This window comes from Pipistrellus hanaki (assembly GCF_964339955.1).
Source record: "Pipistrellus hanaki genome assembly, chromosome: 15".
Classification (NCBI taxonomy): Eukaryota; Metazoa; Chordata; class Mammalia; order Chiroptera; family Vespertilionidae; genus Pipistrellus; species Pipistrellus hanaki.
The window spans coordinates 30,166,698-30,307,087 of NC_140517.1; the positions used below are offsets into that span (position 1 = coordinate 30,166,698).

General features: G+C 46.0%; 6 protein-coding genes and 1 long non-coding RNA gene across 16 annotated transcripts; 3 read left to right on the forward strand and 4 right to left on the reverse strand.

Moving 5' to 3' along the window:
* Positions 1-7,505: 7,505 nt before the first annotated feature.
* LOC311633028 lies at positions 7,506-30,332 on the forward strand. Of its 3 annotated transcripts, XR_014796883.1 has the most exons (7): positions 7,506-7,572; positions 20,507-20,662; positions 22,246-22,361; positions 23,540-23,585; positions 28,527-28,702; positions 29,116-29,135; positions 30,260-30,332. It is a non-coding gene; the product is annotated as an uncharacterized lncRNA (long non-coding RNA). The 3 variants fall into 3 exon arrangements; XR_014796884.1 differs by lacking the exon at positions 30,260-30,332 and having other exon boundaries at positions 29,116-29,788; XR_014796885.1 differs by lacking the exons at positions 22,246-22,361; positions 30,260-30,332 and having other exon boundaries at positions 29,116-29,788.
* A 10,737-nt stretch (positions 30,333-41,069) lies between these two features.
* KRTDAP (keratinocyte differentiation associated protein) lies at positions 41,070-44,002 on the reverse strand. The gene is made up of 6 exons (XM_084860811.1): positions 43,899-44,002; positions 42,522-42,560; positions 42,380-42,421; positions 42,164-42,208; positions 41,484-41,531; positions 41,070-41,231 (listed from the first exon to the last, which is right to left on the reverse strand). Exons 1-6 carry the CDS (start codon positions 43,983-43,985, stop codon positions 41,193-41,195), a joined length of 300 nt encoding a protein of 99 aa, XP_084716937.1. The 5' UTR covers positions 43,986-44,002; the 3' UTR covers positions 41,070-41,192.
* A 5,205-nt stretch (positions 44,003-49,207) lies between these two features.
* DMKN (dermokine) lies at positions 49,208-63,874 on the reverse strand. 3 transcript variants are annotated; one of them, XM_084906961.1, is made up of 20 exons: positions 63,352-63,839; positions 62,872-63,072; positions 62,711-62,770; positions 62,424-62,474; positions 62,133-62,280; positions 62,050-62,099; positions 60,901-60,960; positions 60,614-60,664; positions 58,458-58,511; positions 57,540-57,590; positions 57,372-57,419; positions 57,112-57,159; positions 54,760-54,816; positions 54,392-54,439; positions 52,729-52,779; positions 52,571-52,612; positions 52,162-52,233; positions 50,903-50,926; positions 50,749-50,796; positions 49,208-49,550 (listed from the first exon to the last, which is right to left on the reverse strand). In XM_084906961.1, exons 1-19 carry the CDS (start codon positions 63,655-63,657, stop codon positions 50,749-50,751), a joined length of 1,470 nt encoding a protein of 489 aa, XP_084763087.1. In that variant the 5' UTR covers positions 63,658-63,839; the 3' UTR covers positions 49,208-49,550. The 3 variants fall into 3 exon arrangements, with proteins under 3 accessions (XP_084763087.1, XP_084763086.1, XP_084763088.1); XM_084906960.1 differs by having other exon boundaries at positions 62,050-62,280; positions 63,352-63,874; XM_084906962.1 differs by lacking the exon at positions 57,540-57,590 and having other exon boundaries at positions 62,050-62,280; positions 63,352-63,874.
* A 7,426-nt stretch (positions 63,875-71,300) lies between these two features.
* On the reverse strand, positions 71,301-77,106 carry SBSN (suprabasin). Of its 5 annotated transcripts, none has more exons than XM_084906966.1 (5): positions 76,618-77,093; positions 74,245-74,490; positions 72,762-72,827; positions 72,610-72,654; positions 71,301-71,480 (listed from the first exon to the last, which is right to left on the reverse strand). In XM_084906966.1, exons 1-5 carry the CDS (start codon positions 76,753-76,755, stop codon positions 71,457-71,459), a joined length of 519 nt encoding a protein of 172 aa, XP_084763092.1. In that variant the 5' UTR covers positions 76,756-77,093; the 3' UTR covers positions 71,301-71,456. The 5 variants fall into 5 exon arrangements, with proteins under 5 accessions (XP_084763092.1, XP_084763091.1, XP_084763090.1 ...); XM_084906965.1 differs by having other exon boundaries at positions 76,468-77,091; XM_084906964.1 differs by having other exon boundaries at positions 76,381-77,091.
* A 3,901-nt stretch (positions 77,107-81,007) lies between these two features.
* On the forward strand, positions 81,008-91,097 carry GAPDHS (glyceraldehyde-3-phosphate dehydrogenase, spermatogenic; the record flags this gene model as incomplete). The annotated part of the gene is made up of 12 exons (XM_084906870.1): positions 81,008-81,074; positions 81,512-81,564; positions 83,598-83,944; positions 84,730-84,826; positions 84,986-85,092; positions 88,175-88,265; positions 88,362-88,480; positions 88,876-88,957; positions 89,264-89,415; positions 89,576-89,738; positions 90,760-90,857; positions 90,937-91,097. The coding sequence occupies 12 exons, from the start codon at positions 81,008-81,010 to the stop codon at positions 91,007-91,009; spliced, it is 1,449 nt and encodes a 482-aa protein (XP_084762996.1). The 3' UTR covers positions 91,010-91,097.
* A 130-nt stretch (positions 91,098-91,227) lies between these two features.
* Positions 91,228-93,051, forward strand: TMEM147 (transmembrane protein 147). 2 transcript variants are annotated; one of them, XM_084906968.1, is made up of 7 exons: positions 91,228-91,488; positions 91,557-91,626; positions 92,070-92,129; positions 92,216-92,352; positions 92,475-92,559; positions 92,649-92,770; positions 92,854-93,051. In XM_084906968.1, the coding sequence occupies exons 1-7, from the start codon at positions 91,412-91,414 to the stop codon at positions 92,975-92,977; spliced, it is 675 nt and encodes a 224-aa protein (XP_084763094.1). In that variant the 5' UTR covers positions 91,228-91,411; the 3' UTR covers positions 92,978-93,051. The 2 variants fall into 2 exon arrangements, with proteins under 2 accessions (XP_084763094.1, XP_084763095.1); XM_084906969.1 differs by lacking the exon at positions 91,557-91,626 and having other exon boundaries at positions 91,296-91,488.
* Positions 93,052-95,921: 2,870 nt separating this feature from the next.
* Positions 95,922-109,447, reverse strand: ATP4A (ATPase H+/K+ transporting subunit alpha). The gene is made up of 22 exons (XM_084860698.1): positions 109,410-109,447; positions 109,168-109,308; positions 109,021-109,080; positions 108,293-108,496; positions 107,101-107,214; positions 106,628-106,880; positions 106,066-106,334; positions 104,963-105,161; positions 104,461-104,570; positions 104,253-104,387; positions 103,676-103,868; positions 102,808-102,983; positions 101,064-101,200; positions 100,827-100,977; positions 100,563-100,731; positions 100,317-100,471; positions 98,895-99,018; positions 98,345-98,490; positions 97,134-97,267; positions 96,644-96,745; positions 96,461-96,552; positions 95,922-96,287 (listed from the first exon to the last, which is right to left on the reverse strand). The coding sequence occupies exons 1-22, from the start codon at positions 109,419-109,421 to the stop codon at positions 96,259-96,261; spliced, it is 3,105 nt and encodes a 1,034-aa protein (XP_084716824.1). The 5' UTR covers positions 109,422-109,447; the 3' UTR covers positions 95,922-96,258.
* Between the last annotated feature and the right edge of the window lie 30,943 nt (positions 109,448-140,390).

The window sequence follows — 140,390 nt, forward strand, 5'->3', positions numbered from 1 at the left end:
AGGGGGTTCCCTTAGCCCAGCCTACACCCTCTCCAATGGGGGACCCCTTGGAGGACCCACAGGGATCAGGCCTAAACCAGCAATTGGACATCCCTCTTTTGATCTGGGACTGCTGGCTCCTAACTGCTCACCTGCCTGCCTGCCTGCCTGCCTGATCACCCCTAACTGCCTCTGTCTGCCTCATTGCCCCTAACTTCCCTCCCCTGTCAGCCTGATCTCACCCCCAACTGCCCTCTCTGCCTCAGCCTCTACCACCATGGCTTTATCTGGAAGGAAATCGGATGTCCAGAAGAAGGTCGGTCAACCCAGTCTAATTAGCATATTACCCTTTTGGTAATATAGATTAACTCAAAGAATCAAAGGATAATAACTTGATTATCAGAAAAATTAACCAAAATATTTTGGAGACTTAAAATCTAATAAAAATAAACTAACAGGCTGAAACCAGTTTGGCTCAGTGGATAGAGCATCGGCCTGCGGACTGAAGGGTCCCAGTTTCGGTTCCGGTCAAGGGCATGTGCCTTGGTTGTGGGCACATCCCCAGAGGTTCATATGCAGGAGGCAATTGATTGATGATTCTCTCTCATCGATGTTTCTAACTCTCTGACTCTCTCTCTTCCTCTCTGTAAAAAATCAATAAAATATATTTTTTAAAAATTAAACAAAATAAAATAACAACACATTAAATGCCAAACACTGTTCTAGAGAAGGAGCCTAAGATAATGAAGGGGACTTTCCAAGATCAACAACAGGTGAGAGGGAATTTGAATCCAGGTCTTCCTGAAACCAAAATGCCTGCTTTCTTCACTGACACATGAGAAGCAAGTAAGAATGCTGGAAATGTGGCTGGAACAAGATAAGTACCACTGTATGGAAGATGCATTCCTTAAGCAGCCCACAAGGATGAACAAGGGCAAAAGAGGCGGGAAGTTAGAGAGTCAGAGCTGTTTAAAATGGAATTGATGCCTAGCCGGTTTGGCTCAGTGGTTGGAGTATCAGCTCACGGATGGAAGGCTCCCAGGTTTTATACTGATCAAGGGCACATACCGGTTGGCGTGCATGCGGGAGGCAACCAACCCATGTGTCTCTTTCACATCGATGTTTCGCTCTGTGAGTCTCTCCCCTTCTGTTCCATTCTGTCTAAAAATCAATGGAGAAAATATCCTCAGGTGAGAATTAATAATAAAATAAAATAAAAAAAATAAAATAAAATAAAATAAAATAGCCAGGACCGGTTTTGCTAAGTGGATAGAGCGTCGGCCTGCGGACTGAAGGGTCCCGGGTTCGATTCCGGTCAAGGGCATGTACCTTGGTTGCGGGCACATCCCCAGTGGGGGGTGTGCAAGAGGCAGCTGGTCGATGTTTCTCTCTCATCGATGTTTCTAACTCTCTGTCCCCCTCAATTCCTCTCTGTGTAAAATCAATAAAATATATTTTTTAATAAAATAAATAAAATAAAATAAAATAAAATGGAATTGACTCACTCCATAAGTAACCGCTCCCCGGTCTCCAGAAATATCAAAGTAGAACATAGAAAACACCTGTCTTAGGACTTTGAGGAAACTCACACTTCTGGTAAGAACTGAACTAGTACTACCAAGCCCTTCCAACTTGAGATTTCTCAAAGTTCTAGGGACATGGCTGCTCCTGCTGATCAGAAAAGTGCAAGAAAATCTCTGGACCTGGTCTGAGATTTTCAAGGTGAAACTACCTACTCACTAACAAGTATTTGATCTTCATTAAGTCACTTGATATATATCCCACTAGCAGTTCTGGGAAATTAGTTATTCAATTGTTCAACAAATATGAATTAATTATCTACTATAAGCTGAGATATACAGAAGCTGGAGAGGCAGAGTGTATGAGAGAGAAGCTGTCTAATCTTGGGGCTTCCATTCTAGTGGGAAAAAATAGTTAGTAAAATAGTAAACAAATGAACCACCAGTGTAATTTCAGATTTGGCAAATGGTTTTTACAAAAAGATACTGGATACAGGAGAAAGTATTAGGAGGGATTTGAGAGGATTTAGAAGATTCTCTTGAGTCAGCGATGGTCAGCTGAGACCTGAATGAGAAGTTGTCCATTGGAAGGGCATTCTATAAACAGGAAGTTCTGGTGCAAAGGCCCTGGGGAGGGGGAAAACCTTAGCATATCAAGGCCAAGAGGGCACCTAGAGTAGTAGTTTGCAAATGTAAGCATGTATTAGAAGCACATGGAGCATTTGCTGAAGCATGACTTAATCTTCCCTCCCCACAGGTTCAGAATACTTTGGTTTGGGATGGGACCCAAAAGTTTGTATTTCTAACAATCCCAGGTGATACCGATGCTGGTGGTTCGGAGACCACACTTGGAGAACTACTGGACCAGAATATTGTGAACTTGGGAAAATGAGTGATGGAAGATGATGTTAAGGAGGTCAGCAAACACCAGACCATGCCAAGGTTTTAGGCCACAGATGGGGATTTAAATTTATTCTAAGAGGTATTGAAGTCATTAGAGGGTTTTAAGTAAGAGAATGGAGTGATATGTTTCCATTTTAAGGTGACCATTCTGGTGTCTGTGCCTACCACTGAAGGAAGATGGTTGTTAGGTTAAGGAGATAATGTGCATGACAGCGTTAAGAAACCATAAAGTGCTATTTCGAACATGCAGGGTTTTCATCAGGCTGGTAGCTCTGTCAAAGCAGAGCTGTTTCCTCTTTCATTAGAATGCAAGTTATATATCTACCTAATAAATAGATGTCCCCAGTGGCGTGCTAGAAAATGTTTCTCAGCCAGCTCTTCAGATGGAAGGGAGTAGGGAGCAAGGGATTAGGAAAGGTCCTGAGTTGTTGCACTTGCCAATTTCTATGGCAGATACATTCCACCAGGGCCAATTTTTACCAGCATGAAGACACTGAATATGAATTTGGCAAGAAATGCTAATAATCAGCTCTTGCAAGCCAACTCAAGCCCATCACTATATACACTCCCATCACATATGCTCAACTGGCAGACAGATCACATCCTACTTTGAAAGACTTTCTCTCTGCCTAGCGACATTTAGTACAAGGCTCTGGCACAATAAACACTAGCTACATGTGGCTGCCTGGGCCTGATCCAAGAGAATCCGGGTGGCTGGTTAGATTGCCGGACTCCTCTGAACCCCTTGCAAATTACATATGGGTAAACAGCAATATTAGTGTCTGGTTAATGAATAACACAGACAGCAGCCATAGAGCCACTGCCAGGAAACGGGGGTGGGGGTGGGGTGGAGGGATCTGGCTTAGTCTGACCTAGGAAAGGGGAACCTGCTTTAACTATCTCACTTCCTCTTTCTGTTGTACCCCTTTCTCAGAAATTCTCATCTGACCACACAGTCAGAGTTCATGTGTAGTGTGGTTTTGTGGTGATCACTGTGGTGAGAAGGTAGGGGTGGGCCAGCCTGGAAAGGGTCTGAAGGAAAACACAGAGCCAAGATTCCAAATCCGCTCCCTTAAACCTTCCTGCCTCTTAGCTTCAGGTTTCTGCTCTCTTTCTCTCTCTCTCTCCCTCTCCCTCTCTCTTTCTCTCTTCAGCTTTCCCTGTGGCTACTTTGACCCCCCCCCCTTTTTTTTCTTTTCCTTGTTTTTCTCTAGTCACAGGAAATGACATTTCTCATCTACCAATTGCACATTCAACCAGGAAATTGGGCCAAAGGTCTCTAAGCTTTCAGAAGCAGTAGTCCAGTAACCTACCTGGCAAAGTTTCAAATGGCTGAAAAGGTAGAAGATGAGGATTTAGCTTTCCTCAATACATAAACATATGTACTCTCCCACTCTGTATCTTCCTAATATATACTTACATTATAATTGTGTTAGATGTTTACATTATTGTGACTATGTAAATAGGGAGCCTCTATAGTAAACTATAAATACTTTTTCTACCTTGTACAACTTTACCCCTACCACCCAAAATTAATAATTGTCTTAGTTTTTATTTACTTAGTTTTCTATATACTTATCTCTAATTCCTCCCCAAACTCTTTGCCAGTTGTTTTATTTCCTCTCAAGACCTTCAGAGGTATTAATAGTATACGGATTTCATCTTCCTAAAGAAATCTCTCCCAGAACCTTCTGACCTGCTTCTGGCCTGGTGGTAGCTTATGCCAGGTACATAGCTGGCCCCTGGACACTCATGGGAGGCCTTTTGCTTCTCTGTTCTTGTTTCTCTTCCTCGGTTTATGTTCTCTACCAACTTCTTTAGAAAGGATTTCAAGACTGTGAATAGCAGGAAATATCTTTATTCTGCCTTCATGTATAATTCATATTAGGCTATGTATGGAATTTGGGTTAGAAATCATTTTCCTTCAGAATTTTCAAGGCATTGCCTTCTAGTTTCCAGTCTTGCTGAAAGTTTCCAATATATTCTGATTTTTTATTCCTTGTATGAGACCTATATTTTTCTCATTGAAAGCTTAAATTGTCCTTACCTTTCTCACAAGTATTCTAAAGTCATCCATTGTGCTAGGTACTCGATGGACTCAATTAATATCCTTCAATTTGGAGACATTTTCTTAAAATATTTTGTTATTATTTTCTTTTCCTCATTTTCTCTTCTCTATTTCTAGGACTCCTTTTATTTGGGGGCTATTGAACCTCCTAGACTGGCCCATTAATCTCCCTTCTCTCCCATTTTCTACCTCTCGATCTTTTTGCTCTACTTTCTGTGAGATTTCCTTAAGCTTATATTCCAACCCTTCTATTTATTTTTTTCCTTTTTGCTATCACCTTTCATTTCTAAGCACTTTCTTTTATTATTGATCTTGTCTTATGGTTGTAATATCCATTTGGATCTCTTTAAAGAATGTTAATTTCCCTGCTCTGAGTTGTTTTTGTGGTTTTGTTTTTTTTGTGTTTTTTTTTTGTTTGTTTGTTTGTTTGTTTCCACCTTCTATGTTACAAGTTGTCAGATATCTGGTATTCCTTGACATCTGCTTATCTTGGCGAGAAGGAAGGGGACTAATCTTTTACATATATGTGCAGAGTTTGCTTTAAAGGCAGAAAAGAAAAAGGAAAGGAAAGGAAATATGGAACATCTCAATAACTATTGAACCATGGTAATGGATGAATTGGGTTCTATTGTACTATTATTCTCTCTACTTTTGATGTTGTTTGAAAATATTCACAATAAAAATGTGGTTGATAGAGGATTCAATTCTTCGAGGCTGTGGGACTAAGGGCTTCAGTTTCTCACTGGCTGTGGGCTGGAGGTGTCCATGTGAGTTTCTTACCGTGTGAGCTTCCCTAGGACAGCTGGCTTCCACTAGACCAAGAAAACAAGAGGAAACAAGATGAAGGCAGTCTTTTTATAAACCTAATCTTCAACGCGATCTATTGTTTTTGCTCATCTCATTCTCAAAGGGAGAGCGACTACAGGAGGTGGGATTGCTGTGGTCATCTTGGAGGCTGCCCTCCATTGGTACTAAACAATGAATGAAAGCTGTGAGCACATGGATTAGGCTTCACTGAAGGGTGATTCAGCAGGGCCATTTAGCTGAGGGAACCTCCTATGTCAATGCCTAGGTATTTTCTTTTTGGGCTAATCAAATTTCCCAGAAAAAAAATTTCTGTTCTCCAGTAGAGTGAAAGTTGGACTGCCATGCCTGGCTGGCATGGCTCAGTGGGTGAACATTAGCCTATTAACCAGGAAGTCACTGTTCGATTCCTGGTCAAGGCACATGCCTGCTTTTCAGGCTCCGTCTCCAGTGTAGAGCATGCAGGAGGCAGCCAATCAATGATTCTCTCTAATCATTGATGTTTTTATTTCTCTCTCTCTCCCTCTCCCTTCCTCTCTGAAATCAATAAAAGAATATTTTTTAAAAAAAGAATTAGAGCCAAAACTGATTTGGCTCTGTGGATAGAGCATCGGTCTGCGAACTGAAAGATCCCAGGTTCAATTCTGGTCAAGGACATGTACCTTGGTTGTGGGCACATCCCCAGTAGGGGATGTGCAGGAGGCAACTGATAGATGTTTCTCTCTCATCTATGTTTTTAGCTCTCTATCCCTCTCCCTTCCTCTCTGTAAAAAAATCAACTATATATATAATTTATTTTTATATATATATAATATTTTATTTATTTTCTGTAAAAAAATCAACTATATATATATATATATATATATATATATATATATATATATATATATATATAATTTTATTTTATTTTATTTTATTTTATTTTTAATTTGAACTGCCAGAAATTTAAAAGCCAGATAGAAAAGAGAGCTGGGATGGAGGTTGGGGCGTCTTAAGATCTAACATTCCTTTAATCTCTTATTTATATTACTAGAGGCCCAATGCACGAAGATTTGTGCAAGAATGGGCCTTCCTTCCCCTGGTTGCCGGCACTGCCTTCACTCTGGCTGGAGTTGCTTTTTTGATCTGGCCCAGAGCCGCCTTTCTGCCTTCCCATGCTGCCCAGAGGCCTGGAGCAGCTGGGGCGGTGCAGAAGGCCTGAGTCATTACCATGGCAATGATGCAAGCGTCCCACCCTGCCCCCAGCTGCTCAGCGCCTGTGAATGCAAAGTAACATGTCATATTTGTTGGTTAATTTGTATACTCACTCCTGATTGGCTGGTGGGTATCGTGAAGGTACAGTCAATTTGCATCTTACTCTTTTATTAGTATAGATGTTGCTCCCTCTTCCAACTGTGCCTGATATATCACATTCCAAAGACCCTGTGTGTTTTCCTTTCTAAAGAATAAAACTCCAGTCTTCCCCTGGGTGAGGGGCAGTTGCTTCACGTCAGGAAATTGGGGAAGAGATCTGGGGTTTCTTTTCAAATAAATTTTCAACCAATCTTCCTAATGTTAACTTGCCCTTCACCCTCATTTTCCAGAAGAGCTTGTTGCCTAACAAACTTTATGTGCATCCTGCAGTAGAAACTTGGTTGAATCTTGGCTTTTTCCACTACTGGCATAAGATTGAACTTTCATAGGTCTGCCAAGTCATTTACCAATTATCATTCTTTCATCTGCTTTCCAACTCCCAAAATATTGGTATCTTATTATTATTTGTTAACTTTTGTGTTTATTGTCTGTATTCCTTTCTTGAATGTGGCTTCCAAGATAACATGTCTATTTTGTTCACCCAGAATAATTCAACAAGTGACTGACTCTATTTTCTGGCAAAGGAAACTTGCTACTCACTATCAACACATTGGTGGCAGATTTAGGTCTCCTGAGTTTCCATCCAGTACCTCTCCTTCCACAGCATGGGTGGATTTTGCTAACTAATGATGCCTAACAAGTTATAAAGTAATTTACATGTTACAAAGTGGTTTTAGGATCTTATCTCATTTGATCTTGACAACAGCCCGTGGGCCAGGTAGAAAAATAATTATTAGTGGCCAACTCTTACCAAGAACTGTCCTGTGCTAAGAGAATCATCAGCCTTGTTCCTTGCCTTGCATCACAGGCCACTGCCGTTTGTTTTGCCCCTCCCATCACTTCCTCCGCAAATGGGACTTTTAAGTCTTGTCGTTTCTCAAAGAAATAGTCCTCAAGAATCCAAGACCAGCTCTCTCATAAAGAGGAAAATAGATACAGACATGGGTGAGTAATACAAGAGCCTTTGAGCAAAGAGAATGTCTAAGTTTTGTATGGTCGGAGAAGAAGAGTGGGATTGTCCAAATCAGTATAACAGAGAGAAGAGGTTGGTGTTGGAAGGGGGCTTAGATCCTGGAAGGAGAGGGAACAGTCCCAGAACTGAAGAGTAGTTTGTGGATAGGGGGAGAGTGGCAGGATGAAAATAAGCACATACCATAATCAGTAGACTCTCAAAAAAAGAAAAGCGATAATCTTATATAAGAAGTCTAATATGCAAATTGTCCTTTCATTGACCACCAGGGGGCAGACACTCCAACTGACAGGTTAGTTTGCTGCAGGTGCCCGTGGGCTGGACTGGAAAGTGAGGCGTGAGGTGAGAACCATCAGGAAGCTCCCAGAGTTTGGCCAGAGCCCCAGGCAGAGGCTGGTGGAGCTGCTAAGGTGATCTGAGAGCCGTGGACTGCATAGCCTTCCGCAGCCTGTGGCGTTCTCAGTACGCAATTTATAATATTCAGAGCTGCTTCTTTTCATTTGTAAGTTTCACTAACTACTCCAGGAGAGTGGGCAGCACCACTACAGGGGGACAGGCCAGGTGCACCTGCCTGAGGCCAAGGGGCAGCCTAGGGCTCCTGGAGACCCAAAAGAGGGGGGGAGGAGGCCTGAGTCAGAGAAACCGAGTCAAAAACTTGAAAGGAGATTGGAGACAGTGAGGGGTGGGGGTGACAGCTGCTCAGGGGGCTAGAAAAACTGCTGGTGGGGGCAGCTGAGGAGCCCGGTGCCTCTCCCATGGGACAAGCTCCACGTTTCTCCTTCCTCCTCCCTGTGATCTGTCACCCCAGCTCTTCTCCAAGGCCAGCCTGGCCTCCCCCCTACCCCACCCTGCCCCACTGCACCCCACACAGCCTTTGGGGAGCTCCGCCCCAAAGGAGAAAAGAAAAGGCTGCAGACAGGAGGTTAAAGAAGGAGAGGCAGAGCAGGGCCCACCAAGTTAGATGAAGGGGAGGGAGGGAGAAACCCCACAGGACTGGGGACAGAGATGGGCAGGGAAGGAGGGCCATGCAGAAGCATAGCCCTTGGTTAAAGTAAAAATCCTGACCCCATTTACAGACCCCAGCAGAGTGTGTTGGGGGGACACTGAGGGGAGGAGGGGCAAAGACAAAAGAGGGTGTGAGGGGATTGGATGGATGAAGAGCAGTGATGTTTGATTCCTGGTCTATTTATTTTTATTTTTGTTAATATATTTTTATTGATTTCAGAGAGGAAGGCACAAGGAGAGAGAGAGATATAAACATCAATGATGGCCGAAACCAGTTTTGCTCAGTGGATAGAGAGTCAGCCTGTGGACTGAAGGGTCCAGGGTTTGATTCCAGTCAAGGGCATGTACCTTGGTTGTGGGCACATCCCCAGTGGGGGGCATGCAAGAGGCAGCTGATCGATGACTCTCTCTCATTGATGTTTCTAACTCTCTATCTCTCTCCCTTCCTCTCTGTAAAAAATCAATAAAATATATTTAAAACAAACAAACAAAAAATCAATGATGACAGAGAATCTATCTGCTGCCTCCCACACACACCCTACTGGGGATTGAGCCCGCAACCCAGAAATGTGCCCTTGAGCAGAATCAAACCCAGGACCAGCCTGCAGGCTGTGACTTTATCCACTGAGCCAAACCACCTAGGGTGAACCATGGCCTATTTAAAACCACTGCAATAGGCTGAGCAGGGGTCTTACCATGATGGTGTTACCTGATAACGAGGGTGTCTCTCCTTATGTTGGGGTAATTGGAACTGCAGAGAAGTAAGGACACACCCATGGAGCCTGCAAAGGTTTTCCATGCATTTGATGCAATTTACTTGATGTGGCAGCTGAAGAGGGTGAGCAGAGCCTTGGAAGGACATGAGATCTCCAAGAGCAGGGGCTGGAAGGAAAGTGAATGCAGAGCATTCTGCACCGCGAGTTACCATCTATATATATAAAAACCTAATATGCTAAGTAGCTGGCTGAGCGGTCAACTGACTGGTTGCTATGGTGTGCATTGACTACCAGAGGCAGACGCTCTAACTGATAGGTTAGCTTAGGGCTGGGGTCTGAGGACTGTGGGAGACAGGGCCAGACACACCCTGGAGCCCTCCCATGGTTCTTCCCCAACTATTGGCCCCAGTTGGCCCCTGGGTAAATGGCCCTGATCAGCCCTAATTGCCAGTCAGGTGGAGAACCCCACCTGTGCACAAATTCCGTGCACTGGGCCTCTAGTACAATATAATCATAAAGCCAGTTACAAAATACTCTAGACAGCAGTTTCTATAAAACAATGACATCAAGATCTTAGGATCTAATATTAGCTTGGTCTAAATTCTGCCTGAAGTCCCACCAGTGAAAAGTAAAAACACTGTACTAGGTGTACCAGTTAATAATGCGAATTTTTTTCAATAGATGGAGTTACACATATGTTGATATATTTGCGATTTGATATGTTTGCTATTTTGTTGTATTGACAGCAAAACTTCATATGTCAAATTTGCTGAAGGTGTTAGCATAGATATTTTTATGCTTAAAATGTCAAATTCTGTGCCCAAAAAAAGAGCATTTGCAGGAATTTTTAATTCATGATTTTATTTTGAAGAAAAAGTTATTGTATACTTCAGGAAGCTTATGGTGAACATGTTTCATCTCAAGACACTTATGGTCACTGGTTTAAACACTTTAAAAGTGATGATTTCAATGTGAAAGACAAAGAATGTCCAGGTCAACCGAAAAAGTTTGAAGACCAACAATTAAAAGCATTATTGGATGAAGATGACCGCAATCTCAAAAAGCAACTTGCAGGAAGATTAAACATTGCTCAACAAACAATTTCTCATCATTTACAAACAGTGGAAAAGATTTTAAAGGAAGGAAAATGGATGTCACATCAACTGAACGAAAGACAAATGGAAAAACAAAAAGTCATCAATAAAATGTTGCTTCAACGGAAAGAAAGAAAGTCTTTTTTGCATTGAACTGTGACTGATGATGAAAAGTGGATTTATTTTGAGAATCCCAAATGCACAAAATCATGGGTTGTTCCAGGTCAACCATCAACATTGACTACAAGGCTAAATCACTTCAGAAAGAAGACAATGCTCTGCATTTGGTGGGATCAATAAGGTGTGGTGTATTATGAGCTTCTAAAACCAGGTGAAACCTTTAATACTGATTACTACTGACAACAAATGATCAATGTGAACCACGCTTTGATCCTGAAATGACCAGAATGTGCCAGAAGACACAGCAAAGTAATTTTGCTTCATGGTGACATACCAACACACACTTCAAAACCAGTTAAAGACACTTTAAAAGATCTTGCCTGGGAAGTATTAACCCACCTGCCGTATTCACCAGACCTTGCTCCTTTGGATTACTACTTGTTCCAATTGGTGTCTCACGCACTTTCTGAGCAGCACTTTAAAACATACAAAGAAGTGGAAATTTTGGTTTCTGAACAGTTTGCCTCAAAACAAGAAAAGTTCTATTGGGACGGTATCCACAAATTACCTGAAATATGGGGGAAATGTGTAGCTAGTGATGGATATTACTTTAAATAAAGCACTTTTGATGTTTCCCTTGATTTATCATGTTTTCTTTGATTATAAAATCTATCATTATTAACCGGTACACCTAGTACATGGTCCCCTTGAGGAAAACAAGATGCGACCTCAGAAATCACACCAAGTCCCAAGAGCACAGGTCACAAAGATAAATAAATACATACATACATACATGCATGCATGCATGCATACATACATGCATACATACATACATACATACATAGGCTATAATGTGCATCCATGTTTTTTCTTGTTACTTGCTGTGCTCTCTTGGAATCTGCCTGCCACCTGGTGGATAAATGAGGTTATTGCCTGCATCCAAAGCCTGGGAGACCCAGGCACTGCAGAGGCTAAGGCTGTAATTCACATGCAGCCAGGAATCTCAAAAGCAGAAACTTAAAGACAAGGAGTTGGCAAGGGATCCATCTCCTTAAGCCTGCATCAAATAAAGATGAATCTTGATGTGGAAAGAGACTCAAAACATCTTACTAAGCTACAAAAACAGCTGCAAAAGAGCATAAGAGAAAACAGTATTGTCCATAATGTTAAAATAAGTATATAATAATCTATAATAATAAAATCGTAATTGCTAATTAGACTGGATGACCTTCTGGAGGAAGCCAGGGCTTCGAGGGAAGCCTGGGTCCCAGGTGCCAGAGGGAAGCCGGTGATGGCAGCCGGGGGAAGGAAGGCCTACTCTTGCATGAATTTCATATATCTAGCCTCTAGTAATAATAATAATAATAATAATAATAATAATTAATAATAATAGCACTAAGTGTCCTGAGCTCTTATACATGTGGGCACAGTGCTAAGCCCTCATGCATGCACTCTCTCTCCTTTTACTTTAAAAAAAAACCTTTATTGTTGAAAGTATTACTTATGTTCCCCTCCCCACCACCACCCCCAACTCCGCCCATTGACCTCTTCTAGACCCCCACCCCAGGCCTTCACCACCCTATTGTCTGTGTCCATTGGGTTATGAATACAAGTTCTTTAGTTGATCTCTTCCCACACTCCCCATCCTCCCCCACCTACCCTCTGAGATTCCATAGCCTGTTCCATGCTTCTATATCTCTGGATCTATTCTGTTCATCCATTTATTTTGTTCATTAGATTCTACATATAAGTGAGATCATGTGATAGTTATCTTTCTCTGACTGGCTTATTTTGCTTAGTGTAATACTCTCCAGGTATCTCCATGCTGTCTCAAATACTAAGAGATCCTTCTTTTTACTGTCTCATAAGTATTCCATGGTGTAAATGTACCACAGCCTTTTTATCCACTCATATATTGATGGGCATTTGGGCTGTTTCCAGAACACAGCTATTGTAAATTGTGTTGCTATGAACATAAGGGTGCATACATTCTTTCTGATTGGTGTTTCTGATTTCTTAGGATATATTCCTAAAAGTGGGATCACTGGGTCAATTGGCAGTTCCATATTTACTTTTTTGAGGAAACTCCATACTGTTTTCCTTAATGGGTGCACCAGTCTGCATTCCTACCAGCAGTGCACTAGGGTTCCCTTTTCTCCATATCCTCTCCAGTATTTGTCATTTGTTGATTTGTTGATTGTAGCCATTCTGACAGGTGTGAGGTGATACCTCATTGTCCTTTAATTTGTATCTCTGATAATCAGTGACTTTGAGCATTTTTTTTATGTGTCTTGCCTGCCACCTGGTGTGAATGTCCACTTTGGAGAAGTGTCTATTTAGGTCCTTTGCCCATTTTTTAATTGGATTGTTTGTCTTCCTTTTGTTAAGTTGTATGAGTTCCTTATATATTTTGAATATTAACTCTTTATCAGATGTATCATTGCCAAATATGTTCTCCCATACAGTGGGCTCCCTTTTGGTTTTGTTGAGGGTTTCTTTTGCTGTGTGGAACCTTTTTATTTTTATATAGTCCCATTTGTTTATTTTCTTCTTTGTTTCCTTTGTCCTAGGAGATGTATCCGCAAACATATTGCTATGAGATATATCTGAGATTTGCAGTCATGGCTTCCTCTAGAATTTTTATGATTTCATTTCTTATATTTAAGTCTTTTACCCATTTTGAGTATATTCTTGTGTATGTGTCATTTGGTCTAGTTTCAATTATTTGCATGTATCTGTCCAATTTTCCCAACACCATTTATTGAAGATCCTGTCTTAACTCCATTGTATGTTCTTGCCTTATTTGTCAAATATTGAGTGTAATGTCTTAGGTCAATTTCTGGAGTTTCTGTTCTGTTCCATTGATATATACACCTGTTCTTGTGCCAGTACCAGGCTGTTTTAATATCTGATATTGCAATCCCTTCAATGTTGATCTTTTTCCTCAAGATTGCTGTGGCTATTCAGAATATTTTTTGGTTCCATATAAATTTTTGGAGTATTTGTCATAGACCTTTGAAATATGCTATTGGTATTTTCATAAGAATTGTATTGAATCTGTAGCTTGCTTTGAGTAGTATGGACATTTTAATGGTGTTAATTCTACCAATCCATGATCACAGTATAATAGTATTCTTCCACATGTTCATATCTTCTTCTATCACTTTGTTCAATGTCCTGTAGTTTTCTGAGTACAAGTCTTTTACCTCCTTAAGTTTATTCCTAAGTATCTTAATTTCTTAGTTGCAATGGTAAATGGGATTGTTTGTTTAGTTTCTCTTTCTTAGAATTCATTTTTGGTGTATAAAAATGCCATTGATTTTTGTATGTTAATTTTGTATCATGTTACATTGCTGAATTCATTTATTAAATCCAGTAGTTTTTTTTGTGGGGTCTTTAGGGTTTTCTATGTACAATATCATCTCATCTGCGAATAATGAGAGTTTTACCTCCTCCTTTCAATTTGGAAGCCTTTTATTTTTTATACTTATCTGATTGCTATGGCTAGGACTTCCAGTACTATCTGTACTAATAAAAGCCTAGGTTGTCCTCGCACTGCCACAAAATGGCTGCCACAAAGATGGCCACCACAAAGATGGCCACCACAAGATGGCCACTACAAGATGACCTCATGCACAGCAGAGGTGGGGCCTGGACACCACTCTGAGCTGTGAGGCCTGGGGGTCCCATGGCTCCGTGCAGCACAGAGATGCTGAGTCCTGGCAGAGGAGGTGGGTTACAGTGGGGGGGGGGGGCGGGGCTGGGCAGTTGGGGGCAATCAGGCTGGCAGGGAAGGGCAGTTGTGAGTGATCAGGCCAGCAGGGGAGGACAGTTAGGGGCATTCAAGAAGAGTGGTTAGGCATCAATCAAGCTGACAGGGGAGGAGTTAGGAGGTGATCAGGCTGGCAGGCAGAAGCAGTTAGGGGCAATCAGACAGGCAGGCAGGTGAGCGGTAAGGAGCCAGCAGTCCTGGATTGTGAGAGGGATGTCTGACTACCAGTTTAGGCCTGATCCCACAGGGACATTCCACAAGGGGACCCAGACTGGAGAGGGTGCAGGCCAGGCAGAGGGACACCCTTTCCCCTGTGCTTGAATTTTGTTCACCAGGCCTCTAGTGTTGAATAAGAGTGGTGAAAGCAGACATCTCTGTCTCGATCCTGTTCTCACTAGTAGAAAAGATTGTTTTAATATTTGTCCATTGAGTATGATGTTGGCTGGAGGTTTGTCATATATGGCCTTTATTATATTGAGGTATGATAGTCCCACTTTTCTGAGAGTTTTTATCAAAAACGGGTATTGTATTTTGTCAAATGCTTTTCTGTGTCTATTGATATGATCATGTGATTTTTGCCTTTCAATTTGTTTATGTGATACTAAAGGCCCAATGCACAAAATTCATATAAGGACCTTGGCCCTGGCCCCTGCCTGTTGCCACCATGGCTGGGGCCTCTGTCACCTCTGCCTTGGCTCCCACCTGCTGCTATTTTGTCCAGAGGAAGAACATCTGGTCTAATTAGCATATTTCACTTTTATTATTATACACTAGAAGCCCAGTGTGCAAAATTACTCAAGACCCAGACCCGCCACACCAGCAGGACCCCAGACCTGCCATGCCGGCAGGATCCCAGACCCACCGTGCTGGTGGTACTCCAGACCCACCATGCACAAGTAGCTCGCCACTGTGAGCCACCACACTATACGAGTTGTGAGCTCCGCCTCACCTGGCAAGCCATGAGCCTCACATGAGCCCCTCTGCACCAAGTGAGCCATGTGAGCCATGAGAGCCCCCCACCCCCACCTTCTACTGCCGCAAACAGCTCAAGGGCCAGGGGGAGGGACCGAGAGGTGCTCTATGCACATCTCGGTGACCGGTCGTTTGGTCGTTCCGGCATTCTGGCGTTATGGTCATTGGCATTTAATAATATAGATATCACTTTCATTGGTTTGCAAATATGGTACCAGCCTTGCATCCCTGGAATAAATCCCACTTGGTAATGGTGTATGATATTTTAATATATTGCCAGATCCAATTTGCTAATATTTTGTTGAGAATTTTAACATCTATGTTCATCAGGAATATTGGCTAGTAATTATTTCTTTGTAGTGTCCATACTGGTTTTGGAATTAGTATAATGCTGGCCTCAAAAAAAAAAACAAACAAACAAAAAAAAAAACCTTGTAAATATTTCTGACTCTCAAATTTTTTTTGAATAGTTTAGAGCACATGTGTCAAACACAAGGCCCGCGGGCCAAATCCAGCCCGCCAGGCCTTGCAATGTGGCCCGCACCGCGCTGTCATCACTGCACTCCGCTGTCAGTTTATGACATTGTCAGTTTATGACTGTTCAGTAAACCATTTGGCCCGCGATTTAGGCTGGATTTTAGATTTTGGCCCCTTCTCTGATTGAGTTCGACACCCCTAGTTTAGAGTATAAGTTAGTTCTTCTTTGAATGTTTGGTAAAACTCCCTTGTGAAGCCATCCAGTCCAGGACTTTTGTTTGCTGGGAGATAGTTTTATTATTATTATTATTATTATTATTATTATTACTGCTTCTATTTCATCATTTGTTATTGGCCTATTCTGGATTTCTAATTCTTCCTGATTCAGTTTTAGGAGATTATATTTTTCTAGGAATCTGTCCATTTTGCCCACATTGTTCAGCTTGTTGGCATATTGTTGTTCATATTTTCTTGCAATCCTTTGTATTTCTGTGGTATCAGTGGTTACTTCGCTGCTTTCATTTCTGATTTTATTTCTTTGGGTCCTCTCTCTTTGTTTCTTCATGATTCTGGCTAAAGGTTTATCAGTCTTGTTTATCTTTTCAAAGAGCCAGCTCTTGATTTCATTGATTTTTTTCTTGTATTGTTATTTTAATCTTTATGTCATTTATTTCTGCTCTAATCTTTATTATTTTCTTTCTTCTATTCATTCAGAGCTTTTACTGTTCTAATTATTTAAGTTGTAGAGTTAAATGGTGTATTATTAATTTTTCTTGTTTTTTTAGATAGGCCTGTAGTGCTATGAACTTTCCTCTCAGGACTGCTTTTGCTGTGTCCCAGAGATATGGGGTTGCTTGTGTTTATTTTCCTTTGTTTCCAGTAAGTTTTTTTTTATTTCTTTCTTGATTTCATTGATAATCCATTTACTTGTATTGCTTAATAACATGCTATTTAGCCTCCATGGGTTTGAATGTTTTGGGGTGTTTTTACTATAGTTGATTTCTAATTTCATTCCATTGTGATCTTTGAAGATGTTTGATATGATTTCAGACTTCTTGAATTTGCAGACTTGTCTTGTGTCCTACCATGTTGTCTATCTTTGAGAATGACCCATGTGCACTTGAGAAGAATATATATTCTGCAGCTTTGGGGTGAAATGTTCTATAAATGTCAATTAAATCCATCTGATGCAGTGTGTTCTTTAGAGTCACTATTTCCTTGTGAATATTTTATCTGGAAGATCTATCCAGTGAAGTCAGAGGAGTGTTGAAGTTCCCTACTATGGTTATATTGTTGTTGATCTCTCCCTTAAAGTCCTCTAGAAGTTCTTCTATATATTTAGATGCTCATATAGTGGGTGCATATGTTTACCCACTATATGAGCATGTGTTTACCAATGTTATATCCTCTTGTTGGATTGATCCCTTTATTACTATATTGTGACCTATATTGTCTCTGTGATGGAGTTCATTTTGAAGTCTATTTTGTCATACATGAGTATTGCTACTCCAGATTTTTTTTTTCATTTGCCTGGAAATTTTTTCCATCCCTTCATTCTCATCCTGTATGAATTTGAGGTCAATCTCTTTTAGACAGTTTTTTATACTATTCATCTACCATGTCATTTAATTGGAGCATTTAATCAATTTACATTTAAGGTTATTATTGATAGGCACTTATTTATTGCCATTTTAATTCTTTATGCCTATGTTTCTCTATTTCTTCTTCTCATTACAACTGTTTCTTTAGCAGTTGTAATGAGAAGAAATAGCTGATTTGGTGGTGACAAACTCCTTTAGGTACTGCCCCTCTTTATTTTGTCTGGGAAGCTCTTTGTTTTACCATCTATTTTAAATTATATCCTTGCTGGGTATAGTAGTAATTTGGTTTTAGATCCTTGCTTTTCATTACCTTGAATACTTCATGCCGTTCCTTTCTGGCCCTTAGAGTTTCTGATGTGAAATAAGCTGACAGCTTCATGGGAGCTCTTTTGTAGGTAACAAATTGTTTTTCTCTTGCTACCTTTAAGGTTCTCTCCTTGTATTTAATTTTTGGTGTTTTAATTATATGTCTAGGCATGGGCCTGTTTTGGTTCTTTTTGCTTGGGACTCTCTGTTTCTCCTAAACTTGTGCGATTTTTTTCCTTCCCCAGGTTAGAGAAGTTTTCTGCCAATATTTCTTCAAACACCTTTTCTATCCCTTATTCACTTTCTTCTCCTTTTGGTACCCCTATTATGTGGATATTGTTATGTTTCATGTTTTCCCACAACTCCCTTAAGCTCTTCTGCTTTTTAATTGTTTTTCTTTTTGGTTCTCTGCTTGAGTGATTTTTTTTCTACCCTTCTTCTAATTCACTGATCTTATCCTTGGCTTCCCCTAATCTTTTGTGTATTCCTTCCAATATATTCTTTATTTGTACTACCGTATTTTCCGGCGTATAAGACGACCCCCTAATTTTACAGTTAAAACATAGGTTTAGGCTTATATTCTCTGTATAAGACTATCCCCCACTTCAAAGAAAAGACTTACTTTGCCATCAAGGTCTGCAGGTAATTTTTGTGCAATTTTGGTCTTTTCCTCCCGATTTTCAGTTGACTTTTTTTCTTTTCAAAAGTCGTTTTATACGCCGGAAAATACGGTATGTCATTCTTTATTTCCAACTGGTCATTTTTCTTTTTTTTTTTTTTTTTTTAAATGTATTTTATTGATATTTTTTTACCCCCTCCCTCCCTCCCACACATCCCCTCCCTCCCCAAAGTTTTGTGTCCATTGGTTGCACTTATATGCATGTATACAAGTCCTTCGTTGATCTATTTTCTCCCCCAGATCATCCTCCCCTCCCCGCTGAAATTTGACAGTCTACTTGTTGATATACTGTCACTATATCTATCTTATGGTTCATCAGTTTATAATGTTCTTTATTATCCACAAATGAGTGAGGTCATGTGGTGTTTCTCTTTCATTGATTGGCTTGTTTCACTCAGCATGATGTTCTCCAATTCCATCCAGTTTGCTGCAAATGATGAGAAATCCTTCTTTTTTATGGCAGCATAGTATTCCATTGTGTAGATGTACCAAAGTTTTTGGATCCAATCATCTGCTGACGGACACTTCGGTTGTTTCCAAATTCTGGCTATTGTAGATTGTGCTGCTATGAACATAGGGGTGCATATATCCTTTCTGATTGGTGTTTCTAGTTTCTTGGGATATATTCCTAGAAGTGGAATTACTGGGTCGAATGGGAGTTCCATTTTCAGTCTTTTGAGGAAACTCCACACTGTTCTCCACAGTGGTTGCACCAGTCTGCACTCCCACCAGCAGTGCACGAGGGTTCCTTTTTCTCCACAACCTCGCCAACACTTGTCGTTTGTTGATTTGTTGATGTTGGCCATTCTGACAGGTGTGAGATGGTACCGCATTGTTGTTTTGATTTGCATCTCTCGAATAATTAGTGACTTTGAGCATGTTTTCATGTGCCTTTTGGCCTTCCTTCTGTCTTCTTTTGAAAATATTCTATTTAGGTCCATTGCCCATTTTTTAATTGGATCATTCATCTTCCTTTTATTTAGTTGTATAAGCTGTTTGTAGATGTTGGAGATTAAACCTTTATCAGTGGTAACATTTGCAAATATGTTCTCCCACACAGTGGGCTTTCTTGTTGTTTTGTTGATGGTATCTTTTGCTGTAAAAAAGCTTTTTATTTTGATGTAGTCCCATTTGTTTATTTTCTCTTTAGCTTCGATTGCGCTAGGGGTAGTATCAGTGAAGAAGTTCTTTTGGCATACGTCTGAGATTTTGTTGCCTGTGGTTGCTTCTAGTATTTTTATGGTTTCCCGTCTGATGTTTAAGTCCTGTATCCATTTTGAGTTTATTTTTGTGTATGGTGTAAGTTGGTGACCTAGTTTCATTCTTTTGCATGTATCTGTCCAATTTTCCCAACACCATTTATTGAAGAGACTGTCTTGTCTCCATTGTATATTTGTGCCTCCTTTGTCAAATATTAATTGAGCATAGTGATTTGGGTTGATATCTGGGTTCTCGATTCGATTCCATTGATCTATATGTCTGTTTTTGTGCCAGTACCAGGCTGTTTTGAGAACAGTGGCTTTGTAATACAGTTTGAAGTCTGGTATTGAGATACCTCCTACTTTACTCTTCTTTCTCAGGATTGCTGTGGCTATTCGGGGTCCAACTGGTCATTTTTCATAGTTACTATTGAATATATCTTTACTCATGCTGTTGAACATCCTTGCCAACATTATTCTAAATTCTATATCAGATAAATTTTTTATTTCCATTTCATTTAGCTCTTCTGGAGAATTCTCTTGTTCTTTCATTTGGGGGTTGTGTTTTTGTTGTTGTTGTTGTTTTTTGTCTCCCCATTTTGGCTGCCTATTTGTGTTTGTGTCTGTGTATTAGGTAGATCTGCTATGCCTCCCAATCTCTAGTTCAGGCCAATGCCAGATGCTGTTTGTGACTGGCCCAAGTACTCTGTTTGGAGCAATCAGCTTGTGGCTCCCTCTTCTGGGGCTGGGTGCCTTTGGAAAGGACCCATTAGTAGATGTGCACCAAGGTCTGCTTTTCCTAGCCTAGGCCTAGAGGGAGATCAGGCAAAGACTCTAAGCCTCCAGAAATCTATCTCTGCCTGCAGTCCAATTGACACTCAGTCTTGACTAGCCTCAGACTATCGACCACTATCTCTATGTTGGTTGAGAGATCTTCCAACAGAGTGGGGCAATTGCCTTCCCTCTAGGCACAAATCACCTGGATAGCAAAAGTCTGCTGGAGAAAGAAGTCCTCCGCATCATGAGGGAATGACTCAGCACAGAAAACTGGGGTGGCTGCCTTCTGAGCTCCAACTCCAGAGCTCCCAATCCTGGACTCTCCTTACACAGCTTCAGTCCACAAGGTGAGTGGCTGCATATTTTTATGTGTTGGCCCTTTAAGAGGGTGCCTGCATTTCCAGACATCTCTTACTGGCAGATAGCAACTCTTTTGCTTTTCACAGCCAGATGTTATGGTGGCACCTTTCTCTATTCTGGTGCTCTGAATGGGAAGCCCAGCTTGGTGTTTAAACCCCAGAATTCTCAATGGGAACCCCTTTCAGCTGAGATATCCCTCCTGAACTTCAGCTGCTGACTGTGGGTGATTTTTTTTTCTACCATTCTATTCTACCCTAAACTGAGGCTCAGCATAAGGTATTTTTCCAGGGTCATCCAGCAGATTTGGGATTGCAACTCAATCAAATCACCACACATGACTGGCATCCACCCAGTTGTTCATACCAAAAATTCAATAGTGAGGCAGTTGCCCCACTCTATTGGAAGAACTCTCAACCAACCCTGTGGTTGTTAGTCTGAGGCTAATCAAGACTGAGTGTCAATTGGACTGCAGGCAGAGGTGAATCTCTGGAGGCTTTGTGTCTTTGCCTGATCTCATTCTGGGCCTCAGATAGGAAAAGCAGTCCCTGCTTATTTTGGAATCTCTCTCTGCATGCATTCTTAATGACTCTACCACAACATAGTGTCAGTACTATCATGACTTTTCTTTTAACAAAAAAGAAAAATGAGACTTGGAGTACTTGTTAAATAACTTGTCCAATATCTTATAGCAAATAAATGGCAGTGATAGGACTAGAACATGTATCTGTATGATTCTGGAGTCTGAACTCTCAGCCATTACCTTATACCTCCTCCCTAGAAAAAGCATAACATGAGCGTAGGCAGGCATGTCAACAGTGGTTATTTGGGGAGTTAGGTAAAGGAGAGGTAGCTTCTACTTTACATAATTCTGTACTCTTTATATTTTTCCAATGAGCATGTATTATTTCATAATAAAATACAAAGACTTATTTTAAGTAATAATCATGCTCGCCAAACACACACAGAAGAAAACAAATTATTTTAGAATTTAGGTTCTGTTTACTGAGCAATCACTATTACTTTGTTTAATGCTAAACACATCATATTCAAGACTTCACTGAATCCTCACAACCATGTCTGGAAGGAGGGTAGTCCCATTAACCCATTTTAGAGAAGAGGAACCTGAGGCTCAGAGATATCAATTGATCTCACCAAGGTCACATAACAATACTGGAATTCAACTCAGGTATGACTGGTTTTACCTACCATGATTTTACCTACTTTAGCATGCTGGTCATGCAGGAATGATCACAATGATAATAATAGAATTTAAGTGCTTACCATGCCCCAGACCTATGCTTTTCATGCATGCTGTCATTAAATCTCTATGGCAATCCCCATATTACAGATGAGGAAACTGAGGCTCAGCAGTGAGTAATTAACTTATTTTTCCAAGGTCAGCAGCAGATTTGGGACTGCAGCTCAATCAAATCACCATATACAACACTGGCATCCCAGTTGCTCATACCAAAAATTCAATAGTTATTCTTGACTCCTATTTCCTTTTCCTCCTCATGTCTTATTCATTGGTCCCATTTGGTTCCAGCTTCCAAAATAAACACTCTTTCAGCTACTGTATCCCCAGTGGAAGCCACCACCATCTCTTATCTGGGCCACTATGAAGAATACCTCACCTGTTTTCATTCCTGCCTGTTGGACCTTATTCCATCCATTCTCTACACTGCAGTGAGTGTGAGCTATTTCAAATCTCTTGTTAAATATCCTCTCATTCAGCCTTTCTCAGGGTCTTAGGAGATAATTAAGCCCTATAAAGAATGTTATGCCTGACTATTTTCTCCCTTTTCCTAAGGTATATTAGCTAATACCATTCTCTCTCTAAAACAGTAGAGATGGCCTAAGGCATTACATGCAATGGATGCCTTATAGTGTTAGGGCTTAATTCTCCTCCAAGGACTGGGTAGAAATGGCTATAAAAGTTTCCTGTCACACTTCAACTATCAATTACCGTAGTCTTCTAAGCCCTTGTGACCTGACAGCCACCTCTGCAGGCGCATTGCTGACCTTTTCTGAACACAAGAGCTCTTTTCTTTTTTAAAAATATATTTTTATTGTTGATACTATTACAGATATTTCCCATTCTTCCCTGATCCCTTTACCTTCCTTCTCGCAGTCCCTAGCCACCCATCCCTAGATCTTCACTACCCTATTGCCTGTGTCCATGGGCTATGCATATTTATACTAATAAAAGCCTAGGTGGTCCTCGTACCCACAGGTGACACCCTTACATCATCACAAGATGGCCGCCACAAGATGGCTGCCACAAGATGGCTGGCAGGGGAGGGCAGTTGGGAGCAAACAGGCCAATAGGGGAGGGCAATTGGGGACAACCAGGCCTGTGGGGGTGGGCAGTTGGGTGAGACCATGCTGCCAGGGAAAAGCAGTTGGGGGCAAGATCGGGCCAGCAAGGGAGGGCAGTTGGGGATGATTGGATAGGCTGAGGAGCAGTTAGGTGTCAATCAAGCCAGCAGGGGAGCAATTATGGGGTGATCAGGCTGGCAGGCAGATGAGCAGTTAGGAGACAGTGGCCCCCAACAACCTTATCAGGGGTGGGCCAGACAGCAAACTGCCTGTGGCCCTTCCCTGCGGCTGCCTGGGCCTGATGTGCCTCCACTGGGGCAGGAGCCAGATTCCCTCCCCCTCCCCCTCCTGTGCATGAATTTGTGCACCTGGTCTCTAGTAAGTATATAAGTTCTTTGTTTATCTCTTCTCATTCCCTCCAACTCCCACATGGGGGTATGTTAGTCTATTTCATGCCTCCATGCTTTGGGTCATATTTTATTGGTCAATTTTTTTTCTTTTTTTATTAGATTTCACAAATAAGTGAGATTATTTGTCTTTCTTAGGTTGGCTTATTTCACTGAACATGATATTCTCTTGGTCCATCCATGGGTAAGAAATACCTCTTTTTTTATAACTGCATAGTATTCCATGATGTAAATGTCCCACAGCTTTTTTTATCCATTCATCTACTGATGGGCACTTGGGCTGTTTCCAAATCTTAGCTATTGTGAATAATGCTGCTGTGAAAATAGGGGTGTATATATATTCTTTCTGATTGACATTTGGGATCAAGGGGTCAAACAGAAGTTTCATTTTTAATTTTTTGAGAAATCTCCATACTGTTTTTCATAATGGCTGCACCAATCTGCATTCCCACCAGCAGTGAACTAGTGTTCCCTTTTCTACACATTTTCGCCAGCACTTGTTCATTGATTTTTTATTATAGCCATTCTGACAGGTGTGAGGTGATATCTCATGGCGGTTTTAATTTGCATTTCTCTGATGATTAGTGACTTTGGGCATTTTCCCATATGTTTTTTGTCCATCTGTATCTCCTCTTTGAGAAATGTCTCTTAGTTCTTCAGATTGTTTTTTAATTGGATTGTCTTCCTTTTGTTGAGTTGTATATGTACTTTATACATTTTAGATATTAACTTCTTATCGAGATGTATCATTGGCAAATATGTTCTCCCTTTTTCATTTTGATATTGGTTTCTTTTGCTGTGCAGAAGCTTTTTATTTTGATGAAGGCCTATTTGTTTATTTTCTCCTTAGTTTCCTTTGCCCTGGGAGATGTAACCGTAAACATTGCTGTGAGAGATGTCTGAAGAGCTCTTTTCTGTTCCTCATTTATAGAAGCGTCTTTCCATCTGGGATTCCTTCTGCCTGGAACCCTTGTCCCCAGGCTTTCAAGGACCAGCTCCCTCTGTTAGTCATTAGATCTTAGTTCAAATGCTACTCACTCTGGGAGGCCCTCCCAGACATCTTAAGTAAAGATACACTTCCAATACCTGCTGTTCTGCTGCCTGTTTTATTTCTTTTACAGCACTTATTATGATCTGAAAGTGCCTTCTATGTTCACTTGCTTATTGTGTGTCTTCCCATTCACAGATGAGTGACACAGGGCAGTTCTATTTTATTCATTACTGAATTCTCAATAACCAGCAGAAAGCTTTTCAGAGGGAAGCAATCTGTAAAAGTGTATTTGGGAATTTATCAGACATTTACTTTGTGCCAATCACTGGGCTAAAAGCTTTGTAATGTATCTTTAGATCACCCCCAGTGTTGTCCAATATAAACCATTTTTAGTGTTTTAACAGCCACATTAAAATAAGTAAAAAGAGGTAGATTAAATTCACTTTAGTAATATATTTTATTTATCTCCAACATGTTCAAAGTACTACCTTCTCATTAATTGATTTAAAAAGAGATATTGTATTTTTAGCCGGGACCGGTTTGGCTCAATGGATAGAGCGTCGGCTTGGGGACTGAAGGGTCCCGGGTTCGAATCCGGTCAAGGGCATGTGCCTTGGTTGCGGGCATATCCCCAGTCGGGGGTGTGCAAGAGGCAGCTGATCGATGACTCTCTCTCATCGATGTTTCTAACTCTCTATCTCTCTCTCCCTTCCTCTCTGTACAAAATCAATAAAATATTATTTTAAAAAAAAGATATTTTTAAATTTTTATTTACTTATTTATTTAATTAATTAGCAAGAGAGAGAGAGCAAGAGAGAGAGAGAGTGAGAGAGAGAAAGATCAATTTGATGTTCCATTTATTTATGCATTCATTGTTTTGATTTTTTAAATATATGTTTTTATTCATTTTGAGAGAGAGAGAGGAAGGGCAAGGGAGAGAGAGAAACATCCATCGGCTGCTTCCTGCACAAACTCAAAATCTGGTCATGTGCCCTGATTGGGAATCAACCAGCGACCTTTCTGTGCAGGGGAAGACGCTCAACCAAATGAGCCACACCAGCCAGGGCCATTGGATGATTCTTGTATGTGCCCTACCAGGGATTGAACCTTGGCATAGCGGTACAATGCTCTAACCAATTGAGCTCCCTGACAGTTTTTTTTTGTTTTTGGTTTGTTTTGTTTTTTTTGTTTTTTTGTTTGTCTGTCTGTCTGTCTGTATGTCTGTTGTCTGTTTTGGAACTCCTCTTCAATCTCTCCTGTCTGCCTTCTGGATCCTCAGCTCACTGCTGCCTCAACGTTTGGGATTTGCAGACTTTCACTTTAGGCCCAGGCCTCAAAGTCCCCCAAACTGAACCTCAGCTTTCCTGCCATTTCTGTGTGTTTCTCAGTGTGCATGTGCCTGTCAGGGGCTGCATCACAAGAAAAAGGAGACAGTCTTCCAGTGAGGCCTTATCAGGCCTTCCTGTGTAGATGCCCAGTTAAAATAGATGTGATAAATGGCCAGTTGCAGGGGTCTTAACCAAAGAGGGTAGGAAACAACCAAGAAGAGACTCCAGAGCAGGGAGCATGCACAGGCCAGCGCTGACAGGAAGTGTATGAGAAGAGATGCTGAATGAAATGCACAGCCTTTGGAGGCAGAGGTGACATCCCTGAAAAAAAGCTGGTGGACCCAGATCATGAAGCTCCACGCTCCACATTCTGGCCATCAAGTTGAGGGAGCTACAAGAGGAGTTAGTGCTAGTGTTGGAAGCCAAGCTGGAAGTGGCAATTGACTTATCCACTGAGGATATCAGAACTGTAAGTTTGGGCTTCTAGGGGAGGAGGATTAATGCCTGGGCCAGGCCTTTGTGGGGAGGGAGCTGGACAGGGCTTCCCTGACGCCAAGAGAGATCTTGGGAGGTTTCTCTAAAGTATATTGAGAATGGTCTATGCTAAAATAAAATGTGTTGCAAATATTGTGCCATGTTTTAAAGGTTTACATTGAATGAAATATACAAAAACATATCCAGGGCATATGGTTTTGCAGAAAGTTTGATTTACAAGAAATAACGAGAGAGCCTGGAAATGGGACACAGTTTTTAAGTTGTACAATGAATGAAACCTTGATCTCTCAATCCAGTCAGACTGCTTTTGTAATGCTCTGAAAAATTCCAATTGGAGATAATGTAAGGAGTTAAAAGTTATTTTTCCTGGCTCCTGCTTCCTAGGGAATTAGTGGGGAAGATCATCTGAGAGCAAGCTGTAAGGGCTATCTATGCTAAATGGAGGTCTTGAGAGGTCTTCATCAGGTGGCCGGTGCTGGAGGGACATTGCTCCCTGATGCTACACTGGGAAAGAGTAAAGAAGGGGGATGTGTAAGAGTGAGGTGTGTCATGGTGGGAGAGGCTTACACGGTGATCCTATGGCCACACATCATACCAGGAATGCAGAGCATCAGATGGGAGGTCCTGGGAGACTTTAAGGCAGAGTTCCCTGTCTATTGGAGAATAATATGAAAGGAGGTTCACGCTATGGAAAATGCTGGAGCTGTTGTTGTGGGGCCAGGATGCTGTGATATGTTGGGTAGGGAGCTCTCTGAAGGGAAGTTACTGTTTGGCAGTGTCTGATAGGGGCTTGATTGTGCTTGCCCAGGTGTAAGCTTGGCCTGCTTGTGTCAGGCACTATGTACTAGAGGTATAGAGGGAAACAAAAGAGTTTCCATCCTCTTAGGACTAACCATCTAGACTAGCTGTAGCTAATAGAAATAGAAATAGAATGGGAGTCCCATATATAACTGAAGATTTTCTAAATAGCCAAATTTTGAAAAAGAAGAAACTTAAAAATTTTTTAAACTTATCTTTAGTTTTGAAAGTACTACAGATGTCCTCTTTGTTGTTTTTTCCCTATTGACCCCCTCCACCTCACACCTGTCCCTCCCAGGCCTTCACCACACTATTGTCTGTGTCCATGGGCTATGCATATATGCATATACGTTCCCAGTTAATCTCCTCACCCATCCAACCCATCCCCACTTTCCCTCTGAAATTCGTCAGTCTGTTCCATGCTTCTAAGTCTCTGGGTCTATTGTTCATTAGTTTATTTTGTTCATTAGATTTCACATATGAGTGAGATCATGTTTTATTTAACCCAATATATTCAAAGTATTATTTCAACATGTAATGTGAAGATATTAGTGAGATGTTTATATGCTCTTTTTTATGTGTGTTTGAAGTATTTCATAGCAAAACATTTTAAAGCAACAATAATAAATACACCTTAATTTTAGCCTACCAAAGCCATTTTATTTCAATCTCTTTAAAATGTGGTATGTGAGTTTTACACTTGCTCCATATCTCAGTTATGATTAGTTCCATTTCAGGTGCCAAATAGTCACATGTGGCTCCTGGCTACTATATTGGACAGGGCAGCTCTAGAGTGCGATAAAGAGAACAGATTAATAGAGATATTTCTGGTAGCGATAAATGCTATAACAAAACATAAAGCAGAGTTAGAAGATGAAAAGGGCAGGTGATGCTTTAGGTAGGGTGGTCAGACTGGGAAGGCCTCACTGAGGGAGTGTCCTCTCAAAAGACCTGGAGGAAGTGAGGGAGCCGGAGAAGGAGGAAAGGCGTCATGCAGGCAAGCTTGGCCTGTTCAAGGAGCTCCAAGTTGGCTGGGTGGCTGAACCAGAGTGGGCAAGGTAGTTGAGAGAGGTAGGCCTCTGGTTAAGTCTATAGGGCTTTATTCTGGAAGTAATTGGGAATCATTGAAGGTTCGAGAGTAGAAAGATGACATGATCTGGCTTAACATAAAAAGGGGCTTTCAGGGCTCCTGGGAAGTGACGAGGTATCCACGGGTAATGGAAGATCTGATAGGAGCGTAGATGAGAAAGAGGTCAATTGCAGGAGGGCACACTGAGGAACATTGCCTCAAGTCCCAGATGGTGGAGACTCAGAGTTTCCATGAGGAATGAGGGGCGTGAGGGGCCTCTTAGCGGGAGAGGACCCAGGGTTTTTTCTTTGTGTGGGCTGTCACTGGTTTGGGAGGAGCAACCAGGAATGTTGTTGTCGTGGGTACATCGGTTGGATGTCCGGAAATGCTGGGGGAGGTTTTAATAGGAGGATAGTCATCCAGGGCGGTGTGCTGTGTTCACAGGAGCATCTGAGGAGAGTTCATCACCGAAGTTCTTGGGCTGCCTCCGCAGTGCTCGTGGTGGGCCCAAGTGGGCCGGGCCCTCGGGAAGGACCGTGCTGAGGAGGCGGCACGAGGAGCGCCCTGTCAGCAGCAGAATTCCTTCGCGCCCGAATAGCTCCGGGCAGGCTAAAATTAAGGTGTGTTTATTATTGTTGCTTTAAAATGTTTTACTACGAAATACTTCAAACACACATAAAAATATGAGAAACCATACTAACAAAGCCTAGTGTATACATCTCCCAACTTTATTCACCTTGACATTTTGACCTATTTATTTCAGACTTGATTTAAGAACCAAAAACATTACAGACAGAGCTGAAGCCCTAGTCATCCCTTTCTTGGTCCTATTTCCTTCCCTGTCCAGAGGTAACAAATCCTCAAGTTAGTGAAGGACTTTTTTCCCGTCCATATTTTTGCACTTTTACTGAAAATGGATGTGCCCACAAACATATATATTGCTTTGCATGTTTTTAAGCTTTACATAAATGGTTTCACACTATAGGTATCATTTTGTGACTTAGATTTTTTTACTTATCATTATGTTTTTCAGACTCAGTCCATTTGATGCATGTAAGTAACTCTATTTCATTTTCACTGCTAGATGTCTACTATCCACTGGATGGATATACCATACTTTATTTTCTCATTCTTTGATTGATGGCCATGTAGATTGTTTCCATTTTTGAGCCATTGCCAGCATTGCTGCTGTAAAACCATTGTATCTACCTCTTTGTGTATGTAGGTAAGAATTTCTAGTGTATTCCTAGGACAGTAGTTGCTGGGTTGCACACGTCCACAACTTTGCACTTCAGTCCTGGTTTTATCATTCAGGAATCTAATGAGAAATTTAAGTGACAGAAAGTTAAACCCAGCTGTACTTTGTCTCTTTAAGTTTTGTTTTCCTTTCTGTAAAATGAACCTGATGCTAGTACCTACTTCATGAAGTTATACAAATTGAATAAGAGCATGAATGTAAAGTACTTGCTACAAGGGGCTCAAATCCTGGGAGCTCTTATGCCTTATAGCACATGTGTCAAACACAAGGCCCGCGGGCCAAATCCAGCCCGCCAGGCCTTGCAATGTGGCCCGCACTGCGCTGTCATCACTGCACTCCGCTGTCAGTTTATGACATTGTCAGTTTATGACTGTTCAGTAAACCATTCGGCCCGCGATGTAGGCTGGATTTTAGATTTTGGCCCCTTCTCTGATTGAGTTCGACACCCCTACCTTATAGAGATAGAAAAGTAAAATGGTTAGAAGCTCGGGCTTTGGAGCATAACAGAACCTCGTGTAAAGCCTAGTCTGCTACTCCCTCACCAGGTGCCCTTGGGAAAGCACTTCCCTTGGCTGAGCTGTTTCCTCATCCTATATAATAAAAGGGGACAATATAAGCAAATTGTCCCCTTGATCGGGAGTTCGACTGGGAGTCCGATCAGGGCCAGGGCTGGCCAACCTCCCACCCCCCGATTGATCATCCTGACCAGACCAGCCAGACCCAGCCCAGCATGAATTTGTGCACCAGGACCCAGGTCCATTAGAAAAAAAGCAAATGAGTGCAATTGTGAATATCTGTTCTCCAAGTAAGAATCTGTCTAGGTCATGATCTGACTGGAGTTATATAGCATAGTCATAACAGCTCCTGTTTGTGAATATGAATAAAAGTAGGCTAACATTTATTGTTTCCTAACTTCTAGGAAGAATTGATATTATTCTTGCTTTACAAATGACGAAACTGAGTGGCCATCCAGACGTCACATAGTGAAAAAGCAGTAGGAACAGTGTTTGAAAACAGGTCTGACTGATTTAAACTTGTGTTCTAACCACCAGGATATACCACCTTAAGTAACTTCAAAGTTGCCCATCATTCTCAACGAGGTTTTCCAAACATTTCCTAAGGAATGGAAACATATTGTCCAGCAAAATCTTATATGGAACCCCAGTTTATAAAGCAAATGAAGTTAAAATTACTCAGTTAAAGCAGGGGTAATGGCATAGGTGCATGCAAGTTTAATCCTGGTTCTGCCAAGTACTAGCTGTGAGCCCAAACAAATTGCTTCATCTCTCTTTGATTTCTTCATTGGTAAGATGGAGATAATGGTTCCAACCTAATAGGATTGTTATGTGGATCAACTGAGATAATATATGTAAAGCGCATGGCATAAAGCCTGGCTTGTGATAAGAACCAAACAAGAGTTGCTGTTGTAGCAATTGTGGCTGTGGTTGCTAGCACCTTCAGGACTCTCTTCACTGACCACAGGATGGGGTGGGAATGTCTCCACCTTGTATTCATGGCCCTCCATCATCTGACCAAACCTGCATTTCTAGCCTTCACCACCTACATTATCGCCAAGCTGAATTAGGTCCCCAATCCAGTATCCTTGCACCACCAGTCCTGCATTTATGCTCTGGCCACTAAGGGAACGCCCTTTGTCCTCTCTCTTGCCCCAAAAGTGTGAAAATATATTTTTAAAAAATATTATTTAAAGCTTTCATTATAGAAATTTGTAAAATATACAAAATAAAAGGCTATTATAAAGAACATTCATGTATTTCTTACCAAGCTTTAGTAATTACCAACTACTCCGAGGTTCCATGTCAGTGTTTTACCTGACAGTTTTAGTTGTCATTCATGCTAGTCTAGATCCATCATTTTATTAAGTTGTGCAAAATGGTAATGTTATAATTATATTATTCCATCTGCATTTATTAGCTGCAAATCCTTATATAAAGAAAAACTTTGTATTTGCCCTGAGGTACAACTGGGTCATGATCTGACTGGAGTTATATAGCATAGTCATAACAGGTAAGAGAATAAATGCTTGATCCCTTCCACTTATTTATCAATTTTCAAAATAATGAATTGGCTTCCAGCAGCCTCTAACGAATGAGTTTGTTGTTTTTAGTACCATATGATTTCTTCAGTGCCCATGTCAAAAACTACTCCTAGTTTTCTTACCTTACTCAAAAGGAATTTCTCTCTTCTGTTGAATTTAACTTAAATACAGCACTTTCAACCTGTGCACTTCATCTTCAGCTGGGTCATTAGCTCCTAGAAGGCAGTCTGCACAATACTTAATGTATCAGGCAGTGTTTCTCAAACTTCATTGTGCGTATGAACCCTGGCAAGATGTGAGTGTGTCAGGGGCGGGAAGGGGGGGGGGGGTGCGGGAGGGGCCCGCAACGGTTGTCTAATTAAAATGCATATTCTGGGTGTCTTGCTGTCAGCATTACAATTAATTTTTTAAAGTAAAAAGTTTCTAGATGTAATTCATGTATAAGATATTTTTCATTACATGATATTCTTCTACTACTCCCCCCTTTTTATTTAAATATTAGGAGGCTTTTGGAAATTTTATAATGTATTCTTGATAACTTTTAAATTTTAATTTTTGCACTATAATATGAATGCCTTAGGTTCCTTACATGTTACACAGTTTTACCATGAGATGAACTACGAATAAAAACTTTTAACACTTTAGGAACAGCTTTTTGCTCAGTGCAATTAATTTTTCTAGAATATTCGCTTATTTCAATTAGCCAATTTAAATTAGCCTGAAAACTTGACCACTATTTTACTGTCAAATTTAATACTCTAACAACAATCTTATTTTGCCCTGTAAATATTAGTGGAAAGGATTATTGCCTTCTTGAGTAGCCCCTGAGCATTGCTGGTGGTAGGCTGGATTTAGATATAAAAAAACCACTTCCCCACACTATGGATACAAGACAACTAAAACAAGTCTTGTTGCAGTGAGAGTACAGCTGCTGCTGTTTGTTACCCGGGTCCCAGTTTGAGCTGGGCATGGGAAGTTAAGCAGCCATGGGGGCAGGAGACCTCCCTCAGAAAGGGTGAGGCTTCAGGCCCTTGCAAAGTCGGGGGGGGGGGGGAAGAGTCTGTGCCCTACCTCTGTTGACCCCCAAGTGCTCTTCTGATGGTCCCTCTTCGACTGTGCCTGTCTTAGGTTGTTCCTTCCTTGAGGAATCTTACCCATCTCTGGTTGACCAGCCATCCTCCAGGGCCAAGCAGGATGATGTGAGATTCAGTTTTGTCTCCTTGGTACCCTATGCCCCCATGGCCTCCATGCCCAGCATCTGCTTTGGGATTCCCTCGCCTGCTGGCAGGGCCCCAGCACTGATCACATATCTTGGAACTTGAGTTTCTTCTCCAGGGAAGGCCCAGCTCGCCCCACTGGTCCAGAGACAGATCCATGGTACCAGTCATCACGAGGCTTCAACCTCGGCATGAACAGAAAGCTCAGGCAACAGCTGTGGGAAATTGGATGGTGAGAAGAGGGTCCCTCTTGGCCAAAAGGGCAAGAGAGGCCAATATAGAATGCTCAGGTGCCTTCCCATGGGGCCCTCTATACAATGTCCTTTTTAAATTGCTGCCAGACATTCAAAGAATTAGTTTCTAAGGTTGCTTGGGATAATTGTATATTTTGCTGTTATATAATAATTCTAAAATATCAAGAGATGTGTTACCTTTGTCTCCAAGCACCAAAAATATTATTTTTTATTGATCTCCAAGGGTGCAAGGTAATGGGGGTAACACAAATCTGTAAAAAATTATAATGACATTGTAGAATAATATCATGTAAGGATATTCTTTGCTTTAAGCCATGGCAAAGACAAGCCAGAGGAAAATCATTTGGGCAAAAAATGAAAAAGGATCCCAAGTCAAATTTATAGAAAATATTCCTTTATTAAATTTAGGTCGAGAATATGTTTGTATATTTTCAGAAAACAAGTCCGAGACCATGTGGATTCTGGTAACAGAGAGGAATTGACAGGACTGCTCCAGCCATGAAGACAGAAGAGAAGCAGTCCAGAAATGAAAGACACTTGCCATACTAGCAGGCAGCAGCTGTGCGTCACTGCAGGTTGTCCAGGACCAAACCAGAGAGGGTTGGACCTGCATCACCACCGTTTGTCCATCATCCAGAACTGAAATACCATTGTTGACATGTATACATAAGGAACTGTTTGACATTGAAATTGGGACTCAAAAGAACTGTTGGCCCAGAAAGAAACTCACTACAGACTGATTCATTTGCCTTTCAGCATAACCATTATTGCTTGTCTCATTTTTGGTTCTTATAAGTGTATTTCTAGTAGCACATGACCTCACTCATCTAGGGGAAATGATGAACAACAAAGACTGATGAACAAAAACAGACCCAGAGACAAAGAGGCGTGGATCATACTGTCAGAGGGTAGGGGATGGTGGGGATAAAGGGAGAGAGATCAACCAAAGGACTTGTGTGCCTCCATATGAGCCTGACCAGTGGCCAAGGACAGCAGAGGGTGGGAGAATGCCTAGGGAAGGGGTTTGAGATGGGAATGGGGCGGGGGGGGGGGGGGGTGAGGACAAATATGTGATACCTTAATCAATAAAGAAATTTAAACAAAAGGAAATAAAAATAAATGCATATTCTGATTCACTGTCTCTAGGGTGGGCTAAGATTCTGTATTTCTCACAAGTCCAGATGATGCTGAGACTGCTAGTGCAAGGACTGCACTTTAAATATGAGAAATATATTTCTTTCATTCAGTAAGACATGCCTAATCTTGGCCAGTTCCTGGGCTAGGTCCTGCTACCTTAAAATGCAAAGGTGTGTGTGTGTGTGTGTGTGTGTGTGTGTGTGTGTGTGTGTGTTAAGAGTTTTATTGTATTTTATGTTTTTAAAGAATAGTTTGCCAAAACTGGTTTGCTTCAATGGGTATAGTGTCAGGCTGTGGACTGAAGGGTCCCAGGTTCGATTCTGGTCAAGGGCATGTACCTTGATTGTGGGCACATCCCCAGTAGGGGGTGTACAGGAGGCAGCTGATCGATGTTTCTACCTCTCTATCCCTCTCTCTTCCTCTCTGTAAAAAATCAGTAAAACATTTTTAAAATAAATCTTTATTGTTCAGATTATTACAATTGTTTCTCCTTCCCCCAACCCCATAGCTCCCTTCCACCTGGTCCCCACTCCACCCTCTGCCCTTACGTTCTCCCCCATCCCCCCGCTGTCCTCATCCATAGGTGTATGATTTTTGTCCAGTCTCTTCCCATACCCCACACACAGACACCCCTTTCCCCCTGAGAATTATCAATCCCCTCCCATTCTATGCCCCTGATTCTATTATATTCACCAGTTTATTCTGTTCCTCAGATTTTTAATTTACTTAACTTTTAGATTCATTTATTGATAGATATGTATTTGTTGTTCATAATTTTTATCTTTACTTTTTTCTTCATTTTCCTCTTTTTAGAGAACACCTTTTAGCATTTCATATAATGCTGATTTGGTGATGATGTACTCCTTTAGCTTTTTTTGATCTAGGAAGCTTTTTATCTGCCCTTCAATTCTGAATAATAACTTTGCTGAGTAGAGTAATCTTGGTAGGTTCTTGCTATTCATCAATTTGAATATTTCTTGCCACTCCCATCCAGCCTGTATAGTTTCTGTTTAGAAATCAGCTGATGGGTGCTCCCTTGTAGGTAACTAGTTGTTTTTCTCTTGCTGCTTGTAAGATTCTCTCTTTGTCTTTTGCCCTTGGCATTTTAATTATGATGTGTCTTGGTGTAGTCCTCTTTGGATTCCTTTTGTTTGGGGTTCTGTGTCCTTCCTGGACTAGTAAGTCTATTTCTTTCACCGGGTGGGGAAAGTTTTAAGTCATTATTTCTTCAAAGAGGTTTTCAGTGTCTTGCTCTCTCTCTTCTTCTGGCACCCCCATAATTCTGATGTTGGTATGCTTGAAGTTGTTCCAGAGGCTTCTTACACTATCTTCAACTTTCTCAATTCTCTTCTCTTCTTGCTTCTCTGGAAGAGTGTCCTTTGGCTCTTTGCTTTCCAAATCTTTGACTTGATTCTTGCATTCTTCTAGTCTGCTGTTGGGTCTCTGTATAATATTTTTCATTTCAGTCAGTATATGTTTAATTTCTAGTTGGTTAAATTTCTTTTTCATATCCTCAAGGGACTTTTTAAATTTATCAGCCTTTTCTAGGAAATTCTTGAAAAACCTTATAACTGTGGTTTTGAACTATATATCCAGTCTTTTGTTCTCCTACATTTCTTTTGTTTGAGATCTCCTTCCTTTTCTCGGCATTTTCGCTGCTTCCCTGAGTTGGTAGGGTAGCTTTGTGGGCCTAGGGGTACTATGTGGTTCAATGGATCAGCCTCCCAGTTGCCTGATGTGGACACTCTTGGTGCATCCCTTTGTGGACTGTGTGTACAGCCTGGTTGTAGTTAAGTCTTGATTGTTGTTGGTGTCATGGGAGGAATTGACCTCCAAGCCAATTGGCTGTGAGGACCCACTGTGTCTATAATGGAAGAATTGCTTTGCTGGCGACACTTTTATGGGGCAGAACTTGTTCCTGTAGGGCTTTGGTGCTCACTGAGTCTGTCTCTTGAATGTGTTTCTTATGAGAGTAGTTGAAATCTGGTGTCGTCTCACACTGACCATTAGATACACTAGTTTCTGGATCTCCAATGGGGTGCAGTTCAGGTACTGTCTGAGGCCACCCTGCAGTAGCTACAGGGAGAACTATAGTCCTCTCCTCCCTGCTTGGAGCTTGGAAGCTTTGTAGCTATCTGCACCAGGTTGCAAGTTTGCTAAACTGCAATAGAGAAGGCCATTCATATACAAAAGCCGCTGCTTGGAGCTTGGATGTATTAATAGATTGTGCTGGGCAGAGTCTCAGGGTGGAGTCTCAAGGCATCTCTAGGCTAGGGCGTGGCAAACATCAATGGCTGCCAGTCAGCCTTCTTTACCTCTCTGACCATGTTCCCATGTCTCGCACCCCAGCACAGCAAACAATTATTCTTGTGTGCAGCTCTGCAAGCAAACCACCCTCACTTTCCGACCTGATGGCAGACAGTCTAGCTTCTCCCCAGAAACTGAATTTCACAGAGATTGGGAGCTTATCTCTCTTTGGGTTGAAGGAAGAAGCAATGCCCTACACCAGCCAGGATCCACCACCTGCCCATATCACAGTTTTTCAGCTCTTGTGCCCTGAATGCTCCTTTCCCTTTTAATCTAGTTGTAGAGCTTCCTTTCAGTTTTCCCATGGTTTTGGGTGATAGAAGTTTTGTTTTTAGTTGTAGTTTTGAAATTATTGTGCATGGAAGCAGTTTAGGTGTTTACCTAAGCTGCCATCTTGGATCTCCCCCAATAAAATATATTTTTAAAAAAGAATAGTTTATTGATTTTTAGAGAGAGAAGAAGGGAGAGGGAGACAGAGAGAAACATCGATGTGAAAGTGATCAGCTGCCTCCTGCACACACACACCCCACACCAGTGGGGGGGAGGGGGTTTGACCCCAAAACCAGTATGTGTCCTTGACCAGGAATCTAACCAGCAACCCTGGGTACTCAGGACAACCCCCAACCAACTAAGCCACACTGGCCAGGGTGAGAGTTTTATTTTTTTTTTTTAAGTGTAGTTGGTATACAATATTATATTACCGTTTTTTTCAGACCATAAGACGCACCGGACCATAAGACGCACCAGTTTTTAGAGAAGGGAAATGAAGAAAAAAAGATTCTGAAAGAAATAGTGTCCTAAAATATTTTATGTGCATTAAAACCCAACATCACAGTCATAAACACATGTAATCAACCCTGTAAAGTAAACAGCAGCATTTAGAACCATTTTAGAGCTGGGCAAGCACACAGAGACCACACAGAGCCAGGCAAGTAAAAAAACTTTTTTTTTACAGTATATGTGTAGGCTATATTTGGACCATAAGACGCAGGGACTTTTTCCCCCCACTTCTGGGGGGGGGGGGAGGGGAAAGTGCGTCTTATGGTCCGAAAAATACAGTAGTTATATTAGTTTCAGGTGTAAAGTTTTACTTTCTAAATTTATTATTTTGAATATATAATAGTATACATGGTTAAAAATATATTTTTTCCCATAAAATCAAAAAAAAAAAAAGCACCCAGTGTATATCAGTCCTCAGAGGTGATCATTGTTACTTCTTGAGTTTTATTCTAGAGACATTTTATACATATAAGAGCATATATTTGTGCCATCTCTCTTCTTTAAACATATTATTCACATTGCTCTGCCATTTTCCTTTTTTTTAAATATATTTTTATTGATTTTTTACAGAGAGGAAAGGAGAGAGATAGAGAGCTAGAAACCTTGATGAGAGAGAAACATCAACCAGCTGCCTCTTGCACACCCCCTACCTGAGATGTGCCCACAACCAAGGTACATGCCCTTGACCGAAATCGAACCCGGGACCTTTCAGTCCGCAGACCGATGCTCTACCACTGAGCCAAACCAGTTTCGGCTGCCATTTTCCTTTTTTATTTCACTATGTTAGAGATTGTTCTATATCTCATCATATATCTCTACATCTTGCTTAATGGGTGGCATAGTGTCCACACAAGATCTATTGGTTGTTTTTATGAAGTATACAATGAAGTGTGACTACTTCTTGGGTTCATCCTCATCATACACATTCTCCAGAGAGACCAGGTGTCTTGATTTCTATTCTTCCAGTTCTCTGAATTACCTGGTTCATGTTGATGCACTGATCTAGAACACATCTATCACTTATTTATACAAGCATGTCTACTTTTCCCCCCCAGATTCTAGTCTCCCTAAACTCAAATTGTTTCTTTTACTCAAAGACATTCTCTTGTTTTATTAATATATTATTGGGAATATACATAAGTGTGTATAACATGTATATTTGATGGGGTACATGACATACTACCCAAAAATATAATGCCTTGGCATATTGAATATTTTAAGCCAAAGGAGTTTGAGAAAATAGATGCAGGGATGACTCTGTCCTTCCCCTGAAGCAGGTCCTTAGACCCTTTCTACACACTAAGGAAACAATCATCTTATCTCCAGGACTGAGAGCTCCCACGAGGAATCTGAAAGAACAGGCCTTGCTAAGTTTCTCACCATTTACCACACTGAGCACATACCCCTTTTGTCCTATAACATTTTTGCATGACTTCCCATTCTTCATCAAATCTAGCACAGAAGATACAGGTTTAACTCTTCTTTAGGTCTTCACTTCCTTATAAGGCTCCCATGTTTCATAAAATTTATATTAAACTAGAGGCCTGGTGTACAAATTTTTGCCAAGGTGAGGTCTGGCCAGTCCACCCCAATCGAGGCTGATTGGGGCCGGACTGGCTGGGGGGAGGGGCTGTGGGAGGTTGGCCAGCCCCATCTTTGATTGGGGTCAGAGGTGCCTATTGGGGGCCAGACTAGCCAGAGGTAGAGGGGCACAGGAGATTTGGGGTGCCCAGATCGGGCCAGTTGGCAAACACAGTGCATGTCATAGAGACCAATCTTTCCAGTTGATCTGGTCATTCCATTGTTCTGGTTGCTGAGCTTTCATATATATATAGATAGATAGATATAATAGATAGTTCGTATGCTTTTTTCTTGTTAATCTGTCCTTTGTTGCAGAGAACGAGCCAAAAATCTAGAAGGGTATAAAGAAGATACTCTTCCTCTCCTGCAATATATTTAAGGAAAAATAAAACCACTAATAGTAGAAGCCTTGTCACCCACTTCCTCCTCCATTTGCCGCAGCACGGTAACTACCATCCTGAATTTTCCATTAGTCATTCTCCGGCTTTCCTTTTCTCAGGGGTTCTCAGGCTCTAATGCATCAGAATCACCTACAGAGCTTGTTAAAACACAGATTGTTGGGCCCTACCATTTCTGATTCAATGTCTTGTACGTTTCCATGCGATGCTGCTGCTGATCCCAGGACTACACTTGGAGGGCTGCTTTACCTCAAAGTTAGCCTTGACTTCTGTATGATGACCCTTGTCCTTCCCTAAAACTAGACATTTAGTAAATGTGTCTTAAGGACCTGCCCTCATTTTTCCTCTACTCCATTTTCTATCACCCAATTTAAGAGCATTCAATCTTTGCTAAATATTTTTTAAATTTTTAATGTATTTTTATTGCTGATAATATTACAGATATCTCCCATTCTCCCCATCCCCCACTTCCATTCCTCACCCACTCCCTAGGTCTTCACCACCCTATTGCCTGTATTAAATATTTTAATTAATTGTAGCTTTTGACCAGCATCTATTTGTAAGTTTCTCATGCGGGTGTGTGTGTGTGTATTATTGTTAGTTAACCAAAAAGGAAGGGTGTAAGCAACATTTATGTGTCTTTGTCATCTAATCTGTAAGCCATTTGAAAGCAGGAACCAAGTGAAAGGGTTCAGAATAGGCCACCCCCAGCTATGCCACTTTGGCACATTGATGATTTGGGGCTGATGGCACCTGAGACGTGGAAGATTCAGGAAGTGTTCCCTCTTCTTCCCCTTTCTGCCTAAAAGCAAGCCATAACATTTTCCTTAAGAAAAGTACCTTCCCTGTACCAAGAAGAGAAAAGCAGTATTTATCACCAGTCTTGGAGTCGACTCCAGTCTGTATAAACAAATCTTCTCAAATCACCCTGATCTTTCATTCGTTTCCCCTCTATATTTCTTACTGACTATCCCACAGTTTAATGTTTCTAGTCCAAGCCACTTTGTGTTGCCACATCCCCGTAATTTATTGTTCTTTGTCTATAAATAGGTATGTAAGCTTTTGAGCCTAACATCTCCTTTGAGATTTTATTTTCCTTTTGAAGATCCCAATGTACATATAAAAAATATACTAAGTAAGTTTAGGCCTTTCTCCTGTTAATCTGTCTTATGTCAGTTTAATTCTTAAGCCAAGCACAGAATTTAAGAGAGTAAGAAGTTTTTCCTGCCTCTATACAAATTTAATTTCCCTCTGTTTGCAGTCCACTTTACAGTTTCCTCACTCAGTTGCTTATAGAGGCCAAAAGTCAAAGTAGATAAATAAAACTTGCCAGGTGGAACTTTACTTACCTGGAAACCATCTTCTGTGCAAGGAGGGCAGCTATTACTTATACTTAAGCCAATCACAGGTCCATTGTTCTCTGATTTTTCCCAATTTTCAAGAGAAACCAAAAATAACCCTGACATTTTAAGACACAGAGTAGGCACACAGAGTACACAGAGATTCCATGCAGAATTCATCTGCAGGAACTGGCACTGAATCCATTTCATGTTTCAAGACCTTTATGATGGATGGTTTTCCTATTTATAACCTACCCAATTTAGAGAAAACCAAAAGGATTTCAGGTGAACTAATGATCTAAACTGGGTCCTCAGCCTTGGATTCCAATAGCTTTGTTATATCAAGCTGCCACCACCAAAGGAGTCAGGTTCTCAAAAAGCAGGAGGGGTGAGGTGTCAGTAGTTTTGAAGCAGGTTTGATTCCTTAGGCATCTTACCATGCAACTCACAGCTTCATGCTCCTCAAGGATGTCAGCCAATATTAAGGAACTAAGATATAGGTGGTCTCTTCCCATCTTGACATGTCCTCCCCACTTCCCCCTATCTTACTATTTACTACCTTCTCAGAATTCAAGATTTTTCCTACCAGCCTTGGAGCCCACCCCATCTTAATTCCTTTCTAGAGGATAACGACAGAGCCACAAATACAGGTGCTATTTCATTGGGAAACATTTTATTGGAGTTATTGAGCAAAGAAAGAGTGATTGCAGGATAATCAGATCCCATATTAGCCCCCTCTTCCAGCAGGTATCAGTAGTGCTGGGTCTTGAAGGAACCAATCACTGGGCATCAGGAGTTGCACTCCTCAATCCTTTCAGCTAGAGGGAGAAAGGGTATGATCAGATTAGGGACTCTCCGGTGCAGGAAGCTGGAGTCCTCCATAATGAAGCCACTGATGGAAAGGAGTCTCTGTTCCAATCTAAGTTCCCATTCTCTATTGTAGCTGAGATTTCCCTTAACTTTGGTGAAGAGGTTTATCCTCCCTTCACCATCCCACTCTGTCTCCCAGACCCTCTACTTCTTCCCCCACCCCCAACCTCCCTATCCTCCTAATGCTCACTTCCTTTTACCTTAGGAAAGGCATCCCAGTTAAGGAAAGGAAGCTTCTTTTTGATCATCTAAAATAGAAAAAGAGAGTGAGAGACATGTCACAGGTCAGGTGAGCATAGATCAGTAAGCACCCACTCTCTGTAGTGGTGATGGTATTATTGTTTTATAATTAGTAAAAACTAATACTTTCTTATGCCCTTGTACTAAATGCAGTACAGCCATGATATCATTTGGTCTTCTCAGCAACCTTTGAGATAAGTACTGACATCGTCCTCACAAGTGGGGAAACTGAGGCTCAGAAAACTGAAGACATTTGCAAGTATGTGCAGAGTCATCGATGCAAGCTCTAGTTCCGGCATAGTCACTGATGTAGCCTTTGAAGTTTGGATAGGCCACCTAACCTAGGACCTTAGTTTCTTCATGGAGGATGAGGGCATTCAAATAAACTCTTGACTGATTCAGTTCTTCCTTTTCTGGAATTGTCTTTGTGGCCTTGTTCTCCTACTGCCATGTTAGGAATATAAGGTATAGCCATGACAGTCTCCTGGGGAAACTTTCTTTGCTAGACAGTATCCAAGCATGGCAGTTACTCCCCCTAGAACTCAGGAAAGAACCCAGAGGGTAAGAACTAGCACGTGTTGCCACTACCCTGGATAGACTGCAAACAATCTAGGAGAATAAGGCATACACAGGCACTTACCTCGAAGAGGGCATGCCAGTTCAGGAATTCATCAGTCTTAAAAGCCTGTGGGGAAAGAGAGACCAAAAGAAGGTTGGTTCCAGGGGAGGACAAAGCTTAGCCCCTAGCCCTCCCAAAATGATGAAGGGACCCTGGCAGCTTGGCAAGCTCACTACCAAGGATAATCAGATCCCAGATGTGGGTATTTGTGGGGGCAGCACTAGAGGTTGTACTTACAGATCGAAACTTTTCGATGTTCAGGAACTGAGGGCTAACGGCCTAGGCAAAGAATCAGGGTGTCAGAAAAATTGCTAAGGGGCATGAAGATGAATAGATGGGGACAAACTCATGGCTGGAGTGTGGGGAAATGGGCATTTACCTCAGGTCCTGCTGCATAATTACCAATGGTGCTTTCTTCCTGGAAAATAAAGGGGAGAAAGGAGCCAAATGATCATGTGACAGCAAATCCCTTTTCCCAAAATCTCTCAACCAGCTCTGCCTTCTTTCACAGGCCAGTTCACAAGCAAATAGCCTATCCACCATAGGGCCTCCTTAACCCAGTCTGTTCCAGCAAGACAGATGCCTGACAGACAGACAAGGTGAAGAGAAGGGCATGTGTAAGATAGAGAAGTAAAAACCCCAACCTGCATCAAGTGGAAAGGGTGGAGAAAGAGGACTCCTCCCAAGAAAAACGAGCTTGTGTTGTTCTGCAGTCCTTGCAGATCCTGAGACACCCACACTTAGCCCAGCGAGCTGGGTGGGGGAGACTAAGATGCCAATGGAAGCCAAGCTGCCGAAGTGCCCTGTCTGCCTTGAATTTATTGAGGTTGGCTTGCTTTGTGACTTTATTGCTACCAAAGTCCCAGTCTCTATTTCCATCTCTATTTGGTGAGTCTCCCAGACCTTAGCACAGCCCATCTTGTTGCTATCCCAACTTGCCCGGCTTCGTGTTTCTTATTCCTTCCTTCCCACAACCGAGGCTAGACCCAAATGTTTAGATCTCAGTAGTTTGGCTGTGTTTTAGTTTATTTTAAATTAGCATTTTAATTACTAAAAATTCATAAATCAGATTTCTAGTTTCTCGGGAAAAAATTAAAACTCTGGCCACACTGGGTACATTTTCCTTTTAACAGCAGTCAGATAGAATACAGACCATCCCTTTTAGATTAGGCAAATTTGCTCCACCTCCCCTGAGGCCCCACCAGCCCTTGTGCTCACCGACATCACTTGCTTGGATCCTTAAGCCACTGAGTTTGTAACCCCTATCTTAGACTTTTCAATTCAGCATACACATTCTCCCCCCACCTTGGAATAAGGTAGAGATAGAAAGGCCTCAGGATTCCTCCTGGCTAGAAACTGGCTCGTAAGGGTTTTTGCTATGGCTGGGGCTCCAAAGGTAGAAGGGAACTTCCAGTCACCTGGAAGCCATTCCCAGGGATATGAATGAAACAAAGATGAAGCTGAACCCAGACAACCAGCCTCAGCCCCTGTCTCCTCCCAGGGTTTAGTTGTCCAGCCTCCACCCCATGCTTCACCATCTCTTCCAGAAATAGTATCTCCTTTCCTACAGGTCTTCCCAGGAATGCTTTGCTTCCTTCCTCCTTTCGTCCCTTCCTCAGAGCCCAAGCTTCTCGTCCAGCCCCTGATAATATTCAAAAATAAGAACCACTTATCCAGTAATGGATATAAAGTAAAGAAACTGAAGAGTAAGTGAGGTAATAGGCATAAGAAAAATAAAACCAGGTGATGTGCTCACCTCAGAACTACCCAGGGTAGCCCCCTGAGCAGAGTGGAGTGCCAAAAGAGAGAGAAGAACCACAGCAGGAAGAACTGGGATCTTCATGGTGTCAAGTTTAGGGTGCTCTGAGGCGGGGCCTCACTGCTTGCTCTTTATATTCCCAGGGAGGCAGATGTGAGCAGAAATGGAGCCACCACCCCACTGACTCACCCCCAGATCCTGTCACTCACCCCTGGCGCTCTGGGAGGGAAGTTATGGACTGTCCCCCACTTACCTTGGATTTCTCAATTCACATTCTGCCCTAGGCAATAGGAAGGTGAGATGGCAAGGAGGTTCTTCATGCAAATGGAGCTGGGATGGAGACAAGTTGGACCTGTCCTTCCAAGGGATTGGCAGTGGCACCCAAGCACCTCTCCTTTTGTCTGTCTTTTTTCCTTATATCCTTCATTCCTCTCATATCACTCAGGCTTTTTCCCACCCTGCCCAGTTTTGTCTAAACTCCTTAGACTGGCATTGAAAACCTTTCATGTTCTGGTCTGAATCTGCCTTTCCTTTTTCTTCTTATACTGCCTTTGCATGTTTCTTACATTATGGCCAAACCGGACACCATACCAAATATGCTCTTCTTTTTCCTCCTCCAAGTATCTTCTCATGCTGTTCCTTATTCCTAAAATGTCCTTCTCTCATCTCCAATTCTCAGAATACAACAGCCATCTTGGATGAAGCTTCCCTGATTTCTCCCATCATCCCTCACCTGCCTTCCCCACACATTTTGCCTTTCTCAGAATTGCCATAACAATTCAGTTGTATCTCTCTGACATTGTACCTAGAGTAACCTATGTTCTTCTCTTATTTCCCTCTTAGAATACTAAGTTCCTTGAGGTCAGGAACTATATCTTAATCACCTCTATATCCCTCAAACACTGCAGCTTACACGGAGTTTAGGTGGAGCCAACATTTGTTAGGTTGGATATGTTAGAATTCAAGCATCCTCCCACCGAGTTGTAGACTTTCCTCCTTTGAAGATGGACCCCTCCCATTATCCAACTGCTCATCTTTTACTCTTGGGTCTTCAGAGAGATTGCTGTTTTGCCCTAAGACAAGGAATAGAGGGGAAAATGCAAAACAGGTCTTATAATCAATTGGAGATTGGATCTAGCTCATGAACTTTGAGTGCCTACTTCATTTCATTGACTTATCCCACCCCCTTCTTCATTCCCCCAGTTTAGGAGTTGATCACCTCAAAGTGACAAAACATCCCAATCAAACAACCTTCTTCACAATGAGGTTCAGGTAGCCCAACCAGTTTCTGGCGTAATAGGGAGGTGCTGAAACATGGACTAGTGCTACCAGGACAAAACAAGATCTTATTTAAGAGTGGGCCTCTTTGCCCAACCTGGTGCAATGCACACAGGTGGCAGGCCTAGAGTGGGAGGGCTACAGTCATTTATGAACAATCTTTTGAACCCCAGAAGGCACTTCAGTTCAATTATCCTGCTGCCCCACACTCCAGTCCCTGACATCTATCCCTCTGTAGCCTTAGGAAGCCTCCTTTGTTTTTATAGAGCTACCTGAGTAGACAGTGCTTCAGAGACACTCACTAAGCACAGATGACCTGTGACAGTGGATGCGATGTACAGTTGGTGCTACCGGAGGGGACAGTGAAAAAATGACTGCAGTGGGTGGAACACCTCCCCAAAAAGTTTTCTGGAGGACACAAGTTTTTATGTGTAATGAATTCTTACTAATTAATTAACAGTGACTGAAGGAGCTCATTAAGCACCATTCTGTCAGCATAAAGTCAACTCCAGGAGTAAAAGGAATAAAGAATCAACAAAAGAGAACTGCTATTGTAAAATCAGCTCCACTTAGATATGCTAATGTAGGAACACTTTGGCAACTAAAGCAACAAGTGATCCAAACGCCTCCAAACGCCATTATCTATTTGGCTCTAGAGTTCTTTAGCAACAAATTGACTTCCCCATTTTCCTGTCCACCTAATACTAGTGCTACTAATAATAATGTTAGCCAATTTATTGATATTTTACTTGCACCAAGTGCTCTAAATGCATGATCTCATTGAAATGTCACAGTGATTCTGTGAAGTAGGCACCATAATTATCCAAATTCTTTAGGTAGGGAAACCACAACATGTAGAGATTAAGTAATTTACCCAAGGTCACACAGACAGTGTGGCAAGGCCCATGTTCAAACCCCAGGATTCCAGAGCCTACATCTGTATTGGCTTTTGGCTATGCTGTGGAGTGGTGTCCTAGAAAGGGCCTTGGCCAGCCCATATACCACCTTGTGTGATTAGACCCATGCCCTGTGTGCTGGGGCAGGCTGCATTTAGTCCCCACTAGCCCACTTGACCAGGTGTCCTTTGTGGTGTGTAGCCTGCACAGCCGTAGGCAGCAGCTCTGAGCACATGTGTATTAATTTCAATAAATCCAACTGTAAACTCCTGTCAAAATGAAAACAGAGAACTAAGAGATTAGCCCCAGAATGAACCTGCATTTGCCTCAGTTTCCAGATGCCTCACAGAGTATGAGCATCTTGCCACACCAAGTATGTATTTAATGATATTTCTAGGTTTGTTCTAGTGTTTAAAGTTCTAGTGTTTAAAGATAGGTACTTTTTAATAATGTCTCTAAACACAAGCTAGCTACTTCATGTGCACAACCAAAGAAAGTCTGTTCTTGTGCTGGAGAAAAAACTGGGTGTGCTAGACTTCCAATTTGTTTCAATTTGGTACCTTCCTGATGGAATTTCGAGGGCAAGTTGGCTTACGTGACTTATGCTGTAAGTGCTAACTAATGTCTCTCTCCAAGTTCCTTGCCATTCCCTATCTATACTGCCTCAGTGAGTTTCCTGAATGTCCTGTGTCCAGTGATCAAGGATATGGGGGGATTCTCACTGAGAGAGAGTTCCAGCAGCTCAGGTAATGGCTGGCAGGATAATGGGCCTAGGGTCTACCATTGCTTTGGATACATCACATCGGATTAATGGTCAGGCAGAGCTACAGAGCTGGCTCTGCACCAAACCATTTCCAAGTCTGGTTTATCTCCTAACTCCCTCTCTGAGCATACCAGTAAACCCCTGTTTTCCCACAGGCCAGCCCCCACCCTACCTCAGATCTGCCAGAACTTGAGTGTGGGTAGGAGGTGAGGCCGAGCCCTGATTGCCACATTACAGACACACCTAGGAGCTGGGAGCTGGCCTCCTGAGTTCAGGGAACGAATGGGGGATTTGAAGGGATGGACCCTGGGGTTTCAGGGTCTTGGTGAACACCCAGATGATAAGCCTTGAAGAGAATGGGTGCCTGGGTAAGGGTATTGGGGTATGTGGTGTATTGGGAGGCATCCCTGTCCCATCCTTTTCTCCCTCTGCCAGTGTTATTATCATGCCCAAGAAAGCAGCCACTTTGCCCAGAAGATCTAGTTTTTTTCCCATCCTCTGCTCCTGTGTATCCTTTGCTTAAACATCCTTCAGAAACTCTTCCTGGACTGGTTCAACTTAATTCTGATTCCTGTAGTTCATAAATATTTATTAAGCAGCCACTTTGGCTCTTGGTACTAGGAATTGAATATGGACATGATACCTGTCCTGTGGAGCCTATTTCTATTGGAGGAAATAGATCATAATCTAATTTTTAAAAATTAGGAAACAAGAGAATGACAAATTCTATGAGTCAGTTAAAATGATAGTGATCATATATGTATCCTTGGTTGAGCTGGCTTGGGGAAGGCCATGTGAATTTAGATCTAAAGCTCCAAATTTCTGAAGATCCTGGGTTCCAGAGCCAGATAACAGCAGTGTTCCCCAAGCGCCGTTCCCAAGAGGTCCATAAGGAGAGGGAGGCCAGAGCCAGGTCACCCCAAGCCTTGCTGAGGAGTTGGGATTTAATTGTAGAGCTAATGAAAAACTTGCAGAGAATTCTGAGCAGGGGATCTTTCCTGGCTGTCACGAGAGAATGGATTATAGGGAAAATATGAAAGAACATAGGAAAGTTGCTTCAGAGGTCCAGACAGGAGAAAGGGGTGGCCTGCCCTTTTGTTGAAGTCCTTTAAACAAGAGGGCCTTTGCCTGCTTCAGATGGTACTTTAAACTTTAAAGAGATGCTTTCAACCATGTTGACCACCTCAGCTTCTCCCTTAATCCCTCAGGGACTGGCTCCAGCTGTTTCTGAAATCTCACCTCACTCCAGGAAGCTAGCTGTCTTGTCTGTCTGTAGAAAGGATTGAGTGTTGGCCCTAGGTCAGCTGTGTTCTCCCCCCTGTGGCTGCAAGGAGGTACTGCAAGGATATCTCTATAGAATTAAAACCCAAGACAATATAAAGCAGTAGCTCCGATTCAGGGACATTAGGGAGCAGAGCTAAGGAGTAGTCCTCCTCTCCCTTCCAGCCAGGTGGATTTAATCAAATTGGTTTCCTTAGGTCCATTTCAGCGTGGTTTCTATCATTTACTCATCAATATTTGAGGCCAACCCAACCTGTGCCAGAGCCTGTGGTTGGCGCAGTGACCAAGGAAGACCATCATGCCCTCAGAAAACTTGCACTCTCAAAGGGAGTCACTTAGGTTAGCAGAGTGTCTCATGTCCTGCTTTTGCTTCCTGGGTTCCTGCAGGGATGTCAGAGGTGATGATGGGGGCTCCTTCATTTGACACACAGTGTGGCCTTGATGGAACTTCCTCAGAGACTCTAACTGGAGACTCTCCAGCCCTGTCCTCGGGGCTCCTGGGCTTATGAGCCTGGGCTCAGCCATGCCCTCTGCCAGTCTCATTGGTACATTGCTAGAGTATAAGTGTCTGCTGCCCCTCTGTGTCCTGGAGACACAGATGCTGGATATGAGCTGCCCCCACCCCCATCTTCCTAAAATGTCAACCCAACGGTCCCCTCACTCACCCCTCACTGCATTTAGAGGCCCAGGCATATTCTGTACCTACCCCTTGCTCTTGTTCCTGCCCTCTCCCTGACCCTCTGGGACTGGTCTTCTCTGAATTGAATCTTTACTCCCACTTTCTGATTTGAATAGCCCCCTTGTTGCTTTTTCAGGCTAGTGAAACATCCATGACCACTTCAAGAGCAGTAAGTAAGTATTCAGATACAGGTTGGGCAAAGATCATTTTTTACAGATGGGGAAACTAAGGCCCAGGGAGGTCAGCTAGCTACTTTCTGTCAGGACTACCCAGGTCTTATCTCCCTCAGCCCACAATTTTGTATATCAGTCTCAGGAGGAAGGCAGATTATCTGCCCCTAATTCAGTCTTCCATCTCCCTGACCTGGGCCATCAGCATAGTGTTAAAGAATAAAATTCACAAAGGTCTTAGAGAAAAAAGATTCATGTTTTATTGCCACAGAGAAACTCAAATTGGGGAACCCCACCCCCACCCTACCCCCCCCCCCCCAAAAAAAAAGACAGCCCGGAACTTCAGGTCACACATGGAGCAGGTAGAGAAAGCGGCTGGTTTATTCGATGAGGCTGGTGGTCAAGGAATCACCACATGGGTGGGAAGAAGCAAAGGACAGACAGACCAGGTCCCCAACCTAGAAAGAGCAGGTGTCAACACCCAGACCAGGCCTGGCGCGGAGGGAGAGCTGGGGGAGGGGAGCAGTTGGGCTCCTTGATGACCGATGTTACTCTAGGTCTCAGGCATAGTTGAGAGATTTTCTAGGAGAAAAGAGAAAATGGTAGCATATGACCACTTCCAATTTGTTGAAACCTTTTCTTTTTGTGCTTTTTTACTATTAAAATATATTTATAGAACAAAATAGAAGTGTCCCTGCCCCCTCATTCCACTCTCATTCCTCCTGCTGGGTGGGGGTGGGACACCATTGTGAACAGGTTAGTGGCACCCAGAACGGAATGTCATATTCTTGCACCAAGAGTGAGACTTCCTCTCTGAGCCTCAGTTTCTTCATCTATAACATGTAAACAATTATAGCACCTTTTCCAGGGATTAATAGTATGACACAAATAAAGGGCCAATTACAATGCCTGTCACATTTAAGTGTTTGCTAAGTGGTTGTTCTTTGTATGTGTTTTTGTTTTGTTTTTTAATCTTTATTGTTGAAAGTCGCCTCCACTACAGATGCCCCCTTTTTTCCCACTGACCCCACCACCACCACCACCACCAAGCACCCATCCTTCCCAGGTCTTCCCTGCATTAGTGTCTGTGCCCATGGGCTATGCATACATGTAATAAATCCCCCAATTCATGTCACCCTACCCTCCATCCCTGCCTTCCCTCTGAGATTCCATGTTTCTATGTCTCTAGGTCTATTTTTTTCATCAGTTTATTTTGTTCATTAGATTCCACATATGAGTGAGGTCATGTGATATTTATCTTTCTCTGACTGGTTTATGAAACCAGGCATTCCTTCATAGAGTTTCTGTACTCCCACAGTTCCTTAGTATCTTACCTATTTCACCTGCCATCCCCTCACTTTTGCTGTCCTCTAAAATAGGTTCTGTGGTTCTGCCACGTTAATCTATTATCTCTCCCCCATTATGGACTCACTTCTTCCTCCTGCCTCTGACCCTTTACACCTGAAAGTCTCACCTCTCCACAGCTGCCCTGCACAATTCCTATCCCAACCCCTCTCCTTAACCTAGTCTGCCATTCTTCTTCTCATACCTGTTCCTGCATGGTCCCACCTCCAACAGGCCTTCACTCAGCACTCAGAGGTGCTTTCTGAGTAGAGCATATCTTGTAAGTTTTTCTTCACACCCTCACATTGGACTCACCTTCTCAGTACCTTTGGAGTACCCATCCAGAGCAAAACAAGTGCCATGATCCCAGCCCTGCCCCTGAGCGATGGTGCCCAGCTCCTGGATGAAGCTGAGCATGGCTTACTCTAATACTCACCTACCAGAACTTCACCCACTGCAGCAGGCCAGGTCGTGCTCGGGAAGCCTGTGGGACAGAGAGAACGTCTGAGTGGACATCGCACTTCCCCTGCACAACCTCTGCCCTCAGACCCCTTCTCTCACACGCCAATTTTCTTTGCCCCAGTACTTACCGAGGAAGAAAGTGTGGCTCCTCCCTGTAAAGAGAAGATCAGAATAGGTGATACAGGTGCTACAGGGAACTCTCTAGACCACATGTGTCAAACACAAGGCCCGCGGGCCAAATCCAGCCCGCCAGGCCTTGCAATGTGGCCCGCACCGTGCTGTCATCACTGCACTCCGCTGTCAGTTTATGACATTGTCAGTTTATGACTGTTCAGTAAACCATTCGGCCCGCGATTTAGGCTGGATTTTAGATTTTGGCCCCTTCTCTGATTGAGTTCGACACCCCTACTCTAGACTCTGCCTTAGTACTCAGAAAGGGCTCAGTGGAAGAGGCAAGATCAAACCAGTTTATCTCAAAGCTCCTTTGGTCTGACTGTAGACATTCAGCCCATGGAAGTTTTTTCACAGCAGAATTTATCATTTGAAGTACACATTACCCAAGATGATACTGAACGTGCTCCCTTAGCACACTCTGCCCTCAGGAAGTGGATGAGAATAGGTAGGACTCCCTCTGCCTGCAAGGCGGATGGAAATTGGCCACAAATAATTGGCCAAGTAGACACCCACAGGCAGTATGGACTGCCGCTTCACCTGTCAGCAGAGAATTTCTGATCTCTCGGTGGAAGGCTTCTCCTTGAGGACAGGGCTTTATTGTTCTGAGAGGGGGAGGGAAATACCACCTGTTTTTGCCTCATCAGCCCAATTAGTATTTAGCACATTCATTTACTGACTTTGTAGGACTGCTTTCTTTGCAACTGAATGCAACAAAATTCTCAAACGTTCTTCCTTTTAGTTCTTTTGTGGAATGAAACATTTATTCCCACCAACCAAGAGTTCCTGGACAAACCCTGCTGCGCCCATCCTCCTCCCCCTCTACTCCCGCCATGCCCAGAAGGTCAGCAATTTAAGAGGTAGAGAGTGCATACTACAAAGGAAGATGGCTTGTGCTGCCATGTTTCATGATTTTTCTAAGGAGCATATACTGGTATTTCTCTTTGAGAGGATATTAGTTTCCAGTTTTCTCCACGATGTAGCTGCTGCTCCCTGTAACCTTTTCTGAATGTGGCTGTAAAGAGCCTTGAACCTACTTCCTTTCTCTAAGAGCATTTTGGAAGTTCAGGATAGAGGGTGTAGAAAGAGATGACTTTCAGAGTGAACAGGATTTGGCCTCAGCTAACCCCCATAGAAGATCCTGGCAGCAAAAGCCTCCCTCCCTCACCTTCATGCAGAAACCCCAATGGGAAAACAGGACAGTTGCAAGTCTTACCTTAGAGGGAACTTTGGCGGAGTACTGCCCACCAGAAACAGGAGGATATGCCTGCTGGTTATAATTGTAGTTCTGCAGAAGAAAGCAAGGGTTGTGGGCAGTGGGGGGTGGGGGCAGCACAGAAGGGATGGAACCATTTTTTCTCTGGAATAAACTTGATTATTTACTCCCTGCCCTGGCTGGACCTTTCTCAAAGCCCCTGCCTTCTGCCCCTCCTGATGTCAGATGTTTTCTTTTCCAGAATCCCCTTCAGCCATCCACAGCTGACACACTCACCTCCTTATGATCCCAGCCCAAATGGCTCTGCCTTCTTCCCTCTCCTAATTCAAGTGTTACTTGGGAGGTGAGGAAAGGAGACCAAGAAAAGAAGTGAGGTCTAACTCAGATGGTCAAGTGGCAGATATCTTACCTTAGAAGTTACAGCTTCTACTTCTGGCCATCCTGCACCAGGCTGAGAAAATTACAGAACAGAGAAGTGAAGGAGGAGAATATGAGGTTGGCCAGACTGAGGAACAAGACTGAGAGACACCGAGGGTCTCCAAGGTCAGTCTGAAGGCAGAGGCTTACCTGACCAGCACTGCCTGCCCTCTTCTGAAGTGATGATGATGAATAGTCATCCTGCAAGAAGGGGGCCACAGTTAGACTGTGGTTCTCAGGCCCCACCAGACTTGTGGGATTCCAACATCCTGCTGCCTGGGTGCTCCCTCCTTTTGGAGCACCAGCATCCCACCTACCCGCCCCGCCCCTCTCAGTAACCCATGAGTGCTGTCCACAGAGAGGGCACTGAGCCTAGAGGAAACTGATGGTCCAGATAGATGCAGATGAATAGATTTCCACACTCAGAGTTGGGAAGTGAGGGTAGTGAACTGGGTTTAGCAACACAATCCCCACCCAGGCACCTGGAATGTTGGCAGGCTGGCCTGAGACTGAGCTAGAATGACAAATGCGTGGTGCTCACACAGGCTCCCATGGGGGCAGGTCCCTAAGCCCCAGCCCACCTTTTGCTGATGCCAAACCCTGCTCCCCACATAGGCCCTTTTATCCCTGCTCACAACGTTTTTGTGAGGCAAAGTGGAATATATAACATTAGCTCTGGGTCAAAGAGAAGTGGAGAAATACAAGGATATAGATGAAGGTACTTAGGACACTGCAGATGCACTACCCTCTCCCTCCCCCAGGTGAGGCAGGGGAAATTCCTAAGCAGTGAGAGAGAAATTCAGTTCCTTCCATCATCACTTCTCTACTAGGACACACCACCACCTCACACACACACACACAGAGGGTTAGGATGTTCTTCTTAACTCTCCACCTCTCCCTCACCTGACATTGAGTTTTAGCCCTAATATTGAGGTCACAAACTGGTCACCACAGACCTCCAGACATTTTTTACATGGTTTGCATTTTTAAAATTGATTTAGTTGTAAGCAACTCAATATCAGATTTCTAACTTTCCTTGAAGAATCAGGTGATATGGTCACACTGGGACTGCATGGTACATGACAACACTCAGTTGGAAGGCCTTGGCCCCTCCTTTGTATGGCCCCACCTGTCCGACTTCATGTTTCTGGCCCATGTAGATGAGTGATTAGGCAACCCTTGCCTTAGTGCCTAAGAGGTCTGATTCCTGGAGGCCACTGGCCATGCAGAATCGGGGTGTGGCTTTCTGGAAGACCCAGAGGTCCTGCCCATCCTTCTCAGAATGCAGAAATTCAGACCCTGTGCACCTGCCTGCGGTTAACAATGACTTGATCCCTCCCCCCAACACCTGCTGTTTCCCTTCAGTTTTCCTCCTAGTTCCCCCTCTTTCCAGTTCTGAGGTCTTGCCTTCTTCCCACCGCTCTAGTCCCCATAACCTGTTCACTCTGCACTACCCACCCAGCTGTGCCTCCCCCCACGCCAGACCAGGCCCACCAGGAGCAGCAGCAGAGCAGAGACAGTGGCCAACTTCATATCCCCGTGCCTGTGAGGGCCCCCACCCTTGGCCTGGTCTTTAATCCTAAGGAGGACCTGCCACCCTGCTCTTTCTTCAGTGACTCACAGTCTCTCTCTCCCACCCCCACCCCCACTCAGCATTGCACAAAGGAGAGTGGGAAGGGAGGGAGACACCCTCCCTCAGCAGAGAGGGTAAGGAACTGGCACAGAACCTGCAAGCCATTGCCAATGACCCAGCACCCCACATCCCCAGAGCTGAACTTCCTGACCCCAAAACAAGAGGTTCTGCTGCCCTTACCTCAATAATTGCTTTCCAGTTCAAAAAAGGAGTATTGTGTTTGAAATCCTGGAGGAAGAAGGAGAGATTGAGTGGACCACAAGGAGACAGAGGGTGGAGTGTGGCAGCTTATTGGGAAAGTCTCAAGACCATGCACAAGAATGAGTTTTGGAGCCCGGGTGTGGTTGGGGTTAGATGAAGATATGCTTATTAAGGGTGTTAGAATTTCTGATGGTATTTGTGATAATATTTGGATGAGATTGCTCCTCTCCAAAATAAACAGAGGGGGGATTTTGTGACAGGAGCTGGGGTTTGGCTGCCTTGAGGGAGTAGAGAGAGGGACAGGATGACCAGGGTTCTAGTTCTTCAAAAAGTGAGAATTGTCCTACCTCCCAGAGTCGACTGAAGTAGAGGAGGGCTCGAGTGCTGGGGGATGGGACTTGGCCCTGTGGATGAAAGGGGGGAGCAGGTTAGCAGAGAACTTGACCCCCTGATCATCTAAGCCCCTACTCTTGCTCCCACCATTTTTCGGTCTTCATAATTGCACTATGACCAAGATTTAGGGGGAAGCTGGGTGTCTTTAGGGGTCAGAAAACTATATTTGCAAGCAGGGGAAGAGAGAAGCTAGATCTCTGGAGCCATTAACTGTCCTTCCCGCCCCACGCACACAGTGTTCTTCTCTATCCCATTTTCCCCTTCCTCTGGCTGAACATACTGTAGCAAAACCTCAAGACTAAGACCTGCCCACAGAGCTTCCTGCTTTTTCACCTGCCATGTCACCTCCAGCCCATTTCCCAAAGCTGGGGGCTTAAGTACCCCTTCCATGCCCACCCTGGGGTAACAGTTGAGACGTAAGAAAGGAGCAGACACCAGGAGTGTGGGGCAGCTAAGGTTTATTTCAAGGGCAAAGGTTGAGATTAGTGGTGAATATGGTTTGTATGTTTGTTTAAGCAGGGGTAGGGGGCTCCCATCCATCTGGTAGCTCCTTGTCTGGAGGTCACGGGATGTGAAAGCTCCTCTCGTCCTGGGCAAAGAAATGGGTTCTAAGAGGGAGCTTGAGGAATAAGATTTCATGGAGTAATGGAAAGTCAAGGTGATATTAGACCCCTGCTCCAGAAATCTGCAGGGACATTTTTGAACCACAGCTGTCATCCAGTCGATCCCAGCTTGGGCTTGAAAACTCTCATACCTTGCCAGGAATGTTACGTATAGCCCCCCTGTCTTCACTCCTCATTCTGTAGGAAGTCCTCAGCACCTCACCCTGCACTGTGAAGGACCCAGGGCTCTCCATTCTCTTCTCTGCCCAACTCTGTCCTGTCCCTCTTCTGAGATCTGTGTCTCTGGGAAGTCATCCCAGGTGAATCCTGCCTGACTGCAGGCACTCACTGTACTTCCCCCTCTAGATATACAAAAACGCTTGGCTATCTGTCCTGGCCCTCTGGGAGGTCGTCTGTGTGTGCCCGAAGGTCCCCATGCTCAGGGGTCTGGCTTCCCCACCAGAGACTGTGCTTCTAAACCAGAAATAGTCTATTTTGTTCATTTAGTTCATGAAAACCACACTGTGCTACATCTGGGAACATCTGTATCTTCTGTCTTCCACTCCCCCCTTTCTCAAAGGGCAGGCTTTGACTTTCCTGGGGTTTGGGCTGTCTCTTTGCCTCCCTCTATCAGGACCCCTTTTTCCACACAGGTTTTGGAGGACAGGATCCTAGTCTTCATTCTTTTTAAGTTAAGGCTTATAAACTCAGCTGAACATGGCCAGTCAGGTGGCTAGAATGGCTGTGGTGGGCAGGGGGAGTCTGACTTCTAGAGAGCAAGTCCCCATGGCAAGAAGCAGCAGCTACTTAGCTTTAGTTTATTGTACCTAATGGAACTGTAGCCCTCTGTTGACAAATTTTTCAATAGAAGTCAGAAATCCAAGTCATTTTGTGAAGTCTATCCATTTTTAAACTTTGGTAACTGATTCATCTTGTGTGTGTTTTTTAATGTATCAAAAAAAATCTCATAATTGGGCTGCCAGTTACAGCTTTTGCTTTTAGTATTTGGGTTGTTTGTCTGTTCTCATCCTGTCCTTCCAGTCCACTCTCTACTATTTTGGTGTCACATCGGCTTAGCCAGGGGTTTCCCTACAAGAGGAGGGGGTGGACAGGGTGGAAGAAGAAAGGGCTCCTGGGCCCATGTGTCCCCTGATATTATGTAAGTACAGGGCACCCATGAGGCACTCAATACATGTTGGCTTTCTCCTTCTTTTCTCTCTGTGTGTCAGTCCTCATGTGGCCTTTTAGCTCCACCTGACTATTCAGTCCACTCTCCCACCCTGGCCTCTGCTGCCTCTCTGATTTCCTGAGTATTACACCTACTTACTCTCCCATTAACCTCCAGGTCTCAGAGGGGAAACTGAGGTTTAGAACTGTGTAAGTCTGCATGTTAGGATATGAAAGAGGCCCATTCATTTCTCATTCTCAGTACCCAGCTGTTTGCAAAGTCTCCCTCTCTTCATATTTCAGCTGTTCTTACTCCTTGTTTTTTTGTTTTGTTTTGTTTTGTTCTGTTTGTTTGTTTGTTTGTTTGGGGTGGGTTTTTGGTGTTCTCTTTTTTTTTTTTTTTTTTTTTTTTTTTTAGCATTATCCAAAATGCTCTTCATGGCCATCATCATTTCACCTGGCTTAGAGGTTTACCTTTCTTCTCTATATATATTCCTCTCCCACAAAGGTCAAATGACATGGCCTTCCAGCCCTTACCTTGTTTATGGCATCCCAGTTAATGAAACCCAGCTTGGATTTAAAGTTCTGCAAAGAAGAGGAGAAAAAAAGGAGAATGGCCAAATTGGATCATAATAATGTAATTGGCTCGGGGCTTCGGGATAAGAGAGGTCAAGGACCACCATTGACAAAAGTTCTAAAAAAAAAAAAAAAAAGGACTTCATCCTGTGAGGTCAAGGGGACAGGGTTTTGGTTTTCCAAAAGAGAATAAATGAGCAGAGCAATCTTGCTGAACTCACCTTCCAGAAAGTGTCAAAGTTGAAGAGCCCAGGAGATGTCTGAGAGTTCTAAGGAACCAATAAGAAATGGGATGCGAGTAAGAACACACTTTGTGGGCAAGAGGCAGGGGCTGGAGCAATGGATGTCTGGAGGGTCCTAGCTTGAGGGGGGGTGATGCCTCCACTCACCAAATTATCGATTCCACCGACAGCTTCACCTCCCCCACTGGACCCTTGCCCCTGGGTGGGGAAAGGGGACTGGTGTTCAAGGCTCATGCATCTTGTTTTGCATACCACCTATCAGGCTGCTCCTGGCCCACTCATCTTTGCCTTTGCTCAAGCACCATGTACCCTCTGTAAAGCCACCTCTCTTCTTTACACAGCACCTAAGAACCCTACCTCCAGAAAGCCTTCCTGGACTGACTCATTATTTGCTGCCTAGAATAACCCTACTCACTCCCTAATATATAGCCTCACTGTGTTCCAAGCACTGTGCCTTATCCTGCCATGTCCTTTGTGGAGATGTCTCCATTTGACAGATGAGGAAACTGACACTCAGCGCTGTCCAGCAGCTTGCCTCAGATCTGTCTCCATGCCAGACTTCAGTGTCTGGATCTCGGCCCCCTGGTCAGGTTATGATGCAGAAAGCTCTGCAGTAGCTGTGGGGGTGAGAAAGTTGGGCTTCATGGTGCCCTTTCTACCCACGAGAAAGGCCAGACTCACAGAGGTCAACTGACTTGCCTGAAGATTCACAGATGACAAGTGATCTCCCTTTGTAACTCCAAGTTCACTGCCTTTATGCTTCTCAACACTGCCTTCTTAAGTATGATTTTAAAAATCCCCCTTAGCTAGCCATGCTTCTGTTATTTTAATCTATTTTTTTCTTACAGAGGTAATGGTACTGTGATTGCAGTTGGAAGAAGGGAGAGAATGAATGAATCAAGGAGAATGACAGGGATCCTGGACCCCTGTTGGTCTCCTGGTAGTCACCTGACAGATTCAGAGAAGCTGGTAAGAAGAAACTAATATTTCTCTTTCTTTCCCCAGGCCTTTGGCATTCTATCTCCACACTCCACCATCCCTTCTCCTAAAGACATCCCTGCTCACCTGATAATTTCCTTGGGAGTTCCCAATGAGGCGACTACCTTCCTTGCTTATTCCCTAAGGAGAGAGAAAATATAGAAGAGTTGGTGGGGAGGTAGGCAAGATGGGAGGTGAGATGTAGGTGAAGGATTCCTGAGTCAGGGGACTGAGGCAGGAGCACAGCTGAGTCCTTCCCAGGACCCCAAGAGAGGCCCTTCTCTCTGGGTAGCTCTATCTTTCCTGACAAATCTTGTTTCACCCCCTTGTGGATGCTCATTGGTACCATCACCATTTGTTTCTTTTCTGTCTGCAAGCTGTCCACAATTCAGTAGGAAGGACCTTTGCCACCAAGTAGGAACCAGCCAGGCTGCTGTACTGAATTAATTCAAAATGCAGGCTGGGCCAAAACCGGTTTGGCTCAGTGGTAGAGCGTCGGTCTGCAGACTGAAAGGTCCCGGGTTCGATTCCGGTCAGGGGCATGTACGTTGGTTGCAGGCACATCCCCAGTACAGGGTGTGCAAGAGGCAGCTGGTCAATGTTTCTCTCTCATTGACGTTTCTAGCTCTCTATCTCTCTCCCTTCCTCTCTGTAAAAAAATCATAATATATATATATATATATATATATATATATATATATATATATATATATATATATATTTTTTTTTTTTTTTAAATGCAGGCTGGCTGATGTTTTGCTTTAGTCAGGAAGGTGATGCCAGCTGGAGAGTCCCTGGGAGAAGAGGCGGCACAGAAGTCAACTGCTAGTCTCCTCCTATGGCAGAGGTCAGATCCTTCTGAGATCTGCTTTTACTGTTTGGTATGGATCCCAGACCCATCGGCATCTCTTCATTTCCAGAGCTAAAATCTAGACTGGCTGGGAATGGGGACTGTTTGCCCTGTTGGTATTGCTGCTGCCATCGTCCCTACTCTCCTCGCCTTGATGTCGCCAGAGCTGCCAGGGCCTCTGAAGCCCTGAGGGACAAGACAGTGAAACACAGCTCATTGTTTAACTAGGTCCATCCCTGCAAATACCTGTATGACTTAATAGGATTCCTCTTAAAATCCTAATGGAAATCTCTTTGGAACCTGTCAAAATCATCTTGAAGTTCATTTGGAAGAATAAATACCTACAAATTGGTCAGAAAACACTGGAAAAGATGAGCAGATATTAATGTACTATAAAGCTACCATGAACAAAACAGTGGTTCCTGTCCCAGAACAGATCAATTTAACAAAATAGAACTCCCAGAAGCTCTCCCCAAATATTAAGGTATATATACATGATGTTTTAAATCAGTGGTAGAAACAATTCAACACACAGGGCTGGGAATAGCAGTTATGTATTTTGGGGGGAAACTTATTTATACCTCACAGTTTCCTCCCTTCTATTTTTATATGATTGTCACTTCCTATGGCAGCACACAGATCTAATCCAAAGTGTAGGTAGGGCCTGCCTAGTTGGATCCAGGAGTGGACTAGACAATATATACCAAAATACTGCCCAGGTAGGTTAAAGAGTTAAATTTAACAATGAAATTACAGAAGTATTAGTAATGCTAGAAGAAAATAAAGACCTTTATTAGTATCCCCAATATCTTAGGAGCTCTTCCGAGAGCCTTGTCAATGTAGCGTCATAGGGTTGTGCTCCTCGCCCTGCAGGCGACACTCACACCAGGTGCTGCTGCTCTGCACCAGCCTCCCCCAGAGCTGATTCAGAACCCGCATTTTCACAAGACCTCTGGGCCATTTGTGGGCACCTTAGTGTGGCACTTCCTCTGTCAACGCTGCAGGTTCTGACAGAAAGCCCAGATTTCCAGAATAACTAGGAGGGGGATGCATGCTTTCAAAAACACCATTTCAAACCAATGTCAAAGGGTTTACAAATTGTTTTCACTAGCCAGTCACAGGACATTTGAAACAATTATGTTTCTAAAAGCAATGGTCTTCAGGTGATTTTTACAGCCCCGTCTGTGGGGGTATGTCACATAAGAATTTGCAATTAATTTTTCCCTTGGAGATTGTTAGTAATTTTTGTGCTTGGTCTCTGCTTCTAAATTGTAATTCCCCACAGTCGGGGTTGAAGTGAAGATTAGCATTAAGAGTGGAGAGCAGAGCTGGGTTATAAGGAGTGGGCACAGTGCCAGAGATGAACTGTGGTAACCACAAGTTTGGCTCTCACCTGAGCCCCAGATCCTCCGGCCACTCGGACTTCATTTCCTGGGTTGTCACACTGTGGGAGAGAGAAAGAGAAGACTTGCTCTCAGTCCCTACCCAGATGCCAATTCCAGTCCTCAAGTTGCAGCCTTGTAGCCCTGAAGTTCATGCATATCAGCCTCACCCCAGCAGCGGTCCACCCCATGCTCAGCCCCAGCGGTCATTCTCCCAACATCCACAGGGCCTCCTCTTTTCCTTCCCACGGTTCCAGTTTCAGGGAGACCCGTGCAGGTGCAAACCATAGACACTCACCCCGGGTTTATTTCCACCACTTCCTCCACTGCTTCCTGAGGAAGAGCTGGAACCGTGTTCCTACGAGGGAAAGCCAGAGTCCATCTGTTGTCATCAAGGGACTTGGAAGGGACCAAACGATTCCCAGATTCCCAGCCACGTTAACCCCCTCTGCCCGCCCCCTATCTTCAGCCAGTCGTTCACAGCGGGAAGTTATGGAAGCACGGGGAGGACTAGGTGTGGCCAAGTGCATTTGGGGATGTGGGTCACCGGGGGATTCTGAGCTGTTGCTCCCACTTCCCACCACATGCCAGGGGTGGAAGGCCTCTGGAGCCCAACTGCACAAAAGTCCCCTGACACCTGAGGGCAGGCTGGCCTCGTTCCTCCTGCCCCCATCCCTCCTCTCCCTTGGCCCTCTCCTGGAACCTAGCAAGGGGGAAGCACCACTGGCAGGGAGCCTGAATTTTCTAAGGGAAAACTAGATGGGGTAAAAGCCGGTAGTACAAGGAGCAGTAAATTACAGCAGCTTATGTTATCTGGCTTGCTCTAGTTGCCTCCCTCCTCTTGCCCGACACCTTTCCCAGACTCCAAAGGAAGCCAGCAGTGTTCTCACTCTACAGGCCCCCCGCTTGGAGGCCCTGCCTAACCCAGCGGGCAGGCTGTGGTCCCTTCCTGGTCCTTTCACCATCAGGAGGGGCCTCACGTGCAGCATGTGTATTACTTTGCCTGTACCACAGCCCTGTAATGTCTTAAGTCTCCATGTGTGCAGGCTTGCCCCCACTCTCCCAGGAGCATCCCTATCAAGTATATGTTGTTCCGTGCCCATCTCCCTTCTTCCATTCATCACCCCCAGCTGTAGTCAGATTTCCCAGTGGCCACAACTGCAGGAATAGGGGCTAGACAGGAGAGAGAAGATCCCCACCGTGATGCAGCAGAGATAAGGAATAGAGTGAGCAGAAGTAGGGAGGGCACCTCTTCTGGAAGCCTGCGTGATGGGGCTGGGAAGGTGGGAAACAAGGTGAAGAAGCCACAGGATGACCACTGCCAGTGATGCCACCCACCCCAGGGCTGGCCGCTTCCGTTCAGGAAGGCTTTGGAGCACATGTCCTCAGCCGGGACCTCCACGGGCCTCAGCCTCATCTCTGCCTTCAACCTAGGAGCAGAACTCACCCAGTTGCCTCCAGAACTGCTGCCGCTGCTGCTGCCACCACTGCCTCTGCCTCCGCTGCCGCTACTGCCATTGCTGCTGCCACCACTGCTGTCATCACTGCTGCTTCCACCACTGCTGCTTCCACCACTGCTGCTGCCACCACTATTGCTGCCACCACCGCTGCCGCCGCTGTTGCCACCACTGCTGCCGCCGCCGCTGCTGCCGCCGCCGCTGTTGCCGCCACTGCTTCCCTGAGGGCCAGAGGAAGCACTAAAGGTGAGAACACCATTGCTTCCCCCATCCCCTTGTTCTGCTCAGGCATATTCCTGCCCAGCCTGAGAAAAGAGTTCTGTTTCCTCCCTGTGCCACACGCCTCAGGTGCCCCTCCTCTTACCCAAGAGTTGCTAGAGCTTCCACCTGAGCCGGAGGGCGGAGAGTTGGTGCACTGCAGGAAAAAGCGGACAGGCGAGGGTGAGGTTTCAGTGAGGGCTACCGCCACAGGCCAGGCTCTCCCCACCACCCCCGCAACCCCCATCTCACTGACATCCCCTCTCCCTTGTCTCCTCTCCATGCTCATCTCTCCCTGGCCAACCTGCCTCCCATCTTTTTTTCCTCTTTGTCTCTCCTTCTTCTGTCACATGCACCCGACACTCTCTTCTTCCCCCTGACTCTTCCTCTTACCTCAGTATTTGGATTGTTGTTGCCCCTCACTGAGCCATAACCAGGTTGGGCCACAGCTCCCTGCAGAGAAGGTGAGACTGAGTACAGGATCTGAAGGTGGAGGAAGGCATGAGAGTGTGGGGTTAAAGGGGTGAAGGATCAGGGCTGGTTGCTTACTTTACCTGAGCGTTGGTCCCCACGTTGTATGGCCCTCCATTGCCTCCTTGGCCCCAGGAGCTTCCAAAGTTGCCACCTGAGCCTCCAGAGACTCCATGGATCCAGGGATTCCCTGGACCTTCAGGAATGCTCTGGCTTTGGGCTCTGAGGCCATCCTGAGAACCAAAGGTGCCGTGGCCTCCAGATGGAGGCTGGCCATTGGTTCCCTGCAAGGACAACATACATGCACTTAGTGTGTGTGACCTTTATCACTCGTGACTGGGTAGGGCAGGAAGAGCAACTGAGATAAGAGAAGAGCCAGAGCAGGGAATAAGGAGAGGCAGGGAGAGACCCCAGGGTGGTAGAGAGAGGATACACAACAAGGACAGGAACTGCCCCAGACAGCCGCAAATAAGACTCCTTCTCTTCCCATTGATTCCCAAGATTCTCAACCCAGCTTCCTACAGTCTCCCATTTCCACACCCAGCTTCCTTCCAGCCACTCACCCAAGCACTGTTGCTGCCAGGCATCCCCTGCCAGGAGCTGTGGGCAGCATCTATTCCATGTCGAATAATGTTCTCAGCCTGTCTGCCAGCCTCACTCCCAGTGTTTCCAAGAGCATGGGCTGCCTCTCCAGCCCCTTGGCCAATGGCCTCCCTAATTCCATGATTAATGGCATCTCCCACTGCCTGTCCAGCAGCCTCCCCAAAACCTGTTTCAGCGCTTGCCCCTCCACTCAGCAACGGGCCAGCCTCCCCACTGCCCAGGTACAGGGCCAGCAGGAGGCAGACCAGGGACCCCTGTAACTTCATCTCAGCCTCACTCCTTCTCCCTCCTAAATGTCTTTTTCCCACCCACGTTTCCTTCTGTTGGCCCTTTCTCGTTTCTGTGTCCGTGTGCCCTCCTCCGTTCTCTTCTTCCTTCTGACTTCTTGTTCTCACTCCTTCTAGGTCTGCAGCCTACTCTCTCCTTTCCCAGACTCCCCTGCCTTCCCAGAGGCCTCCTCCCTGCCACTACTCCTTATACTGCAGCTTGGGAGAAGGTGACGGGGGCTGGGCAGCCCAGAGTCCCTCCTCCCAGTGACTCAAGGCCAGCACTGATAGGGTAATGAGCTGTAATTGTGAGTCTGAAAGTCTGTGTTGAAACAGAGAGGGAGCCCATGCATCAGGGAGGGAGGGAGAAATGGAATGAGATGGCTGCAAAGTGTTCTAGTTTCCCAACAAGAGGAATTTGGGGCACAGGGTGGGGATGGGGGCATCTGAGGAAATAGTCTATTGGTGTCTCCTACCACCTCGGTAGGCGGAGGGAAATCACAGGACTGGCCCCACCAGTGGGGCAAGGATACGAAACTCAGTGGGGAAGGGGACAGGTGAGTTAGGTGTAAGCTGGCCTAAGTCGGGGGTATAAGAATGGCGATAGGTGACCTTTTTCTCAGTTTAAATTAGCCTTTGCCTCTTCCATTTCTCTTCTCCCCCGGGCTGCCATCTAAAGGTGCCTGCCCTCACCCTCTCCACAACTCCAGAGAGCCTGGGAGCTGAGACTGGCCTCAGGTTTCAGTAGGGACCCCAGGCCTCCAGGAAGGAAGTGGCCACGACCCTGAGAGTGGTCATCAGGGTGTCGCAGTTAACATCCTGGTGGCTCTTGGCTAACAAAGCTGGGTGTGGAGCAGGGGAGCTGGGCGGGCCAGCCACCCCCAGGGAATGAGTGGGAGGCAAGACCTTGGGAGGGAGCGGCTGCCCCAAGCACCCATCCTGTTTACCTGTTAAGGAAGGGACACGTGTGTGAGTTCATGGCCTCCTGGAAGGGCTAGGACTGCATCAGTCCCTCCCTCAGTCCCTCCCCACCCCCCACCCCCAAGGAACCAGGATGACCCTGGCAAGGGAGGAGGGGTCAGCACAAGAGCAGGTGCCCTAAGTCAGCAGCATGATGCTCTGCGGGTCCCAGCTCAGGATGCGGAACTTGGTCAAATCTCATCCCTGCTTAGCAAGCATGGCTGCCTCTGTACTCCCAGGAGCCCAGGCCCTCCCACTTGCCACTGCCTTGTATCACCACAACTCATCACCCAGTTAGGAGGGGTCAGTTTCCATCTGCCTTTCTCAATGTCTCCCAGTCAGTCTCTCTCTCCACCCCAGCACCCACACCCCAACTTGTAACATTTAACACCTCTCACCATGTGAAAACAATCCCTGTCTGTCCTCAGCAGCTCCTACCTCCCTATTATTCCATCTCTGACTCTTCAGTGATGATAATAAATGTGGTGGTGGTAATAATAATAATAATAATAATTGCAGCTCCAATTTATCAAGGGCTTTCTATGTGTCCGGCACTGGACTACACACTTTAAGACTCAGACAGTCCTGGAGATCAGTCTTATTATTACCCCACTTAGAGTTGGAGAAGTTGGGGTTCAGAGAGAACATGTGAATGGGGCCAACCTGCCCCACTCCTAAGCTCTGGCCCCCAGCATTTTGTCACCTCAGTATTTCAGACCTCCCCCTGCTTTTTAAAACCCTCATTCTTCCCTGGATATAATTGGTTTGGGTTTTGTCCTGGCATTTTGGGGGGGAGGGAGCGCAGGAAGAGCAGGAATAAATCTGAGGCCTCCAGGATTGGTGGTGGAGCCCCAGCCCTGAGCCTGCTGCTTCCCATTTGCAGAGGATAGGACCTTGGCAGGTAGCAGAGCGACCACTGACTCAGACTCCTTGCCACACTTCCTTCATGGGACACACCTTCACAAGGGCATACATCCGCCCTCTCCCTTCTTTGTTGCTAAGACTTTTCTTTAAGCTAGCTTACTTTCTTAATACATTTTAAGAGAATATTTTATATTGCTTCTGGAAGTAGAAAGCCAGAATCACTTGCCCATAGATAGAAAGTACCAGAAAAACAGAGAGAGAAGCAAACAATGGTGTTACATTACAGATGGCTGCAGTTTCTGCATCCTCTTTATTAGCAAGTATTAGAGAGATGTTTAAGGCATACCAGCACACAACTGAGTCTTCCTCTCTAACAAAATCAGAAAGCTTCAAAGAAAATTAAGAGTTTCTCACTGGGTGGTTCAGAGTGATCTAAAGCCATGATCACAGACCACCTAAATTTTCTTCTGCCTCCAGCAGGTTCATGTTCTACATTCTGAGAAAAACTACCTCAGACATTCTGTACTTGAGCAGTCACCTCAAATCAGTCTTAAGGCCTAGTTTTTATATACCCAGTCCAATATATGATGTGGTGCCTTCACATGCATGATCTCATTTAATCCTCGCATAACCTCAGGAAGGAGGTTATTCCCGTTTTGCAGATGAGGTAACAGGTTTTTTAGTTTTAAACACGTACACAGGAGCATATGTGAAAAAATTATGGTAAAATGGAGTTGTCAGAATTTCACCCAAGTCTGTCTGACTCCAAACAGCTTTTTGTCAGAATTTTACCCAAGTCTGTCTGACACCCCCCCCCATGCCTCCTTTGTTTTGTATATGATAGCATCCACAAATCTGGCATGCCTGCATCATGTCCACGACCTTCTGGTTTCATCTTTTCTCTCTCGTGCACCACTTTATTCATTCAACAAATATTTATTGAGTACCTACCCTGTGCCAAGCCTGTACTAGGCACTGGGGATACCATGTGGAACAAGATCATCATAATCTCTTTCCTTAGAGAGCTCACATTCATTGTGGGGGAATTTGCACAATAAACATATCAGGTGGTGATGAGCACTATGAAGGAAAACACAGTGGAGTGAGGGAATAGAGAAGACAGAGTGGGTATTTTAAATAGGGTGATTAGGAAAGGGCTCTTTGAGATGTCACCTATGAACTGAAGCCCAAAGGAAGTGGGAAACTGGGCCATGAGGGTATCTGGGGATAGTGTATCCCGAGCAAGGGAATGGTAGTGCAGAGGCTTTGAGGCTGGAGCAGGGGGAAATGGGAGGAGTTTATATCAAAGAGGTAACCATTTTTAAAATAAATTTATTGGGGTGGCATTGTTTAATAAGATCATATAGGTTTCGGATGTGAGGGCGATCTGGCTGCGACATCTGTCACCCCATTGATCGCCAGGGTTGATTCGGCTGATCTGGCTGGTTAGGCGGGTGTCCCCCTCCTCCCTCACCAATCCATGTGCATCCCTCCCGAAGCTGCGTGCTCGAAGAGGACGACTTTTCCCCAAGAAGAGAGGACCGGTCTTCAGTCAAGGGTATACAAGTAGCTGCGCTCCCCTGCTAGAACCTCCAAACAAGCTCTCAAGATCATATAGGTTTTGAGTATACATTTCTATGGTACATGATCTATATTGTGTGCCCAACACCCAAAGTCAAAGCATCTTCTGTCACCATATATTTGGCCCCCTTTACCTTTTACTACCCTCACCCCTTCCCTCTGGTAACCACCATACTGTTGTCTGTGTCTATGAGTTTCAGTTTTATATCCCACATATGAGCGAAATCATATGGTTCTTAGCTTTTTGTGACTGACTTATTTTGCTTAGTATAATATTCTCAAGGTCCATCCATGTTGTCACCAAATGTCAGTATTTCATCTTTTTTATGGCTGAGTACTACATTTTCTTTATACAGTCCCCTATTAAAGGACACTTTGGTTGTCTCCATTTCTTGATCACCGTGAATAATGCCGCAATGAACATAGGGGTGCATATATCTTTGCAAATGTCAAGTTTTCGGGTAGATACCCAAGAAGAGAGATTGTTGGGTCATGTGGTAACTCTGTTCTTGATTTTTTTGAGGAACCACCAGTCTTCTTTCCATAATGGTTGTACCAGTTTACATTTCCACCAGCAGTGAATGAGGATTCCCTTTTCTCCACAGCCTCTCCTACACTCATTATTAGCTGTCTTGATGATAATAGCCATTCTTACAGACACAAGGTGGTATCTCATTGTAGTTTTGACTTGCGTCTTCCTAATAGCTACTGACATTGAGCTATTGTATATCTGTGGGGTATTTGTATGTCTTCTTGGGAGAGGTGTCTGTTCAAGACCTCATCCCATTTTTTAATTGGATTGCTTGTTTGTTTGGTGTTTTATATATTTTGTGAATAAATAACCATTATGAAGACTTTGACTTTATCTGATTGAGATGGAACCAGCTGAGGGCTTGGAACTGAGGAAGGCTGTGATCTGACTTGGGTGTGAACAGGGCTCCTGCAGGGAATAGACTGTTGTGTGGAGAGAGGGGAGGACAGAGATCAGGCAAGGGGCTTGAAGATGGCGGGTTTGGAGGTTGGACTCAAGTATAGAGAGGAGATAAGGCCTTGGGTCTGGGCAATGTTTCTGATCCCTTCTATGGGATCCTAGGCCTCAAACTAGTACCTACTGGCTCATCTCTTCCACAGTGTCTGTCCTGGAGTCTAGGTTGAAATTCTAGCTCCACCTCTTACTAGCCATAATTTAAATCCATCTGTATAACAATTTCCCTATCTGTAAGAGAGGTGAATGTGAGAATTAAATGGGGTAATTGATGCAAAGAGCTTAGAGCAGTGCCTATCAAACATATATGTTGGGCGTGTTAACGTTGTTATTGTAATGCTTTCTCAGCAGTTGTTTAATTTTGAGACATACACATGCACTTCCTGAAAGAGACAAATATAGAAACTTATTTTCAAAGAGGACTTACTTTGAAGCAGCAGGGTTCCAGGGAAGCATGCCACCTCACTAGCAGAGATCACCAGCAGGGAAGTGCTCTTAAGAGGAACCGTCATCACCACTTACTAGCTGAGTGGCCTCAGGCAACTCTCTCCCTTCCTTGAACCCAAACTTTATCATCTGTGAGGGGGATAATCATGGTACCTTCCTCGTGGAGAGGTTGTGAGGATGGAATGAATCATGTCTGTAAGTGCTTAGCATAGACATAGTAAGCACACAATGAAGATGGCTGTCCAGTCCCGCCCAAACTCCTCTCCTTGTTCTTCCACATCTGCAGAAACTGGCACCTCCCATCCCTGTTAGTCCCCAGCCTGGCTCTGCCTGTGTCAGGTGCCTCATTCTTGCTCACACTTATTCCAAGGCCATTCCCAAGTCTGCTCAAGCTTTCCTTCTACCAGTTGTCAGCCATTTGTGCCTAGCCTGGACCTTTTCTTTTAAACCTCAGTCTAGAGGGAAAATGGATATAAAATAAGTAAATACAGGGTTCCGTAAATACATATATATTGTAACAGCTGATTGCTCAATTTGAAAATGAAATGTATTTTGATAAACACTGCCTTTATAGTTATTCAAAGTTTGTGTACACATTTTGGGGGGACACCCTCTATATAATTACAAATTGTCATATATGCTATGAAGTAAAAAGCAGTGTGCCATGAGAAAGAATAACAAAGGTGGTCTTATGTTCAGATTGTGTGGTCTAGGTAGCTGAGACCTAAAGAGGAGGAACTAACATAGGGGACAAAAGGGACATGGAGGTTTGTACCTCTAATTCCCCTTCACCTTTTTTACCTATGCTCCCACCCCTTTCTCCTCTGTCAGCTACCCATTTGTCCTTTGTACCTATGTGTGTTTCTGTTTTGTTTGTTGTTTTGCTTTTTGGATTCCACATGTACTGAAATCTTACCATATTTGTTCTTCTCTAACTGACTTATTTCACTTAGCATAATGCCCTCTAGGTCCATCCATGTTGTTGCAAATGATCAACTATACTTTAATTTCAAAGGGGAAATCATATAGAGAATATTCCTAGCCGAGTGAACCGCATACAAGGCCTCAAGGCAAGAATGTGCCATGCTTCTTTTACTCTTCAAAACCAGATACGATCTTCTTTTCCAGAAGCCTCCCAGAGTTGACTCCCAGTGCATAATATCCCATGCCTCTTTGGCAAGTAAACCCAGTAAAAAGAATGTGCATACAAATAACCAGTGAAAGTTTTTATTTTATGAAAGGATAATTCCCTTGAGTATTCCCTTTTTGGAAGGAAGTCCTCCAATGTCCAGCACAGAGCAGACTTTCAGTAATGTGTGCTATGAATGAATGCTTCTCTTTTTTAAAATGCAGGAAATGGATGTCTAAAATTTACTTTGAAATGCATAAAAATGTATAGATAGATGGCTAGATGGAGTGATGTGTGTGATGAATAGATGTGTGATAAAGCAAGCATAGCAAAATGTTAGTGGTAAAATCTAAAGAGTGGGTATACAAGTGTCCACTCTAAAGTTCTTTATCTTTGTGCTAAATTTGAAATATTTTCAATATAGAGAGTTAGGAACATCACCTTTATCATGCACACCCTCCCTGGTGTGTCATTTGTTCTTACTGCTGCATTACCTTGCATTTGTTTTCATATTCTGTACTATGCCTGGTCTCTTCAGAAAGCCTATAAATTACAAGGCAGAACACTGTCTACCTTTTTTTTCTTTTGGTCCCACCATTGATGGAATTTGATGCTGGAAGCCATGCTTATAGTCCTCTTCTGCAGGCAAGCATCCCTTCTTTATATAGGAGGAAATTAATGGTCCCTGTGGAGGCAGAGGATCCTGATTGGAATGCCTGTCTCCCAGCAGGGTATGGCAATAGAAAGGCCTGCTGCTTTCTCATGGGTTACCCGGGGCAAGTGCTCTGCCCCTCTGAGCCTCAGTTTCCTCATCCATACAATGGGGATTATAAGAGGACTTATGCCTTTGGGTTGAGAGAGGTTTAAATGGTTACAGAGCATGAACACTCTTCACAGTAAATGCTCAGTAGATAGTAATTGCTATGATGATTCAGAGGCATTGAGTTATCCACAATCTGATACTAGGCCTCCTCAGTCACCATTCTTACCTTATTAAAGAAGCTCTCCCTCCTGTCATCAGAGTGCCTTTCCCCCTGAACCTTTGGCCTTCCCCCCGGAGAGGGGATCTCCCAAATGTATGTCTTTCCTCTCTCCTTATTCACCGATTCCCATAGCTACTGATGCCGAACAAGGAAAGACCTCTTTGTTTTAGAAAATCCCTTGTAGCTGTTAGGCTGTTTCTCTCTCCAAATACTAGTCATGTTTCTTAACCTGTGCAAGCCTCTACATGCCTCTCAATAAAATGGGCAATAACAGTATCTCTTACCTAACTGGGTGGTTGGGAGACTTCAGTGATGTCATGCATGTAAAGCACTCGCCCGGGAGCCTAGCAGGCCTAACTTGCATAATAAATCCAAGTAATCATTGTTATTCCTTTGGCACAACATCCCCTGAATGAAGATGCTGAGGTGGTTTCTGCCATCTCTTCCCTGGTGTTTCTGCCCCCACTACTGGCATGAAGTGGCTTTCTTTCATGATGCTCCTCCCAGTGCTGACCATGAACCTTGCACACTAATGGAACTCAGTTTGTCTCTCTAACTGCCTTCTTAGATGTGATCAGTCTGAAATCTCTAGCTCAACCTGTCCTGTGCATCAGACCCCAGCGCTCAGCAAAGAAGCCAGAAGAGAAAAGAAGCCTCCCCTCACATTCCTCCTTAGGAAGCATGTGGACCAGAATGGGAGCATGTAGTATCATATTTATTCACAAATCTCAATACAGTTCCCTCCAGGGACTCCCAAAATCTACCCGCCTCCCATCCCTAGCTCTTCCAAGGCATTTCAGCTGATATGCCAACAGGAAAGCCAGTCTGCTCAGCAAGCCAGTGCATCAGTTTAGGGAATGATGTTGGCGACGCTCTGGAAGAGAGAAGGAGATAGGGAGTGAATGCAGGGTATGCAGTCATAAGGGTATTGAGACCTTTGCCCTCACATCCTTCCCTAGGGAAATGAGAGGGAGATTGGCTACTTTGGCCCAGTAATTGCCTATATTCTATAGAATATCTTTAGGAAGGTAGCAACAAATTGAGAAAGAACAGGGATCCAGTACTCCAAGGCAGAGACGCCAAGAGGGGCACTCTTTGTAAGAACTGAAAGTTCTTACAAAGATTGCCTGCTTTGCCGGGACCGGTTTGGCTCAATGGATAGAGCGTCGGCTTGGGGACTGAAGGGTCCCGGGTTCGATTCCGGTCAAGGGCATGTACCTTGGTTGCAGGCATATCCCCGGTAGGGGGTGTGCAAGAGGCAGCTGATCGATGACTCTCTCATCGATGTTTCTAACTCTCTATCTTTCTCCCTTCCTCTCTGTATAAAATCAATAAAATATATTTAAAAAAAAAAAAAAAAAAAAAAAAAGATTGCCTGCTTTGCCTCTTGGCAGAGAATCCCCTGCCACCTCATAGCCTGGGAATAAGCAAGTTGTGCCTTTGGGTTTTAGGAGCAGTCTTAAGAGCTGTGACACACCCTTACTCTCCGCCCAGCCTCAGGCAGCTGAGGTACACAGCCAGGACTTTACTTTGGACCAGGATCGCACAGGGGTCTTTATTCAGGGAAAGGACAAAGCTACAGGTTCCCACCACCCAGCATATTGCTGCATGACAGCAGGGATGCATAGCAGAGGTGTTTACAGCGGGTTTGGGTAGGGAAGGAGTCACAAAAGAATTGATGTGGAAAGATGGTGGGCACATGGAGGGGATGGTTTCAGCCACCCCTCTCTCGCTGGCTCACAGTATATGCGCCCCTGGAGGTCTTTTCTGCCAGCTGTTTGCTTCAGTGGGAATGAAAAACACCCAAGAGATAAAAGCAGGATGCAAAGGGCACAGAGCAGGTGAAGAAAGGGACAAGCAGGGCTGGGAAATGGGTTGCATAGTCTCTGAAAGGCTGAGCGTCTGGCCACAGTGAAGTTGTCTATGAGCAGGCAATGGGAAGGGCAATGTACAGACATCTCCCAAGACGAAGAGCGGAAATCTAAAACTATGTGGACACTTACCCTCCATAGAGCTGGAAAGCTGATGAAGGGCTTGTTGACCGAAGCCTGGAATTCAAGGACAAGGGAGTCAGTGCCCATCACCCTCTCCAGCACCATCTCAGAAGGGCCTCCATCCCCCACTTCCAAGTCTATGCTCTGCTTGTGAGACTTACTCCAGATGTTAAGGTTGTGGTTGCGCCCCCTCCGTGATGGCCGGTGGATCCGCCTTGGTGACCGCCCTGTTGACAAAGCCCAGACCATCATTACAACCCCTCAATGCTTGAGGGTCTCCCAAGTTCCTTTTCCCCAGTTACCTGCTATTCTCTAGGGTGACTAACCACTATCCCCTCACTGTCCATAAATAAACCCAAAGGCCTGGTTGCTGTGGTCATTTTGTAGGAGATGGGAAGGAATGCAGTAAGGATGTCTGCCCCTACTGACTATTCTTCCCCCCATTCCCTTTTATTTTAGTTAATGAGATGCTTTCAGTCACTAGAAGGGGCCTGACTAGAAAGGGAACCCAGAGGACCCACACAAATGCCAAGACCATAGTTAACCTCAGCCCTGACCTTAACTCTACCCCTTTACATACACTTGAGCCTGATCCCTAACTCAGGTTGATCTCTATCTTCAATCCTATCCCCAGATACTCAGCAGTGCCACTCTGCTGCCGCTTCCAGCCTGAAGCCTTATCACAAACCTCCCTCTCCTGGTCTCTACATGGTGAATCTTGCTGTCTGTCTCAGCCCTTTCCCCTACCATGCATGCTTTCTACATAGACCCTTCCTCCTCACCCACATCCCTGGCTCCCTGCCTGGAAGCCAATGTGGTTATAGGCTTTGAGGCTTAGGCCAGTCCCTCAAGATAGTATCCTAAAGACTCCTCATGGAAATTACAGAGTGGAGAATTGAGGCAGGCAGGAGTCCTCCTTCTATTGCCAACTCCCTCCTGGGTGCCTGTTCAGCTATGCATAGTGCTACTTGCCTCTCCTGTCCTCCAGTACTTGCTCCCTCTACCTGAATGAGGTTCAGAAACCCTCCAGGATACCTACTCCGATGAGGCAGTGTGGAAGAAAGAACCTGGGCTTGTGATTTGCCGAAGATGTGTGCTAGCCACAGGACCTTGGCAAATCCCCTTAAACCTCACTGAGCTCCAGTTTTCTCATCTGAGAATCAGGGAGTCAAGACAGCCTCCTCGCCCTAACAACCTCAAAAGCTCATCATGAAAGTTAAACAAAAAAGGGCATATCTCCACAGCTATTCCTCATGCTCACACTCAGATGTTCTGCCTTTTCTCAATGCCCATCTGCTCCCACAGTCACAGGTACTGGCTCAGTAACTGACTCCTGTTCCCCAGGACAGGCTTCAAGTTCCTCCCTCCAGACCTCCTCAACTAGGAGGGCAGCTCCCAGAGATGGGGCTGGGTCACATTCACACTATCTGGTTTAAAGCTTTGCAGGTAAGATGGATGGATCCATCTGAATAGCTCACCAGCAGCTCCTTTGTAAAGAAGAATAGGGAGGAGGGCATGGTTATACAGCTGCCTAAGCTTCTTTCACCACATGCAGCCTACCTGGGCTCCCCCAAATGTCTTAAAGGTTTAACCTTTCCCTCCCCCTGCCCCCTTCTCCCCATTTCCCCACCGCTGTTCACCTACATTCAGCAGCTGGTTGGCCTCCTTGCCGTCTTGGTTGACCCCATAATGAACATTCTGCTGCAACCTGTCCACCTCCTTCCCGGCCTGGCCAGCAGCATGGTGGACACCTTGGCCAAGTTTCTCCGCTTCCTTTGTAGCCTGGCCAGCAGCGTGGTTGACCCCTTGGCCAAATTTCTCTGCCTCCTTCCCGGCCTGGTTGACCCCATCGTAGACCCCGTGGACTACTTTGTCTGCTTCCTTTCCAGCCTGTTCAACGGCATGGTGAACTCCCTGGCCCAACTGTTCCACCTCCTTCCCAGCCTGGTTGACTCCATTGTGGACCCCTTGGACCACTTTGTCCCCTTCTTTCCCAGCCTGCCCTGCTGCATGGTGGGCCCCCTGACCAAACTTCTCTGCCTCCTTCCAGGCCTCATTAACCTCACGGTGGACCCCATGGCCAAACTGCTCCACCTCCTTCCCGGCCTGGTTGACCCCAGGATGGACACCTTGGACTATTTTGTCTCCTTCCTTTTCACTCTGTCCTGCGGCATAATGAGCATCCTGCCCAAACCACTCCACCTCCTTCCCAGCCTGGTTAATCCCATGATGGACCCCTTGGACTATTTTGTCACCTCCTTTCCCAGCCTGCCCAGCGGCATGGTGGACCCCCTGGCCAAATTTCTCTGCCTCCTTCCAGGCCTCATCAATCCCATGGTGAACCCCCTGGCCAAATCTCCCCGCCTCGTTCCCAGCCTGCCCCGCGGCATGGTGGACCCCCTGGCCAAACCTCCCCGCCTCGTTCCCAGCCTGCCCTGCGGCATGGTGGACCCCCTGGCCAAACCTCCCCGCCTCGTTCCCAGCCTGCCCTGCGGCATGGTGGACCCCCTGGCCAAACCTCCCCGCCTCGTTCCCAGCCTGCCCTGCGGCATGGTGGACCCCCTGGCCAAACCTCCCCGCCTCGTTCCCAGCCTGCCCAGCGGCATGGTGGACACCCTGGCCAAACTTCTCAGTCTCCTTCCAGGCCTCATCAATCCCATGGTGGACGCCCTGGCCAAACCTCCCCGCCTCGTTCCCAGCCTGCCCTGCGGCATGGTGGACCCCCTGGCCAAACCTCCCCGCCTCGTTCCCAGCCTGCCCCGCGGCATGGTGGACCCCCTGGCCAAACCTCCCCGCCTCGTTCCCAGCCTGCCCCGCGGCATGGTGGACCCCCTGGCCAAACCTCCCCGCCTCGTTCCCAGCCTGCCCTGCGGCATGGTGGACTCCCTGGCCAAACCTCCCCACCTCGTTCCCAGCCTGCCCTGCGGCATGGTGGACCCCCTGGCCAAACCTCCCCGCCTCGTTCCCAGCCTGCCCCGCGGCATGGTGGACCCCCTGGCCAAACCTCCCCGCCTCGTTCCCAGCCTGCCCTGCGGCATGGTGGACCCCCTGGCCAAACCTCCCCGCCTCGTTCCCAGCCTGCCCAGCGGCATGGTGGACACCCTGGCCAAACTTCTCAGTCTCCTTCCAAGCCTCATCAATCCCATGGTGGACGCCCTGGCCAAACCTCCCCGCCTCGTTCCCAGCCTGCCCTGCGGCATGGTGGACCCCCTGGCCAAACCTCCCCGCCTCGTTCCCAGCCTGCCCTGCGGCATGGTGGACCCCCTGGCCAAACCTCCCCGCCTCGTTCCCAGCCTGCCCTGCGGCATGGTGGACCCCCTGGCCAAACCTCCCCGCCTCGTTCCCAGCCTGCCCTGCGGCATGGTGGACCCCCTGGCCAAACCTCCCAGCCTCGTTCCCAGCCTGCCCAGCGGCATGGTGGACACCCTGGCCAAACTTCTCAGTCTCCTTCCAGGCCTCATCAATCCCATGGTGGACGCCCTGGCCAAACCTCCCCGCCTCGTTCCCAGCCTGCCCTGCGGCATGGTGGACCCCCTGGCCAAACCTCCCCGCCTCGTTCCCAGCCTGCCCCGCGGCATGGTGGACCCCCTGGCCAAACCTCCCCGCCTCGTTCCCAGCCTGCCCTGCGGCATGGTGGACCCCCTGGCCAAACCTCCCCGCCTCGTTCCCAGCCTGCCCTGCGGCATGGTGGACCCCCTGGCCAAACCTCCCTGCCTCACTTCCCGCCTGGTTGACCCCATGATGGACCCCCTGAATCACTTTGTCTGCCTCCTTCCCAACCTGTCCAGCAGCGTTGTTGACCCCATGGATAAACTTCTCTGCTTCCTTTCCTGCTTGTCCGACGCCATTGTTGATACCATGAGCTACCTTGTCCATGCCGTGGTTGAGCCCCTGGACGCCTTTGTCCAGCTCCTTGCCGGCCTGGCTCCCCATGTTGCTAAGTCCATTAAAAACTTTCTCCACTTCCCTTCCAGCTTGAGTGATGCCATTATTGATGCCTTCCAGGGCCTTGCCCACCTCTCTCTCTGCGTTGCTCAGCCCTCGGTTGATCCCTTCAATGACCTTCTCAATGGGGTCATCACTGGCTGCCCATCCAGGCAGGGCCCCCAATAGCAGTAGGAGGGAGCAAGAACTGACTAAACTGGCAAGATGCATATTGTTGGGAGGACGGGGAGAATGCAGAGAGGAACCAGCGAAGCCAAGCTGCTATTTATGCTGCCTCCCTCCCTCTTCCCCACCCCTCATGACTCAATTACCCACATGAGACACTGACTTGGTTCCCAGTCAAGTGGGTATTTCCCAGGGAGGTTTGAGGTTGAGCAATGAAGAGGAGGAGGAAGAGAGGGTGAGTCATGAATGAAGAATACTCACATAGCATCTTTGCTCCTTGCCCAGTTTGGGCCCTCCACCCCAGGGCCTAGCTGTCTGCCTTCCAACTACCTCCTCTTCTCATTCCTCACCCACTAACCAGGTCTCCTCTCTCCCAACCCCACCTTCAATCACCCCCACCACCACCCACCCCTCCCACCCCCATCTCTTGTTCCTCAGCTTCTTCACTCCTCACAGGGGATCAAGGATCTAGCTTCCCAGCATTAAGATTCTAGAAAGATGAGAGGTATAGTTAGGGGAGGTGAGCACTTTCAGAGAGATGAGAAAATCATTGGACCTTGTGCTTATTATTCTCGTGGACCCGTCGTCGTCCCCCCATCTCTCTCTTCCTCCCCCCCCCCTCTCTCTCACACACACACACACACACACACACACACACAATTTACTATGCTTCAGCCACACAGGACTTCTCCCTGGCCCTCAAAAACACCAAGTTCATTCCTGCCATATGGCCTTTGCCCTGTTGTTCTCCCTAGTCCTGAAACACACCAAGCTCATTCCTGCTTTATGGCCTTTCCTTGCTATTCTGTGTGGTATGCAGTACTCAGATCTTCACAATGCAGGTTCCTCATCATTCTGTTTTTGGCTCAAATATCACCTTCTCAAAAAACTTCCCTGGCTGTCCCCAGGTTATATACCCTGTAATATCATCCTTTGGTTTTTATAGCACTTAATTGATCCTAAATTACCTTTTTTATTGTCCATCTCTCCTATCAGATTATAAATATCCAGAGGACAGGACCTTTGTCTGTGTTAGTTACTGCTATATCCCCAACTTCCAGAACATTGCCTGGAGTTCAGTAGATATTTATAGATTGGAAAAATGGATGGATTAGAAGAAGCCAAGGAAAGGATAGGCCTAAGCCTGAGTCTCAGAGGGTGCTGAGGAGGAAGAGCGCCTGGGTCCCCAGAGCAACCTAGGGTCTCTTGGGAGGGTTGCATATTTTGGAGCCAGGATCACATTCTCATCACAGAACCCTAGCCTTCTGCCTCCCAGCCCTTGGGGAAGGGCAGGGGGCTGATTGCCATGAGCTGGGACAGAACGCAGTGCCTCCTGAAAAGCCGGTTGAGGCAGCCATGGGGAGGGGCTGGAGACCCAGGGCAGCAGGAGACTGTCAGCCAGAACCTGGGCTGGGGGCCAAGAGTTCATTCTTCCTGACCTCCGCCCCTGGAGACTCATAAGTCCCAACCTGAAGTCCCAGGTGTTGACATGGCAGCATGGGTTGAAGGAGGAAATAGCTGAGAATTTGGCCTAAGTGCGAAGAGAGGCATCAGGAGGAAGGGCAGGTAGTAGTTTGTAAATCTGTGGCAGGGTATCTATCTGGAGGTAGTTTAGAGGCAGGCAGAGAGAGACCAGTAGGACAAGAGCCAGTGGGGTGGGTACAGTTGGGTGAAGGAGTGTAAAATATTTGGGTTTTTGTGCCAAGGGAGAGACTAAGAGAGGGGGTGGAGGTGGGACTGCAAGTGGGAAGGCCAGGCAGGAAGGAATGTGCAGGGTGTGAGCAAGTAGGGTGGCAGAATTATGTGTGTGGGTGCCCAGGTGTGGTGAGAATCTGTTAAGTGTTTTGGGGCTTTGCTTAAACAAGGACAACAAGGCCCATTCCCTTGGCAGATCCAGGGTCCCACCCCAGATCCTGGACACTTGGCTCTATCCGGAACCAGGCATCCAAGACCCAGAGGCCCAGGAGCCTCTCTCTGCCTTCTCTGTGCTCTGCCTATAGAGGGTGACTGACTGTATCACCTCTCCAACCTTGAGCTCATCATATGTTTCCAAGTTTCACGCTCCAAGAACAAAGCCAAATCCCTGGGCAACCTCAGGTGTGGCTTTTCTGCCCTGTCTAGTGCCTAAATGAGGGAGTTTCCCATTCCAAGAGATTGCTGGGTGGGGAGCTCCAGAATCCTAATCCTCCCTGAGATTGACAGGTGGGGTTTCTCCAGTTCTCTTTCCACCCATCTCTCTGCCCTGCCCTACCATCTTCTGTCAGCCTCAGGCCCCCTCCTCAGTGCTCCATTCCCATTGGCCACTGTTTGGTTTGGATTTTGGCATCTACCTCTGTGACATTGGCCTGCCATCCTCTGCTGATTTTGGCTGTGTGGTTGTGTTGCTTTCCTAGAGTGAGTGGCGGAGCTTTCAGTCACGGAGCCATCACAGCTCCCCCAAGAATCCCAAGAAGTTTGCCATGAAAGTACACCATGTGCATGCCAATCTGCAGGGCCTCTGAACATTTGTTGCCCGGAGCCTCTCTGCACAGGAGCTGCCTCAGGCTTTCCAGCTCTGGTTAGGATCAGCAGCATTTCCTACAGTCTGGCAAATATTTGTTCCTGATGCTTTGGCAGATCTTGCCATAAAATCAGGATCTGAATCAGCCTTTGGGATCTTAACTCTTTGTCTCTTATTATTGGCCTACTCATATCTGCCATTTTTTTTCCTGCCATTTCTTTTTGTACCAATTTTGATCCTTTATATTCTCTAAGAAATATTTTTATTTTGTCAAGCATTTCATATTTATTATTATAAAGTTATACAAAAATCAGTCCCTTTTCAGTTCTGGTTTTATTTGTATGGTCTTTCCACCACTCTTGATCTTACATGTAAAGTTTGTCCCCCTTTGTTTAATCACTATCTTTTTTTGGTATTGAAATCTCCTTATCTGTATGCATACCCAATATAGTAGCTTCATTTCCACTTCTCCCGGGCCATCCAAGCAGGAAGGCCTCACCCTCACCCTAACCCATGGTAGTTGCTTTAGTAAACTGAGTAACCAGGAGGTTTGGGGAGGAGGTTGTATCATTGTGCCCCTTCTTGTTTTCCACACCTCTTTTTGGGATGGTGACTCCTTCCTGGCTCAAACCCCCACACCCCTAAATCTTGGTCACAACTGTGTGTCAACTGGCCCTGCAGGTGCCTGTCTGTGAGTCATGGATGTGCAAGCAAGCTCCCACCCTCGGTGCTTTAGGGGAAGGGGACCGTCTATCCATTTGTTCTTCCCCAATTGTTTGTGGAAACTTGCTTTGTGCCAGGCACAGTTCTTGGTGCTGGAGACCCAGGGGTTAACAAAATAGGCAAGAATGCATGCCTTGTGGGTGACAATGAACAAGTAAATCAAAACTATGTCGCGACAAACTACATGGAAAGCCACAAGGAAAAGAATGGGGTTTAGAGACATTTGCTGTGAGGAAAATAAAAAGAATAGCATAACTCTGGAATAGTTTTAGACTTGGAACAGCCAACTTAGAATGGGAAGTCAGACAGGCTTCCTGAAAGTTGGGTACATTGAGGGGGTGAGGATGATGGCAGGTAGTGACTGAGAAAGAAGAAAAGTTTAGATAGCGAGTCAGGAGGGTCTCTTTTAAATGTTAACACCTGCTCTGACCCCTGGCCAGTGTGGTTCAATTGGTTGAGCATCATCCAAAAGGTCACTGGTTTTATGCCCTCTCAGGGCACATGCCCAGGTTGTGGGCTTTATCCCTGTAGGGATGTGTGCAAGACAACCTATTGACATTTCTCTCTCCCCCTCTCCTTTCCATTCTCTCTAAAATCAATAAAAGCATGTTTTTTAAATAAAGGGCAACACCTGAGAGAAACTAAGAGGCAGCCAGCTGAGGGGAGGCCTCCGATGGGCTTCTAGGCATAAAAGAACAGCGGGAGTAACTATGGGGGAACGGGGATGTGTGTCCAGGAACAGTGCGAAGCCAGTGTGCTTAGGAAGAGAGAGAATAGCTTTGAGGGCCAGTGTAAAAAGTTGGATTCCATTCTAGACACTAGCGGTGGCATTGGAATGGTGGTGCACAATGTGCAGACAGCACACCCCCACTGGGATGGGATGGGCCCTTTGCGCCACTGCCTCTGTGACCTCACTGGACTATGACGTCACGGCAGAAAGCTCTTGCCCCGCTGGCCCCGCACCCCGCGCCGCAGTAACATCCCCGCGTCGCAGTAACATCGCAGTAACATCCCCGCTCGCAGTAACATCGCGGCGAGTCCCTGGGCAGCCAGGCCATGAAATTTTAGGAGGCCATGCGGAAGCGCGACATCGTCCTCACCAATGTCACCGTGGTCCAGCTGCTACGAAAGCCATGTCCCGGTGAGGGAGGAGGCGGAGGAGCCCGCTGGGAAGGGGGAGGGGGAGGGAGGATGGGAACAGCGCTCTCTGGGTCGGAGTCCCCTTCATAGAATGTCCGTAAGAGGGGCAGGAGGCGCACTCTGGCCAACCGGCTCTTCCATCCAGCTTTCCTCCCACCCCCAGCCAACCCTCCCCAGTCGACCACCAGAGTTTGCTAGCCTAGTGGTTTCCATCTCACGCTTGTGGTGGAAGGCTGGAAGCAGGGGCTGGGATGGAAGCAGGAGCCGAGTTTAAGAGGGGGCGGTTCTGTGGTCAGCCTCTGGGGTTGAGAAGCTCCGGGAGGGAGGTTTCACCTGAAATTGACGCTCCCATCGACCAGGGCGGAAGAGCCGCTTGGGAGATGGCGGGCTTTGTCCCTCCCTGTATTGCACCAAGCCAGGACACTTGCAACCTCCCAGGCTGTGCCCAGCGCTTCGCTAGCGTGCACTTATTGAAGCCTCACAACCACACAGTGAGGTCAGCATGTTTAGTTCCCTTTTCGGAGAGCGCAGACCACTTTCCTTAGGTCTCTCCCACTGGAATCGTACAGTTGGGACTCGGAGTCCCGCTCACAACCACTGGGCAGCCCTACGTCACCCAGTTGGAAATGCGCATGTACACTTATACACACATACACACACACACACACACACACACACACACACACACTCCAACCCAAGGAGCCCAGGACTTTGGGAGGCAACCGCAATCCCTCCCGGCCTCCTCACTTCGGGTTGGGCGTGGGGGGGTGAGAAACAGACAGGAAGCTCCTCCCCAAGGGGCTAGGCGTGGCCCGGGCTTAGGTGCCACTCTGGGTTTCCCTTTGTAAAGTGGATTTGTAGCATAAATCTCACAGGATTCTGTAAGCTGATGCACATGGAGCTCAGCACAGCACCGTCACTGTAATTGGCAGAGCGCACCTGTGACAGCGCTTCACCTACGGAAGAAGCTCCTCTGGGCTCCACCCGCTCAGCGCAGCAACTTTTCTCCAGCCCAGGACCCCACCCCTAGAGTGGAGGGGAAGGCTGAGGGAAGTTGGGAGTTTTAGGTAGAAATGTGGATTCGTCCCTACTTGTAATCCAGATGGACAAATATCCTTTGTTATAGCAGAAACAGAACCCCAAGGAATGTAAACATCCTAAGGTCACCAATAATCACAGGGCCTCTGCCACCAATAAAGACTAATACCTTTATGAACTTGTACTGCTACTGCAAACACCCACAGCCCAGCTTCAGGCCACAAGGTCTGTGGCAGCCCAGAGAGGTCAGGGAGACAGCAGGCCAGCTGGCCCTGGCTCCTAGCCACTTCACTTCCCCAGTGCTTTAGATTCTAGTCGTGCCAAAGCCAACTCCCATCTTCATCCTCGGGGCTCTCTCCATCCCCTTCTCTCCCTTTCCTCATCAATACTTACTATCAGACTTCCTCCCTTGTATTAAAATCAGCACTTGAGATTTCACTGAATCCTCCCAAAAGCCCACAAGGAGAGGGTCAGATGTGATGACCGGAAGTAAGTCAGAGAGGGTCATTAACTTGCACAAGGCCAGATGCCAACTAGTTGAGCCAGAGATGACAACCAGACCTGATCTCCAGTATGAAACCCTCTGCTAGGCAGACCGCTGACTGCTGTCTCCACATCTCCCCTCCTCTTAAACATTCACCTGGAGCTCAGATAGCACACCTCCAACCACAGGTGTTTGAATATGCAATAAGGGAGTGGGAGTGTGTGTTTAGAGAGCCAGAAGCTGATAAAGATCTCCGTTTGTTTCATGTTCTGGTACATCTGTATTCCCTAAACTTTTCTGAGGATAAGAATCACCTTAAATACGTAACTATCAACAAATGAATCTAAAAACCAAGGGAATAAAAAATCTGATGAACAATATTAACTGGTGAATATAATAGAATCAGGGGTATAGAAAGGGAGTGGACTGACAATTCTCGGGGAAAAGAGTGGGGGGTGCGGGAAGAGACTGAACAAAAATGGTACATCTATGGATGAGGACAGTGGAGGGAGGGGGTAAGGGCAGAGGGTGGGGTAGGAACCTGGTGGAAAGGAGCTATGGAGGGGAAAAAGAGGAACAATTGTAATAATCTGAACAATAAAGATTTATTAAATTTAAAAAAAAATCACCTTAAGTGCTCCTTAAAAACACTTGAGCTCAAAACAGACCTACTGAGTCAGATTTCCCTAGGAGGCACAGACCACTGGGCTACATGAATTATCAGACCATTTGGGGAAAGGTCTTCGAAATACTAATGTATGCTGAATGTTCCCAAACTATTGTCATAAGCGCTACATATATTATCATCTCATTTAATCCTCACAGTGACCCTCTGAGAGTACTATTATCTCCATTTTAGAAAGAAAACTGAGGCACAGAGTGTCACCCCAAGAAACTGTTAAAAATACATAGTACCCACTGAATTAGAATCACCAGGGAAGGGGCCCTGGCACTGATATTTTAAAGCAAGCCCATCCTCTATCCATTTTGTGGATCAGGTAGGTTTGGGAAGTACGGCTCCTTTTCTCTCACTGTGATTGTGCAGCTCATTGCCACACCCCACTCCTCCCAACAGTGATCAGACCACCACCACCACCACCACCACCACAAAAAGTTGAGGCAGAGCCAGAGCCAGAGCCAGAGCCAGAGCCAGAGCCAGAGCCACAGCCAGAACCAGAGCCAGAGCCAGAGCCAGAGCCTATCAAGGAGGAAGCCCCTCCTCCTCCTCCTCCTCCTCCACCTCCTCCTCCTCCACCTCCTCCCCCTCCTCCCCCTCCTTCTCTACCTCTTCCACCTCCTCTAACTAAGAAGCCTTCTGCGATTCGGGAACTGACTGTTGGCATCAATGGGTAAGTCAGCCCTGGCCTCCGAGCCTTCCTGAAGCTGTAGGGCCCAGGCATTCCTCCAGTTACTGAATAGGACATCTCCACATTTCTCACCATCAATGCTTTCATTTTGTGCACGTGGGGGGGGGGGGGGGTAGTCAGACAGGGCCTTGCTTATTCTGATGGGAAAACAACTATCAACTAAGGAACATTTGGTTTGGTGATGTGTGAATGAACAGTATGGAGTATATTTAAGACTGGAGAGGCCAGTGTTAGCTGGGGTGTCAGGAAAGACCTCTGGGAGGTGACACTGGAGTGAAGCCTGAGTGGCAGCTGTGCAGCAAGCAATGGCTCAGAGGTAGAGGTGGCAGTGCAGCGTGCAAAGGACAGGCAGGAATTCAGTGCTGGTGTGTAGCAAAAAAGGCAGAAGAGGAAGGAGTGTAGTGGAAAGCAGACGGGCCTGGTAAGCCCTGGTAAAGAATTTGGATCTGGTTTTATTGATAGGGTTGTGGAGGTTTTCAGGCCAAGAGACATAATCAGACCTGAAATTATGAAAAATCCATCCAGCTACACGATTAGGAATGGGGTAAAGGGTGGATGGGTGAGGAAGCAGGCAAATCGGTTAAGCTGGTGAGATCATGAGCAAGGTGATAGCTGCCTGCAAAGGGTTGGTTGCCTTCTTCCCCGAGACCGATGAGTCCCACCCAGTTCCCTTGAGAAGCCTCCTGTTACCCCCTTTTTTCCTGTCCCCTCCTCTGCCTGCTGGCTGAGGATTTTGAAGACAATCCCATAACCCCTGTCCTGGACAGATTTGGACGCATCGGCCGCCTGGTGCTGCGAGCTTGCATGCAGAAAGGTGTTAAGGTGGTAGCAGTGAATGATCCATTCATTGACCCGGAATACATGGTGAGTAGCAGGTAAAGGGTACGACCGGGGGGTTCAAGGGTGCTCTCTGGAAGGTTCTCAGCTGCAATATGAAACCTTCACCAAGGCAGGATTCCTTAGGGATGCTTGTTCCCCTAACCCTGCCTCCCCCAAGATCAAGAGCCATTCTGTCTCCCACAGGTGTACATGTTTAAGTATGACTCCACCCATGGCCGATACAAGGGAACTGTGGAATACAAGAATGGACGGCTGGTTGTGGATAAACAGGAGATCAGTGTCTTCCAGTGGTAAGGGCAGCTGTCTGATGCATGCCTGCAACAAATTAATGGAGGGGGTGTAAAGATGACAAGAATGGGATCCCAGCCTCTCACTTGGGATTCATAACCCCTCAGCATGTACTGGTACTGGTTTGAAGAGGGAGGTCTCAGAGAAGTCTGTGACTGCTAAAATGGTTAGGAAGCACTAACTTAGAAGATGCCCCCCCTATTCTCAGTAATACTTTTGATTTAATGCACATTTGCAAATTTTCGCACAGACATATCAATTCAACATGTCTAAAACACACCTCTTGATTCTCCATCAACCCCCAAACTTATTCATCTCCCTTCCCAGGAAGCGACATCGCCATCTGGCCAAGTGCTCCTACTCGGTTCTTACACAGCAACCACAGTGGCCTTTTTAAAAACGTCAACTGGGCCATTACTGCCCTACTTAAACCCTCCCATTACCCCACAAATAAAATCCCAGCTCCTGATAGGGCCCACAAGCACTATGAGCCCTATGTCTGAGCCTTCTAATGTAATCTCAGCCACACTGGCCATCCACCTCTTGCCCCATTATTAGATGTTTAATATGCTCCAAAGACATCAAGAAAACTAAAAATTTATAAAATGGAAAATAGTGAACCTACTTCATATCTCTAATGTAAATTACTGGCCACTGCTGGCCCTGGTTTGACATATACTTGTGCTTGCATGCTCACAAGCCTTCCCAGCGCTCCTCCCAGCAGATCCACTCCCAGCCCCTCTCATTTATTGGGGTGCTGGGGGATGTGAATAAATGAGGGACAAGGAAGGCTTGTGGTTAGGTGGTCAGGGCTCGGTGCAGGGAAGGGGTGGAAGTGGGGATTGGAACATGGGTGAGAGAAGCTTCTTGACCCAAGTTTGAAATCATAACCAAAAACAATTCTGGCACAGAGGTCATTACTCAGACATACCATGTCCTCTCCTTCCTCAACCTGGGCACCGTTGTTCCTGCCACTTGCAGCATTCTCCCCATCACTGTGCATCCCTACTCAGGTTCTGCCTTGTCAGGTCACTGCAGTGGTTATTCCCCCCGCCACCCACTGTCACTGCACTGTGGGTGTTCCCAGGCACAAAAGTGATGTTGCTTTTGGATGTACTTTACCCTGCTCCACCCTTTCTAGACAGGCAACCTTGGGCTAGGGAAGTGAATTTCCTTGAGCCTATTTCTTCTTGTAACTGATGGGGTGGGGATCAGATCCATTGCACATAGCACAGCCAAAGTTAAACAGTCATGTGGGGAGCACTGAGAAGGGCATTTTCCCACAAGGCCACAGCCTCCTTGCAGGAAGAATCCTATCCTACAGTGCAGACCCTGGCTCTGGGAATACTCAGTACTTCCTTGAATGAATGAATGGAATCCTCAAAACAAGACCCTGGGCAGGAAGGAAGGGCCTAACAAGTCTAGGGGAAAGGGCTGGGTCTTTTGAGGTAGCAACTTAACCACTGTTGCAGAGAAGTTTGTTGAGTAGCCCTCCTCCCTAACTCAGAAGGCAGGACATGGGGGGCACCTCACAAAAGAGGTAATTGAGTCAAATGATGAAAAGTATGACCTCATAGGGCAGATGACCAAGAAAAGAGAACCATGTGTGGTGGCCCAGGGAGAAGAGAGGAAGCTACTCATTCATTCCTTTAATCTGGTATGCAGCCAGTACAGATCTTAGGACCAACCTATCTGTGCTTCCAGCCAGCTCTGTCTCCTACCCCTTCACCTCTGCCCTGGCTTCTCTAGAGAATGCCAACAAGGGTGTGAGGTTAAATGATTCAGTGAAGGCGAAGCACTTAGAACATGGGCACATGGCAGGTGTTCAGTAAACATGTGTAGATGGCTAATAAAAAATAGCACTACAAACACTATCTGAACCTCTTTGGAGGAAGCAGGCTCAATGACAAAGGAAATAGGCATAACCCTTTTGCCTTTAGAGCGATCTAAAAGATGAGATAGATGCTAACAAAAAATCACAAAAGCAAATACTGCAGTTGTGATAAGTCCTGTGAAGAAAAAGACTCATATACAAACCAAGAAGAGCAATAATATTTAATGTTCCAAATGCAAACTTTAGATAAAACTACCAAGTTAAAAAAAAAAAAATTATATATATATATATACACACATACACACACACACACACAGGTGTGTAAATATATATATATGTATATATGTGTGTGTGTGTGTATATATATATATATATATATATATATATATATATATATGCCTAAGCGACTGTTACAACCAGCCAGCCCCCCAATAGGCCTCAATTGCCGGCCAGGCTGAGGGACCACACCTGTGCACAAATTCATGCACTGGGCCTCTAGTAAATTTATAAAAGCGGAAACCAAAAAGGCCTTGATCTTTCTGATGTAAAATAGTAACCACTGCTGACCCCAGGGTAACCTGAGGCTACAGTTCCACCCCTCTTCCCCATTGCTCCCAGGATGTAGTGCCCGTCTTCAGGGACTTGCTCAGCCTCTGGCAGTAGGCTCCCTGTTGCAGAAGCTGAGTGACAGAGACAAGAGGCAAAGAGGGCCACGGTGAAGTTGTGAGGGCAGGGAATCAGAAGCAGTGCAGCAGGCCTCACCCTTCTGGAGCCTACATTCTAGGCAACATATGTAGAAAGGGACTGACCTGGTTGGCCATAGTCAGGGGTGGTCCCCTGGAGACAGAGGGTGATTGAGCCTGAGTAGGGGAGGTGTTTACTTATATATAGCAGGGCATAGCAGGGGAATGGCAGTCAAGGTAGGAGCCCACAAGAGCTGTTCGCAATGTATCAAGATAGGAATGGCAGGGCTGGGAAAGTCAGATCTCCTGTCTCAGCAGCTTTGCATTTGCTGCTCCTTTGGCCTGGAAAGCTTTCAGCCTCCCTCCTCAGCAAGCTGCCAAGAGGCAAGACTAACAGGGTCAAATCTACCTGGGATAGCTAAGTTATATGGGGGGGTGGGGAGAAGAGATGGTTACAGGCCAGGTGGGAAGGTGTCTAGTCAGCCTTTCAAAACAGTAAAGGCCAGGGACTATGAAGGCAAGGCCATGCAAGGGAGACTGATACATAGCCCTGCCACCTCTCTACAGTAAGCAGCCCAAAGAGATCCCTTGGAAATCTGTCGGGAGCCCCTATGTGGTAGAGTCCACAGGAGTGTACCTGTCCCAAGAGGAAGCTTCTGTAAGTGGGGGAGAAGTGGGCAGGGCTGGCTTGGGGGTGTGACACTCAAAGCATCTCATCAATTCATGACACCAGTGCTCCTTCCTCCTTCCTTAGAACCACATCCAGGCAGGTGCCTTCCGTGTGGTCATCAGCGCACCCTCACCAGATGCACCCATGTTTGTCATGGGGGTGAACGAAAAGGACTATAATCATGATTCCATGAAAGTTGTCAGGTAACGGGCAGCAACATCCAGAAGTGGGTGGGTGATGTCCAGAGAACATGCCAGCCTGTGATGGAAAGGGATCAGACTCAGCCTCCCGACCCCACCTCCACCCCCACTGGTGCCTCTTTCATATCTCCATCTGCTTCTCCCTCCCCAAGTCTTAACAGTCACTATGTTAACATCCTCCTAAAACTGTTAGAAACGCACAACTTCTGGAGAATATGCTTGGGGGCTTCCCCCAGCTGCACCTCCGGGGCCTCCTTTAGTCTGAAGGCATCCCCAGTGATCTTTCTCATCCCCATCCTGACTTTTCACAAATCCAAGCCTATGAGCATATCCCCCAAATGAGGAAGAGTGGCTCTGACACTCACCTCACAGTTCCCTTGCATACCGGGCTGTTTCAGCAATGCATCCTGCACCACCAACTGCCTGGCCCCCCTTGCCAAGGTCATTCATGAGCGATTCGGGATTGTGGAAGGACTGATGGTGAGTTGGGGAGAGGGCTGGGCAGGATGGATGGCAGGGGAACGGTACCTCTTCCTCTCAGGATTTGCTTAGTATTTGACTTTAGTAGAAAAAAAACTGGTTTCAAGAGGAAAGGCCCACCAGGGGTGGAGTCTTCTAAAATTCTGTGTAACTCGGCAAGGCTGAACCCTGGCATGCAGGTGCCCCTCCAGGGTTCTGTGGTGGCCTCACAACCCCTACACCTGGCTCATCACTTCAGACCTAAATTAAAGAGGCATAGGAACTTACGAGCAGGAAGGCCTCAGCTCAGCCTTCTTCTTCCCCAAGACCACAGTCCATTCCTACACGGCCACTCAGAAGACAGTGGACGGGCCATCAAAGAAGGCCTGGAGAGATGGACGAGGAGCCCACCAGAACATCATCCCAGCCACTACAGGGGCTGCCAAGGCCGTGGGCAAAGTCATCCCAGAGCTCAAAGGGTATGAGTGCAGGAAGCTGCAACCAGGGTGGGAGGCACACCCTGGGAAGAGCAGACGGGCCCCAATCCTTGAGGTATCTAATGAGAGGAAGGCGGTGGTGAGGGGGACAGATGGAGAAGTCTGTGGGTTCTGACTTCCACCTCGATGTGGAACTGTCCAGGAAGCTGACAGGAATGGCGTTCCGGGTGCCAACCCCAGACGTGTCTGTTGTGGACCTGACCTGCCGCCTAGCCCGGCCTACCACATACTCAGCCATCAAAGATGCCATAAAAGCAGCAGCCAAGGGACCAATGGCTGGCATACTTGCCTACACCGAGGATGAGGTAGGGACAGAGAAGAGACCCTGGGAGAATCCTCTGGGAGAGCGCGTGACTTCCCACTTGCCAAGGAGCTGCTTGCAATGTATAGGAACTGCAGGGCTGGGAGAGTCAGATCTCCTGCCTCAGCATCTTTGCACTTGCTGCTCCTTTGGTCTGGAAAGCTTTCCCCCCAAGTGGCCATATATCTGCCCTCACCTCCTCCAATTCTTTACTTTAGCCTCCCTCCTCAGCAAGATGTTCTTTTTGTGGCCCCTTTCTTCACCTGAAATTCCATTTCAGTCACGATTGGTCCTGCTAGCACGTGCACTCCAATAAGGCGAGGATTTGGGGACTATCTTTTCACTTCCATAGCTCCAGCCATCTTCCCAGGGCCTGGCATGCAGCAGAGGCTCAATACATGCTTCCTGAACAAGACAAAATACACCATTTTTCAACACTTGCTCAGGGCAGGCCATGGGCAGGCACCTTCCCTGTGAAAAACAAATGTCATTGTCCCTTTGCTCCCAGTAGTACTATCTCTGATGCTATCTCCCTGGCTTAGCTCCTTGCAAGTCCACCCTCACACAGCCACCAGGACCTCTTGTTTAAATGAAATCAGATCACATCCCCCCTCCCCCCACTGCAGAAAACCTTCCTGTGGCCTTCCACACCAGGGCCAAAACCCTCGCAGCCTCTGTGCTGCAGCTCCTTTTACCTCAGGTCTGCTGAGAGCCTGAGTCATCAAAACTCAGCCTTGCTGCCTCCACTTGGGCCTCTGTGCCAGCCCCATTCCAAGTGCCTGAATTATTCCCAAGAAATGATATGTATTGGTGCAGCATCAGGGTGTTTGTGGTCTGTGTCCTTTGGCCAGTCCCCCACCAGCAAAGCCCCCATTTGCCTTCTTCATATCCCATCCCCACAGCCTGGACACAGTAGAACTCCACCAAATATTGTAGATGAACGCATAGCCAATATGCCTGAGTCAGAACCTGGACTCCAGGAGGTCTTTGCGACCCAAACTTACCTCAGAAATTCTGACACCCAGGTTGTCTCTACGGACTTTATCGGCGACACCCATTCGTCCATTTTCGATGCTAAAGCGGGCATCGCGCTCAACGACAACTTCGTAAAGCTTATTTCCTGGTAAGGGGGGCGGGTCAGAGAACACAGGGAGCTGGGGGTAATGGGGAGGGATCCCCTGACCCTCTACCGCCCTCCCCAGGTACGACAATGAATTCGGCTATAGTCACCGGGTGGTGGACCTCATCCGTCACATGTATAGCCGAAACAAGTGAAGTGCGACAGCCCCTCCACTCCCCTGCGCTCCCAGTCCAGAACCTCCGCCTCTCCAAGAGCCCGTGGGCCACAAGCGAAATAAAAACAACGTGCTCACAGCTGCGCCGTGTCTCGCGCCGTTCGGGGGGTGGGGAGAGGGAGGGGGGGAGTCCCCACTTCCTCCAGCGGCAGGTGCACTAGGGCCGGGCGCCGATCCTCCCGGGCAGACGGGCAGACGGGCCGGCGCAGGCTCCGGCGGCCGCGCTCAGCGCCCGGGCGCAGCTCGTGACGTCAGCGCCCGGCGCCCGGACTCCGCTCCCAGAAGGCCGCGCGGGCGCGGCGGCGGCCAGGGCTCCCAGCGCGGGCTCAGGCGTCTGGAGGGCGAGGTAGAGACCTGCCTTGCGAAGGACGGGGGCGGCGCCATGACCTTGTTTCACTTCGGGAATTGCTTCGCGCTGGCCTACTTCCCCTACTTCATCACCTACAAGTGCAGCGGCCTGTGAGTGCGGGGCGGCCGCGGGGCGGGGGGCGCGGGTCCGGGCGAGCCCTCACCGCCGGCTCCTGCAGGTCCGAGTACAATGCCTTCTGGAAGTGCGTCCAGGCTGGGGTCACCTACCTCTTCGTGCAGCTGTGCAAGGTGAGGGCGCCCAGAGCCGCTCGTCTGGCCCCAGGCTCGCCAGACGCAGCGCTCCACCCTGCCCAGACCGCGCTGTGTGATCCTCTACCCATAGAAGATGGGCTCTGGAAGGGTGGGACCTGAGGAGACGCCTGCAAGCAGCTTTTGCATAGCTATTTTTGTAAGACTGAGAAAACTCAGTGATATCGTTTGAAGGGGTTTTGTATGGTTAAGAACCACTAACCACCACCCGGTGCTGCAAATGCTGCTGGTCGCGGCCAGCCCACACACCTCTAGGGCTGACCCTGTGATTACCACAGAAAAGCTTCCAGGCCTCTTCCCTGCATCTCCACCAGTCCTGTAATCTTGCCCCCTCAGCTGGTGATCCCTCTCCGTATGAGAACCCCAGGACCGTACACACTAACTTCCCATACCTTGAGGTGACCTCTGTTTTCTGTTCTCAGATGTTGTTCCTGGCCACTTTCTTTCCCACCTGGGAAGGCGGCATCTATGACTTCATTGGGGTGAGTGGGGCAAGGAATCGGGGAGGGAGTGCACAAGTAAGGCCTCCTGACATCTGTACTTACTCAAGCCTTAACCTGACCCACAGGAGTTCATGAAGGCCAGCGTGGATGTGGCAGACCTAGTAGGCCTAAACCTTGTCATGTCTCGGAATGCCGGCAAAGGGGAGTACAAGATTATGGTTGCTGCCCTGGGCTGGGCCACTGCAGAGCTCATTATGTCCCGGTGTGTGCAGGTTCCTGAGAAAGAACAACTGGGTTTCAGAGAGATTCTGGAGGGTGGGATCTCAGATTCTGGGTGCTGAGGGTTTCTGGGTACTGGAGAATCCTCCCCTTTGCCTTTTTCAGTTGCATCCCCCTCTGGGTTGGAGCCAGGGGCATTGAATTTGACTGGAAATACATCCAGATGAGCATTGATTCCAACATCAGTCTGGTAGGCAGTGCTACTGTCCCATACACATCTTTTTGCTGGTGGCAGTACTTCTCCCCAGTACTTGGCCCTGACTTCCTGCCTCCCTTCAGGTCCATTACATCATTGCATCTGCCCAGGTGTGGATGATAACACGCTACGACCTGTACCATACTTTCCGGCCAGCTGTCCTCCTGCTGATGTTCCTCAGCGTCTATAAGGCCTTTGTCATGGAGTGAGTTGGGAGGGATTCAAGGATGGGTCCAAAAGGGGATGGATTATCTGTTTTCCTTCTTTCATTGTGCTGTTTCCTCATAGGACCTTCGTCCACCTTTGTTCCTTGGGCAGCTGGACAGCACTTCTGGCCCGAGCAGTAGTGACAGGGCTGCTGGCCCTCAGCACCCTGGCCTTGTATGTCGCTGTTGTCAACGTGCACTCCTAGGCTTGAGTCCCAGGCATTCACATATCTTTTCCTTGTCTCCAGGTTTTTGTGAATTAAACAGTATTTGGGAAGAAGTTGTTTCCGCCTACATTTCTCTCTGGAGCTGTCTACCAATACCACACTCGCCTGTGTCCCAGAGGCCCTTGTTCTGGCTTTGAAGCCAGGTAGACAGCCTGGCTCTGATTTGTCCTATGTTCCTGTAGCTCTTTGTTTTCCCAGGGTAGACTGAAGGGCTTAAAGTATATAATGTTTGAGCAGTGGCAAACTAGAGAACAGGTAATAGAGGGAAGCTAGAATCCAAAGTTCTTGGGGACTTCTCACAACCTTAACCTGGCCCTTTACATATGGGCACACTGGTTACCTCCAAGACCCCTATCCCTAATCTACTTTGATCCACCCTTTATATAGCAGCCGAGGGGATCTATCTGAGAACCCAGTCTTACTAACTCACCCTCCTTACAACCATCTAGAGCTCCCACTGCACACTGGACAATTGGGGCAGACTTCTGTGATTCTGAGTTCCTCAGTTCTATGGTCCTCAGATAAAGTCTGGTCTGAGTCTTCTTAGGGTAGAGTTCAGAGACAGCTGCAGCCAAGCAGAGCATTTGAGTCCCTAAATTTGGATGTTGTCCTGGATGCCACCCTCCCCATACCAACCTTTCCTTGATCCAGTGGGGTCAGCTCCCTGCCCTATTTCTGACCCCTCCCTGAGGAATGTCAGAAGCAGAGCTTTGAATTTCTTTTCTTTCTTTTTTTAATATATTGATTTTTTACAGAGAGGAAGGGAGAGAGATAAAGAGCTAGAAACGTCGATGAGAGAGAAACATCAGCCAGCTGCCTCCTGCACACCCCCTACTGGGGATGTGCCCCCTACCAATGTACATGCCTTTGACCGGAATCGAACCTGGGACCTTTCAGTCCACAGACCGACACTCTACCACAGAGCCAAACCGGTTTTGGCCAGAGCTTTGAATTTCATGTTTTAGCTCCACCGTGATACAAATCCTGCCACTCAGGAGAGTGCTCCCCAGCCCTGGTTTTCCCAGTGGAATCCCCCATGATGTGAGACTGGGCAGTTGCCCCCTCCCTCATTCTACTAGTGGAGGTCCTGCCATAATGTTATTTAACTCTGGGCCTAGGAAAGCATCGTGCACAGCTGCTCAGCTCTGCTATGACAGTCTTGGTGTTTTCAGAGGGAACATACAACCACTATTTGGCCCCATCCTTTTACCCCTAGTCAAGACAGGGTCCACAAGTATCTTGGGAGAGGAATGGGGAAGTGATTGATTAGTCACCCTGACTCTGACTTGAAAGGGGATTAACGCCGGTACTCCCCCAGTCCAGGTAGGTGGATATGTAATGGAGTCACTTTCTCATATACCTTTATCCCATGCACCACCTAGCTCTTGACACTTGTTGGAACAAATGAAGTTTGCGGAAATTATTCAACAGTTTGCTGGGCAGGTATTCCCAGGCCCCACTTCTGGTGGCTAACTGTCTATGAACTAGTCCCAGCTTCCACGGGATACAGTCAGACCAGAGTGGTTGCGGGGAGTGAGTAACATAGGCCAAGAGGAATCAGGGCTGTGATGGGTGAAGCCTGGTCAGAGCAGTAGGACTGATGAGCTAAACTAGTGATCAGAGCTGTGATGATAAAACAGTGGTGGTCCAGAGCTGACTCAGACAGGTGGGGAGAAGGGTAGAGGGGAAGACAGGCTGGGCTCCCTGGAAGAGATGTATGAGCTGAGACCTGAAAGATGAGTTAGACTAAGAGGAGAAAACAGGTGTCAAGGCCTTGAAGTCAGGACCTTCCCTTTTCATCAAACTGGTTGGAACAAGTTCAAGGGGGTTTGTGAGATAGAAGTCAGGGTCTGGATCCCAGAAGGCTCTGAGGGTTGGGCTGAGGAGTTGACCAGGGACAGTGGGGAACCAGGGAGAGTTCTGTGTGGTGGGACGACAGGGTCAGATTTGGCTTTGAGGAGATTGTGGCCACTGTGGGTGGGGAGACTGAGGTTAGAAAATCAGGACTGAACCAGGACAGGATGGCGGAAGTAGGGGAGTGGCTATAAGCGGAGTAGAGGTGGTGACCATCAGCCTGTTTTGTTTTGTTTTTTCTGTGTGGTAGGGGGATTGTGGAGATGACAAGGGAGAAAGGAGTAAAGAGCCCTTCCCAAGGTCTTATCACATTTTCCTAGGAGGGGAAACCTACTGATGCGACAGTGGATGGGAGCAGGTTTGGAGGATGATACAGAGACCAACTTGGGTCTTCTCAGACATGCCTGGGGAAGCTAGAAACATGCGGGTAATACTGCAGAGACAGATCTGAGATGTGGGCAGGGGCACTGATGAAGACGAGGGAGAAGCCAGGGGTCTAGCCAGAGAGACTCCTTAAAGAAAGGAGAAAAGAGACAAGAAAGGGTGGGGCCAGAGGGAGGTGGAGGTCCTGGGACGGGTAGTATTTCTGGCAGTTGGAAGCTTAACTTTTCAGGTGAGGATGTAAAGAGGAGCTTGTGAGTTTAACCTCAGGAGTAAGTTGGGATGCCCATTGCTTTGCAAAGGAGTGAACAAATGGAATAAGAGTGGAGACACCTGTGAAGGCTGCAGGGCAGCCTGAGGTGGAAAAGATTTTGACACCCTGAGTCAAGGAGCCTCCCCAGAGAAAGAATGGGTGCTGAGAGCCCAGGGGCAGTGTTTAGGTTAGTGGAATGCTTAAAGAGTGCTGTGGAGGTTGGGTGCCTGTGGTCACATCCATTTCACCTTTAAATGCTGTAACCCTAGGCAAAGAAATGGGACTTTATTTTCCCAAGGAAGGGTTATTGAGTACCGACTGTGTGCCAGTCTGTGTTTTAGGAACTGGAGATAACAGCCCTGATAAAAACAGCCCCTAAGTTGTAGGATTGTGGGACCAAAGAAGCTATTGAAAACCACTTAAGATGGTGCCAAACCAAATTAAAAGCAGTCACTGTGAGCTGGTTTATTACTATTAATGCAGTCACAAGTGTGTTTTAAAGAGCCCCCAAGTACTCCACCTCACAAGAGCTACTAGCTCCTTCTCCCCATCAAGCCTCCTCCCTCAGATGGGGGCTTCCCCACACCAGCTCAGAGGATCCTTTTAGATGGGAAAGGGCAGTAGGGAGGGTCTCTTCAAGGTTGGGGTGCCATGGGCTACAGGAACAGACACAGGTCAGGCTAGGATTCTTGATTGCTCAGGTGTTTGAGTGACTGCCAGACAGTTCCATGAATCCTGCCCCAACCTGGCTGTGGTAGAGGCAGCGGTCCCTCTAATAGTAGAGTTCTTGGTCCCACCAGCCTGGGAGAGAAAACAAAGACTCAATGTGAGGGGAGAGAGGTCAGGAGGCGGGGCCAGGGTCTTGGTGGTTGTGGCAGTTTGATTTGGAGGTCAAGTGTGAGGGTCAAAGGTCAGACAGGTGCTCTGAGAACAGTTCAGCCCCCAATCCCCAGGCCTCCAGTCTCCACACTCACTCCCTGGGCAACAGCGAACTCCAAGTTTTCGGAGCTCATCATAGACGAAGATGAGGAGGCCAAAGGGCATGGGGACCAGCCACCACTGGAACCTGAGGGCACAGGGGAGATGACAAGGTGATGGCCACCCCCAGTCTGTGTCCCACATGCCCATCCCTCTGCTCACTCCTCATGACCCCTCACCGAATGGGCATGAAGTTGAAGATGTTGGGCATTCCCGGACAGTAGCACAGGAAGCAGCCGATGCAGACCTGGAACACGATGGCAAGCACCAGGATCTTGTTCCTGCAGGTGGCACAGGGTGGAACAGGCTCAGACTGCCGGACTCAGGTCTAAGCTTTTAGGAAATGAGGGCCAGATAGAAATAAGGTACTGGGTCAGAGGAGGTTAGATGCCATTAGCAGCAGGGAGATGTTCTAAACATTTAACACAGGAGTGGCCTGCCTCTCCACAACAGTGCTGGCCTATCAGCATCTTCCTTTTAGTTGATGAAACATGGAGGGGCCAGCTTGAAGGGCACATGGGGGAGCTACTGACCAGCTATTGATAAGGAATATTAGCACCTGGCACTGGCACATCTGCACATTTAGTGCTAGTGTTCACTGACTGCAGTAAGCCTGGTCAGGACCTGATGGAAGTTGGGACTAGGGCTTGAGGACAGGGCTGGGGACACCTGAAGAAGCCCTGCTGAAAGGTAGAGAGGCGGCGTGTCTTTCGAATGAGAACGTCAGCGATCTGGCACATCTCGATGCTGATGAAGAACACGGTGTAGCAAGTGTACTGCTGGTACAGACGCTGCCCAAATGTCTGTGGAACAGGGAACAAAAGCAGCCTGAGCTCAAAGGGAGAGCCTCTGCAGCCAGCCTGGCACTTGGGCTGGGGCCAAGGTCCCTTAACTGCTCTTTCCACACATCAGAGCCTATGATGGGGGGGAAAGAGGTACAAGATCTGCTAAGTTTGTAGGACCACAGTGTGAGGCGCAGAAGCCATCTAGTGGAGCTTGGATGTCAGTGCATGGGTAGGCGACAGGTCATTCAATCGCTTTCATAATGAAAGGAGGTAGAATTAATAAAACAATTTTAATACCAGCTCATTGTGTGGGGAACACTTCCTATGCTGCAGGTACCAAGTGTTTCACATGTTTTATCTCATTTAATCCAATATTCCCATGAGATAGATTGGTGGTACTCAAACTTCAATGTGCACCAGCACCCCAGAAGGGCTGGTTAAAACAGATTCCAGGCCTGCCCCCAAAGTTTCTGACCCCAGAGGTCTGGAGGAGGAGCTGATAGTTTGCATTTCAAATAAGTTCATATGTGATGCTGATGCTGCTGGTCTAGGGGTCACACTGACCATCACTGAGGTAGGCATCAGTGTTCTCTCCACTTTAAAGGTGAGGAAATGGACACAGTGAGTCAAAGCAACTTGCCCAGGGTTTCACCACAGTGAGGAACATGGCATACTATATCTATCCAAAGCAGCCTGGCTCTAAGGTCGACATTCTTAACCATGGCAGTAAATGTTTAAGGGAAATAACCTGATCTGAGCTCTATAGGACAAGCTAAACACATCTGCCAATCGGGTCTGACCTCTGTGCTCCAAACCTTCATTAAAGTCAGCCACAAATGCATATACACTGTGTTAGTGATACAGAGGGAAATAACAGAATAGGGGCCTGGTTCCACACCTGAGATGATGTGTTACTGTCAGGGCAGGGAGAGGGCCCATCTTCAGAAGAGTTTGGAGCAAGATACAGTAAAGAAAGGCCCTCTGCCCCAGAACTGGCAGGGAGCCCGGGTGTCTGGGATACTGTGGCAGAGCTCAGTTTGCATGTGTACAACACCATATTGCTGGCATAGGAAATAAGGGAGTCATGGGACTTACCCACTCCTGGCCATAGCTGTCCTGCAGGTCTTGTAGGTGGTGGTTCTCCCATTGTGGCCGCAGCCCCACGCACAGCAGTGGGAACCAGCCCTCCTGTGCCATGGCTGTGAAGTAGTCAGCGAAGCCAGCAAATGACTGGATGGCACCTGAGAGGGGCAGGGACACAGACAGAAACACAGAGACAGATATATCAGTGACTTAGAAATGATGACATAAGAATGACAGGAGCAGACTTGGAGACAGATACAGAAAGACAAGGCCCAGGAGATTGATAAGGACACTAAAGATGGCAGAGTGACAGAGACACTCAGAGAAATCAAAATTTCCAGAAGAAGGCAACAACCAAGAGACAGGATCATAGAGAACAGAGGTAGAGAAGGGATATAAGGGATCATAGAAACCATTGTATACAGATAGGACTCAGAATGACAGAGATCCAGGATCAAATGCAGACACCAAAATCCAGAACAAGCCAGAGCCTCAAGAGACCTTGAGGGGATTAGCAGCCCTTCAGGAGAGCCCCAGACTTCCCAGCCCCATGAGTACTCACCGATCTGGAAGTAGGAGTAGGCAGCCAGGGGCTCATTGACTAATCGGTCACGCTTTGGGTTCCGTGGCCGCAGATGCATGATGTCACTCTCGGCCTTCTCATATGCCAGGGACACAGATGGGAACTGTCCAGAAGCAGAAGCAACCTGGGTTAAGGGTTTTCCTGGGCCCCGGTCCCCTACCCTCTGGAGCTCTCTTCCCCATTGCCAGTGGGCAGGGATAGGACTGAGGTTAGGAGGTAAGATCTGCAGTGACTACACAGCCACACCTGCCTCAACAGCCTAGGTCCAGCTGGCCCCTGTCAGGCATGTTGGCATATCTACTCCACATCTCTGTTCACATATGTCCTGCTATCTGTCTCTATCAGAGCATCTACATTTGTGTGCACTATTACATATTCTCTCCCCATCTCTGTCTCTGTCTCCTCCCTTGCTCCTGCCGCCTTCTCTTCTCTGTCTCTGTTTTTTCTCTACGGTACTCTAGTCTTGGGCCCCTCTATTTCCCTCCCTTACTTTGTTTCTCTGTCCCTGTCTCTAGTATCTTTCTCTATGACTGTGTCTCTGCTTTTGTGACTCTGTGAACCTGTTTCTATGTTTGTCACTATCTTTGTTTCTCTGTATCCAGTGGTGGGGAACGTCGGGACTGTAATTTGGTCTGTCCCTGCTAAGGCAACCTTATGCAGGACTCAAAATTCAATAACTCTAGGAGCTTTTCTCATAGCAACATAATTTATATTAAGTGAACTATATTAAGCAAATTATATTATAAATATCCAAATGGATCTTGGTAGAAAAAAAACATCCTCCACCCCATATGTGTGTGACTACAGACTGGCAGCAAGGCATACTGATCAAGAGCACAGGTTCTGGGGCATCTGACTGCCTGGCCTCATATCCCAGCTGTGCCACTTATTAGCTGTGTGACCTGGGGCAAGTTACTCAACCTACCTATGCCCAGTGGGCTCATCAGTAAAACAAGAGTGATAAATAAAGCCCAGGTCATAGAGTGGCTATGAGGGCAAAATTAAATTAATGAGTGCCTGGTCCATACTAGGCACTATGTAAGTTGTTGAATAAACATGTCAACATGGCCAGCCTCTGGTTACATTTGTGGCTCTTTCATATCTGTCTGCCTTGAGTCTATCTGATGGTATTTATTTGCCCATACCTATTGAGAGATGTTGGTCTATGATCCAAGTTTAGCCAGACATCTGTATCTGACAATACTTTTGTTTATCTGAGTATCTGTATCTGAATCCATGTGTGTCCATGGGTTTGTCCATGCCTACCTGAGCATCTACCCGTGTGTAGTTCTGTCTGTGTCTATCTTCCTGCCTGCCTGTGGTGATCTCTACCCATCATATCCATCTGTGGACATGTGTCTGTGGCCACTTGTGGGAGGAGGCATGGAGCTGTAGACTCACAATGTCGGTGCAGAGCTCTATGAAGAGGATCGTGATGCACCCGAGGGGCAGGGGCACGCTGACGGTGATGTAGATGAGGTATGGCGTCAGCTCAGGGATGTTCTTGGTCAATGTGTAAGCGATGGACTTCTTCAGGTTGTCAAAGATCAGCCGGCCTACGGGAGCACAGCAGGCACCTCAGCCTCCTCGCAGAGCACTTCCTCCTGTGCCCACAATGCCTGCCCCTATCTCTGACCCAGCCCGGACCCTGCTCCACGCCTGTCACAATGGAGGCAAAGTTGTCATCCAGCAGGATCATGTCGGCTGCATTTTTGGCAGCATCTGAGCCAGCAATGCCCATGGCCACACCAATGTCTGCCTTCTTCAGGGCTGGGGAGTCATTGACACCATCCCCTGTCACAGCCACGATTGCACCCTGCAGGGAGTGGGTGGAGGGGGGCAGGTGGTCAGTGAAAGGCTAGTCCAGGGCCAGCCCAGCCTTTCTGCCCACCTCCATCAGCAGGGTCGCACCAGTCGCTGGCAGCTCTCCACAATCACTAGCTTCTGCTGGGGACTGGTACGAGCAAACACCATCTCAGGGTGGGTGCGCAGCACCTCAACCAGCTCTGATGGGTCCATGTCCTTCAGCTGCATGCCATTGATCACACAAGCACGGGCATCCCTGGGGAGGAAGGTAGGAGGGCATCACTGGGGCCTCAGTCTGGGTAGGCATGGGAAGATCCATGGGGAGAGCTGAAGGGGGCTTACTTCCGATTAACCTGGTCTACAGGCACACGGAGACGAGCAGCAATGTCCTCCACTGTCTCACTGCCTTCAGAGATGATGCCCACACTGGCCGCAATAGCCTTGGCTGTGATGGGGTGGTCACCTGTCACCATAATCACCTGTGGGAAGGACCAGCAGACCCTTGACTCCTTCAGATCAGCCCATTCTTACTGCCTTTCCTGGTGATATGCTCATTCATTTATTCAACCAATTGTGACCATCTGATATGTGCCTTGGAAGTAGCAGAGACAAAATAGACAAAAATCCCTGTCTTCATGAAATTGACATTCTGATGTGAGAGACAGAATATTTTTTAATTATAATTAATAATTTAGCCGAAACCGGTTTGGCTCAGTGGGTAGAGAATCAGCCTGTGGACTGAAAGGTCCTAGGTTTGATTCCGGTCAAGGGCATATACCTTGGTTGTGGGCACATTCCCAGTAGGGGGTGTGCAAGAGGCAGCTGATCAATATTTCTCTCTCGTTGATGTTTCTAACTCTATGTCCCTTTCCCTTCCTCTCTGTAAAAAAATCAATAAAATATATATTTTTTAAAAAGAAATGAAATGAATGATACAGCATGTTAGAAGGAGGGGGAAATTAAACTGGGCAAAAGGGATGGCAAGTGTTGGGTAAAAAAAAAAATGGATGGTTCATGCCGAAACTGGTTTGGCTCAATGGATAGAGCGTTGGCTTGGGGACTGAAGGGACCCGGGTTCGATTCCGGTCAAGGGCATGTACCTTGGTTGTGGGCATATCCCCAGTAGGGGTGTGCAAGAGGCAGCTGATAGATGACTCTTTCTCATCGATGTTTCTAACTCTCTATCTCTCTCCCTTCCTCTCTGTACAAAATCAATAAAATATATTATAAAAAAAAGAAAAGAAAAGAAAAACAGCATGGAGTTTTAAAAAAAAAAATGGATGGTTCAATTTTAAGTGTGTCCAGAGAAAGCCTTATCGAGAAGGTGACATTTGAGCAGACACCCAAAAGAGGTGAGAGTTGGCCACATAGAAATCTGGGGGGAGAGTGTTCCTGACAAAGGAAACAGCAATGCAAAATGAGAGGTGAGAACATGCATGAACTATTGGAGGAACAACAGGCAGGCCAAGATGACTGGAGAGGAGGGAGCAAGAGGTAGAGAGCTAATGAATAAGCTTCAAAAAATAACTGCTCAGATCTTATAGGGTCTTTCAGACCACAGGAAAGACTTGGGGGTGGGTGATACTTGCTCAGCACTGGCTCTCCCACCCTTGATTTGTCTTTGGGGAACCACTCCTCCCCTCAGCTTCTAGTTGAGGTCTCTGGCCAAGTAAGTCCTCACCTGGCCAAACAGGTCTCTATTCCCCCAGCCACAGTGACTAGTTCAGAGAGGAACATGTGACCCAGTCTAGTGCAACTGCAAAAGGGGCACAGAAAGAGTGGGCAGCTAAACAGGTAAATTGGAGCTGCTGGGGGATGGTCATATTTGTCTTAAAATGGAGGGACTGTTTGACAATAAAGCCAGCAGAGAGAAAAGCCGAGCTGGCACATAAAGGGAAATTCCTAATGACACTGAACGCTTGGACCCAGCTATATCTGAAACTTCATTCCCCAGTACTTTTAGTTTCATGGACCAAAATATTCCCTTTTTGGTTCAAGCTATTTTCAGATAACACAGGGTTCCTCATCCCCAAATACTGCCATCCTCTGTTCTTGCCCCTGCCTGGTCCCTTCTCAAGTAGCATACCCGGATGCCTGCTGTACGGCACTTGAGCACAGCATCAGGGACAGTGGCCCGGGGCGGGTCTATCATGGATACAAGTCCCGCGAAGCACAGGCCACTCGTTGGAAAGTTCATGGCCTCCACGTCAAAGGCATAGCCAGGTGGGTAGTCCTTCTCACTCAGGTAGAGCTGGCAGAAGCCTGATCAGAAGAGAGGAAAAGTCAGGAAAGTCCTGGGTGGACCCTTTGCTAGCAAGGCCAGGCCCCTTGCACCACGCACAGTGATGCCTGGCCCTGTGCTGACCCTTCATTCACATTATCTGAATCCATCCTCACACTCACCCTATGAGACTACGAGGATCCTCCTCTTGCAGATGAAAAAACTGACTTAGATAGGAGACAATCTTGCAAGTCCAGAATTTGACCAGAAAACTCCAGAATTTGACCACAGGTCTGTGCCTTCCAGGGCCCAGGAAGGGGTTAGGAAAGTTTAAGGAGTCAGGACAAAATTGGGGGAGGTCAGAGGTCAGGACAAGGATTGAGGAAAGTCTTGAGTTGAGGCAGGAATTGGGGACAGTCAAAGGGTCAAGAAGAAGACTGAAAAGTGGAGGTGAAAGCAATTGGGGCAAGAGCTAGGAAAACCAATGGGTCAAAGGTTGGGTCAGGATAGAGAAGGTCCAAGTGAGGACAGATCTGGAGAGGCTTGGTGAAGGTAGGAATTGGGCATAGACAGAGATCAGGAGTGAAATAGGGGAAACAAAGGTGAGTATGTAGACTGAGGCAGATTAGCAGTCAGCCAGGAAAGGGCAGGGAGGATTGGCCTCGGTCTGTGCTACTGTGCTAGCTTCTCGCACACCGGCTACCCCCTCCCTACCCCGTACTGGCCGTCTCACCCAGCACGCGTTCGCCCAGGCCTCCCAGGCTGAGGTAGGCAGTCTGGAAGGCCTCACGCCACTGCTCGTCCAGGGGCAGCTCCTGGCCCTTGATGAGGATGGAGCTACAACGCTCGAGCACGCGCTCGGGGGCGCCCTTCATCACCAACACGTGCCGCTGGTCCCGGGGGTCCTCCAGTGTGTGGATGGACAGCTGCGGGGGTTGGGCGTTAAGGGGACGGCGTAGTGGGCCGGGTCAAGAGGGGATGGGCGGGCCTGACGGGGGGGGGGGGGGGCGGGCACTGCGGAAGAGCCTCAGGATGGCCAGGTTGGGGCTGGGCAGGTACTCTCTAAGCTGAGGTTGGGGAGGGGCTGTAGTGAGGGCCTGGGTGCTGGAATGGACTGGCTTAGCGCCGGTGCTGGTCCGGCGGGATTTGAACTGAGAGCTGCCACCTGCCAGAGTCCTGGCGGCAGGGGGAGGTAGCGAGAAGGGGGACGGCGAGGCCGGTGCAGGCAGCCCGGGGGATGTGGGTGGAGACCAGGAAGCGGGGCTGGCGATGGGCGGACTGGCCCGAGGCGGCCCGGGGCGGGCTCACACCTGGAACTTGTTGGTGGAGTTGAAGGGGATCTCGCAGACTTTGGGGAAGCGTTCTCGGTAGCCCATGGCGTTGCCCAGCGTCAGCTCGGAGAATTTCAGCAGCGCGGTCTCCGATGCGTCCCCGATCACAATGCGCTGGGAGCGGAGGGCGTCAGGTGCGCGCCGGTGGTACCGGGCTCCGTTACCTCCCAAGTGCCCCGGCCCTCACCTTTGGCACGGGCACCGCGTCCTGGCCCGACTTGAAGGCAGCTCGGTTGCACAGGGTGAGCACGCGGCACAGCGCCCGCCATGTCTCCGAGGACTGGTCAAACGTCTGCCCTAGAGGACAGATGTCCAGGCTGGGGCCATGAGGCGACCACACCAGATTGCAACAGACGCAGAGCAGCGCTCTCCCACATCACAACCGACACCCACCCCCACCCCCTCACCCCACACACACACACATTTAGAACAGGATTCCCCTCCCAGACCTGTGTGAGACCCAAACCCTCCCCTCCTACCCCAGGACCGAGCCTTCTCTTCAAACCCAGTGTGGGGTCTCCTATGAGAGTTCCGTGAGACTCCATACCAAGCCCGCCCTGGACCCTGGCCCATCTGGATGGAGTTCCTCTCCATTAATGCAAAGCCCTCCCGGGGCCTCTTCAGTAATCTCTGTGCTCCCATCTAAGCCTCCATCCTGCTCCAGGCCCTGTCTCTTCCCACTCCCAAACCTGACTGATCTTCCGTGGTGTCAGCTGAGTGGATGTGGTTGTCAAACCACAGATGGGACACAGTCATGCGGTTCTGGGTGAGGGTCCCAGTCTTGTCAGAGCAGATCACTGACGTGGAGCCCAGTGTCTCCACTGCTTCCAGGTTCTTGACTACACAGTTCTTGCTGGCCAGCCTCTTGGCTGTCAGAGACAGGCAGACCTGGGTGAAAAAAGCCAACCTGGAGATCAGTCTTTGCTTCCAGGCTCACTTCCCTCCGCTTGACATTGGGAATTCTTTACCCCAGCCACAGTACTGATTACGCAGCATTCTCCTCTCCCCCACCCTACCCCCCACCCCACCCCACCCCACCCCCCCCAAAAAAACAGGCTTTTTCTTGCCTACACCCTTTTGTTCAATCTGTGCTTCCTATTTGGGATGCCTCCCCAATTCACCCAGATAAACATAGCCAGGCCTCTCTGTAAGCTTGCCCTAGCTGAGGTTCTGTAAGTTCACTTATCAACACAATTAAAATGAGAAAATGTGGCCAGTGTGGTTCAGAGCATTGGCCTGTGCACTGGAGGCTCCCAAGTTCGATTCACAGTCAAGAGCATGCACCTGGGATGCAGGTTCGATTCCCAGGAGCAGTCAGCACAGGAGGCAACCAATTGATACATCAATGTTTCTCTCTCTCTCTCTCTTTCTCTCTCCCTCCCTCTCCAACCCCCATTTCTCGCTTCCCTTCCTTTCACTCTCTCTAAATCAATGGAAAAATATATACTCTCAAGTGAGGATTAACAAATAAAGAAAGTAAGAAAGTGAGCATTCCCTCAGCCTTCTCTGAACTGACTGTTGAAGGTTGTCCACACCCTCAAGCCTCAGCCTCCTTCAGTGAAGGACCCTGCCTTTCATCTCTGAGTCCTTAGCGTGTGGCACAGGACATGGCCAACAGAAGCCTCAGGAATGTTTGCTGACTGGATGGGTAGGTGGAGGGATGAGGGTGGGAGGGAAAGATGGGTTATGAAAAGGTGGGTGGTGAATAAATAGACAGATAGGGAGTTGGGAGATGGTGGACGGAAGCCTGGATGAATTGACAGATGGACCCCCTTCTGCCTCCCCAACTCACCGTGACAGTGGCCAGCAGCCCCTCAGGTACATAGGCTACCACAATGGCCATGAAAAAGACCATAGCCCGCAGGAAGGTGTAGCCGATACACATGGCCACCACAAAAAATGTGGCACCAAAGAGGATGGCTAAGCCTGCAATGATGTCCACAAAATGTTCGATCTCGATAGCGATGGGTGTTTTCTCATTTTCTACTCCAGATGCCAGTGATGCGATGCGCCCGATGATGGTACGGTCACCCGTGTTCACTACCAGGCCCTGTGCTGTGCCTGCAGTGGGCCAAGAGGGTGACTCAGGGCTGGGAGGACAGCGGTGGGGCATGCACAGCAGTGTGAACTGAAGGGTGGGGAGGGAAGGCATTAATGCAAGGCAGTGGAGGCAGTGTGGCCTGGGAAGAGAGTAGCAATAACAGGAGCTAGAGAGGTAGTCTGACTTAAAGAGGTGGCAGGCATGTGAAATGGGAGGCAGTGGGACTCAGACAGTAGCAGAAGGGCAATGGAGGTGGGATAGGGAGTGTTGAGGCAGCGTGGTCAGCTGGGTGAGCAGGCAACTCCTCACAGACCCTCAAGGCACATGGTGGAGAAGAAGGCGATGTTGCGGGTCTCCAGGGGGCTCTCGTGTGTACACTCGGGGGAGCGGGTCTGTGGCTCCGACTCTCCCGTCAGCGAGGAGTTGTCCACCTTGCAGCCCTGGGCTTGCAGGATGCGGATATCGGCGGGCACTCGGTCCCCACCTTTCATCTCCACCAGGTCACCCACCACAAGCTGGTCGGCATTGATCTGGAACTTGTCCCCGTCTCGGATTACAGTTGCTTGCTGTGGGGCAGGGGCACCAGAGTTGTGGATAAGGGGTGGGGGTAGAAGTTGCTGAGTTCAATGAGATGTGGGGAGATGAACAAGGGGGTGAGTGAGGACCTATAGGGACAAGTGGAGGCCAAGTGCAAAAGGCAGGCTGGGCATAATGGGAGGGGTCAGGAGCCTGCCAGCGCTGGTGTGGAGTCTGGAATCGGAAGTGGTGAAGGGCTGTGGAACCCACCTGGGGCACAAGGTTCTTGAAGCTGGCGATGATGTTGGTGCTCTTAAATTCCTGATAGTAGCCGAAGCAGCCAGTGACCACAACCACAGCAATGAGAGCCACTGCCAAGTACAGCTGGGGGCAGAGGTGAGGGAGTCAGCTTATGAGTAGAGGTTGGAAGCTCCCTGTACAAGGCCACTGATCTGCACCCTGGTGTTCTTAGCGTCACTTCTACCATGATTTCCCCCACCCTACTAGAAATCCTTATGCACGATTCCCTGTGGCTTTTGCCTCCTATTCTTCATATCCCACATTAAGTGGCCCTGAATTCTCATTGTCTTGTGTATCCCATATTCGCTGGCCCCTGAATCTCATGTCCCCATCATATGACTTGTGCTCCATGTCACCAAGAACCTTGGTCATATATGTCCCCTTTCCCTGTGTTCTCCAAGTCTTACATTCCACATGTCCACTGCCATGGGTCTCCTCATACTCCCACATCCTATATTTCCTGTGCTCCATGTTTCTTATTCTATTTTCATAATCTGCATGTCATCATTTGTATCTTCTGGACACAATAGTTCCTGTGCCCCCATGTCCCCGTTTCCATGTGTCTGTGTGCTGTCAATCTTATGCCTCATATTCTGTGAACTCCACAATCAGTGTCTCGGGTTCCAAATTACAAGTTCCTATGTTGAGTGTCTTCCATATCTATATAATTCTGAGTCCCCATCCCATGCCAAATGCAATGTTACATGTCCCTAAATCTCCATGTCTCTTGTTCTGACTCCTGTCATATATATAATGTCCTTTCCTCCTCTATCTCGAAATTCTCCCTGTCTCCGTTTCCCTGTCTGATGTCTTATGTCTCTCTGTGTACTGTGTCCTGAGTCTTTTGTCCCTAATCCCGATGTCCCCTATGCCCTCTGCCCCATGTCCTCCATTCCCAAGCCCCAGCTCTTACGTATTGCATTTCTTTGTATCTCCCTATGGCCTCCACACCTGGGACACATTATCTCTGTGTCTCCTGTGATCTGGGTCTGTCCATCCCCACCTCCATGACCATGTCTTGGAGCTGCATTTCTGTGTCTCTGTATCTCCACCCTATGTCCCTGGTGTCTCGAGTCTCACGCTTAATGTTCTCTCTCCTCCAGGGCCCTGTGTCCAGTGTCTCCCCCCCCCCCCCCCCCCCCCCCCCGTACCCAACACTCACATTGTCGTCAGTGGTGAGGTCACCCTCACTGGCTTGGATGCCAAAGGCAATGAGGCAGATGGCAGCAGCCACCCACATGAGGCACTGCAGACCACCTGCCAACTGCCGTGCGAACTTGACGTACTCCGGGGTGCCCTTTGGTGGCCGCAGAGCATTGGGCCCATCCCGCAGCAGCAGCTCCGCAGCCAAGCTGGCAGACAGGCCCTGGGGACAAGGTGGGAGCAGTGGCTGCTAAGGGCTTTCCTCTCCCCATACACTCTTCTGTCTCTCCTTCCCTGTTTCCCTCCCTCTGCTCCCCCATCTGTCTGTGCCTCTTTCTTTCTTTCTCCATCTTTGTCTCTGTTCTTGTTCCTTTCCCCTTCCACCCTTTATGCCTCTCTCCCTCTCTCTCTCTCTCTCTCTCTCTCTCTCTCTCTCTCTCTCTCTCTCTCTCTCTCTCTCTCTCAACTTTCTATCTCTGTGTTCCTGATGTCTCTTCCCTGTTTCTCTTTCTTGCAATCTCTCTGCCTCTCTCTTTGTCTTTCTTTATCTGCTTCTCTCTTCTCTCTCTCTCTCTCTCTCTCTCTCTCTCTCTCTCTCTCCCTCTCCCTCTCCCTCTCCCTCTCCCTCTCCCTCCCTCCCTCCCTCTCTCCCTCCGTATCTACCTCTCTCTGTCATGCATTTTCCCTTTTTCTCCTTCTTCACCATTACCCATCTCTTTACCCACTCCTCCCTCTGCCCCAGCTCACCTTGGTCGCACTGGTCTGGTATTTCTGTTCCAGCTCCGATACTGACAGCTGGTGGTCATTCTGTGTGGTGGGGGCAGGACATTCACTGTCCAGCTCTCACTGGCCCTCACCCCAGCCCCCTACCCAGCCCTTCAGCCACATGCTCACAATCTCCATCTCCTTCTTCATGTTCTCCAGCTTGTCCTTTCTCTTGCCTCCTCCACTGCCTGCCTTCTTCTTGCTCAGCTTGGCTGCCATGTCCCCACCAGGGCCAGGACCCAGCTCTACTGAGTACAACTCGTATTTCTCCTGGGGACAAGGGGGAGTGAGGGCATCAGATCCCACCAGAACCCCTGCCTCCAGCCTCCAACCCTCTACACCCTGGACTCCTGGCCCCAGAGCCCACTCACTGCCTTCCCCATGGCTCCCAGTGCAGCTGCCCTCCTTTGCCAGTACAGAGCTTGGGTGTGGACCAGCCCAGATATACCCAGGGAAGGAGGAGGTGGGGCAGGACTGCCTGATTACAGCTGATTACAGGGCTCCTTGGGGTGACCTCTCAGGCATTCCTTCCTGGGCTGCCCAACCTGCCCAGACCCCATCGCAACCTGCCACTGAGATCAGGGAATCAGTAGGAATATTCATAGTAACAAGAAAATAACAAACATCTATGCCAGGCACTGCACTGAGTGCTTTCATGTGCCAACTTAACCTCACAACAACCCTTTGAAGTGAGAACAATTTTTACCCTGCCTTATACTTGGAAAAACTTAGGCACAACGGGGTAAAGTCACATACTCATTGTCCCCAAGATAGGGTATGAAAGAATCAGAACTCAGAATCAAATAGGTTGATTGCAGAGAGTCCATTTTTAGAACATATTGTGTGCCACACCTGGAGGGGGAGGCGCACCCCACAGTTACTATCCTGGTTGTGCTTTAGGGAGCACTCACTGGGTGGGGCTTCCCCCAGGTGCTTTGTGCAAATACTTCATTAACTCCTCATAACAGCCCTATAAAGTTATGTTCCATTGTACGCATGAGGAAACTGAGGCACAGAGAGGTTAAGAACTTTGGCCTAAGGTTGTAACAAGTATCAGGAACAGGATTCCAGACCACGTGGGACCCTGGAGCCTGATCCTCATAAGGGATCACCAATGAAAAACCCAAAGTATGCCCAGGTACTACACACATGTAATCTCATGGATCCTCACAACAAACCCCTGTGAAGATGCCACTATTATTCCCATTGTGCAGAGAGGGAAACTGAGGCTCAGAGAGGTTCAAGGAGGATTCCTAGGGGTACTCCACACATCCAGCTATAGCCATCACAGCTTTCAATCATCCCCTTGTCTCCACCCCAACCTTCCCAGATGGAAAACTAAGGTGCAAACTGGGGAAAAAGTGTGTCCAAGGGTCCTGTCTTGATGTTGCACTTGGTGCTTAGGGCCAGGTTTAGTCTGGGGACTTCCAATCCCCCAGGCAGGGCCTCTGTGGCACCAATAAGAGGCTGGACTGGTTGCAAGGTAGGTCCTTGATATCTCAAGCGTGGGCCTTAGGGGTGAACGTGTCTCCAGGGGCAAGTGTTCCTTTATCTGATAAGATAATTGCCTTGGTGATGTCCTTCTCCTCTGGGGCTGGTCACATAAGAAAGTCAAAGCTGTTAAACATACTGAAACCTGTTTGGCTCAGTGGATAGAGTGTTGGCCTGCAGACTGAAATGTCCCAGGTTCAATTCCGGTCAAGGGCATGTACCTTTGTTGCGGGCACATCCCCAGTAGGAGGTGTGCAGGAGGCAGCTGATCAATGATTCTCTCTCATCGATGTTTCTAACTCTCTATCCCTCTCTCTTCCTCTCTGTAAAAAAATCAATAAAATATATTGGAATTAAAAAAAAAAGCTGTTAAGCAGTCCCAGCTCCTTCCCTTACTCCCTCCAACCCCTAAGCTGGTGAGCCTTAGTCTGCTACAGGAAACCCCAAAAGAGAGGCAGGCCACAGTCATAATGACTACCCCTTACAATGTGTCCACTTGCCACTGGCATTCATCTCTCTGGCCCACAGGTGTAAAATAGTTTGTGGCATTCTCCTGCTCACAGCTCTCCAGGGGCTTTCTGTTCTCTCAGAATAAACACCACGGTCATTCCTAGATCTGGCTCCAGCTCACCTCTCCTGGCTCAGTGGCCTCCTTATAAAAAGACCATGGGCATTCCTGCCCCAGGGCCTTTGCCCCTGGAGCTTTTTCTGCCTGCTACTCTTGCTTAGATATCTGCATGGCTCTTTCTCACCTGCAGGTCTCAGCTCAAATGCCACCTCTCAAGAGATCCTTGCTTGTATATTGCACTCCCATCAAGCTCCATCCACTAGCCCTGCTCAATTCACACCCCTTATCCCAACATGATATTGCATTGTATTTTTATTTGTTGGGTGACAATCTTGTTGTACTAAAAGGAAGACTGGGCCTAGGTTGTGTTTGCTGTTGTTTAATGTTCCACTTAAAATCTTGAACATTTCCCAGACACACACAAATATTTCTGAATGTTGAGCAGAATCCATCACACCGGGAGTTGGGAATGGTCAGAAACAAACCTGGTGCCCAAGGAAGGCCACTGGAATCTTCTCAGGTGCCCCTCCTGTCTCCAGCCCTGCCACCCTGGCCCACCAGCTTACTATCCCCAAAGCATCCAGGGCCTGAGGTAGATATGGGGTTGTGTCTGCACAGATTAGGAAACCCCATGACCTATGTCACAGATGCAGAGACTAAGGTACTATTGAGAGAAGTTAGCTTGAAACCCCTGCAGGCAGATAGGGCAGGGGTCCAGTGGGAAACAAAGGCAGGTGGAACACAGGCAGGGTCAGACATGGCAGTTTGAGCAGCCACGAACCAACCAAGCAGAAACAATAAAATGTTTCTGGGCTCAAAGCGGGAGGCATGGGAAACCTAGGGAGGGCCTGCATAAACAAGGTGTACGAGCACAGAGAAACAGAGAAAGTTCAGCATAGGGACAGAGAAAGTACACACAGAAACAAGGAAAGTGCGGGTCTATTGCTGGGCAAGAACAACTGAGGGAGTCAATCAGGTGACATAGAGAGGCTGTGGCAAATGTATACCCTGGACTACAAGGCTTTAACAGGGGGCCCATTACTCGGTCCCCCTCCTCTTGCGGGGAGTCTGAATCTGCTTGTAATAAATTTTCCACACTTTTGCTTAAATCTTCTGGTCCGTGGAGCTCATTCTTTGGTGTGATGAGACATGACCCCAGGAAAACACCTGGGCTCACCATTCGGGTCATCACTACCACTGGCAGCAGATGGCTGACTGTGATATTGTGCAAATCTTTGTCAAAACTCAGACTGTCCTTTTGTCTCTGCCTCATTTTTTTTTATTTCTCACTTATTAGTTGTATTATTTTATGCTAACTTCCAATATTTTTATTTCAAACCTGTAAGTTACAGGAATAGTAACCTTCATCTAAATTTAATGATTTTACCACATTTGTACTATAAGATAGATAAGTAGAAAGATAGGTAGATATAGATATAGATATTTTTTTAAATATTGGCTGAATCATTTGAGAGTAAGTTGGAGACAATATGCTTATCCATAAATACTCAGGCATGTATCTCCTGTGAATAAGTACCCTCTCTTGCATAACCACAGTTCAATGACTAAATTCAGAAATTAACACTGATGTGACATTTTCAACTAATTTAGAGAATTTATTTGAATTTCCCATTTTCTCACTCTTGTCCTTTTCTTGGTCCAGGATCTAACCCAGGACCATACTTCTCATTTAGTTGTCACGCCTCTGAGTCTCTTTCAATCCATGACATTTTTTCAGTCTTCCCTGTCTTTTATGACCTTGACATTTTGAAAGAGTAGCAGTTATTTTGTAGAATTCCCTCAGTTGGGTTTTGCCGATGGTTCTTCGTGATGAGATTCAGGTTGTGCACAGAAAATACTGTGATTTGTGCCCTTCACAGAGCATCTTGTCAGGACAAACCTCATTTTTTATTCTGAAAGAAGGTGGACATTTGGGGATATCAAGAGGCTTTAGGGAATGACCATAGGGCTATTCTATGATGTCTTTATTTTCTACTGAAATAGAAATTTTCTATCATTGCAACCACACTGGCACTCCACTGTTCTGATGATGAAAGTAATGAAACAGCCATTGCCTGATCCCCCAGGCCTCCCACACCCAACCAGCCACCTCCAGGGGCAGCCCAACCTTGCTCCAGCCCCACGGCCTTGTCCACTGTGACCAGTCAATGCCCACCCTGTTGATGGTTAAATATTTTTACCAGCCCCTTTGACTGCACAGCCTTCCAATGCTATCAAGTTCTGTGTCTTTGGGTGAGGTTGGGGTTTCTTTTCTTGTGCATTTATTCTTTCATTGTGTGTCTAAGCAATTCAAGCTGTGTCTGGGGATGGACACAAGCTGTTACCCACAGGCAGAATCTGGGTAAAGCGAGGGGTGTGACAACATCTTTGGCACCCTGAAGCAGACCCCAGGTGGGCCATGCCATGCATCTCAGGCTGATAGGCAACTCCCAACATGACCTGGGGTCATTCTCACAAGAATGTCACAGGTGTGACATGACCCATTTAGCACAGTGCTGCAAGATTTCTCTGAGCCTGGGCACATGGATCATTAAAGACTTTCAAGACAACAAACAGCCAGAATTTTAAAAACATTTTCTTTCCCTGAAAAAGACAGGGCAGAGGACATACTATTAAGTAGTGACTTATTGTGTGGGTTTTAAGGGAATTTGAACAAGTCTCCTGGAACCCTAGTCAAACACACTTTAAGGGTTCAGCCCTATGAGGCCCAATGCCCTGTTGTCCTTTAGTGCTTTAGGACTCAGCGCTCACCCTCCTCCCAGCCCACCCTCCAACCCCTCTCCCTCACACTTCTGTTTGTCAAAAGTAACCTGTCAAGACCTTGGCCAATGTTCCCCTCTCTGCAACATTGCCCTGCACCCTTCCCATGTCCAGCTGTTTCTCCTCTTTCCTGTTCTAGTGCAGATGCTTCTTCCTCCAGGAAACCTGGGACCACCCACTTTCTGGGCAAGTACCTGGGCTCTCACAGACCCCAGGTTTCCACACCCCAGCTCTGACCACTCCCTGGCCACTCTAGCTGTCACTATTGGGTGACATTTCATCTTCTGGGGCTCTTGAGAACAGGATCCAGAATGTCTAGGTCCCAACCTTGCCCTGCATTGCCCAGCCCAGGCTGCCTCAGGGAGTATTTGCTGAGTGAAAGGACTCATTGTGATGTGACTTTTAGTACATGTTTGGCCTCTCTGATAAGATAGTGCAATTAGCCATGCCCTTCACCTCCTAGTCAGGTTGCTCTCCACCCCACCCCCAGACGCTGGGAAGACTGAAGCTAGGGCTGGGCATGCAGGGACTGTCTCCCTCGTCTTTATGCAAGCACAGGAGCAGGCAGAAGGCCAGCAAGTGGGGTCAAGGTCTGACCCCCGCTTGGCTAAGCTGGCAGCCAGATCTCCTGTGTCCTGTTCCTCTCCCACACTTTTTTATTTTTATTTTTTTAATTTCTTTATTGATTAAGGTATCACATATTTGTCCTCATCCCCCCATTCCCATCCCAAACCCCTTCCCACTCATGCCCCCACCCCCTCTCCCCTGTTGTCCTTGACCACTGGTTAGGCTCATATGTATGCACAACAAATCCTTTGGTTGATCTTTCCCTTTTATCCCCACCCTCCCTCTGAGGTCCAGCAATCTGATCCATGCCTCCTTGTCTCTGGGTCTGTTCTTGTTCATCAGTCTATGTTGTTCATCATTTCCCCTAGATGAGTGAGATCATGTCCTACTGCAAATATACTTATTAGAATCGAAAATCAGACAAGCAATAATTATTATGCTGAAAGGCAATGAATCAATCTGTAGTGAGTTCTTTTTCTGGGCCAACAGTTCTTTTGAGTCCCAATTTCAATGTCAAACAGTTCCTTATGTGTACATGTCAGCAACGATATTCAATTCTGGATGGTGGACAAATGGTGGTAATGCATGTCCAACCTTCTCTGGTTTGGTCCTGGGAAACCTGCAGTGATGCACAGCTGCTTGACTGCTGGTATGGCAAGGCAACGTCAGTGTCTTCATCTCTGGACTGCTTCTCTCCTGTTTTCATGGTTGGAGCAATCCTGTCAATTCCTCTCTGTTGCCGGAATCCACATGGTCTCAGAGTTGTTTTCCAAAAATATACAAATATATTCTCTACCTAAAGTTAATAAAGGAATATTTTCTATAAATTTGACTTGGGATTCTTTTTCATTTTTTGCCCAAATGATTTTCCTTCCTCTCCCATTCTTGTCCAGATGTGGAAAGGTCAACTATCCTCAGAAGATTGCCAGACTGTCCTTATCCAGGATCTTAAAATTACATCCAAAATACAACCATCTCTCCCTTTCCTCTGTCCCTATTCTGATACAACCTCCAGCCTCTCCTCATGGATAGCATAGCAGCCTCTCCCCGGTCTTCCACTCTGGTCCCCATCCTCACAATTTGATCCACACACAGAGACAGAGAGCTTGTGAACCCCAAGATCAGGTCAGGACCCTCCGGGCTCAAAGCCTTTCCAGATGCACCACACTTCTGGTAAAAGCCAAGGCCCTTCATTATTGCCTAAGCCCTTGTGATCTGCCCTGTTGCTTCTCTGACTTCACTTACCAATCTGCCTGATCTGTTCCATTCCAGCCACAGTGGCTTCCAGGTATGCCCCAGACACACCAAACAGCCTCCTTCCTCCCGGCCTTTGCATTTGCTCTTTCCTCTCCTTGGAATGTTCTTCCCCCAGATACCCTTTTGTTTGTCTATTTGTTTGTTTGTTTGTGGTTCTTTTGTTGTTGATGTTAATCCTCACCTGAGGATATTTTTCCATGGATTTTTTTTTTTTTTTTTTTTAGAGACAGTGAAAGGAAGGAAGGGAGAGGGGAGACGGAGAGAGAGAAACATTGATTGGTTGCCTCCCACATGCAAGATTAAACCTGCAGCCCAGGTATGTGCTCTTGACTGGGAATCGAACCTATTACCCTTTGGTACCTGGGCTGATGCTGAGATACACCAATCAGGTCTTCCCTCAGATATCTTCATGGCTCCCTCTGACCCTTCATCAGGTCTTTACACAAAGGTTGCCTTCCGCCGAGACCAGTTTGGCTCAATGGATAGAGCGTTGGCTTGGGGACTGAAGGGTCCCAGGTTCAATTCCGGTCAAGGGCATGTACCTTGGTTGCAGGCATATCCACAGTAGGGGGTGTGCAAGAGGCAGCTGATCGATGACACTCTCTCATTGATGTTTCTAACTCTCTATCTCTCTCCCTTCCTCTCTGTACAAAATCAATAAAATATATTTAAAAAAAAAAAAAAAAAAAAAAAAAAAAAAAAAAAAGGTTGCCTTCCCAGTGAGACTTCCTTGCCGAGTTAAAATTGTAGGCTGCAGTCTCCCTCCAGCCCTCTTCATCTCCATTACCTTCTCCACTCCCCCGCAACCTCAATACTTATCACCTCTGACATACTATGCATTTTTTTTCCTATTGTTGCTTGTGTATTTTCTGAATCCCCAATAGAGTATGAACTCCATGAGGGCAGAGATTTTGTATGATTTTTTTTTTAATAATTTTGTTTTTAGGTCTGACGTGTTTGTAGTACCTAAAATGGCAAACAGTAGGCACTTAATGGACTTCTGTTGACTGGATAAGTCTCAAGGTCCCTGGGACAGTTAGCACATGCAGCAGTTGCCATGGCCACAAATACTGAGATGGACCAGGGTTCTGCCTTGGAATGATGTTCTTTGTCCAACACAGCCCCAACACAAAGAGAGGGACAGGCACAATGACAGGAAGCTGGTAGTAACAGCTGACCCTCATAGAACCCCCTGTGCTCAGCCGTGTTTTGTGCTCTCTATGTATGAGCATGTTTTATCCTCATGATAACTTCATTAAAAAGGTACTGTTTTATTGTTGCTGTTGTTTTTTAATTGATTGCAGAGAGGAAGAGAGAGAAACATTGATCAGCTGCCTCCTGCATGCCCCCCCACAGGGGATTGAGCCTGCAACCCAGGAATGTGCCCTTGACTGGAATTACACCCGAAACTTTCAGTCCACAGGCCGACACTCTACCCACTGAGCCAAGCCAGCCAGGGTATTACTGTTTTTATTCTTATTTGACTATGAAGAAACTAAGGTGCAGCCTGGCCAGCGTGGCTCAGTGGTTGAGCATCAATCTATTATATGAACAAGGAGGTCATGGTTCGATTCCTGGTCATAGCACATGCCCAGTTTGTGAGCTCAATCCCCAGTGGGGAGCGTGCAGGAGATAGCCTGCCGATCAAGGATTCTCTCTCAGCATTGATGTTTCTATTTCTCTTTCTCTCTCCCTTACTCTCTGAAATCAATAAAAATATACTTAAAAGAAAACAGGTACAGAGAAGTTAAATGACTTGCCCAAGGTCACACAGCTAATAAGTGGCAGAGCCAGGAAGGTCACACAGCTAATAAGTGGCAGAGCCAGGATTGGAACTAAGGCAGCCTGCTGGAGAGTCCTCAAAGACCTTTGAATACACTGAACCACCCAGACAAACAGGCCTCTCATTAAAATTACCCTTCATTCAATTATTTACTGAATGTTTATTGAGCATACATTATGTGCCAAGCTTTTTGTTGAGCACTGGGATTTGCTGTGAGCAAAACGGTCATAGTCCTATCCATAGTGCTTGCATGCTAAGGGGAGAGGCAAGCAGAACTAAGTAATCAGAGATCCTGAATGCAACCAAGGGGCTGACAGTTTATCACTCTGGATCCCTGACTGCTTTGCTTACATTTCTCCCCTTAGGAATGCTAGCACCACTTCATTTTTTTTACTTCTCCCCCCAAAATTAAAATTTTTATATTAATTAACTGATTGATACACCAATAGTATATATTATTACTAATACTTTTTGGCTGAAAACTCCCTAGTCATTTTATACTGTTTGTAGCATATAGCAGTGTTTTTCAAGGGGATACATTGGGGTGACACTGGTTAATAAAATTGTCACTTCACACTTGTCAGAATGCTATCATCAATAAATCAACAAACAGCTGAAACCGCTTTGGCTCAGTGGATAGAGCATCGGTCTGCGGACTGAGGGGTCCCGGGTTCGATTCCGGTCAAGGGCACGTACCTTGGTTGCGGGCACATCCCCAGTAGGGGATGTGTGCAAGAGGCAGCTGGTCGATGTTTCTCTCTCATCGACGTTTCTAACTCTCTATCCCTCTCAATTCCTCTCTGTGAAAAATCAATAAAATATATTAAAAAATAAATAAATAAAAAATAAATCAACAAACAAATATTAGAGAGAATGTGAAGAAAGGGGAAGCATCATGCACTGTGGGTGGAATGCAGACTGGTGCAGCCACTGGGGAAAACAGTATGGAGTTTTCTCAAACGGTTAAAAATGGAACTGCCTTATTACCTAAAGATTCCACTTCTGAGAATAAATCCCAAGAAATCAGAAACACCAATCAGAAAGAATATATGCACCGTATGTTCATAGCTGCACAGTTTACAACAGCTAAGATTTGGAAACAGCCTAAGTGCCCAACAGCAGACAAATGGATTAAAATGCTGTGGTACATCTACAATGGAAAACTATGCTGTCACAAAAAAGAATGAACTCTTACCATTTGAAACAGCATGGGTGGACCTGGAGAGCATTATGCTAAGTGAAATGAACCAGTGAGAGAAAGATAAATACCACATGATCTCACTCATTAGTGGAATATAATGAACAACATAACTGATGAACAAAAATAGATCCAGAAACATAGAAGCATTGAACAGACCGAAGAGTGGGTAAGAGATCAACCAAAGAACTTATATGCATGCATATAAGCATAATCAGACAGTAAAAGAGTAAGGGCATGTACTGAGGGGTGGGAGTGGCCGGGAGAGGTCAATGGAGGAAAAAAGGAAACATATGTAATACTTTCAACAATAAAGAATTTAAATTAAAAAAGAAATATCAATAAAGTTTTTTGTTTTTTAATAATTCTTTATTGTTGAAAGTATTACATATGTCCCTCAAGAAAGTTTTTTTTTACTAAATACACCTACTTTCTTACTTCTGTAGTTTGTGTGTGTTTACACAATGTGGGTGTGATGGGAGAGTGTGTTCTGTTGATTTCATTGTTATTTCTATTCTGGACCCATGCCTTTATATGCTTGTGTTTGCTAGATTAATATAGACAATAAAATGGACCAGAGCAATCTTGTTCATAATGACCCTATTCCCATCTGAACTATTATGTATGTATCTCTTAAAATTCACTTTTTAAAACAAATAAGTTGTTTTCAAAAGGATACCTTAAAACACTGAGGAATTGGGGGAGGGGAGAAAATAAACATAAAAATCAATACAGGAAGCCCTAATCGGTTTGGCTCAGTGGATAGAAAATTGGCCTGTGGACTCAAGAGTCCAAGGTTTGATTATGGTCAAGGGCATGTACCTTGATTGCGGGCACATGCCCAGTGGGGAGTGTGCAGGAGGCAGTTGATTGATTTTTTTCTCTCATCGATGTTTCTAACTCTCCCTCTCCCTTCCTCTCTGAAAAAAAATCAATAAAATATATTTTGAAAAAATCAATACAGAAAAAACAAAACTACTGAATTATAGCCCCTTTCAACTGGCTGTTCTCCCTGTTCTCCAGCTGCCCAACACAGTGTCAACCATGAGATCTATTTTGTTTATACCTTGAAATATCCTTGGGTCCCAAGGTTTAGTTCTCAGCTTTCTTTCTTTCTTTCTTTCTTTCTTTCTTTCTTTCTTTCTTTCTTTCTTTCTTTCTTTCTATCTTCCTTCCTTCCTTCCTTCCTTCCTTCCTTCCTTCCTTCCTTCCTTCCTTCCTTCTTTCCTTCCTTCCTTCCTTCCTTCCTTCCTTCCTTCCTTTTTCCTTCCTTCCTTCTTTCCTTCTTTCCTTCCTTCCTTCCTTCCTTCCTTCCTTCCTTCCTTCCTTCCTTTCTTTCTTTCTCTTTCTTTAATTTAATAAATCTTTATTGTTTAGATTATTACAATAGTTTCTTCTTCCCCCCCCCCACTGCCCCCATAGCTCCCCTCCGCCCAGTTCCCACCTCTGCTTGTACCTCCCCACCACTGTCCTCATCCATAGGTGTATTATTTTTGTCCAGTCTCTTCCTGCACCCCCCCCCATATGCCTTTCCCCCTTAAAATTATCAGTTCATTCCCTTTCTATGCCCCTGTTTATTATTCACCAGTTTATTCTGTTCCTCAGATTTTTAATTCACTTGATTTTTAGGTTCACTTGTTGATAGATATTTATTTGTTGTTCATAATTTTTATCTTTACTTTTTTCTTCTTCCTCTTCTTGAAGAATACCCTTCAGCATTTCATATGATTCTGGTTTGTTGGTGATGAACTCCTTTAGCTTTTTCTTATCTGTGAAGCTTTTTATCTGACCTTCCAATCTGAATGATAACTTTGCTGGGTAGAGTAATCTTGGTTGTAAGTTCTTGCTATTCGTCACTTTGAATATTTCTTGCCACTCCGGTCTGGCCTGCAGAGTTTCTGTTGAGAAATAGGCTGACAGTTGTTATGGGTACTCCCTTGTTTTTCTCTTGCTGCTTTCAAGATTCTCTCTTTGTCTTTTGCCCTTGGCATTTTAATTATGATGTGTTTTGGTGTGGTCCTCTTTGGATTCCTCTTGTTTGGGGTTCTGTGTGCTTCTTGAACTTGTAAATCTATTTCTTTAATCAGGTAGGGAAAGTTTTTGGTCATTATTTCTTTCAATAAGCCTTCAATATCCTGCTCTCTCTCTTCTTCTGGCACCCCAAAAATCTGGATGTTGGTATGCTTAAAGCTGCCCCAGAGGCTCCTTACACTATCTTCACACTTTTGGATTCTTCTTTCTTTCTGCCTCTCTGGTTGGGTGTTTTTTGTTTCCTCGTATTCCAGATCTTTGGTTTGACTCTTGGAGTACATTGATCTACAGTTGAATTTCTGTATATTCTTTATTTCAGACAGTATGGTTAATTTCTGGTCCTTTTTCTTTATTTCTTTCTTTCTTTTTTTTTTTTTTTTTTTTTTTCTTTTTTTTTGTATTCTCATTAAGGTCCTTGAAGGTCTCTTCAAGTTTCTCAGCAGCTTTTAGAAGATTCCTGAGTAACCTTATAAATGTGGTTCTGAACTCTGTGCCGTCCAGTAGTTTACTTTCCTCCACCTCTCCCATTTGTGACATCCTTCTGTGTCTCTCATTTTGGTTGCCTCCCTGTGTTAGAGTAGCTTTGTGTGGTAGGTGACCTATAGGGGCCAGTAGCTCAGCTTCCCCAATCACCCGAGCTGGTTCCTCTTGGTACACCCCTTTGTGGGCTGAGTGCAAAGTCTTGGTGTAGTTAAGCCTTGATTGCTGTTGGTACACTGGGCGGAATTGACCTCCAGGCCAATTGGCTGTGAGGACCCGCTGTGTCTATAATGGAAGAACTGCTGCGCTGGAGACACGCTTATGGTTCAGGCCTTGTTTCAGTGGGACTTTGGTGCTCATTGAGTCTGCCTCCCGAATGTGTCACTTATGGATGTGAGGAATTGAAATCTGGCCACTAAGTACACTGGCTTCTGGATCTCCAATGGGGTACAGTTCAGCTACTGTCTGAGGCCACCCTGCAGGAGCTATAGCCTGAACTACAGTCCTCCCCTCCCTGGTTGGAGCTTGGAGACTTTGGAGCTGTCTGCACCAGGTTTCAAGTTTTCTAGGTTAAACTGTAATAGAGAAGGCCATTCATATGCAAAAGCTGCTGCTTAGAGCTTGGTTGTGTTTGTAGATTGTGCAGAACGGAGTCTCAGGGCGTCACTATGCTGGGGCGTGGCAAACAGCGATAGCTGCCAAACAGCCATCTCTGCCTCTCCGACTGCGTCCCTGCATCTCGCGCCCCAGCACAGCAAACAATTATTCTTGTAAGCAGCTCTGTAAGCAAGCCACCCTCACTTTCTGATCCAATGGCAGACAGTCTAGCTTCTCCCCAGAAACTGGATTTCAAAGAGATCAGGAGCTTGTCTCTCTTTGGGGTAAAGAAAGTAACTCCCACTGCCAGCCAGAATCCACCACTAGCTCTTATCACACACTCGTCCCTGTACCTCAGTTTTTCAGTGCTTGTGCCCTGAATGCTCTTTTCTCTTTCAGTCTAGTTGTAGAGCTTCCACTCAGCCAGCTTTCCTGTGGTTTTGGGTGATAGGCATTTTGTCTTTTAGTTGTAGTTTTGAAATTGTTGTGCACGGCAGCAGTTTAGATGTTTACCTAAGCTGCCATCTTGGATATCCTGCCATATACTCTTCACACAGCAGTCACAGTGATTTTTCTATTTTCACTTTTTTACTTTTTGTTTTAAATATATTTTATTGATTTTTTACAGAGAGAGGAATGGAGAGAGATAGAGAGTTAAAAACATCGATGAGAGAGAAACATCAATCAGCTGCTTCTTGGACACCCCCTACTGGAGATGTGCCCACAACCAAAATACATGCCCTTGACTGGAATCGAACCTGGGACCCTTGATGCTGTTGCTCTATCCACTGAGCCAAAACACATGCTGATGCTCTATCCACTGAGCCAAATCGGTTAGGGCTCACTTTTTTTCTTGACTGATGATGGATAACACACATGCAGAAAAGTACATAAAGTGTATTCTTAAGTGAACAGTTAGATTTTTAAAAACATGTATTTACACCTATATAAGCACCACTAAGGTCAAGATGTATTCTATTTCCTGCGCACTGTAAGTACATAACACCCCAAGAATTAACTGTTACACTAACTGCTATAAACACCAATTCGTTTTCTTTGTTCTTGAGCTTGATGGAATCACAGTATGTACTATTTTGTGTCTGGCTTCTTTCACTCATAATATTATCTGTGAAATTAATTCATTTTGTTGCATGTGCCCACCAACAGTTTATTTTTTTACTATAGGCCCAATGCATGAAATTAGTGCACGGGGCAAGGGGGTCCCTCAACTTGGCCTACACCCTCTCCAATCTGGGACTCCTCAGGGATGGCCAACTGCCTCTTGCAATCTGGGACCGCTGGCTCCTAACTGCTCACCTACCTGCCTGCCTGATCACCCTTAACTGCTCCTCTGCTGGCCCGATTGCCCCTAACCTCCTCTGCCTGCCTGCCTCCCTGCCTGCCTGCCTGATTGCCTCTAATTGATCCCCTGCTGGCCTGATTGCCCCTAACCATCTCTTCCTTACCCCATACCCGGGACCCTGGATTCCCTCATCCTGCTATTCACAGGCACCAGAGACCCAGGCTTCCCTCACTCTGACTGGCTGCAGGCACTCGGGATCTGGGCTGGCTTTGCCTGGGCTGGCCGCAGCCTCAGGGGACAGTGGGGCATGCAGTTTGTCCCTCTCCCAGGGCACAGGCACAGGCTCAGCCACTGGCACCTGGTATCACAGGGCAGGTGGCTTGTCCCTCTCCTGGGCCACGGTCCCAGCCGCTGGTGCCCCATACCATGGGGCAAGCTACTTATCTCTCTCCCAGGTGCGCAGGCACAGGCGCAGCTGCTGGCATCCAGGACCACGGAGCAGGCAGCTTGTCCCTCTCCTGGGGCACAGGCACAGCTCCAGCCGCTGGTGCCCAGGACCTCGGGGTGAGCGGATTGTCTCTCTCCCAGCTGTAGCCTGGCTGGTCCCCATTTCTCTCTTGAGAGCTCATGTGTGCCTGGCTGGTTTCTAACCCTCTCTCCCCAGTGTTGAGTGAGCAGTTACTGCGTGATGACATGAGGCTGTGAGGACATGAGGGCATGACAACCATTTGCATATTAGCTCTTTATTATATAGGATTGCTGTGTAGTATCTCATTTAATGAATATACCCATATTTGTTTATTGATGGACATTTGGGTTGTTCACAATTTTTGACCATTATGGATTAAACTGCTATGAACAATCTTACATAAATCTTTTTTGAAAATATATACATTTATTTCTCTTGATTTTATATCTAGAACAAAATTACTAGGTCATAGGATGTCTAACTTGAGTAGAATTTGTCAGAGTTTTCCCAAGTAGTTATACTATTTTGCACTCCTGTTAAGAATCTGCTTAAGTATTTTGTCTATTTTTAATTGATTTATAGATGTTTTAACAAATATATTTTAGATATGAGTTCTTTGTCATATTTGGTCAATTTATCTTCTTATTTTTATTAATGTTCTTTTAATAAGGTGAACTTTTAGTTTTGATGAAATAAAATTTATTATTTTTTCATGGTGTATATGTCTAATTGAATCTTTGCCTATGGGTCATGAAAAATACTATCCTGTGCTTTATTATAGAAGCTTTTATAATTTTTAGCTTACACTAATATAAATTAATTTTTGTATATGGTATGGGGCAGGGAGCACGTTTTATTTTGGTGTTTCATATATGTCCAATTCTAGCAGTATTTATTGAAAATAACTTTCTTTCTTTATCGAAATATATGATTCCTTTGATGAAGCTCAATCGATATTATTTGTGGATTTATTTCTGTACTCTTATTATTTTCTATTGATTTAACATCTATGGTTATGCTAATACCACACTATTCTAGTTACTCACTATATAACACTTCTTGAATGTAGTATGAGGCTGTGAGGACAAATGAAATAAACAAATAAAATAAACCTGGAAAAAAATAAAATAGTCTTAATCTTTTTTGTTCCCTTGAAGTTTAGGCATCTTTTTCTATGACTGCTGCAGTGGTAAATTTTATATACTAACCAGGTGCTCAGTTGTTTTGTCAAGCACTAGTTTAGATATCATTATGTTTTGTTTTGTTTTTACTCTTTTTCTTTTATTGATTTTAGAGAGGGTTGAAGGGAGAGCGAGAGGCAGAAACATCAATCAGTTGCCTCCCATATGCACCCTGATTAAGTACCCTGACCAGGGATTGAACATGCAACTTAGATATGTGTGCTGACCAGAAATCAAACCTTAAGACTTTCTGGTGCACTGGACAAACACTCCAACCAACTGAGCCATACTGGCCAGACTAGACATTATTCTGAAGGTAGATGTGATTAACATTTACAGTCAGTAGACTTTAAGTAAAGCAGATTATCCTTCATAATGCGGGTAGGCCTCATTCAATCAGTTGAAGGCCTTAAGAGCAAAAACTTAGGTTTCTTAGAAAATTAGGAATTCTTCCTCAAGGCTGTAACACAGAAATCCTGCTTGAGTCTCCAAGTTGTTGGCTTGCCCTATGGATTTCGGACTCAAGATGGAAACACCAGCTTTTATCAAATTTCCAGTCCGCAAGCCTACCCTACAAATTTCAAACTTGCCAGGTCCCACAATAACATAAATGAATTCTTTTTTCCCCACTGCTTTTAAATATATTTTTATTATAGTAATATATATATATATATATTACTATGTTTAATATATCAAACTTTATGTTTAATATATATATATATATTAAACATAAAGTTTACCGTGTTAACCATCTTAAGTATACAATTTAGTGGCAGCAAGTGCATTCACATTGTTGTGCAACCATCAATACCATCCATCTCCAGAATGTTCTTCAATTTCTCATACTGAAACTCTGTCTCATTAAACAATCACTCCTTATTCCGACCTTCCCCAGCCCCTAGCAATCACTATTATACTTTCTGTCTCTATTGCTTTGCCTATTCTACTTACCTGGTAGAAGTGGAACCTACAAAATTTGTCCTTTTGTGCCTGGCTAATTTCACTTATTTCACTTAGAATGCCTTTAGGTTCATCCATATTGTAGCATGCATCAGAATTTCATTCCTTTTTAAGACTGAATTATATCCCACTGTATTTATGCATCACATTTGTTTATCCATACAATGGACATTTTATGTTCTGAACTCTACTCTGAATAAGCCAATTCTTTAATATCTATCTATCTATCATCTATTGTCTATCTAATTTCTACCTCTGTCTCTCTATCTCCATCCCTATAGCTATATTCTGTTTCTCTGGAGAATCCCTACTGATGATACAGCTGCTTTAAAGGTTTTCTCTCTGAACTTTTCTGAGCTTCTTTCACACCAGCTCACTTGGCCTTGAAAAGTTTTTCTGGTTTCTTTCCCCAGAACAGTCCCTCTGTGACAGACCCAATCCTTTATCCACCTGTTCCAACATTTGCCAGGAATCCCCAGAAAGTAGAAAAATTGCCAAGACTGGAGTCCCGGAGTTTGATCACTCGCTGTGACGTGTGCTGACCACCAGGGGGCAGTGTGGAACAACGAAAGGCCCTGGCCAGCAGCGTGGGGGAGTTGGGGGGGCAGCTGACAGCCAGAAGGCCACAATTGGCCCTGATCACTGGCCAGGCCTAGGGACCCTACCCATGCATGAATTCCATGCACTGGGTCTCTAATGTAATAATATTACCCAAAACTGAACTAACATAATATAATATAACTGTACTAACATACCATAAAACTTGTAGGAAATATTAAAAATCTACAAGTAACAGGATTATTCCTATTATATTCTAAAGTATATTTTTTTCTCTGGCTTTATTTTTGTTCATTAGTTTATGTTGTTCATATATTCCACAAATGAGTGAGATCATGTGATATTTATCTTTTTCCAACTGGCTTATTTTGCTTAGCATAATGCTCTCCAGGTCAATTCATGCTGTTGCAAATGGTAAGCGTTCCTTCTTTTTTACAGCAGCTAGTATTCCATTTACACTGACTTCTTAACACACTCCAATGGCTATCCTCCAGGCATGCTGGCCTTTTCCCTTTTCCTACTGTTTCTTACCTCAGGAAGATTACATTTGGTATTCTGTCTGCCTGACTCTCTCTTCTCCCAGAGAATTCTGCAGACTCTCTTTCTCATGCTTCAGGTCACAACCCAATGTCACCTTCTAAGGGAGGCTTTTCCTGGATCTCTCCCCCACCTCCCAACCTCTCTGTTTTATTTCCTTCATATTATTATGATGTTCTGAAGTAACCTTGTTAATTTGCATTTCTTTTTTAAATATATTTTTATTGATTTTAGAGAGATAGAAACATCAATAATGAGAAAGAATCACTGATTGGCTGCCTCCTGCATGCCCCCTACTGGGATCAAGCCCACCACCCTGGACATATGCCCTTGATCAGAATTGAACCCAGGACTCTTGAGTCCACGGGTCAATGCTCTATCCATTGAGCAAAATCATCTAGGGCTGCATTTTCTTATTTATGTTCAAGCTTCTCTCCAGATAAGATATATTCTGTGACGCAGTGGCCTAATCTGTCTTGTTTATCGTCGAGTCCTGAGGCCCTAGCCTAGACCAATTCTTAGCACACAGAAAGTGTGTCATAATGCTGCTGAATGAATGGATGGATGAAGCCCCCAAGACACTTACAGGAGCTATTATTACACAGAGCCATGCAACGCACATCCCAACCACATGAGCATGTGGAAGGCATCTATGTACTGCTCTCCGAAGTGCCGGCGAAGTCTTTCCCCAGGGGACAGGGGCAGGGCACTAATGTCCGAATCCAAGTCCAATGGTTCACGGGGGAGCAAGAAGGCCTGGTGGCACCTGGCCCTGGGAGGGCACAGGGTATGCCAAAAGGTGTCCTGCTCATGGTTCTTCTCAGCGTTCTGAGTTGACTGGTCATAAGGATGAACTGGGGCATCAACAGGCTCAGAATGATGCTGAAGCCCAAGTCCAGTTTAGACTTTTTCTTTGCTCTGCCTTTGTCTTCCAAACCATTTGCTTTTCATGCCTAAGGAAGTAAAGACAAACTTCTGTTTTTCTTAAAAAGGTAAAGGGTCTGCGGGAGGCTCTCATCAGGACCAGGGAGGGCAGATTGGCTAGAGGAGAGGAGGAAACAATGGAACGAGAGGGTTCAGGGGGTCTGGGCCAGACCAGGAAGAACAGAGTGGGGAATCTGTGGGAAGTAGCAGGGTCAGCAGGATGGTGAACAGCAGGGTAGGAACTAGTCCAAGGGTAGCAGAGAGGGTGAGATGGGGAAGGAGTTGGAGCTAGCAGCTAGAGAGGAGGGGAGCTGGACAGGGGATAGCTCCTGTGGCACCTGTGGAAAGGGAGCAGGTTGGGTTGGGGAGTTCTGCAGAGGGGGCATGATGGTTAATTCCACCCACCAAGCAGCAGAACATGATGGCAGGTATTCCTGCTTTCTCAAAGACTGAAAAAATGAAGAGTGGCATGTAGTTCCTTTATAGGAATATTGAAAACAGTCTTATAGATGAGCTGAATCACAGTGACCTTGAACTCTGGGGCCCGGATGTCAACCACAGCAGCCATGGACTCCAGCAGGTAGGATGGGACCCTTAGAGGGAGCAAGAAGGGCCAGCAGGTGCTGAGTAATGAGAACCCATTAAATAAACCCCACCAATAGGAAGGTGCTGGAAATACTCGCCACGCAGCGACCTTGGTCACCATTGTTGGGAAAACAAACCCTGGGACAACCACTGACTCTTTGTAACACCCTCTCTGGCTCTGTAAATCCCTTCAAATGACTTAGAAACCCTTTGTCTCCCTACGCCTACCCTTGCTCTCCAATAATGTCCTGCCTCCTGCTGGCCTGTGCTGTTCAGTTAGTTAAGCCTGGTCCCAGCAACTTTTTGAGAGCACCTTATTCAGTCTAAAAAGTTTGGATGTTAAATTAAAGGTCACCTTAGCCCAGTGATTCTCAAACTTGAACACACAACAGTCACCTAGAGAACATATTAAAATAGATTGCTTAGATTGCTGTTTTGACTGAAAAACAATTTTAGATAATAAATAAATAAATTTAAAAAACAAAAACAAAAAAACACACAGATTGCTGGGCCCCATCCCCAGAACTGCTGATTCAGCAGGTCTGAGGAAGGGCCCAAGAATGTGCATTTCTAGTAAGTTTCCAGGTGAAGCTGCTGCTGCAGGCTAGGGACCACACTTTCAGAACCATTGCTTTAGCTTATTACTAAAGAGTAGCCCTGCGCACAAATCCGTGCACCAGTAGCTCGCCAGTAGCTCACTGCCACCCTCCAGTAGCTCTCTGTCCACTGCCCCACCCTCCTGTAACTATCTTGCTGCCCTGCCCTTCCTGTAACTCTCCGCTGTCTGCTCGTAGCCAATAGCTCACTGCCTGCTGCCCTGCCCTCCTGTAGTTCCCCTCCCCCCTTCCCCATAGCTTGCTACCCTGCCCCCTCCTGTAGCTCTCTGTTGCCAGCTTGTAGCTCACTGCCCCACCCTCCTGCTGATCTGTGATCCGGTCGTTATGTATTACATCTTTATTATATTACTAATTCTCTGTACCCTTCTATTCCTCTATGTCACTCCTGTAATCCTCTATATATAGTCCCTATCCTATAACCGTCCTAGTTCTGCTTCACTCCTCTCCCTAATTCTATAACACCTTCCTGTCCATCATAACACCTCTCTGTCTCATAACCCATTCCTTCCCCTATAAACCCTTCCCTCTCCCCAATAACGTCCTCCTTCACATAACCCTTCCCTATCCCCCACAATCTCCTTCTATAACTCCTCTCTCTTTTTTATTAGGGGTGGAGGTATATTATTTTATTTTTTAAATCTTTATTGTTGAAAGTATTACATATGTCCCCTTTCCCCCCATTAACCCTCTCCAGCCCACCCCTGCCCCTATCCCTAGGCCCTCACCATCCCATTGTTTGTGTCCATGGGTTATGCATATATGCATACAAGTTCTTTTACTGATTACCTCCAACCCACCCACCCTCGCCTGCCTTCCCTCAAAGATTCTGCACTCTGTTCCATGGATCCACTCCGTTCATCAGTTTTTTTTGCTTACTAGATTCTACATGTGAATGAAATCATGTGATACTTGTCCTTTTCTGATTGCCTTATCAATATTTCACTTAGCATCGTATTCTCCATTTCCCTTTGTGCTGTCTCAAAGGGGGCGAGATTTTTCTTTTTTACTGCTGCATAGTATTACATGGCATAAATGTATCACAGCTTTCTTATCCACTCATCTACTGTTGTGCACTTGGGCTGTTTCCAGATCTCAGCTATTGTAAATTAAGCTGCTATGAACATAGGGGTGCATACATTCTTTCTGATTGGTGTTTCAGGTTTCTTTTTCTTTTTCTTTTTTTAAAAATCTTTATTGTTCATATTATTACAAATGTTCCTCATTTTCCCCCCCTCCATTGCTCCCTTCCACCAGGTTCCCACCCCACCCTCTGCCCTTTCCCCACCTCCCATTGTCTTCATCCATAGGTGCACAGTTTATGTTCAGTCTCTTCTCCCATTCCCCCACTCCCATTTTCCCCCAGAATCATCAGTTAACTCCCGTTCCATACCTCTGATTCTATTATATTCACCAGTTAATTTTGTTCATTAGATTTTTTAATTCCCTTGGTTTTTAGATTCGCTTGTTGATAGTTACATATTTGCAGTTCATAATTTTTATCTTTATTTTCTTCCTCTTCCTAAAGAACCCCCTTCAGAAATTCATATAATTTGGCGGTGATGAACTCCCTTTAGCTTTTTTTTATTTGTGAAGCTCTGTATCTGGCCTTCAATTCTGAGTGATAGCTTTGCTGGGTAGAGTATTTTTGGCTGTAGGTTCTTGCTATTTATCACCTTGAATATTTCTTGCCATTCCCATCTGGCCTGCATGGTTTCTGTTGAGAAATCAGCTGACAATCGTATGAGTGCTCCTTTATAGGTAACTACCTGCTTTTCTCTTGCTGCTCTTAATATTCTCTCTTTGTCTTTTGCTCTTGGAATTTTAATTATGATGTGTCTTGGTGTGGTCCTCCTTGGATTCCTTTTGTTTGGGGTTCTGTGTGCTTCCTGGACTTGTAAGTCTAATTCTTTCACCAGATGGGGGAAGTTTTCTGTCACTATTTCTTTCAGTATGTTTTCGGTATCTTGCTCTCTCTCTCTTCTTCTGGGACTCCCATAATTCTGATGTTGGTTCGCTTAAAGTTGTCCCAGAGGTTTCTTACATTATCTTCAACTTTCTGGATTCTCTTGTCTTCTTGCTTCTGTGGAGGAGTATCTTCTGGCTCTTTATGTTCCAAATCTTTGACTTGATTCTTGTGATCTCCCATTCTGTTTTTAGGACTCTGTATAATATTTTTTATTTCAGACAATGTATTCTTTATTTCTAGTTGATCCCATATTATTTCTAGTTGATCCCTATCCTCATAGGTCTCATTTATTTTATCAGCCTTTTCTAGGAAATTCTTGAAAAACCTTATAAGCGTGGTTTTGAACTCTATATCCAGTCACTTTTTGTCCTCCATTTCTTTCGTTTGTGATGTTTCCTTGTCTCTGCACTTTCGCAGCTTCCCTGAGTTGGTAGCCTTAAAAGTTTCTGTGTTCAGTTTGGATGGAGCGGAGTTTCAGGGTGGAGCCTACAGCCTTGGCCTCCGTCAGCTCCTCCCTATGAGGCTCCTGAGTCTCAGTGTTCCTCAGTGTCACTGCAAGCACCTCTGAGAGAAATATGCCCTCGAGTTTCCCCGCTACCAGTCAAGGCTCTCCCCAGAAAAGCCCGGAACTGGGGTTCAGTTCAGTTGGAAGTGGGGTTGGAAGTGGGGTTCAGAGCAGCCTGGAGCTTTTGTCTCCTTCCAGCTATGGCAATCCAGTGGCACAGTCAACCATCTGTTCTCTGCACACAATGTGTGCGACTCCAGGGCTCTGCCTTTCGCTGCTCCCCTGAGTTTCCACCTTACAGCCCAGACTCCGTCTGTATGAGTCTGGGTTCCCAGGGTCTCGCCCAGAACTGGGGTTCAGTGCTGTTGGAACTGGGGTTCAGCACAGTCTGGAGCTTTTATCTCCTTCCTGCTAGGAAACGCCAGCCAGGCACTCAGCCTCTCCCTGCTCTCTGGCTCCGTCCTCTCTGCGCAAGCAATGTGTCTCCATACCTTAGGCTTTTACAGCTCCTCTAATTTTCCTTCTGGTTTTCTCTTTCCTTCTCGTTGTAGAATTTCCAGTCAGTCAACTTTCCTGTAGTTCTGGGTAATGTCCATTTTGTATTTTAGTTGTATTTTTTTGAAATTGTGTGAGGCTGCAGTTAGTCATTTACCTATGCCACCATCTTCTTTTCTCCCATGTCGTGTTTCAGGTTTCTTAGGATATATTCCTAGAAGTGGGGTCACTGAGTAAAATGGCAGTTTCATTTTTAATTTTTTGAGGAAATGCCATACTGTTTTCCACAGTGGCTGCACCAGTCTGCATTCCCACCAGCAGTGTACTAGGATTTGTTTTTCTCTACATCTTCACCAGCACTTGTCATTTGTTGATTTGTTGATGGTAGCCATTCTGACGGGTGTGAGGTAATACCTCTTTGCCATTTTAATTTACATCTCTCGATGATCAGTGACTTTGAGCATTTTTCATATGTCTCTTGGCCTCTGTATGTCCACTTTGAAGAAGTGTCTATTTAGGTCCTTTGACCATTTGTTAATTGAATTGTCTTCCTTTTGTTAAATTGTATGAGTTCCTTACATATTTTAAGGAACACTTTATCAGATTTATCTTAACCATACAGTGGGCTTCCTTTTTGTTTTGTTGAATGTTTCTTTTGCTGTGCAGAAGCTTTTTATTTTGATGTAGTCTCATTTGTTTATTTTCTTGTTAGTTTCCTTTATCCTAGGAGATGTATCTATAAACCTATTGCTACGAGAGACGTCTAAGATTTTGCTGCCTTTGTTATAACTCCTTCTCTATTGTATGCAACCCTATAAGCTTTTCCATTTCTTCATGTAAATTCCTTTGCTTTCCAAAAAACTCCTTCCCGAGACCCCTTAACCTCCCCCTCATCTTTTCCAACAAGAGCCTCCCAACCAGTACAGGACCCTCTTCATGTCATATAACCTTCTCTCTTTTTAATATATTTTTTATTAATTTCAGAGATGAAGGGAAAGAAATAGAAATATCAATGATAAGAGAATCATTGATCAGCTGCCTCCTGCACATCCCCTACTGGGGATCGAGCCCACAACCCAGACATGTGCCCTTGACCAGAATCGAACCTGGGACTCTTCAGTCCCCAGGCCTATGCTCTATTCACTGAGCCAAACTAGCCAGGGCTCCTATAACCTTTTTGTCCCCTGTAGCCTTTTCTGGTTCCCCTCTTACCTCTAGCTTCATTTCCACATGAATCCCTTCCTTTCCCCCAAATTATTCTCCTGTGACCCTCCAATGCTCTACTGGACAACTGTTAGCCTTCCATCTATTCTGTGTTAACTCTGGATGTTCTCTGCTGGCTCCTCCCCATCTCCTTAAACTCCGAACTCTTCAATGATTATCATCCAAAAACCCAGTTAATACTGCAGGCAGTCCTCTCATTTCGGTCCTGAGGCTGCTCTGGGTTCTCAGTCACCGAGGTGTGGCCTTTGTTGGTTACTCCTTGATAACCGTTGCCCTGATCTGGAGGAAGGGGGAAGGTGGTGTCTCAACTCTTTAGACCCAGCCCCTGATTGGTTCAATGTATTAAGGAGGCATTACTCCTCCCCCAACCTCATTATCTGCCTGCCTTTTGATTAATTCAGTTGAATATAAAGGAGGGGTTTCAGTTACTTGCCTTTTTTGTTGTTATTCCCAATTTGAACTCCTGACTGGTTAGTGAATGAAGTGGGCAGGCTTTAAGTACTAGCTGGTAAATTATGGACTGATTTGTTGATTGATTCCATAAGTGCAGAGGGCAAGATGTTTTGTTTTGTTTTGTTTTGTTTTGTTTTGTTTTGTTAAGTATTTTTTTAAGTATTGGGAACCTACAGGCAGTGCTCTGCGTTTAAGGATCAAGTAACGACCAAGAGATAAAGCATGACTCTCCAGGAATTCATAGTCCAAGTGGAAGATGGGGGCCTAGAGAGTAAAAGCCCAAATAAATCTATCAGATTATTTCAGAGAGGACTACGGGCTTTGGGGAATGGCTAGGGCATAGAAGGAGATGGGCCAGGAAGGTCATGTGAGGTGAGATGGGGAGTTAGGTCAGAGGAGAGGAAAGGACATCTAAGCTGAGGGCTAAACCATGAGAATATCTGAAGAAGAGAGTTCCAGGCAGAGGGAATGGAAAGTACAAAGGTCCTGAGGTGAGAAGATTAGTGAATTCCAGAAACAGAAACTAGGGCAGTGTGGTTAGAGGGTAGGCAGGCAAGAGGAGAGGAGGAGTACAAGAGAAGACCAGGCTGAGCCTGGTGAGGGGTTCAGATTTGATCCTAAGAGCTGTTGGTTAAGCTGGGGAGGAGCAGGCGGGGAGGGAGGTGGAGTTGTAATATGATTTAGGTTGTGGAGATGCTCTGGCTGCCCTGAGCACAATGGACCATAGGAGGCAGCAAGTTCCTGCTTTGCCTAGGGACCAAGCTCAGCAGTCCCTAGGGTAGGGTTCCAACACCTGAGTGCCTTTGCCATGGGAGATCTGGGTATGGATGGGGGAGCATCTAAAACAGGCTCTGGAAACCTCAGCCAGGAACAAGCCATGTGGAATCTGTGTGTGTAGGTATCTGTCTGTGTATGTGTGTCTCTCTCCTAACATGTTGGACACAGCAATGCCCTTCACATCTTAGGCAGCCACCCCCTCAGTCCCTTGGAAGCATGGGCATTGGAAGGTGTCCGATGGCATAAGAAATCACTTGCTTCAATTTCTGGAAATGTTTCCTTTCAGGTTACCAGGTGATGTAGGTCCAGTCCAGATTGGTGTTTCTTTAGATGTGACACGTAGATTCAAAAGTTGATTCCTTTCCTTGGAATTTAGCCACATAAGGGTTGGTTAACAGTAGCTGATAAGGATCCTTCTAACAGGGTTGAAGAGATTTTTTGCAGATGTCTTTCCTAATAGATGAAATATCCAGAAAAGGTGTGATAGTTAAGATCTTTTCTCCTGGGAGTGTGCTGTGGAAAGATTGTTTTATTAAAAATGGTTATTTTCAACATAACCAATTAGGCCTTTACAATATTGAAGAATATTTACTTTTCATAATATTTCACCAGTAAAGTGGGTTCCCCAGTTATTGTGACATTCAAGAGGACTTTCCCAAGTAGGGAATAATTGTTTTTCCGAAAGGACTTTTGCCACAGAGGAAGCAGCAAACTGTCTACGAGAAAAAGCTTCAGTACAGTTTACAGTTGGATAACAAACTTCAGTGATAATCAACACACTGTTAATTAGTCTGATATCCATGTAGGTATATTATTAAATCATAACTTTCCTCTGTATAATTATCTTCATATCTATCAAAAGATAACCATAGTAAGTCTAATATGTTTTACAAATTAAGTCCAGTTCTCATAAATGTGACCTCATTATTTACATAAGTGCAGCAGCAATAGTTACAGATTTTTAGATCTTTTTAAAAATATTTTATTTTTTGAAATATTTTCATTAAACTTTAGATAGAGGAAGTGAGAGGGATAGAGGGGTAGAAACATCAACAAAAGAGTAACATCATCGATCAGCTGCCTCCTGCAGGCCCTCTATTGGGAATCCAGTCCCCAACCCAGGCATGTGCCCCAACTTGGAATCAAACCAGCGACCTTTTGGTTCATGGGTCAATACTCAACCATTTAGCCACACCAGCCAGGTTATTTTTTAAAATTTTAGATTATAGTTGACATACACTATTATATTAGTTTCAGGTGTACAGCATAGTGATTAAACATTTATATAACTTACAAAGTAATTACCCCACGTGACACCATACATAGTTATTACAATATTATTGACTATGTTCCTTCTATATTCCCTGTACTATACTGTACAGCCTGTGACTGTTTTTGTAACTGGCAATTTGCACGTCTTAGTCCCTTCCCCATTTTAATCCATCCCCCAAACCCCATCTGGAAACCACCAAATGTTCTCTGTACCTATGAGTTTGTTTCTGTTTTTTAAAACAAGTCTTCATTTTTCAGATTATTACAGTTGTTTCTCTCCCCCTGCCCCCAATAGCTCCCCTCCAATCAGTTTCCACCCTACCCCATGCCCTTACGTGCCCCACCCCAACTGTCCTCATCCATCAGGGTATGATTTTTGTCCAGTCTCTTCCTGCATCCCTATACCCCTTTCCCCCAAGAATTGTCAGTCCACTCCCTTTCTATGTTTCTGGTTCTATTATATTCACCAGTTTATTCAGATTTTCTATTCACTTGATTTTTAGATTCATTTGTTGATATTTGTTGTTCATAATTTTTTTAAATATATTTGATCAACAAATATGTAGTTCATAATTTTTATCTTTACCTTTTTCTTCTTACTTTTTTTTAAATAAATCTTTATTGTTCAGATTATTACAAATGTGATCCTCTTCCCCCCCTCAATTGCTCCCCTTCACCAGGTTCCCACCCCACCCTCTGTCCTTTCCCCATCCCCCATTGTCCTCATCCATAGGTGCACAGTTTTTGTTCAGTCTCTTCCCCCACCCCCACTCCCCTTTTCCCCGAGAATCGTCAGTCCACTCCCCTTCCATACCTCTGATTCTATTATATTCAACAGTTAATATTGTTCATCAGATTTTTTAATTCCCTTGGATTTTAGATTCACTTGTTGATAGCTACGTATTTGTTGTTCATAATTTTTATCTTTATCTTCTTTCTCTTCCTAAATAATCCCCTTCAGCAATTCATATAATTCTGGTTTGGTGGTGATGAACTCTTTTAGCTTTTTTTTATTTGTGAAGCTCTTTATCTGGCCTTCAATTCTGAGTGTTAGCTTTGCTGGGTAGAGTATTTTTGGCTGTAGGTTCTTGCTATTCACCACCTTGAATATTTCTTGCCATTCCCGTCTGGCCTGCATGGTTTCTATTGAGAAATCAGCTGACAATCGTATGGGTACTCCATTATAGGTAACTACCTGCTTTTCTCTTGCTGCTTTTAATATTCTCTCTTTGTCTTTTGCTCTTGGAATTTTAATTATGATGTGTCTTGGTGTGGTCCTCCTTGGATTCCTTTTGTTTGGGGTTCTGTGTGCTTCCTGGACTTGTAAGTCTATTTCTTCCCCCAGATGGGGGAAGTTTTCTGTCACTATTTCTTCTAGTATTCTTTCGGTATCTTGCTCTCTCTCTTCTTCTGGAATCCCCATAATTCTGATAGTGGTTCACTTGAAATTGTCCCAGAGGTTTCTTACACTATCTTCAACTTTCTGGATTCTCTTATCTTCTCCCTTCTGCAGAGGAGTGTCCTCTGGCTCTTTGTGTTCTAAATCTTTGTCTTGATTCTTGCGATCTTCCAGTCTGTTTTTAGGACTTTGTATAATATTTTTTATTTCAGACAATGTTTTATTCATTTCTAGTTGATCCCTTCTTATTTCTAGTTGATCCCTTTTCATATCCTCATAGGTCTCATTTATTTTATCGGCCTTTTTTGGATATTGTTGAATAACCTTATAACTGTAGTTTTGAACTCAATGTCCAATCTTTTCTTTTCCTCCATCTCCTTCCTTTGTGTCCTTCTTTTTGTCTGCATTTTATTTGTTTCCCTGATTTGATGAATATCTGAAGAAGAGAAAATATCCCTTTTGTGTGCTAGGTATTCTGGTAGAGCCCAGTAGCACAGCCTTCCCAGTTACCTGCGGTGGACAGTCTTGGTGTAGCCCTTTGTGGGCTGTGTGTGCAGTCTTGTTGTTAAGCCTTGCTTATTGTTGGTATCACTGGGAAGCGTTGATCTCCAAGCCAATTGGCTGTGAGGATCAGCAGTGTCTCAGCTAGGAGGGCTTCTGTACTCCGCTTGGATACGGCGGGGTCTCGGGGTAGTGCAGACAATCTTTGGTTCCCTGTCAGTCTTGCCTTAGAAAAGTCCTGTTCGTGGAGAGTTTCAGAAGATTGGTTGCAGGCACCCGCACCTCTTTGGTAAAGACGCAGACAAGCTTTGGATTCTGGCCAGTCCCTCTTTAGACAAAGCCAGCCTCTGGGAGAGCTTCTGTGCTCAGCCACAGATGGGCGGAGTCTCCGGTTGGTGCAGACAAACTTTGTTTTCCCTTCGGCTCCTCCCCAAGTCCCGCAGTAATGGCCTCTGGCTTCACACACCTCCAAGAGATCTCTGTCCGCTGCCTGACAGTCTGGCCTCTCCCTGTCTGGGGCCGTCTATCAGAGCAATAGGGTGATTCTGTTTTCCTCTCGAACAAGAAAGCCAGCCGTGGGTTAGCTGTCTGCCCTCTCCGCGCGCCAGGAGTAAGCCAGTAGCGAACTCAGCCCGGCCCTTCCTCTCCGCGCCGGAAGTAAACCAGCGCCTTTTCGCGCACACAGTTCTCCGTACCTTCACTGTTCCTGAGGTTCAGCGTGCCTTCTCTCTCCTTCCCAGATGGCAGAGCCTCCTCTCAGCTAGCCGTCCAGCGCTTCAGGGCAATGCCTCCCCTGTTTTTCAGTTCTAAATTCAAATTTGTTGTGGTAGGCTGCATTCGGGTGTCTACCCTATGCCGCCATCTTGGTTTCTCCTACCTTTTTCTTCTTCTTCCTATTCTTAAAGAATACCCTTCAGCATTTCATATAATACTGGTTTGGCAGTAAGGAACTCCTTTAGCTTTCTGTGAAGCTCTTTATCTGACCTTCAATTCTAAATTATAGCTTATCTGGATAGTGTAATCTTGGTTGTAGGTTCTTGCTCATCACTTTGAATATTTCTTGACACTCTCTTCTGGCCTGCAGAGTTTCAGTTGAAAAATCAGCTGACAATCATATGGGTACTCCCTTCTAGGTAACTGTTTTTCTCTTGCTGCTTTTAAGATTTTCTGTCTTTCTCTCTTGGCATTTTAATTATGATGTGTCTTGGTGTGGTACTCTTTGAATTTTTCTTTTCTTTTTTTTAAATATATTTTATTGGTTTTTTACAGAGAGGAAGGGAGAGAGATAGAGAGCTAGAAATATCGATGAGAGAGAGTCATCGACCAGCTGCCTCTTGCACACCCCCTACCGGGGATGTGCCCGCAACCAACGTACATGCCCCTGACCAGAATCAAACCCAGGACCTTTCAGTCCACAGGCTGATGCTCTACTGCTGAGCCAAACCAGTTTTGGCTGAATTTCTTTTGTTTGGGGTTCTCTGTGCTTCCTGGACTTGTAAGTCTATTTCTTTCACCAGGTAGGGGAAGTGTTCTATCATTATTTCTTCAAATAGGTTTTCAATATCTTGCTCTCTCTCTCTTCTTCTGGCACCCCCATAATTCAGATGTTGATATGCTTGAAGTTGTCCCAGGGGCTCCTTATACTATCTTCATATTTTTGGATTCTTTTGTTTGTTTGTTTTTCTGGTTGGGTGTTTTTTGCTTCTTCATATTTCAAACATTTGACTTGATTCTTGGGATCCTCTAGTCTGCTGTTGGATCTCTGTATATTGTTCTTTATTTCAGGCAGTGTATGCTTAATTTCTAGTTGGTCCTTTTTCATATCCTTGAGGGTCTCACTAAATTTCTTGGAGGTTTCTAGAAGATTCTTGAATAACTTTATAACCGTGGTTTTGAACTCTATATCCAGTAGTTTGCTTTCCTCCATTTCTGTCATTTGTGACCTATTTCTTTGTCTCTACATTTTGGCTGCTTCCCTGTGTTGATAGCGTGGCTTTGTGTGCTAGGTGTCCTATAGGGCTTAGTGGCTCAGCCTCCCTGTTGCAGAAAACCAAAGAAATACTAAGTACACTTCCTAGAGAAAGGGAGGGACCCTGTTTACTAACTCTAGTGGACACCAAGAATAATTTCAAAATCAGAGTGAAGAAATATGCAGAGGGCTTCACTTTTTATAACCTTCTGGGGTCTTTGTCTTGCAGATATAGTTCCGCCCCCTTTCATGGGCTTGTAGAAAGGCCCCCAGGTGTTGGGGGGCCCCCAGGCCATATCCGATGATTTGTCCTGGGGCCAGGGATAACAACTCTTTCCCCCACACTCCTTGTCCCACAAGCTTCTTTCAGCCTTGTGGAACAATGACCATGGGATGTTATGGTGAACAGGGTAATGACAACTCTTAGCTATTTCCTGCTGGAAAGGGATGATGACCAAGGGGTTAGCATTTGCTTCATCCTCTCAGAGGGGTTTGTAGGGAGTTCTTCTGGTTTCAGGCAGGCAGGTGTAAGCAGTGGTCCCAGACACGTAGAATGTTCCTGCAGGGGGGCACCAGGAGTAGGTGGTGTTTTCAGCCTTGGCGGTAGAGTTGCATAGTTCATCTGGGAGGTGACCTGTTGGATGTTGGTGCTGCATACTGCCTGCATACTGCTGAAACAAATAGGAGCAACATCAGTTAGTTATACATTGACCATGACAGGCCCTATTTTTTTTTTTTTCCATCCAATACAATTCCCCTCCCCCACCCCACGTGCATTTGGTAGTAGAGTCGTAACATGCTGCAGGCTGATAAGTATAGCTAACAAAAATCTGGCTTGACTAGGTTTTCTCGTGGACCACCCAGTCTAGCATATTTGGATAGCAAATTTCTAAGCAAGGAGCAA

What these genes read in the sequence shown, in the direction of transcription:
- KRTDAP (XM_084860811.1), bottom strand. Translation starts at nt 43,985, where the DNA reads ATGAAGATCCCAGTTCTTCCTGCTGTGGTTCTTCTCTCTCTTTTGGCA. An exon ending in ATTATGCAGCAGGACCTGAG is followed by an intron (nt 42,422 to 42,521) that starts GTAAATGCCCAT and finishes TTCTTTGCCTAG; the next exon opens with GCCGTTAGCCCTCAGTTCCT. An exon ending in ACTGGGATGCCTTTCCTAAG is followed by an intron (nt 41,232 to 41,483) that starts GTAAAAGGAAGT and finishes TTCTCCCTCTAG; the next exon opens with CTGAAAGGATTGAGGAGTGC.
- SBSN (XM_084906963.1), bottom strand. Translation starts at nt 76,755, where the DNA reads ATGCATCTTGCCAGTTTAGTCAGTTCTTGCTCCCTCCTACTGCTATTG. An exon ending in AGGCCAACCAGCTGCTGAAT is followed by an intron (nt 72,828 to 74,244) that starts GTAGGTGAACAG and finishes CTTTGTCAACAG; the next exon opens with GGCGGTCACCAAGGCGGATC. An exon ending in GCTTTCCAGCTCTATGGAGG is followed by an intron (nt 71,481 to 72,609) that starts GTAAGTGTCCAC and finishes TCTCTCTTCCAG; the next exon opens with AGCGTCGCCAACATCATTCC.
- TMEM147 (XM_084906968.1), top strand. Translation starts at nt 91,412, where the DNA reads ATGACCTTGTTTCACTTCGGGAATTGCTTCGCGCTGGCCTACTTCCCC. An exon ending in TCTTCGTGCAGCTGTGCAAG is followed by an intron (nt 91,627 to 92,069) that starts GTGAGGGCGCCC and finishes TTCTGTTCTCAG; the next exon opens with ATGTTGTTCCTGGCCACTTT. An exon ending in GCAGAGCTCATTATGTCCCG is followed by an intron (nt 92,353 to 92,474) that starts GTGTGTGCAGGT and finishes TGCCTTTTTCAG; the next exon opens with TTGCATCCCCCTCTGGGTTG.
- ATP4A (XM_084860698.1), bottom strand. An exon ending in GCCGTACAGCAGGCATCCGG is followed by an intron (nt 101,201 to 102,807) that starts GTATGCTACTTG and finishes TCCTTCCCACAG; the next exon opens with GTGATTATGGTGACAGGTGA. An exon ending in CTACTCCTACTTCCAGATCG is followed by an intron (nt 98,491 to 98,894) that starts GTGAGTACTCAT and finishes TGCCCCTCTCAG; the next exon opens with GTGCCATCCAGTCATTTGCT.
- DMKN (XM_084906960.1), bottom strand. Translation starts at nt 63,657, where the DNA reads ATGAAGTTACAGGGGTCCCTGGTCTGCCTCCTGCTGGCCCTGTACCTG. An exon ending in GTGGTGGAAATAAACCCGGG is followed by an intron (nt 60,665 to 60,900) that starts GTGAGTGTCTAT and finishes TCTCTCCCACAG; the next exon opens with TGTGACAACCCAGGAAATGA. An exon ending in TCGGTGGAATCGATAATTTG is followed by an intron (nt 57,420 to 57,539) that starts GTGAGTGGAGGC and finishes TTGGTTCCTTAG; the next exon opens with AACTCTCAGACATCTCCTGG.